A 144,179-nucleotide genomic window follows, 5' to 3' on the forward strand; every position below is an offset into this window, starting at 1 on the left:
TAAGGTAACAGGTGGAATTAATCATCAGTTACTCTGATATTGAAGGCAATCGGGCTATATCAAAACGTTATACGTTCCCCCGAAGGAAATATTATTTCGTGGATGAATCGGCGAGCTTCCTAGGATGTAGGGGAGCGTACAGAGAGAGGTTGGCCATGTGGAACGAATGGATGATGGTAGATTGACGATGAGAGAGAGAATTTGACGGATGAGAAACAGGCCCTGAAGGAAGAAAGATGGGTGAAGATGATGACTGTGTAAGGGAGTAGATGGGGAACAACACATTGGAGGTATTAATTAAGAGATATAGCTGTATGGAAGCCGTTTGTAAGGAAGGTAGTGGATATAGATTTGTATGCAATGCATATGGTCATTCACAGTGATTCAAGACTAGTGATACCTGGTCTTATGCTGCTGCTGCTGCTGCTGCTGCTGCTGCTGCTGCTGCTGCTGCTGCTGGAGTATGGTGGTGGGTGCTTGCCCCCGGACGCTGCGTGCTGTATTGTGAATGAAATAATAACAAGGAGTGTTATTTCTAATGTTGTATTTTAAATCCGTAACATTATATTGTTAACTTTTTATATCCGTGGTTATCCTGAGATGATTTCGGGGCTTTAGTGTCCCCGCGGCCCGGTCCTCGACCAGGCATCCACCCCTAGGAAGCAGCCCGTGACAGCTGACTAACTCCCAGGTACCTATTTACTGCTAGCTAACAGGAGCATCAGGGTGAAAGAAACTATGCCCATCGTTTCTTGCTGGCGCCCGGGATCGAACCCGGGATCTCGGGATCACGCGTACAGTGTTCAGTCCGCTCAGCCACCGGCTGTTGACTGGTGACTTTCACACCCAATTAAAATGGGGTTAATGATAATACATGTATTCATGAATACATGAATACATATGTATTCTGATAGTGACGACCACGAGTTGTCAAGCCTGATAAAAATAATGACTAGCGCTTGATATTATAATGAAACTTATCAGTTATAATGTGATACTATACAGGCGATGAGTCACAATAACGTGGCTAAAGTATGTTGACCAGACCACACACTAGAAGGTGAAGGGACGACGACGACGTTTCGGTCCGCCCTGCACCATTCTCAAGTGGATATACTATACACGCTAGATATTCAAAGTGCCCATTATGTAATGTGTGTTGACGTCGTAATTGGGGATGAAGTCAAATACATAATACAAATTAAATGATGTGACAAAATGATGTGACAAACAGTAATGTGCAAATGTTTAACCAGATTTAGTAGAGTCAGATTAGGTTGGGCTGTATTAACAAGCTGAACATTTGACATTTGTTTAATTAAATTGTTAATTTAATGTGTTGATCGCGCTAGTCGTAACTCAAGGCCCAGGGGTCAGGAGTCACGCTGTTACGAAACCTCTAGATCATCTAGGCAGCTTTTGTTCACATTAATAACTGTAAACAAAAGCTGTCAAGATTGATGAAATTGGTAAAAGATGTAGATGTTTCGTCACTGGTTGTGTGATGGGTGCTGACCCAGGCGTTGTTACTTCTTAATCATAATTTGGCAAGATGCTGGGGCTGTTAAGACGCCGTGAAATTGGCTAGATGGGGTCGTTGTTGAGACGACTTGTACAAGTGAAGTAGTCAGTAAACTTGTACAAGTGAAGTAGTCAGTAAACTTGTACTTCAGTAAAGTGTCAAAGTCCTGGCAAGGTGAACTAAACTGCCTCTTCGGTAATCTCATATGACTGAACTGGGGCGGAGAGGAGTGGTTGAGGCGTAGGGGCGCTGGAGTCCTTGTCTGTGTTAGCTCAAATATACAGGACCCCCACAAGCCCACGCTCTCACCCCCCCCCCTCCACAAGCCCACGCTCTCACCCCCCCCTCCACAAGCCCACGCTCTCACCCCCCCCCCCCCAACACCTCCACCCCACTCCCCCCCCCCACACCTCCACCCCACTCCCCCCCCCACACCTCCACCCCACTCCCCCCCCCCACACACACATTCATTTTCATCAATGATTTTATTTGACACGGGTCAAAGATCGGGCGCTTGTTCTATGTAATGCCTCGTTGTGCTATTGCGTGGGTATAACAGCGGTGATATATTTATGTATATATGTTTGCCAGGGTGAACATAGGCCGCAAATATCCAATATCCGGAGGTATCCGGCAGCCAGTTGACGCGCGTGCTTAGGGAACGAGGGTCTCCATTGCGATCTTGAAATTTAACCATTCCTCTGCCTTCCCCCCTTCTTATTTTTCAAGTTTATATGACCTGTGAATGCAAAGATATTCGACCCAATTCAACGCGGAAGTTGTCCATGCGAGAATATCTCAACCGGGGACCGAACGGCGCCTGGCAGGGGGAAGAATTTAAGCCATACATATCAAGAAAAACATGCTAGTGCTGGCGAGAGAGCACGTGGCTCGCCTGTCTTGCTCGCTCTACCTTCACTTTTCTCTCTTGATTATATTTTGTTTTTTTGAGCGCCCCTCCTCGCTGGTGGTGTGTTATTCCTGCTTTAGCCATCACTTCCGCAATTTGACTAAGTCTCCCCCCGGTGATCGCGGCGGAATAAGTCTGGGAAATGGGGAGAAATACAGAGAACATGAAAGAAAAATGGGCTTCGTGGCCTTCGTCTTGCTGGCATCCTGTGCGTGACCAGTGCCGAATGCGGCGCTGACAGACTGCATCCACATGCCCCCCCCTTCCCCCCTTCCCTGGGCACTGTGCTGCCCCTCTCCCTCACTCCCCTACCCCTCACCGCTCCGTCCCTCACCACTCTGTATGCCCTACACCCCCTACCGCCCTACTGACGAAGACATAACACTGTATCGAAGTCCTCCTAATATTTCCAAGTTACGTCTGCTCCAAATGGAAATTTAATAGGGACTGAGGTATATTATTATGTTAGTATTTCTTGATAAATCATTTGAAATACTGTTTTGAGCGTGTGTTATGCTTTTTTTTCGGTCGGCGTAGTTCCTAGTTTACATTTTGGAACATATGGGAACGCCGCGTTATGAAGTTTCCACCAACATAACGCACGGCTGTGATTGGCTGATAAGATGGGGCTCTTGGGGTCGCTGGGGAGCCCACGCCGCCGACCTCACGAGTTGGCTCAAGAAAGCGGGAAGATAAATCTTAGGACATTGGAGAGGTGACTCAAGTAAATTTTAAACATTTCAGTTGTCGGAGCCTTAATTAATCGCTATATGCTTTCACTGCCAAATATATATATATATATATATATATATATATATATATATATATATATATATATATATATATATATATATATATATATATATATTGTGTATTGCATACACGCATACATATATATTGCGTACACGCTATGTCGTACCTAGTAGCCAGAATGCACTACTCGACCTACTATGCAAGGCCCGATTTGCCTAATAGGCCGAGTGATTTTCTTTATTTTCCAAAAATTGTTTCCAATGGGTTTATTTGAATTATTATTATTATATTATATTAAGAACATAAATTATTGACTTAGTTATGTTAGTTTAGGTTAGGTTAGGTTAGGTTAGGTTAGGTTAGGTTATGTTAGGTTAGGTTAGGTTAGGTTAGGTTAGGTTAGGGTCGAACATATTTCTACGTTAGTTTTAACTCAAGTTAAAAACAAAATTAATTCATACATAATGAAATGGATAGATTTATCATTTCATAAGAAAAAAAATATAAAAATATATAAATTTAGGTAAACATGGCTTATTAGGCAAATTGGGCCTTGCATAATAGGGAGAGTACTGCGTTTTAGCTACTAGGTACAACATATATATATATATATATATATATATATATATATATATATATATATATATATATATATATATATATATATATATTCCACAATTATTCTTACGACTTAGCAGCAGACATGGGGGGAGCTGTTATAATCTGAAGGATATTACACATTTGGATTAAATTTTAAGTAGTTTTACTAATAGTTAATGAACAATTGAATGCTTAGTTTCAGATGTGGGGACCGACTCCCATTAAAGTATGTTTGATGTGAATGAATACACTATTACTTGCTGACATTCTAATATGACCTTTGAAGTTTTGAAGAACATGTAATACTGAGTTTACCTTATAGACGAATTCTTCTGTGAGTGAAATATTTATATATGCTCTGATACGATTCAGCATTATTACATCTTAAGAATTTTTGTTGTAAATCTAAGACTATTTAAAGACACAAATCGACGCCTGGAAAATGATTTAAATATGGCAAAGGTACAATTGATTACATTACGTATCCCGAGTATAATGTCCCGAGTATAATATCCCGAGTATAATGTCATGCCCGAAACGCTTTGCGTAATAGTGGCTTTAGGCATTGAATGTACTAGCTCTACCTATAAGTCAACCAATCTTTGTAAAAATTTATTGTATGTATGTACCTTACCTAAATAAAAATTATTATTAATTATTATTATTATTATAATACTAATTACACTTTGTTTCCTGATTAATTCCAACTAAAGCCTACTGAAAGGATGCAAAAAAATAAAACAGATTTCGAAGTTGCACCAAGTGAAATAAAATGTTTATAATATAAATGCTAATGCAGCCTGATTTCGATGTTAATTATTTTAGTTCCGGGAAGTGCCGCTGTGCGGTGGCGGCGGCGCTGGTGTCTTGGTGGTGGTTGTGGCCGCCCGCTCAGTGCTGCCATCTGTTGACGCCAGCCGCAACTTCCCCATTACCAGCCAAAATTAAACCGCGCCAATTAAGCGCGGTCCTCCTTTTGGCGACGCTTTATGTTCGATTTGGCGGTTTTTGTCGCAGGAAATTATTTGGCTGAGGAAAAGGCGGGTGATGCTACCACGTTGGTTTGGGTACGTTGGTCGTGTATACATGATGGTTTGGGTACGTTAGTGTGTGTATACATGATGGTTTGGGTACGTTAGTGTGTGTATACATGATGGTTTGGGTACGTTGGTCGTGTATACATGATGGTTTGGGTACGTTAGTGTGTGTATACATGATGGTTTGGGTACGTTAGTGTGTATACATGATGGTTACCCTGAGATGATTTCGGAGCTTTCAGCAGGAAGTGCAGAATACCCCCGTTGGAAAGCAGAGGTGCAACAGGTACTCTGAGAGAGAACTATCAACATCAGAGGCCCGAGACTGTTCCACACGCTTCCACTACACATAAGGGGCATAACTGGCCGACCCCTCACAGTGTTCAAGAGAGAACTATCAACATCAGAGGCCCGAGACTGTTCAACACGCTTCCACTACACATAAGGGACATAACTGGCCGACCCCTCACAGTGTTCAAGAGAGAACTATCAACATCAGAGGCCCGAGACTGTTCCACACGCTTCCACTACACATAAGGGGCATAACTGGCCGACCCCTCACAGTGTTCAAGAGAGAACTATCAACATCAGAGGCCCGAGACTGTTCAACACGCTTCCACTACACATAAGGGACATAACTGGCCGACCCCTCACAGTGTTCAAGAGAGAACTATCAACATCAGAGGCCCGAGACTGTTCAACACGCTTCCACTACACATAAGGGGCATAACTGGCCGACCCCTCACAGTGTTCAAGAGAGAACTTGACAAACACCTCCAAAGGATACCTGATCAACCAGGCTGTGACTCATACGTCAGGCTGCAAGCAGCCGCGTCCAACATCCTGGTTGATCAGTCTAGCAACCAGGAGGCCTGGTCGACGACCGGGCCGCGGGGACGCTAAGCCCCGGAAGCACCTCAAGGTAACTCGGAACAAGTTCCAAGTAGCACGGGGTATGGTGAGCCCGTAGTGGACTTACCTGGCACAGGAGCGTGGCAAGTAGCACGGACTATGGTGAGCCCGTAGTGGACTTACCTGGCACAGGAGCAGGGCAAGTAGCACGGACTATGGTGAGCCCGTAGTGGACTTACCTGGCACAGGAGCAGGGCAAGTAGCACGGACTATGGTGAGCCCGTAGTGGACTTACCTGGCACAGGAGCGGGGCAAGTAGCACGGGCTATGGTGAGCCCGTAGTGGACTTACCTGGCACAGGAGCGGGGCAAGTAGCACGGGCTATGGTGAGCCCGTAGTGGACTTACCTGGCACAGGAGCAAGGCAAGTAGCACGGACTATGGTGAGCCCGTAGTGGACTTACCTGGCACAGGAGCAAGGCAAGTAGCACGGACTATGGTGAGCCCGTAGTGGACTTACCTGACACAAGCAGCCCCAAGTATCGGAGGGAGTTTATAATGTTACTTCCAGAAGTTCCTGAATGCTGGAACAGGAACGGCTGGTCGGCCTTAATCTCTCAACTAATAAGTCGCATTTGTTTACCTAGATATTCACGTTTTCTATGCCTCAGGTTCAAGGGGTTAGGTGGGTTGCTTAGGGTTCATATTTTTCTGGTTAGGCTAAAAAGGTTGGATTTGTTACGGAGTGGCAGATCAAGAGAACTGGTTGGAACGTTGTAAGTCTTTTACAAACATTAAGTTTCAGGTAATAGTTATTGTTTCGGCTATTATATCACATTTACACTATTACAAACATAGCTAATCCTGATTACAGAAGATAGCTAATCCTGATTACAGTACATAGCTAATCCTGATTACAGAAGATATATAATCCTGACTACCGTACATAGCTAATCCTGATTACCGTACATAGCTAATCCTGGTTACAGAACATAGCTAATCCTGATTACAGAAGATAGCTAATCCTGATTACAGAAGATAGCTAATCCTGATTACAGAACATGTTAACATTAGTCGCTAACAACTATTAAACTCAGCCTATCATCCTAAGTTTTCCCAACGTCAAGAAACAGTCGTACTAAAGTGCCCTTATCCTAACCCACCAGAGGACCCAAAACAGAAAACGGGGCAGTACGTCACTTTCGCCAGCCGCTTCCATTTTCTAGTACGACAATTTTTGGTCTTAGGTGGAGTATACGTCAAAATGCGACGTTCTATTAGGGGGGAACAGATTGATTAAACCATATTGTCCAACCACTTAGGCTGGACAGTAGAGGGATGGTATCGCGTCATGCAGGTCGGCGTTCAATCCCCGACCGTTCACCAAGTAGTTGGGTACTATTCCTGCCGTTCCATCCCAAATCCTTATCCTGATCCCTTCCAAGTGCTATATAGTCGTAATGGCTTGGCGCTTTCCCCTGATAATTCCAACCCGTTCTCGCACTTGCTTACTGTCAATATTGGCTTATTTAATAAGTGCATATGTGACATACTAATTTATTGTAAATATATTAGTTTACCTTGAAAAGCTTCATAGAAAACACCGACCTCACCTAACCTTCTTAGTGTGTTAAGATAAGCATCTTATTGCTTCTTATTTACAATTATTACTTAACCTATACCGTTGATAGGTTAAGTAATAATTGTAATTACGAAGCAATAAGATGCTTATCTTAACATACTAAGAAGGTTAGGTAAGGTCGGTGTTTTCTATGAAGCTTTTCAAGGTAAACTAGTATGTTTAGTATGTCACATATGCACGTATTTAATAAGTCAATATTGACTATACGAAAGTGCGAGAACGGGTTGATTTTTTACCTTTATCCTTTCACCTCATAAGGGAGGTGGAGCGTTATCACTGGGTTGTTCCGTGTTTAAAATTTTTTTTTCTATCATACTAAACTGAAAACCCGTGTTAATAATACACCGAGTGATTGTGTTAATGGTATTTTGCATTTCTTTGTAAACGGTGAATTTCAGACTCGGAGCCGAGTGCATGGGAATATTGGCTATTTTGTTTTCAAATTCAGTCTGACATGTGACCTTCACTGTGGGCTGACCTTATGAAAAAGTTAGAAAAACTTCATGTGCTAATCATGATTAGCGCTGACATTAATGTTGTTTCATTTGTTCTTTTTAAGGAAAGAACATTAGTTAATGTTGTTTCATTTGTTCTTTTTAAGGAAAGAACATTAGTTAATGTTGTTTCATTTGTTCTTTTTAATGAAAGAACATTAGTTAATGTTGTTTCATTTGTTCTTTTTAAGGAAAGAACATTAGTTAATGTTGTTTCATTTGTTCTTTTTAAGGAAAGAACATAAGTTAATGTTGTTTCATTTGTTCATTTTAATAAAGAACATTAGTTAATGTTGTTTCATTTGTTCTTTTTAATGAAAGAACATTAGTTAATGTTGTTTCATTTGTTCTTTTTAAGGAAAGAACATTAGTTAATGTTGTTTCATTTGTTCTTTTTAAGGAAAGAACATTAGTTAATGTTGTTTCATTTGTTCTTTTTAATGAAAGAACATTAGTTAATGTTCTTTCATTTGTTCTTTTTAAGGAAAGAACATTAGTTAATGTTGTTTCATTTGTTCTTTTTAAGGAAAGAACATTAGTTAATGTTGTTTCATTTGTTCTTTTTAAGGAAAGAACATTAGTTAATGTTGTTTCATTTGTTCTTTTTAAGGAAAGAACATTAGTTAATGTTTCATTTGTTCTTTTTAAGGAAAGAACATTAGTTAATGTTGTTTCATTTGTTCTTTTTAATGAAAGAACATTAGTTAATGTTCTTTCATTTGTTCTTTTTAAGGAAAGAACATTAGTTAATGTTGTTTCATTTGTTCTTTTTAAGGAAAGAACATTAGTTAATGTTCTTTCATTTGTTCTTTTTAAGGAAAGAACATTAGTGAATGTTCTTTCATTTGTTCTTTTAAGGAAAGAATATTAGTTAATGTTCTTTCATTTGTTCTTTTTAATGAAAGAACATTAATGTTCTTTCGGCATTTCGCACTTCGTTGTAGTTGAACACTGAACATCAGATGTTCACAGCTGTTCAATACTCTCCCAGCAATCATTATAAATATAGTAGGAACAGGAAGCGCAGACGAGGTTGTTTATAACAAATGGTTATAAACAATGGGTTGTTTATAACCTTGGGTTGTGAATGTTCAACATTGGTAAACTGTTTCGTTAAATACAAACCTGTAGATCGAGGAAAGATCTACAGGTTTCGTCGATGGACGCTCTAAATGCTTGATAAGTCCTCGTCCAGGCTAGGTGAAACGGGACAAAATTAAACGTGCCTAACCGTTTCTGTCCTACTCGGGAATCGAATCCAGGATCCCCTCGATTGTGAGTCGAGAATGAGGCCAGGACCGTATTTAAGGGCAAACTACTAACAATCATTATTCCTTTATTTTAATAACTTTAATAATTTTTAATATAATAATTAACGGTCGTTAATTATTAACCTTTCGACGGTATCTCTCCCTCGCGGATTATATTAGTAAAGTAAATTTTATTTAGGAAAGTACATACATAATTGATTTACAAATATAATGTTGGATTTAGGGCAAAATATTCAGTCCCTTAATTTAGGGAGCCGGTCGGCCGAGCGGACAGCACGCTGGGCTTCTGATCCTGGGTTCGATCCCGGGCGCCGGCGAGAAACAATGGGCAAAAGTTTCTTTCACCCTATGCCCCTGTTACCTAGCAGTAAAATAGGTACCTGGGTGTTAGTCAGCTGTCACGGGCTGCTTCCTGGGGGGTGGAGGCCTGGTCGAGGACCGGGCCGCGGGGACACTAAAAGCCCCGAAATCATCTCAAGATAACCTCAAGATAACCCTTGTATTAGTCGCCATTAACCTGTATCATACACTTGTCATTAGACATCATGCTTACTGTGGAGCCTTATACGTTGTTATTTTGCAACTTGGCAATAATTTATCCTCCGTTACTTCCTAACCGTTAATCACCCGTTGTTAATTGCTTGGAATTGAGACCCCTTACCAAGCATGTTAAATTATTCGCTCCAGTTCTTAAAACAAAACAATAAACTTATGTAGTATAGATCGTTTAGATAACATTAGCGTACGTACATTTTTTTTATTAAAAATTGGCGTATATAACAGATTTCTTTTAGAAAACGCAAGCGTATGTACCCAAGTTGTCTCAGAAAACGTGAGTGAATGTATTAAGGACTGTCTTAAGAAAAAAAGATACTCCAATGGTGTTCGTTTCATTAATAACTTTAATTGCTGTTATGTTAGATTTTTTTACCGAATGTAACAACAAAATCTTGAAAAAGTTCTTGATATATCATTAGAAGCGTCCAAGAATGTGATTAGAAAGATCTTGGGAAGATTAGCATTGATATCAGGATTAGAAATGTCCTGGGATAGCATTGATATCAGGATTAGAAATGTCCTGGGATAGCATTGATATCAGGATTAGAAATGTCCTGGGATAGCATTGATATCAGGATTAGAAATGTCCTGGGATAGCATTGATATCAGGATTAGAAATGTCCTGGGATAGCATTGATATCAGGATTAGAAATGTCCTGGGATAGCATTGATATCAGGATTAGAAATGTCCTGGGATAGCATTGATATCAGGATTAGAAATGTCCTGGGATAGCATTGATATCAGGATTAGAAATGTCCTGGGATAGCATTGATATCAGGATTAGAAATGTCCTGGGATAGCATTGATATCAGGATTAGAAATGTCCTGGGATAGCATTGATATCAGGATTAGAAATGTCCTGGGATAGCATTGATATCAGGATTAGAAATGTCCTGGGATAGCATTGATATCAGGATTAGAAATGTCCTGGGATAGCATTGATATCAGGATTAGAAATGTCCTGGGATAGCATTGATATCAGGATTAGAAATGTCCTGGGATAGCATTGATATCAGGATTAGAAAGCTTTGCGGATGGTGTTAAAATAGGTTTAGAAATGTTTAGAACATAGGCATCTACTGAGGTAATTAATTTATTATTGGAAATGTCTGTAAATGGAATATGATTCAGAAAATAAATAAATGCATTTATAGATGTCATTATTAGGTTTTTAAAATGTTAATCAGGATAATTGTGCTTGTAAATATGTGAGAAAAAGCTATCGTACTGGAGGCTGTGTACACACACACACACACACACACACACACACACACACACACACACACACACACACACACACACACACACACACACTCAGGAATCTGTACACCTGTTGATTGACGGTTGAGAGGCGGGACCAGAGAGCCAGAGCTCAACCCCCGCAAACACAACTAGGTGAGTACACACACACACACACACACACACACACACACACACACACACACACACACACACACACACACACACACACACACAACACACACACACACACACAAAACACACACTCTACAGGAGGTTGTGTATATACACACACACAACATACAGGAGGTTGTGTATACACACACACACACACACACAAAACACACACTCTACAGGAGGTTGTGTATATACACACACACACACACACACACACACACACACAAAACACACACCCTACAGGAGGTTGTGTATACACACACACACAACATACAGGAGGTTGTGTATATACACACACACAACATACAGGAGGTTGTGTATACACACACACAACATACAGGAGGTTGTGTATACACACACACAACATACAGGAGGTTGTGTATACACACACACAACATACAGGAGGTTGTGTATACACACACACAACATACAGGAGGTTGTGTATACACACACACAACATACAGGAGGTTGTGTATACACACACACAACATACAGGAGGTTGTGTATACACACACACAACATACAGGAGGTTGTGTATACACACACACAACATAAAGGAGGTTGTGTATACACACACACAACATACAGGAGGTTGTGTATACACACACACAACATACAGGAGGTTGTGTATACACACACACAACATACAGGAGGTTGTGTATACACACACACAACATACAGGAGGTTGTGTATACACACACACAACATACAGGAGGTTGTGTATACACACACACAACATACAGGAGGTTGTGTATACACACTTGACCCACGGGAGCCACCATATACAAACGAGAAATACAGGGTAAGCTAGCGTATACAGACACGACATACAGGCGCGTTACCGAATACAGACGCAATACAACTGTACACAGACATGAGAGCTATTGTATACCGTTACGATACACAGTGAAACTGCTGTATACAGACGTAACATGTAACGGAGCTATCGTACACAAATGTGACCCCCCAGGGGAGCTATCGTACACAAATGTGACCCCCCAGGGGAGCTATCGTACACAAATGTGACGCCCAGGGGAGCTATCGTACACAAATGTGACCCCCCAGGGGAGCTATCGTACACAAATGTGACCCCCCAGGAGAGCTATCGTACACAAATGTGACCCCCCAGGGGAGCTATCGTACACAAATGTGACCCCCCAGGGGAGCTATCGTACACAAATGTGACCCCCCAGGGGAGCTATCGTACGCAAATGTGACCCCCCAGGGGAGCTATCGTACACAAATGTGACGCCCAGGGGAGCTATCGTACACAAATGTGACCCCCCAGGGGAGCTATCGTACACAAATGTGACCCCCCAGGGGAGCTATCGTACACAAATGTGACCCCCCAGGGGAGCTATCGTACACAAATGTGACCCCCAGGGGAGCTATCGTACACAAATGTGACCCATTGTGCGTCAAGAAATGGAGACCTAACATACTCTTTCATTGCCTATAATTGATTAATTTTGTCATGAGTATGGTAAAGGCATTATAGAGGCTAGTAAGGAGGTGGAAAAATGTGAATAATATTTATTATCAATAGTGTTATTTGCATAATTTATATTATCACTCTAGTGTTAGCAGTAGTAATGTTGTAGGTCGTAGTGGAAGTGTAAGTTTTCGCAGTTATCAACTTGGACGAGTAACGTTCAGTTGGCAACAGCGCGCGTTCTCTCTCTCTGTTTTGGATAAGACGAGGCTTCAGGGAGCCTGGTCGACCTGCTCCTCCTCCCTACCATATCCCCCCCCCCCCCCTATTCTCTGTCCCCCCCACCTCCCAACACCTCCAAGTTCACCCGGTACTTGTGCCTCCAACGTGTCTAGGACAAACCCGTAGACTGCTAATAAGTACTCTTCCCTCGGTAGTCTCTTCCCTGGTGGTAATCATGGGAACTTTGTACTGGGTGTACATTTCTATGGCTGGTCGACGTAGCGTTTGTGATGGGGTGGTGTTTCTATCGCTGGTGTTGTGTCGACGTAGCGTTTGTGATGGGGTGGTGTTTCTATCGCTGGTGTTGTATGGACGTAGCGTTTGAGCTAAGCACTACGCTGGGTGCACGTCTGGCACGTCAGTGACAGACGTGCTACACTTGTACGTCTGTCACTGGGGTATTGACGTAGTGTTGATGGTGGGGGTGGCCTCCAGTATATTGAGAGGTGTCCTTCACGCTGGCTGCTTCTCCCCCGGGTCGCTCTGGCCTTCCTTCCAGGTTATTCTTTGTCGCTGTGCTGCCTTCAGCGTCCTCCTTGTTCTTGGAGATCACCTGTTCCTGTTGCGGTCACTGTACTCGTCGAGGCTACTGTTGATTGGCGATCAGGTTTCCCGTTGAGCCTACCACTGTGTAGGCTTCCGTTGATGTCCCGATTAGTGTTCAAGTTGAAACCTATTGCTGTTCCATTCCTGGGGGTCTCCTGTTGCATTTGTTACTCTTAGCAGCTGGGTTTGTTAATATATTTTACCGTTATTTTATTTTTATTACCTCTTTGATGTTTCTGTTAATCATACTTCTGTTGCATCAACTGCTGCTGTTGTTGCAACTCCCACGTTAAACATTATCGCCATTGCTGGCGGCGATCGTGGTGCTTGGGGGGGGGGGGGTGGCGGTGTGGTGGTGGTGGTGGTGGTGGTGGTTGGTAGTAGCAGCGGAAGTGATGATGGTGATGGTAGCGGTGAAGGGGGGGGAAAGTGATCGTGGAAGTAGTGGTGGTGGGTGCTCAGATTGTGGTGGTGGGTGGTCAGATTGTGGTGGTGGGTGGTCAGATTGTGGTGGTGGGTGGTCAGATTGTGGTGGTGGGTGGTCAGATTGTGGTGGTGGGTGGTCAGATTGTGGTGGTGGGTGGTCAGATTGTGGTGGTGGGTGGTCAGATTGTGGTGGTGGGTGGTCAGATTGTGGTGGTGGGTGGTCAGATGGTGGTGGTGGGTGGTGATGAACTGGTAGTGGTGGTTGTCAGTTGATGGTGGGTGCGGCGGCACGGCGAGTAGGTGGCTACTCTTAACCACGATAAAAAAAATAATAATTAGTAGCCTAATAAGAGTACGACAACCAGAATGTCTAGTAACCTCGTTGCCGTTCCTACCACAATTACCACAACTATCAACCTTCCCTGCCTGGTGTGTGAGAATAATATGTACTCCCTGTATATATATTGATAGCCACATCATCTCTCCCAAGGTCCCAAAGTGATAACAAAAATGGATGTGTCATTAGAAGTGACCTATTTCGATACATAATTAGTTATAGATATATTAGCTTGTAGGTAGCTGTAGAGGTGAGTAGGCGTGTAGAAAACAATAACAATGAGGGTGTCTAGGGTCAGCTGAGCTTGTACCGGAGGGTGCTATGTCGCTTTCTATGTGCAGTCGGCGGCGTCGGCCCATCTACCTGGGGCTCTGCAATCTTGGAGCAGAGATGTTAAGATTTCCGTTTTTATTTGTTTACATTGCATTTTAGGTACTATTTTGAGTAGTATTTTGGTGTAAATAATTAAGTTAAATTGTAATTTGCAACACAATATATCGGGTAAAACATATGATAGGTATAAAATGCTGGTATGGGTGAGAATAGGTGCTGCCTCGGTACTAAAGTATCAGCTGAGCGGCGGAGTCTGATTGGCCGACAGCATGACGTCACCTCACGTCACCCAAAAGTGAACGAAGCGTCTCACAATTTTTCACATTTACGCTTTTCACGCAAAAATTCAATATAACTCCCCCTCTCCCACACACTCCCTCCCCTCTAGAGTCTCATCACCAGCTACTTGCGTAGCTAACAGGCTAAAATGTAATGACATCTCGCCAGAAATGTGCCTTGAGTACTGTACGAACCAGAACCCTGGATAAACGTTCTGTGCGCGAACGCTAGATATAGCTTCGTATAGCCGTGGTCTGCGGCGGGGCGCGCGCGGGCGGCTCGCGAGCCCCCCTCATACGTGAGGTCTCGGCGCTGCCAGCGAATCGATTCGGACGATTCACTTGGCGTAGACCAAATTCCGCGGAGTAGTTATGCCGTAGCTTGACCAAATTTCACCGTCTGACCTCTCACTGCCATACTGTTGTGTTCATGAATCCATACGGGTACAAGTGTGAATATTTAGTCCGCCGAGAAGCCGGGGAAAAGCGTGGAAAAGTGTGAAGGGGACTCGGGGAAGGGCAGCCGAGTGCGAGCGTAGTAGAGTGATTTCGCGTGAACGTTTGTTGGAGATCGTCCTGTGTCTGGATCTGTACAACTCAGGTGAGTTCTGCTACTGGACTACGACACCTGCACCTTCTGCCTTCCCCCCGTCCTTCTGCGGCGCCTTCTCCTTCACTTAACCAGCGCTCTTAGTCGCGGCTACCTTGCACCCATATTCTTCATATAAACACAGCTCCCAAAACCCTCTCCCAAGTGTTGCTGGTGTGAACGAGAATTCCTAATAGAGTATTTATAGATCGTGTCCCCCACACTGGCACAGCCCTGGAGACCACGTCCCTCTCTCTCCCTCCCTCTCTCTCTCATATAGGCCACCTATACGACGAAAATATCACTTATATATGAGGTTTCAGTCATGTTTATTCCTCGAGTGTGTGTGTATGTATGTGTGTGTGTTGTTGTGGTCAAGCTGTGACTGGCGTTGCTAGGGCACGGTGTACATAAACAATCGTAACTTAGACGTATTGATCACCAGGTATATTCACACATACGCGCATACACGTATGATGGGTATATCAGGTCATATGTGGCTCCTTACCTGCCTGGACAGGTGTAATTGTTGAACTTGGGTCTTAACATGCTAGCTAACGTCCTCTGCTAGATTTTGATATAGAATCCATATATATATATATATATATATATATATATATATATATATATATATATATATATATATATATATATATATATATATATATATATATATATACCTAATAACCAGAACCGCATTACTTGGCCTAGTATGCAATGCCCAATTTGGCTAACAGGCAGAATTTTTCTATATTTGCAAATATTTCTGATCAGATTGGATTATTCCAATTAATATTATATTAAGAATATGAATTACTTAGGTGGGTTAAGTTAGGTTTGATTAAATTTCTATGTTTAAACTAAAATAAAAAAATAATAATATATAATGTATGATTTGATTTCATACATGAGAATGTATGAAATTTTAAAATTTCATTCCATAAGATCAAAATTTTGTCATTTTTATACGGTAATTTAAAAAAATTCGGCTTGATAGTTTTACTTATTAGGTACTAATGTATATATAATATATATATATTAGTACTATTAGTATAGTATATTATATATATATATATATATATATATATATATATATATATATATATATATATGTATATATATATATATATATTAGTATACCAGGCCAAGTTTAATAATATATATGTATATATATAAATATATATGTATATATATAAATATGTATATATATATATATATGTATATATATATATATATATATATATATATATATATATATATATATATATATATATATATATATATATATGTGTGTGTGTGTGTGTGTGTATACAGTATATATAAATACACAAAATTAAAATTAAAATTTAGAACAATATTATAATGTAATGGAAAACGTTATCATTGCACAAGAAAAAAATAAAAAATATTTCAGGAAAATTCGGCTTGTTAGCCAACTTGGCCTATTAACAGACATATAATTAAACTTGGCTTGGTATTAAAGTATAGTGTTTCTAAGCAAATTATTAATATAGCGTCATTTTAAGGCTGCTGTATATTATTTAATAAAGATAAAAAATACCTTCATGAATGAGTATGTGAGCTTCATTTCCATGCGATGTTGCTCTTACACACAATGGCACTGATATTGCTCCAGTAGACATTAGTCTAATGATATTGCTTATATTTACCTGTCTTGATATCACCCTATGTTCTTTGATATTGCCTCATGTCACCAGTTCCTTTGGTGTCAATCTGTGTCCACATGTGCTTTGGTGTCAATCTGTGTCCACATGTGCTTTGGTGTCAATCAATGTCCACATGTGCTTTGGTGTCAATCTGTGTCCACATGTGCATTGATGTCAATCTGTATCCACATGTACTTTGGTGTCAATCAATGTCCACATGTACTTTGGTGTCAATCTGTGTCCACATGTGCTTTGGTGTCAAACTGTGTCCACATGTGCTTTGGTGTCAATCTGTGTCCACATGTGCTTTGGTGTCAATCTATGACCACATGTACTTTGGTGTCAGTCTATGACCACATGTGCTTTGGTGTCAATCTGTGTCCACATGTGCTTTGGTGTCAATCTGTGTCCACATGTGCTTTGGTGTCAATCTGTGTCCACATGTGCTTTGGTGTCAATCTGTGTCCACATGTGCTTTGGTGTCAATCTGTGTCCACATGTGCTTTGGTGTCAATCTGTGTCCACATGTGCTTTGGTGTCAATCTGTGTCCACATGTGCTTTGGTGTCAATCTGTGTCCACATGTGCTTTGGTGTCAATCTGTGTCCACATGTGCTTTGGTGTCAATCTGTGTCCACATGTACTTTGGTGTCAATCTATGTCCACATGTACTTTGGTGTCAATCTGTGTCCACATGTGCATTGATGTCAATCTGTATCCACATGTCCTTTGGTGTCAATCAATGTCCACATGTACTTTGGTGTCAATCAATGTTTACATGTCATTTCATGCCATGTTCACCTTCCTTTCGTAGCCTACCATTGTGCAAGTGGCCTTCGTTGTCACCCCCCATGCACGCTTGGCATTCGATGTCCACACAATATTCATATGAAGTTCGCTGTCACCGTCAAATCTGTATAATTTAGGTGTCACCTCTTGGCTGTACCCAGTAACTACGTTTTCATTGGTAAAACCCGTTATTAGTGAATAAATGTATTTCGATGCTCAAGTATCGAATCGAAAACCCAGATTCGAGAATGACTCGGGTGTTAAATGGTTATTATGCCCTCGTGCTATGATGCTGGTAATGGAATACAAATATGAAATAAGTGGTAACTTTGCTATTAAAAGCATGCTTGGAAAACAAACAAACAAACTCTTGGGGTGTCACTTGTCGCCTTACACCCTTTAGGCTATAATATTTCTGTGGTCAGTTCTGTGGCCATTGTTGTGGTCAGTTCTGTGGCCATTGTTGTGGTCATTTCTGTGGCCATTGTTGTGGTCATTTCTGTGGCCATTGTTGTGGTCAGTTCTGTGGTCATTTCTGTGGCCATTGTTGTGGTCAGTTCTGTGGTCATTTCTGTGGCCATTGTTGTGGTCAGTTCTGTGGCCATTGTTGTGGTCAGTTCTGTGGCCATTGTTGTGGTCAGTTCTGTGGCCATTGTTGTGGTCAGTTCTGTGGTCATTTCTGTGGCCATTGTTGTGGTCAGTTCTGTGGCCATTGTTGTGGTCAGTTCTGTGGCCATTTCTGTGGCCATTGTTGTGGTCAGTTCTGTGGCCATTTCCGTGGTCATTTCTGAAATATTTCCGTGATTTCTATAATTCCCCTTAATTAGTTTGTAAGATGATGAAAAACACGTTTAACTTAAGTACTGTAGTCATGCATTCTATTTTTTTTATCTTTAATGCATAAACGTCGAATTGTTACAATTATTATTAAACGTCAATCACGACGAATTATTTTTCGTTATTCACTGCCAGCGAAATTCGTACTCAAATTTATACCAGCATAAATAATCAATAATCAAAGATTTACGCAGGAAACAACTTTGCTATGGAGGTAGGCTAACTAGGAGGAGGGAGGGAGGGGGCAGTGACCCCCCCTAGGGAGGGAGGGAGGGAGGGGGGCAGTGACCCCCTTGCAACATGTGTGACAGTCAGAGCGCATGCGTTGGATGTTGCAGACAGGCGCCACGCTGTCGAGTCACGACCTTGCAACCACGTGCTCTCATCCACCTGCAACTCCAAAACAAACACACAAACATAAACACACACACACACACACACACACACACACACACACACACACACACACACACACACACACACACACACACACACACACACACACACACGGTTAAGACTGTTTGCACACCTAGAAACAATTAGGTTTGTAAGTAAACAACAACATGGGTTTAGAGCAGGGAAATCATGCCTGACAAAACTCCTGGACTTTTATGATAAGGTAACGAAAATAAGGCACGACAGAGAAGGATGGGCAGATTGTATATTTATGGACTACCAAAAAGCCTTTGATACATTACCACACAGAAAGCTATTATACAAACTTGTGAGGCAGGCGGAAGTAGTAGACGGAAACGCACTATCATAGGTAAGGAATTACCTGACAGACAGGTGTCAGAGATTGACAGTGAGGGGCGAGGAGTCGGACAAGCGGGGTGCCTCAAGGAGCAATCCTGAGTCCCATACTATTCTTCATTTATGTAAATGACTCGAGTCTTTTACGTCAATGTCTGCAAATGATGCGAAACTAATGAGGAGGGCTGGGGGCCTCGTAGCCTGGTGGATAGCGCGCAGGACTCGTAATTCTGTGGCGCGGGTTCGATTCCCGCACGAGGCAGAAACAAATGGGCAAAGTTTCTTTCACCCTGAATGCCCCTGTTACCTAGCAGTAAATAGGTACCTGGGTGTTAGTCAGCTGTCACGGGCTGCTTCCTGGGGGTGGAGGCCTGGTCGAGGACCGGGCCGCGGGGACACTAAAGCCCCGAAATCATCTCAAGATAACCTCAAGAAGACAGACGAGGATGGTAAGATTCTCCAGGATGACTTGAGCAGGTTGCAGAGCTGGTCCGAGAAATGGCTACTAGAGTTCAACACTAACAAGTGCAAGGTGATGGAAATGGGGACAGGAGCCAGGAGATCGAAAGGCCAATACACTATTAAGGGAAATTATAACTCCATATAATGTCTAGAGGAAAAGACCTGGTAGTGGACATGACACTCATGGGGAGCTGGTCGGCCGAGCGGACAGCACACTGGACTTGTGATCCTGTGGTCCCGGGTTCGATCCCGGGCGCCAGCGAGAAACGATGGGCAGAGTTTCTTTCACCCTATGCCCCTGTTACCTAGCAGTAAATAGGTACTTAGGAGTTAGTCAGCTGTCACGGGCTGCTTCCTGGGGGTGGAGGCCTGGTCGAGGACCGGGCCGCGGGGACACTAAAGCCCCGAAATCAAATCAAGATAACCTCAAGATAACACCAAACCTAGCTCCAGAGGCTCATAAAAATTGAATAATGTCAGCCGCATACTCTACTCTGGCAAAAGTCAGAACATCCTCCAGAAACCTGAATAAGGAGGTTGTATATCACTGTACCGGCTATGTGTATACCTGGTATACATGTATATATATGTATATACCGGCTATGAGGCCAGTCTATGAGTATGCCGCCCCATCGTGGAGCCCCCATCTTAAAGAACACACGAGGAAGCTCGAAAAAGTGCAGAAGTTTGCAACGAGACTCATATATGAGTCGCATATATAATGATGCGTCCCAGAGCTACGAAGGCAGACTGAAGGAACTAAACCTGGCGATGTTAGAAAAGAGGAGGAAGAAGGGGGAGGGGGAAATGATACAGACGTATAAAATACTTAGAGGGATTGACAAGGTGGGAACAGAGGAAATGTTTACAATGAGTAACGATAGAACAAGATGGAAGCTTGAGACTTAGATGTGTCATAGAGATGTTAAAAACTTTTCCATTACCGTAAGGATAGTGAGTAAATGGAATGCTTAAAGGAGCAGATTGTAGAGGCTAACTCCATTCATAACTTTAACAGCAAGTATGATAGGGAAATAGGCCAAGAGTCATTGCATTAGACAACCAACGACTAGGAAAGCGGGTTCCGAGAGCTAGAGCTCGATCCTGCAGGCACAAATAGGTGAGTACACAAAGCGCCGTGGGGCCTCGCGGCTGAGTGGACAGTGCTCAGGGGTCGTAGTCCTAATGACCCGGGTTCGATTCCCGGCAGAGGCAAAAAAAAAAAAATTAGGCAGTTTTTTTTCACCCTGGTGCCCCCTGTTCACCTAGCAGAAATAGGCACCTGGGAGTTAGACAGCTGCTACGGGCTACTTCCTGGGTGTGTGTGTGCGTGCACGCGAGTGTGTTAGAGATAAATATATGTAGTAGATATGATAGAGGGAAAAATAGATTGGTTAGAAAGGCGATTTTCTAGAGCTAATAACTCGATTCTGCAGACACAAATAGTAAATACACACACACACACACACACGGGAAATGCTGTACATATATTTTAACGTACGGCCAGGTAAACATAGGTGGATCAGGCAACATAGGAGGCATATCCAGTTGGCATAGAACCTCACAGGTGACGCGAAGTAGTGGAGCAAGATAGGACTGTAGATAGTGAAGACCAAATCTGCCCGTCACGAGTTCAAAAGCAGGTATGTATGATACAGCGTCAGTACGCCCATCGATCGAAGGTCAAGACGCATATGTATACGAGGCTACTGGAGCCATTTCTCGCGCCAGTATCCTAGTGCGCTTTGAAGCCTACTTCCATATTAATTTGGTGCTACATAGCCTTCCCGGCTTGCTGCCTTCTTTGATAATTACTTCCATATTTATTTATTCGGTTTCGCCTGCTACGTTTGTTTACAAACGGAGAATGTGCTGATAAACTTCAGTTATCAACCTACAAGAACTCAAGACTGAACCTCAATGGCAATCATGTTAAATATATTGACAATCATGTACATGTATTAGACGGAGTTGTATATGGAGTGTCTACTTCAGTGATCAATTTATAGGCCAAAAATACTCAAAATAGCAAACATAGTTCATAATTTTGTGTTATAAGGGGTGTAACCACCTTACACAGTGCATATAGCCTACTAAAATCCTATACAACTTTCCTTTTGCGTGTATGTTGCTCCTATATAACCTATATATAGTCTTACGCTGCAACACAAACATTGAGCACCTTTTAATTCATACATCATTTCATAACTCAAGTTGCAACCATGACCATCACGATTCAATGCACCACTCCGATCACCTGTTAACATCCTTATGACCTCTGTAATATTGCAATACAGTTGTATTCAACAACTGCACAGCACCTGGGACTACACCTTGGAGCAAGGGTATGCGCATCTCCCAAGACGGTAATGTAATACTAACAACGGCGTCATTCATCGTTATGTATACATGAAGATTCGAGGAAAAAATACTGTAATTTCTTCTATTGCATTCCCAGCAGCAAAGGAATTTCGCGCCACAAATATACTCTCATTCTCCCTACTTCTATCACTCGCGTCCCTCATTGTAATGTTTACAATTGAGCGTACTATGAAGCCAGTATGATGAGAGGGATTGTGAAAGCCATTAACGTCTTGGGGAAGACGTTTAAACATTGAAACGCCTAGGTTAATGAACTGCAAAATAAAATAATATTTTTTCCGCCTTTGGACGTAAGGCTGACCAAGTGATGAGATTTTGGGTCAACATGTTTGTTGCTCTTCCAGTAATCTGTATATTGCTCTAAATTACACTATACCTGCCTACTCTGTGGTGGTAGGCCTCCTGGCCAGTTAGGTTGAGGCTATTCACAGTGTCACTAAAATCCTTTAGTCATTTCCGAAAACTCTTTTTAACTTTATAGATTTAACTTTAAATCTATATTAAATACATCTTTCATTCTGTATTTTCATTCGGAAGTTCATTCTGATCGGCAGCAGCATTGTGACAATTTACATTTTAGTGGACATATCATCACGTGTTTCGATTCCAAAATTAATTTGAAATGGTGTTGTTGCCTTGGTGTGGGTGGAATGTGTCGTGTAATAGTGGAGGGAAACTTAGGGTGGTGGTGTTAGAAGAAAGTTGCAGTTTAGGAAGCTATGGCATCAGTGTGCAAGAAGCCAGGCCAATATGGTCCACTAAACTCATATAATACCAGACGGAAGTAGAGGCTAGGCTTGCTGGCCCCCCAATCCCTCCCCCTTGTCTAGATTTCTCCTGGCGGGGGTTCCCATATAAGCATATTTAATATATCAATATTTCTCCTGCTATGTACTCTTCGTTCTTAAGGGAAAGCTTGACTTACGCTTGTATGCCATTACACTATGGTAAATAAGTGAATAGGTTAGTATGGTGATGATGAAATGTTTGTCAAAAATGGCGGTAGGTTAACATGGATAGCGATCTCCCATGACCTACTCGGCGACTGTGGGGAGCGGGCGGCGAGGACGCCACTCTCCCTCCCCTACTCTACCTTCATTCCATCCTTTCCCCCCTCCTCCTGCTCCCTCCCTGATATCCTTCCCCCCAACCCGCTCTCCCTCCCATAGCTACCAGACATCCCGGTGTGGACTCCCTCACCTTTCTCTACCCCCTGTCTCTCTCTCTCTCTCTCTCTCTCTCTCTCTCTCTCTCTCTCTCTCTCTCTCTCTCTCTCTCTCTCTCTCTCTCTCTCTCTCTCTCTCTCTCTCTCTCTCTCTCTCTCTCTCTCTCTCTCTCTCTGTCTCTGTCTCTGTCTCCCCACACTTAACAAACACTGGCTGGCTGCTGCAGCTTGTGTATGTAGCCAACTATGCGTCTTCTACCTCTTTCATAGGTTTGAGGTTAAGTGTAGGTTTGAGGTTAAGTGTAACTCATTTGCGTACACACACACACACATCTGCTGCAGTGCAGAAGAGACTTAACAATATAGTATATACCTATACTCTTACTCGATTTCCTTCGGCTAATTTGTTTTTTGGGTTAATTTCCCGCTTAATTCCTTAGTGTATATATTATGAATCAGTTATATTAAATAAAAATTGTTATTTTTATTAGTAACTTTAAGAGGAAAGTAGCCAGGCGGGCCCATGTTGTCGTACCGTGGCTGTTTAGGGGTTATGAAGGTACCGTTCTGTTGACACTGGTGGTCTCCTCCCATGTACCTCCTCCCTGCTCCCACGTACCTCCTCCCTGCTCCCACGTACCTCCTCCCTGCTCCCACGTACCTCCTCCTTGCTCCCACGTACCTCCTCCCTGCTCCCACGTACCTCCTCCCTGCTCCCACGTACCTCCTCCCTGCTCCCACGTACCTCCTCCCTGCTCCCACGTACCTCCTCCCTGCTCCCACGTACCTCTTGTGACAAGGTTGGATCTTACCTGTCATATTGGTGGTTTAGAATGGTCTCAGGTACCAGCCTCCGCTCTCCTTGTTCCCTCACCTGGGATACATTGTTACCACAACCACCGCTGCTGCTTATCCCCCCCCCCCCTGTCTATCCTCCACCCCCCCCCGTCTATCCCCTCCCCTCCGTCTATCTCCCTCTCACCTATTCCCCCCCCACCCCACCCGGGTCTTTCCTACACAGGAAGAGTGCTCTACCAGAATTAGATAAACTTGCTAATTTGAGTACATTGGAACGTTCGTGTACACCGTCAATTTGGCACATTTGGTACATTGGCAAGTTGAATTCGAGCACATCTTCTGATTCGATGGCGGTTACCAGGCAATAAAATTACACTTACGGTCGCTAAGGTTAAAATGAAAAGCTTCCATGACCTGTAAATGAGGAAAGTGTTGCCACAGTTTCTGTCAGTTCTCCGGGAGTTTATAATGAACCGTTGTTTGTCACTATAGAATTCAGTATCACTGGTTCGTCTTGTTACAGCGTGCCTCTGGTGTTTTGTACTTTCTGTAAAATTAAAGATAATTTTTGTTTTAATAATTTTGTTGGCCAATTCGAATGGTATCTTGTTTCGTAGAGATGGTACCTTACCTTGAGGTGCTTCCTGGGCTTAGCGTCCCCGCGGCCCGGTCGTCGACCAGGCCTCCTGGTTGCTGGACTGATCTACCAGGTTGTTGGACGCGGCTGCTCGCAGCCTAACGTATGGGAAGATTTGATAACGCTTCTGTTGTGTCCAGAGATGGTACTAGGACCACATTATTACTAGTCGAGTCTGGCTTCGGGCCGAGCTTGGAGAGCAGAAGAGCTCCCAGAACCCACTCCAGGCGCGCTTGGGTAGAGGTGGTACCGTGCTGTGGAGGTACCGTTGTTTGTTAGAGGGTGATGGAGGTACCGTTGGTTGTTAGACGGGTTATGGAGGTACCGTTGTTTGTTAGAGGGTGATGGAGGTACCGTTGGTTGTTAGAGAGGTTATGGAGGTACCGTTGTTTGTTAGAGGGTGATGGAGGTACCGTTGGTTGTTAGACGGGTGATGGAGGTACCGTTGTTTGTTAGAGAGGTGATGGAGGTACCGTTGGTTGTTAGAGAGGTTATGGAGGTACTGTTGTTTGTTAGAGGGTGATGGAGGTACCGTTGGTTGTTAGATGGGTGATGGAGGTACCGTTGACTGTTAGAGAGGTATGGAGGTACCGTTCATTCTGAAATTTCCATAGTTACATGCTGACCATTCATTATTATTCATTTATTACGCATCCCATACCCATCCCGTGGGCAATGATGGCTGAAGGTATCGTGGTATGCTGTGTGGTGAAGGTCCCGTTTCGTGAAAGTGGTACCATGTCCCTCCCTCTCTTTTCCTCCTTCCCTTCTAGGGTGGTAGTAGTATGGCGTTCTCTTAACCTGTCGTAGCTTTGTCCTCGTAATTGAGTCTCTAATCTTGTTGGTTTCTTGTGTTGGTGGGTGTTGCTGTGCTTAGGGGTGAGGGAGGCTGCGCCGTGCTGTGGACCTGCCTACCTACCCACCCACCTACCTATGTACCTACCTACCTACCTACCTACCTACCTACGAGCAGATGCTGCGGCAAGGTGATTTGCCAACCTGTCCTCTTACAAAGAACGTCGCATTTCGCTCGTATAAGGCCATAAGGCTCGTACATAAGGCCAAAAATTGGCGTACTTGAAAATGGAAGCGGCTGGCGAAAGTGACGTACTGTCCCGTTTTGGGTTCTCTGGTAGGTTAGGAGAACGGGCTGGACTTGGAGTCTTAGGATGAGAGAGAGAGAGAGAGGAATATGGGGCAGGTAAGAATTGGGGGGAGGTCGAACAGTATCTTTTGTGGGACCAAATGTTACCCTAATAGTCTTTCATAGTGATCTTCTACCCGGTGAACGGTTAACAAAAAAAACTTGCATCCATTTTTTTTTTCAATTTTTTGGGAGGGTTGGTTTACGGTTTTGTATGGGTACGCGTACGTGTGTGTGTGTGTGTGTGTGTGTTCACGTATTTGTGCCTGCAGAATCGAGCATGAGCTCTTGGATCCCGCTTTTCCATTCGCCGGTTGTCTATAATGCATTGCCTCCTGAGCTATTTATATCCTTGTCATATCTGCTTTTAACTTTAAGAATGTGGTTTGCTTCTGCATCCTGCCTCCTTTAGTTCATTCTATTTTCCCACTACAGTAATCTTAGACACACACACACAACAACGCTGGGGGTCTGGTAGCTGTGTGTGGTGGTGGTGGTAGCTACTGGCCAATGTTATCTTATCAATGCCAGCTGACATAAGTTTCATCTTGGAGTGTCGCAAGAGGAGGAGCAGGCACTATGTGTGAGAAGAAAAACAACTTACGTTAATTTCTCCGTGATACACACACACACACACACACACACACACACACACACACACACACACACACACACACACACATACATACCTATATTTTTAAATGGTTTATTAACATATAATTAGAGTTTCCAGGTTCACTATATAGCCCCCAATGTGCGTAGAGTTATTGGAATACTGACTGTTCTTTGAGAGTTGGAGGGGATCTAAACATTCCCTCTAATGCGTTATGCGTGGTTTCCTCCGAGGCTATGGATTCCCCTTCTTCCAGCTAGAGGTGTTTATATATATATATATATATTATATATATATATATTATATATATATTATATATATATTATATATATATTATATATATATTATATATATATATATTATATATATATTATATATATATATTATATATATATTATATATATATTATATATATATTATATATATATTATATATATATATATTATATATATATTATATATATATATATATAACACCTCTAGCTGGAAGAAGGGGAATCCATAGCCTCGGAGGAAACCACGCATAACGCATTAGAGGGAATGTTTAGATCCCCTCCAACTCTCAAAGAACAGTCAGTATTCCAATAACTCTACGCACCTTGGGGGCTATATAGTGAACCTGGAAACTCTAATTTTATAAAATCATATTATAAAATCTCCCAAATTACATTCTCCAAGGCTCTTCTCGACTGTAGAAAAGCCACACTGCAGGGTGCCTTACCACATGCACGCCTCGGACTAGGTAGCCTATTGCTCGAATGCAGTTAAAATATGGAGCGTTTACGAACAAAAAATAATAATAATAATAATAATTTTTGACAGCGCTCCTTTTGCTAGAGTTACTCCTCCGCCAGACACACACTGCTCCCCATTCTTCAATTTCCCTACACGACGGCTACTTCCTGCCCGCTCCCAACACACTAATTTCCCCTCAACCAATACCCATCATACCCATTCGTGACTCCATAATGAGAGGTTGATAAACTGTGAGGGGGGTGGGGGGGGGGGGAGGAGCTGTGAGGTTTTGCCCCTAATAAAGGCGGCGAGAATATTGGGCACCGCACATTATATGGGGGCAGCAGTGTTATAAACATCTGCCGATGGGATGACCCCCCCCCTCACAGAAAATGGAGATACGACAACATTTTGGTCCGGCCTGAACTATCATCAAGTGATGGGCATCATGACAAACCCGCCAAACACACACCGAAACTACGACGTTGGTACAACGTTCGAGCAAGTTTTAACACCTAACCAGTTATAACAACCAATATAGCAAGTTGTAACAACGTTCTAATACGTCATAAACACGTTAAGCCAAGATGTAACAACTTTTATTACAAGTTGTAACAAGCGGAAAATAGAAATAGTTTCGGTTTGTGTTTCCAGGGAATGGTCCAGGACGGACTGAAACGTCGTTGTCTTTTCATTTTCTGATGTGTAGTTTGATGATCATATCTTCAGCCACGGTTTTGGGACTCATCGTCTGCGTCTACAGATGTCCGAAGGAAGGCTGTGAGGGTATGAGTTGGAACAGGGCGGAGGAAAGTCGAGGAGAGTAGTTTGGTAGTTACTGGTAGTTAACACAGGCCAAACATACTTACCATCTTGTCGAGATGGTCACGCCCAATGTTACTGGACAGACCCGGCAGTGCTCAACCTGGGATGACAGAGCAACATGCTACCAATGGATCTATAGATGGCGTTGAAGATGTCAAAACACTGAAATATACGAGAACATCATTACACAACCAAGGGCCAGATTCACGAAAGCACTTACGTAAGCACTTACGAACGTGTACATATTTCCTTATTCTTTGACGGCTTTGGTTACATTTATTAAACAGTTTACAAGCATGAAAACTTCCCATTCAACTTGTTATTGTTATAAACAGCCTCCTGGTGCTTTGGAGCGCATTAACTATTTAATAATTGTAAACAAAGCCGCCAAAGATTGAGAAAAGACGTACAGGTTCGTAAGTGCTTGCGCAACTGCTTTCGTGAATCTGGTCCCAAGGCTCCATATCACAGGCTTCACAGAAACAGAATGATTCAGCCCTCTACATACACCACCAAGTAACACTGAGGACCTCGTAACTGAAATGTACACTTAACCTGCCGCTAATCCTCCAGTAATTACGCGGTTAACCACACCTACTTGCCACCCAGGGTTCGATTCTCCCTTATATTCTTCAGACAACCTTGGCCCGGACGACCATCACCCAGGGATTATCAGCTTGTCGCCTTATCATACAACACACGCGGCCACCCACAGTTAATAATCTAAGAGGTTATTGGCTAAAGCTGAGCGTAAATACTATGTAAATAAATGATATGCAGCTTGAATCTCCACAGTTTCATGGGTAGCGACGGTGGTAAATGGGTTGTTAGACTTTCGTGCTTTGCCCTGAATGGTATTACCTTAAAGTCGTCGAGTAGTGTTGGTATGTGTAGGCGCTATGTTTATCCTTTGATTAGTCTTGAGTTGTGCTCTAGCTATCAATCCTCTAGAAAACACACACACACACACACACACACACACACACACACACACACACACACACACACACACACACACACACACACACACAGGAATCTGTACACCAGTTGATTGACAGTTGAGAGGTGGGACCAAAGAGCCAAAGCTCAACCCCCGCAAGCACAAATAGGTGAGTACACACACACACACACACACACAATAGGCCCAGGAATCTGTACACCAGTTGATTGATAGTTGAGAGGCGGGGCCAAAGAGCCAGAGCTCAACCCCTCCAAGCACAACTAGGTAAACACCCCCACCCACCCACCTGTTGAGGAAAGCCTGCTCCTCCCCCTGAGCAGAGGTGAGGAAACGGGTGGTGGGAATAGTGCTATTACTGCTCTGAGCCATCCCTCGACCCCTGGCCCGTCCCTCGACCCCTCGTCGCCCTGTGTGGCCTTCCCCTTCCCCCAACCTCCGGCCTTGAGCGTCCTTGAAAGGGGAAAGAGAGGAAGGATGTGGAGGCATTTGCCGAAGGGTGGGGGAGGGCACTGACCTAATAGGGGAGAAGTAGGGATAAGAAGAGAAGAGAGAGGGAGAGAGAGAGAGGGCGGAAGCAAAGGGGGGGGGGGAGGGTAGCCATATTGTCGCCATAGACACGTCAAGGTCAAGAGTGTTATCATTCGTATGCGCCAAGGGGGGATTAGGATTTCTGGTGCATACCTTATGGTGAGAGTGTTCAAGGGTGCAAGTGGTGTGAAAGAGGCTCCCCTCCCCGCCTCCCCTTCCATCACCTGTTGAATTAGGGGAGGAAGGAAGAATTGACATTTAAGGGCAGCCCTCTTGCCAAGAGTTCCGAAAGATGGTATTAGCCCGTATCCTCCCCCACACCTTCCCCTAGGGTGTAAGGGGGAGATCCCCCTTTCCCTTTCTCTTTGAGGGGAGGGAAGTAGGGGGAACGACTGTACGCTCAACTCGCTTTTAAGATACACGGTCTTAGAGGCGTTTATTCGTTGCCAATATTAAAAGCACCCCCACGTGTTCTTGTTTGTAAACAAAAGAGCACATGGCACGGGGACATAACCATAAGCCGACCTCAATGTGGCTAATTATCAAGAGCTACTCGAGGCCCCCTTCACGATGTTGTTTACAAACAGTGGCTGGCGATGAAGATGCCGACGCTGTAGAGGATGAAGGGCGTCTTTGTTCCAGGTACCCGGCGGAGCACTTAACCTAACGAGCCTGGCTTGACCCTTCATCTGTCAAGTCAGCTGACCCACAGCCACCCCTAACCCACACGGTAACACCCACACACGCTTTGTGTCAGGCCGCACGCGCCGTGGGGCCCTTCCCCTCCCCCTTCCCCCCTTTCACATGCACGTGCGCCCCCGTGCTCACATGCGCGCGTGCGCCCCCTTACATGCACATAGCACGCGGGTAATTCATTTACGACACCAAACGTGTCATGATGTTGACCAATCCACTCACTAGATGTCATGACCACCGCCCACCGGATGGGTATGGGGTGCATAATAAAGAAATGAATGTAATGTTCTTATTGAATATGGTATAATTGAACGCTTTGATACTTGTTTTGACACTTTTCTTTTCTCTGTTGTTGCAGACTCCTCGCGGCGAGAAGATGGAGCGTCGACAGTCAGGGATGGGCGCCATGATGCCCTTCTTCCCAGGGCCAGGGATGGGGGAACAGCCGGCCCTTCCTCCCCCAGAGATACCCCCATTCCCCCACATGCGGGAGCGCTTCCCCAACGCCGTATGGGGAGGCGAGGCGCCGCAGGGCCAATGGCCGCCACCCTTCCATCCTCCTGCCCTTGGGCACCCGCCTATGGGTCACCCACCGCCCCCGCCCCCACCACACCAGTTTAATCAGTTCGAGCCCCGGCAACCCATGTTCAACTTCCCCGGTGGGCCTAGTGGTGCGCCTGCGCCACCCACCCCGAGCGTGTCCCAGTACAACAACCAGTTCAACGGGCAGTTCAACGCGGGAGGCGACAACGGTAACGGCGGCTATGTTCCGCAGGGGCACTTCTCCCCGCAGACACCGCAGAGTTCCGTCCCCGCCTTCAGTAATGGCCCGCCCAATGGTTTCCTCAGCCAAAATCAGGGAAACGGGGTAGTGGGGGGTTCATCTCCCCATCACCACCGCTTCCCAGGATCTAACGACTTCCACCAACAGCAGCAGCAACAGCAGCAGCAACAACAACAGCAACAGCAGCAACAGCAGCAGCAACAACAGCAGCAGCAACAGCAGCAACAGCAACAGCAACAGCAGCAGCAGCAACAAGGTGGCATGTTCAAATCTCCGATGCCTTCTCCTGCCGTGTCAGCCCCCGAGGCGTCGCCGGTGACGGGGGGCTTCACTATGACGACGCTACCGTCACCCCACGCCCCCCACACCCCCCACGCTTCCGAGCACCCAAACGAGAAGCCTGGGTACCCGCCGCCTCCCCCCACGCAGAGTTTACTCGGCTCTAGAGTGACTGCGGGCGGGTACTCGGGTCAAGCCTTGGAGGGGGGCGCGGGAGTGCCTCAGGGCAGCCCGCACGGCTCCGTCAGCGTGCAGAGTCGACTTAAAAACATGATAATGTCCCGGCAAGGGGGCAGCTACCCCGGCGGGAGTGTGGACTCTCCGCCCCTTGGGGAGGTGCACTTCTCCGGCCACGTGGCCGCTGTCACCAGCGTGGCCAACGTCGAGCCCTCACACATGCACGAATCCCTCAAAATGGCCCAGAATTTTTTAGCCTATAGGACTACAGAGTCTGGCCCGGGCTCTGTAGTCCACGCTAACAGTACTGATGTGAAGGGCGGCGTGGAGGCGGCGACGACCCACGCCACTACCACCACCACTACCACCACTACTACCACTACCAGCAGCAGCAGTCACTCACCCCAGCTCTCTGGGGCGCCGCTGCAGGGGACCACGTTCCCCAGTACTCACACTACTGAAATTAAAAATGAAAATATAGTTAAAATTAAGGAGGAAGTTAAGGAAGAGTTTGAAATGGAAAGTGAATGCGAGCTTAAAACTGATATTGAAATCAAGAAGGAACTGGCTGATCCGTCAAGCAGTATAGCGCCCAAACCGCCGGATCGCCCGGATCCTAATCCACCGGTAGACGAGCTAGACCAAAAGCCATCACTTGAGCAGCTAAACCAAAAGCCGCCATTGGACCAGCTGGACCAAAAGCCATCACTGGCCCAGCTGGACCAACAGCAGCAACTGGACCAGATGCATCAACTGCCACTGAGAGATGGACTGGTCCCTCATCTAACATTAGACCAACAGAACCAGAAGCCAACAGCGGAGCAGCTGGACCACAAGCCTAGTCTAGTGGGCCGGCAGGACCCCGGCTGGAAGTTGTCTGTTTACGACTTCCCCGACAGTCCGGACTCCAGTCAAAACCACCAGGATTTTCGGTTTGGCAGGGTCAGGGGGGCAGGACCGTGCATGTCACGGCCTGCGTGTGCTAGTGTGACTGGAGCCAGCACCCAGTCACTCCGGCCGCCCACCCCCGCGGGGCCGCACCCACCGCGGCTGCCCTCAGCACCAAATGAGGGGCAGATCCGGCCCCCGGGGCCCCCTGTCTCTGCCTACCAGCCTCAGCAATCAGTTCCTGATTATACATCTAACACTACCACCACCATATCCAATTCTAACACGACGTCGTCGCCCGTGGTGGTGTCGACGTCGACAAGTCATGCCTCACAACAGAGTCTGTTTCAGCAGCATGAAATTCCAACTCAGCATGCAGTCAGTTGCCATCAGTCGAGTATTCACCATGAGATTATGCAGCAGGGTCCAGCACAGTTGATGAACGCACAGCACGTCAGGAAGCACAGCAGCTGCACAGACCACCACCCTGGTGCTCAGCAGGGCGACACGACTGCACAGATGAGGCACAGCAGCAGCCACCAACTGCACCAACATCATGTCCAGCATTGCCAACAACATCTCCATCAAAAACCGTACCATCAAGAGCCCATGCAGAAACCTCAGTTACAGGAACATCAGCACAAACAGCAAATGCAGCATCACCATCAGTTCCACCAGCTACAACGGCAGCAGCAGCAGCAGTCAATGCAGCAGCAGCAGCAGTCAATGCAACAACAGCAGCAGCTGCAACATCAGTTGCAGCAGCAGCAACAGTTGATACATCACCAGCAACAACAACGGCACATGATGCACCACCAACAGCAGCTACAACACCAACAACAGATGCAACAGCAGCAGCTACAACAGCAGCAGCTGCAACTTCATCAGCAGCAACAGCGACAACAGCTGCATCAACATCCACACCAGCAGCAGCAGCAGCAGCAACCACCACCCCCACCACCTCAGCAACAGCCATCCCCCAAACAACCACCATCACCCCAGCAACCGCCACCACCACCACCCCAGCCACAACCATCCCCTAAGCAGCAACCATCCCCCAAACAACCATCCCCCAAGCGAGCACCACCACCCAAGCCACCACCACCACCACAACAGCATCTACCCCAGGAAGAAAAGCCGCCCCAAGAAGAAAAACCAGAGGACACGCAGCAGGACTGTCCCGCCAGCCCCACAGCGGGGCTGGCGGAGGAGCAGGAGGCCCGCAAGCTGCGTCTTCGGCAGAATGAACTGGAGGTTCCTCGATGTTCCTGCGTCGTCCCGCCTGGTGAGTACCCGGACACCATCGTATCGTTGCTGCTTCTCCCTTTCCTCTGCCTCTCCCTGTGCCTCTCACTCTCCTCTGCCTCTCACTCTCCTCTGTATCTATCGCCATCGCCTGATAGGGGTTTCCCGCCAGTAAAAGAGCAGGTGATATCTGGCTAAGGAGCGCGCGAGTGGCAGCGCCTCGTGAGGCTCTATTGAGCAACCCTGAGCCTCTATTGAGCAACTCTTAGCGCACCTGTGCTAGACGTCGTCTAATGCTATTAAATTGCTATGGTATTTTTTCTTTCTTCGGTTCATAATATAAGTTTCTATATTATATATATTATGCAATTACTCCTAAAGTTCTTGCTAGGCATTGACCCCCCTCAGACCTTTATATATATATAAGTCACACGTCAATCTCTTAACTTATGATGGCATTTGAACTACAAGAAACTGGTCCAGGTTCGATGCCTCGCAAGAACTGGGGAATATATGCTTGATATATTTTCTCGAGTGTATTATAGCTTGTAGATTATATTAAGTAATAGAGCTTGCCTGCCATCTTAAACCTTCCCCTCTCCCACGCATCTCGTTTGCATGATTTTGCAGTGTCCTCTTCACTACCCCCTCTTGCATTGCTTGTTGCTTCTAAGCTAGTTCCTCGACTGAGTTCTTTCTTCAAGGAGGTATAATGCAAGGAGTGCCGGACCAACAAACCGGAACATTTTCAAGAGGAAACTAGATTTATTCCTCCAAGGAGTGCCGGACCAACCAGGCTGTGGTGGATATGTAGGCCTGCGGGCCGCTCCAAGCAACACCAGCCTGTTGGATCAAGTTATCACAAGTTGAGCCTGGGGCCCCAGGTCGGGCTTGGGGGAGAATATAACAACTCTAGAAATCCTCTCTAGGTATGATCCAGGTAATGGGGATGGAGAAGGGGAAGGAGCAGACTCGCCATATTTCGTGAACTATCTTGAATTAGTAGTCAATATTCTTAACACCTTTTGTCAAAAGCCACCGGACCTGGGGTCAGATTCACGAAGCTGTTACGCAAGAACTTACGAACCTGTACATCTTTTCTCAATCTTTGGCGGCTTTGTTTATAATTATTAAACAATTAATGAGCTCTGAAGCACCAGGAGGCTGTTTATAACAATAACAACAGTTAATTTGGCAAGTTTTCATGCTTGTAAACTGTTTAATAAATGTAACCAAAGCCGTTAAAGATTGAGGAAAGATGTACAGGTTCGTAAGTACTTGCGTAACTGCTTCGTGAATCTGGCGCCAGGTATCTTCACTGAATTACCACTGGTATTAATACTCTGAATTAGAATCGACTAATTACCATTGGTATTGATATCATGAACTAATAAACATTAGCTTTAACAACTTGAAATCGTGGCTAAGGTTAGTAACGCATTGAATTACTGAGCATGGAATTAACTGATTGGGAGCAGAAGAAGTTGTTAAACACATATGGCAAAATCTTACTGAAGCGACCATACGAGTGATAAATACTCATACTCCGCCCAAGTAAAACAGAAACAAGCAACACTTAGTGGGCCAGCCAGAGGCTTAGGGCCCGCGCAGGAATATCCCTGAAAAAAAAACTGATTGGGTCCATAACCGCTGTCTTACTGAATAGAGCCTAAGTTGTATTATACATGATAGATACAGTAGGCTATACATTATAGTGATGTATATTTCATACAATCGACAGAATACCAGATACGGTATAGAAATGACAGACAGACATTTCACACAGTGGGCGTACGTAAAAGTAGTAGGCATCCATCAGTCTCAGGAGACTATGGAGTTGCGCTCTGGTTGTCGGTCTGAAGTGGCCTCTCCAGGGCGCAAAGCCAGAGTAGGTTGATATGGAGGAGAAGCTGTTACCCATGCAGCAAGTCCCCCTCCCCCCTACCTCTCCACGGCGCTGAAAGTCTCCAATGGAAAGCTTTCTACGAAGTAGAGGGCTATACATTTCATACAGGGGACAGTACAGTACAGTGCGGTGCAGTACACTACAGTACAGTATAATGCGGTACAGTACAGTACAGTACAGTACAGTACAGTAGAGTGCGGCGCATATGGCATAAACTCGTAAGAGAACAGCAGCTTTATTCTGCATACTACACAACACGTGTCATTGAACTTTGGCGCTAGCATAAAAATGGCGACGATCCACGCTAAAATTTATTTGTATATCTGCGATTATTTGCGGGAATTTTTTGCGTGTTTCTGTTTCCACGGTTTTATGTTATTGTCACAGCACTAAAAACCCACTTTCATTTGTGTTTGAGTGCCTACCAATGTTATATTTCACACACACACACACACACACACACACACACACACACACACACACACACACACACACACACACACACACACACACACACACACACACAGTAGTTAACAGATGGAATGCATTAGGAAGTGATGTGGTGGAGGCTGACTCCATACACAGTTTCAAATGTAGATATGATAGAGCCCAGTAGGCTCAGGAACCTGTACACCAGTTGATAGACAGTTGAGAGGCGAGACCAAAGAGCCAAAGCTCAACCCCCGCAAGCACAAATAGGTGAGTACACACACACACACACACACACACACACATACACACACATACACACACATACACACACACACACACACACACACACACACACACACACACACACACACACACACACACACACACACACACACACACACACACACCAAAACACTCATTGTTCAACACGTTAACGAAAGCAGACTTTTGCGACCTCAAGAAAAGAAATTAACGTTGGAAGCAGACCTGAGACAGGGACCCACCCCGAGAGTATACACAGAGCTTACGTGAAGCCAAGACTGCTTTAAATGTTACCAGATTGTCTGTCTCTTCGCCACCTAGGCCAGCTGGGGTCAGTCCCACTGGGATAGTCCCGTGGGTGAGTGGGTAGCCATGATTAGCGGTAGCGAGCTAATGGGGTAAGAAGGTGGGAGTGAATGGGCAGCAGATGAGGGAAGCCCCTAAGGAGGCAGAAGAAGAGATATAAAGAGGTGAAGGGGGGGGGGCAGCAGACATAGGAGGAATGGGGACAAGGTGCACAGACCCACAGACGGAAGGAAGTTTAAGCAAGAATAGTGGTGTTGATTTCATGGCGTGAGCACTTCCTGTGTTAGGTAGTGGGGGAGTGGTACGGACGGACGGACGGGGACGGACACACACACGTACGTACGTACATACGTGGGGCCTCGCAACAGAGTGGGCAGCGCTCTGGGGTCATAGTCGGAATGGCCCGGGTTCGAGTCCCAGTGGAGGCGGAAACAACTGAGCAGAGTTTCTTTCACCCTGATGAAAGCTAGGTGAATTTCCGTTCACCTAGCATTAAATAGGTACCTGGGAGTTAGTAGACAGCTACTACGGGCTGCTTCCTTGGGATGTGTGCTTGTTGAAAGCAATCTTGCCTTTACAATACTATGACAGTAAATGTCAGACATAAACGTGGAGAGACAGGTGGTCCAAGACCATATTTGTGGCAGGCGAAGAGTCACAATAACGTGGCTGAAGTAGTTTGACCAAACCACACACTAGAAGGTGAAAGGACGACGACGTTTCGGTCCGTCCTGGACCATTCTCAAGTCGATTTCATTTTCACAATCGACTTGAAAATGGTCCAGGACGGACCGAAACGTCGTCGTCCCTTCACCTTCTAGTGTGTGGTCTGATCAAACATATTTGTGGCTGATGTTTTCACCCTCGTGTTCCTTTTTACCAGCAGCAGCAGCGGTAACTACACAATCCTTGAAGGGAATCGTTAACAGTAAACAGTCTGCAAACTTAACTTACCAATGGCCGCTGATTTTTTTATATTTTTTTTTATATTTGAACAAGTGGGTTTTGAATTTGCAACAGCTAAACCAAAAATGTATACAAATCGATTTCGAAATATGCCTTCTATAGCTCACTATCTTAGGGGAAGTTAGTGTTGGTTTCTACGCGCTGTGAACTCCACAATAATTTCGAGACTGAAGACAATATGGGTTGCTCATTTACTGGCCGCGGGGGGTCGCTGTTATTGTATTGATCTGAGATGGGGGGTCCCCTGGAGAACACTGTGTTCTCCCCCTGAGGAAGATTGCAGCTGTGGCTCAACCACACCAGGGGTTAGATTCACGAAGTAGTTACGCAAGGACTTACAAACTTGTACATCTTTTCTCGATCTTTGGCGGCTTTGTTTACAATTATTAAACAGTTAATGAGCTCCGAAGCACCAGGAGGCTGTGAATAACAATAACAACAGTTGATTGGCAAGTTTTCATGCTTGTAAACTGTTTAATAAATATAACCAAAGCCGTCAAAGATTGAGAAAAGATGTACAGGTTCGTAAGTGCTTTCGTGAATCTGGCCCCGTGGCCCCCAGGTTGTGCCAGGGTAGTCTTAAAGCTACAAGGAACAGTTAAAAGTATTTTTAAGATCTGTTTTTAGCTATTAAATGTTATGCAGTAGCAAGGGGCCGTATGACTCCATACAACCCCATGCTATGTTGTTGTTATAGATCCAGCTACTCGGAACAAGTCCCAAAGTAGCACGGGCTATGGTGAGCCCGTAGTGGACTTACCTGGCACAGGAGCGGGGCAAGTAGCACGGGCTATGGTGAGCCCGTAGTGGACTTACCTGGCACAGGAGCGGGGCAAGTAGCACGGGCTATGGTGAGCCCGTAGTGGACTTACCTGGCACAGGAGCGGTGACCCCCATGCTATATGTAGGGAATATATATATATGGTGTTGGGGTGGAGCAAACGCTAGTGGGCCCACACCCTTCACCTAACCCCCCCCCCATGTAACACCTCCCAAACCACCTCCCCACGATCGATATTTTACTCCACAGCCCCACGACTCCTGGTGCACATCCACCGTCCTCACCGTCCTCAGCCGTTGACGCCAACTTAGTCTTCGTTGATAATGTTGCTGTGATGCCACACTACAGACCGCCTGAATGCCTATTTGCTATGTAAATGGCATTTAAATCTTTGTATAGTGTGTAGAGTTAGTATCTGTTTATAACGTGGAGTTTGTGTTTAGAGTGGAGCTAGTGTAGCTGTTTAGTATGTGGCGCTAGTGTGAATTTCCGAAGCGGAAGGTGAGGTTTGGTGAATGGATCGGGACGAAGGCGCGTGCTGAGCGGCACGTGTTACGCTGCCTAGGCTGCCACGCGTTGACTGGCCGGGTATCGATCGGTGGGTCTCGGGTCGGCCAGACACACACACACACACACACGTGTGTGTGTGGGGGGGGGGCGGTAGTTGGCCGCTGGAGGAATGGGGGATTCTGTCGTATGAATGGAACTTGACAAGTTCTTGCTACAAGCTTCGTTATTAAAACTATATTTCCTTGCACATATTTTGTGCATGCGCGCATGAAACCATGACGTGGTATTGCCGTGTTCGAAAACGCTTACAGGCTATGGGGGACGTTTTAAGATAAACAGCAAAGTTTTTTTTTTGTTATTATTCGTATATATTTATTCACATGTTAGGCGTCGTGAACAGGTGTTGGTTGCGTGTGTTAGTTCCATTTGCCCCAACACCTGTATCCACACACACACTGCTGTTACACCCATCTGTACAGAGGCCACAACACTTGAATACCTAATAATTATATATATATATATATATATATATATATATATATATATATATATATATATATATATATATATATTATATATATTATATATATATATAATATATACAGTATATATATATAGGCATATTTTACCAATGTTCTAGACGCGATTTTTATCAAATAGGCTTGTGTGTCAATGTATGCTTTACTAGGCTATCAAATTTGTACTCATAAAACTGCATTAACGTACAGCGTATTTAAATTATATGTATATATATATATATATATATATATATATATATATATATATATATATATATATATATATTTACATTAAGCGCGTAGAATATCGTTACACAACCCTGTCAGAAAAGATTGTGATTCTGAATTCTTACCAATGTTTTGATTAGCGCGCATTCCAGGTGCTAGCCTAGTGTGTCAAGGAGATACAACTATCTCGGTAACACACTTTTGTATTGTTTGTTTTTCTTAAAGAGAAAAGTTTTCCATGTTTATTACTCTAGAACAGTTCCATGTACGGCTGATTTTTCAAATGCCAAACTTGACTGAAGTAGGCTACCACACTTAAGGGGGAAATACGTCGTGCCAAAGCCTGTTTTTTGTTGTTAAATTAGCATACACTATTTCAGGTATTTTAGAAGTATAATTATAAACCCCACAGTGACGACACCCGCAGATGAGTGTACCAGGTAGTGGTGTGCAAATGCTGATCACGATCCTAGTGTGTCAACGATGCTAAGTCAACGCTTGACACCTAGTGTCAAATCTAACCGGATACACCCGCTACACCCCCTTCCTCCCCCCACTTTCCCTCCACCCTACCGCCTGTTGCCCCTGTGTGTGATCAACACAGATGTGCGGGTATAAAATAACCCAAGCTGGGACCTTCTTTTTTTCCCCCCTTTTGTGCTATGGGGGGTTGGGGAGGTAGCATGCTTTTTTTATTGCCCCCTTGTCTGCCAGCTGGATGCATTCGTCTCACACTGGTTAATATATTGAAGTTCTCGCAATCGTGTACAGCAATAATATCAACATTGCACGGTTTCATTCCGTTTTACAAAACGCTGTTGCATGTGTAAAGGTATTTATTATAATTCCTTTTTTTAATTGATCTTAGCCTATGCTTTATCCACGGTGGAGCTATATATGCTGGTCCTCTAAATTTACTTATTAACAAAAACGTTAAAAATATATACCTGTCTTAAACTCAAATTATCATTTTATGTAAATATATGTAGAAATGAGAGGCTAAGACAAGGTGCTAAAACAGCTGTGCAATAATGTAGTTTTACTAGACACATACACAAGTTTTACTAGACACATACACACTGGATTATATATTATTTCCAGGATGCTAAGACACACACACACACACACACACACACACACACACACACACACACACACACACACACACACACACACACACACACACGATATAGATATCTATCTAGAGATGATTTCGGGGCTTTTTCGTGTCCCCACGGCCCGGTCCTCGACCAGGCCTCCACCCCCAGGAAGCAGCCCGTGACAGCTGACTAACACCCAGGTACCTATTTTACTGCTAGGTAACAGGGGGCATAGGGTGAAAGAAACTCTGCCCATTGTTTCTCGCCGGAGCCTGGGATCGAACCCAAGACCACAGGATCACAAGTCCAGCGTGCTGTCCGCTCCCCCGACCGGCTCCAGATGAATACCACATAGCCTTCCCCTCCCAAACTCATCATTCACAAGAAGCTTTGATGTTCTTATTAGATGATGCCAAATGCGTCGTCAACAATTGTGTAACTAGCTTCACAAGATTGTCACTTGCTTAGCTAAATGAACTCTGCGGTTCAGTTCCTGAACCCATTATGTGCCTCTAACCCCTTTCTACCACCTCCCACGGGATGGGTATGGGGTGCATAATAAAGAAAAAAATTGATTGATAAGGATTTATCTGCCTTATCATAGGTAATAAACTGTCGTAAGTTATCTAAGACAGTTTTGTGGTCCCGTACACGTAAAGTAAGGGACCGAGAAAAATTTCCAACAGCCTAGCCTCATAATAACGAAAGCAATGGCTGGTAGAATGATCTATTTTCAATTTTCCACGGTGCATTCTGAGTAACATTTTCCTTCAAATGTTAAGAATGAGAACGTGATGCATGTTGCGGCGTAAAGGCATATCGAATTTGGCATACTTCGTTTACCACTGGGTGATAGGGGTGAAGTTTTAGCACCGGGCGATCGGCGGAAGTTTGGCAATTTACACGGTACGTGTTGCCTTATAGTGAGTCAATTTGAAGACATTCATCAACTATGTCATCAAGCTTGTTTAAAGTAGCACGGGGGGGATGGGGGTGTAGAGAGAGAGAGGGGAGGTCAACGAAGGACATGGTTATTTTTTGATTGAGTTTGTTTCCTGGTGATTGTGGGAGAGAGAGAGAGAGAGGTTGAGTCGTGTGAGGTTAGGCAACTGTTGGGTCATTGTTTTATCCCTTCCGTCGTCACACGCCCGCGTTCTCCACACGACACCAACACCACCCGCGGCTCAGTTGTTTCCTTCAGCTAGTAATATGTGTGTGTGTGACTCTCTGTCTCTGTCTCTCTCTGTCTCTCAGTCTCTCAGTCTGTGTCTGTCTCTCTCTCTGTCTCTCTCTCTCTCTCTCTCTCTCTCTCTCTCTCTCTCTCTCTCTCTCTCTCTCTCTCTCTCTCTCTCTCTCTCTCTCTCTCTCTCTCTCTCTCTCTCATATATATATATATATATATATATATATATATATATATATATATATATATATATATATATATATATATATATATATATATATATATTAATACGGAATATTGTAATACACTGAACATAAACCCAACAATTAGCCAGCATCATCTCAGTATTGTGCCATTGGCCACGGCATCCTCTCCCTCCACTCTGAAACCTTGCCAACTGTGTTATCAGACGAATTTCCCGGAAAGCGTCATGGGGTCAGCTGTCAGACTAATTAGGCATACATAAAATACCGTCAAATACGCAGAGAATGAGTCACAATAACGTGGCTGAAGATATGATGAGCCAAACCGCACATCAGAACATGGAGAAACGGCGAACAAATCCACAAGGGCCGTGACGATGATTCGAACCTGCGTCCGGGAGCATCCCAGACGCAGGTTCGAATCCTCGTCACGGCCCTTGTGGATTTGTTTATTTGATGCATCACGTTAGTGTGATAAACGGCATTTCGGTCCGTTATCAAGTGATAGATGACTTGATAATGGTCCCAGGACGGACCGAAACCTTAATGTATAATGACTTACTGTAAATGTTTAGCTCTTGAAGTAGCACTTTCTCCGTAACTAGCTGACATTGTAACTATAAGGTGTGAAGGATAGATGAAATTGTTTATGTAATAATCTAAGATGAGGTCTGATAAAGACCTTTTGTGCCCTCTGTAATGCTTTTTTGCGCTACCGCTCACAGGATGGGTATGGGATGCACAATAAACTAGCTGCCTCCGGCGGCAACAATCAAACAAAATCTCGTCGTTACATACAGAGATCACACTAACGTGATGTATCAAATGAACAAATCCACAAGGGCCTTGACGAGGATTCGAACCTGCGTCCGGGAGCATCCCCGACACTGCTTTAATCGACTGAGCTACGACAGGGTTTTCTCCATTTGCTGATGTGTGGTTTTAGTCAAAATATGCTTTCTACATTAGACGCAATTGTTGAGCAATTGAGTATTCAGTGGTATATCTTCAATGGGTGTTAGATAATAGATTTCCCATTTTCTATGTATTCGCTGACTTCTCATCGTGATAACCGACTTATTGTGAATTGAGGAAGAATCATTTGTTTTGTGTTTTTCAAAAGAATTGCGTTTTTTTTTCTCAGATGTAAATAAATGCGCTAATTGTTAAAGGTAGCAAGCAGGCGCTACAGCTTTGCAGTGTGGCATGGTAACTTTAGCAACACTTGGTAAACTGCAATGATGCAACATGGCTTGCATTGGTACCACTGTCAATCAATATGCTAATACTGTTGATGTTAAATGTCCAAATTAGAGGATTCTAGGCGTGCTGAAATTAAGGTAATAAACATGTGACTGGGCCGTAAATCTGGAATATGAGCAGCCGATCCGCTGTCATGTTCGCTCGGTTATAGAAAAATTAATCCCCCCCCCCCTATGATGAATGCATTACCAGACCACTAAAACGAAACAAAATGGAAAACAAAATTCCATCCATGGGAAAGTCACTTTGAATTCGCTGCCTGAAAATCAATATTGGACGGACAGTTGCGACGGGTGGGGGGGGGGAGGGGATGGAAGGGGTAGAAGTAGTATGTTTCAGAGTTGCTACGGTCGAAACTCTGATGGAAACAATACAGTTAATTATCGCGAACCGACTACTATGATGTAAAGCGTTATCTCTTGCGAGGACTACTTATATGGGTTTATTGGTAACCAGTGCATCAAGTGGTTCCCTGGGTATGGTGCTCTAGGTATGGTGTCCTAGGTATGGTGTCCTAGGTATGGTGTCCTAGGTATGGTGCCCTAGGTATGGTTCCCTAGGTATGGTGCCCAAGGTATGGTGCCCAAGGTATGGTGCCCTAGATATGGTGCCCTGGGTATGGTACACTAGTTCGTTGCTGTTAAATATAGTCAATATTGTGTCAAGTTTTACTTACATATTTTCGTATTATAAGAATAGAGGGAAAATAGCTGCGATAAAGGAGACGTCGATAAAATGTTATTTTCAACCCTGTTAAGTGTTTTTTTTCCGGCAAGCTCGTGTCGCAATTTGCGTATCATTCATAGTGTTTTGTGTATAAATTGTTGATATTTTATACAATTTTGTTTTTGTTACAAGCTAATTGTTGAACAGTCTAACTTTGCTTACACTTCAGATATAAAACTTATCAAAATGGTCACAGATTTAGTCACAGGTTCCCCAGTTATACATTCCTAACACAATTATATATACATTATATAGGGAAACAAAGTATTTATTAAAAACATCTGTAGCAACACGTGCGTTTGTTTATGTTCTGGAGTGACGGACGGCTTCAAGAATGGGAGCGCAGCTGTGACTTCTTAAGTCTGTGACTGATCTTAAGACTTCCTGGCCAAGGTCTTTTAGCAGAAATGAATGTTTTTATAACATTTTCAGCCTAGTTTACCGGCGTTATTTAAGAACATATATGAAAGTAATGATATAAAGGTGAGATTAAACCAAGCAGGGTGGATAGCTTCAATATGGCCAGTGTGGATAGATTAACCTGGGCATGGTGTATTTTGTAAGCTAGAGATTACAAAAATTACTGATTTTTAACTCTCTCGGCCCTCCCCATATAACTTAAAAATCTGACCAAACATTGACTTCGGTAATCTGATTATTTTTTCTTATTTTTGGGTGGTGGTCACGTGAACGGTACAGGTATGATCCATAATTATTCCACACGGGGGCCGGTGGCTGAGCGGACAGGACGCGTGATCCTGTGGTCCCGGGTTCGATTCCTAGCGCTGGCGAGAAACAATGGGCAGAGTTTCTTTCACCCTGATGTCCCTGTTACCTAGCAGTAAATAGGTACCTGGGAGTTAGTCAGCTGTCCCGGGCTGCTTCCTGGGGTGTGTGTGGTGTGGGGAAAAAAATAGTAGTTAGTAACAGTTGATTGACAGTTGAGAGGTCGGCTGAAAGAGCAGAGCGCAACCCCTCCAGCCAACCACATAGCACAACTTCACCTAGCACAACTTCACCTGATATTCACCTAGCACAACTAGGTGAATACAGTTCTCTCTATTTGTGTCTCTGCAAACATGCAGCTGTTTTGCCTAACAAGAAATGTACAAATGAAAGTAACTCAACCAACCTATTGAGGTCGATCCATAAAAAATGGTAATGCTACTGTGCTTTAATTTTACTAAAAATATCACAATTTTAACGGATTTGTCAAGTCCATAAAAAAAAAGCTCTGTGAATACACTAACTGTTTCCATGCAAAAACTACAATGTTTATGGAAAAGATTACATAGGATAATGTTATATATGGTTGATTTTGGGTTTGATTTGTAAATACATGTATTACCTGATTTGTATTGTATTTTACCTGCAGGAAGAAGCAATGAAAATGCTGAAATTGTGTGTGTGTGTGTGTGTGTGTGTGTGTGTGTGTGTGTGTGTGTGTGTGTGTGTGTGTGTGTGTGTGTGTGTGTGTGTGTGTGTGTGTTGGCTGGAGGGGGGGGCATAAATGGAATAACCCCCATCTAATTGTATTGCCACTTAATACCTTGTTATCAGGGGACGATATGACCTCAATGATACCTATTAAGATCTATTAGACAATTGGGGAACAGTAACTTTGCATACGATTTGGTTTGAGATCAACAACAGCTTCAGGCTAATTCGTGCAATAGCTTCAGATACTGTACAAAACCCACTGCTATATGGTCATCATAGTTTACACTTTCTTTGGATAATTACTAGCTTGTGTACATAACAATGAAACGTTTGATATTATGAGCAACCAGAAATTTGTTAAACCTTACATCTGTCCTTCACACGAGGAAATGTTAAATTGGTAATCAAGGATGACATCTTATTTCAGTCATCTTATGCTTGTTGAAAAACTTTGGGAACATTACATTTCATATTATAATTACAGGGACTAAGCAATTCCCGTGGTGTAGTGGCATGACGTTTCACGAGCGCTTTGTCCTTGGTTTGTATCCTGGCCGTGGAGGACTTATACTGGGTGTCAATCCTTAACTGTAGCCTCTGTTCATCCAACAGTAAAATGGGTACTTAGTTGTTAAACGACTTTTGCGGGGGTCATATTCCAGGGAACATAGGATTAAGGACTTGCCCAAAATGCTATGCGTGCTAGTGGCTGTATAAGAATGTAAGAACTCTTGTATATATAAAAAATCATTAAATAAATAAATATCGAATAAAAATTAATGCAGTAGAAGTGAAGCATATCTAAATAGTGACACAAAGATGGTAACTGACCTGCCAAATCTAACTAAATTTAATTTTGCTTGTAGCATACCACATTAACTAATGTGTCAGCAACTAATCACTAATGACTTGCAGTCATGTTCACTAACAATTAATGGCATTTGTAATTACACTATTGGGTTCTAATTACAACTAATTCCAACATTCCATGATTCACTTAGGAAAATCAATGGTGATCATCGAGTTTCCCATCATGCAGATTGATGATAAACTTGCCAAGTAAGTTGAATCATGGAATATAAGCTATCAAGAACATTGTGAGCTCCAGAGTTACAGCCCCACTCCTGTGCCAGGTAAGTCCACTTTGGGCTCGCCATAGCCCGTGCTACTTGGAACTTTTTTGTTGCGAGTAGCTGAATGTGAAACAACTACAACGTTGCGTCGTCAGTCTAACTCCAATAGTTCAGTGACAATCCCTCTGGGTATAGTACTGTGGATCTTTTCCAACACCATCGACATTCAGCAGCAACGATGAAACATTCAAAAAGTCTGGTTCTATCTCTCTCACATGATGCTACAGGCTCGCTACAGAGCAGACAACTTATCCCGCTCTACGCTCTGGCCCGCTTTTGAGCTCTGCGCTCTCGCCTGCTTTTGAGCTCTGCGCTCGGGAGCTCTCTACCCACTGGCTTCACACAAGCATCCTTGTCTCAGCTATCACAACACAGTCATTACATTTCCAACATCCGACTGCTGTAACCAAAGACTATATTAAATAAACACAAAAAACAACTATACGCTTTGAATGTGGTCACCCAAAATTGTATACGTTACATGCTTAACATAACTGCCCAACCTATAATTAACCTAACAGCCAAGCATAACCTTAACCTTACATAGTTAAACATAACCTGATTATTTGGGTGTAGATTTCTTTAGATGCATGTTTTTCAGTATAAATTTCAATAATGATATGATTTAGGTAAAGTGATTTTGAGAGAGTTTAAGTACAGTGTACTGTATTATTGGTAATGACAAGGATTTTTACGGGAAAAGTTGTTTTATGACCTCTATATATTGAATATTAAACATTCTGCACTATTAAAGGAAAAGGGACAGTTTATTACCTCCATATTACTGTATATATCACAACAGCAGTCATGCATAACTATGCAAATCAGTCGAATAGTTAAACATCATACTATATTAGGTATTTTAATCTTTTAATTTTAATTACAAACAAAATTTGAAAAGGTGTAGGTGTGTTGAGTGGAATATCAGCTAAAGTTAATAAATGTCTTATCACTGATATTTTTTGACTGATCTCAAATAAAAATAACAGATGGTTATTTATTTTGATTACAGATGGGTATTTACTTAGAAATTTCACGGCACATAAATTATCAAACATTAAGTGTGAATTAATTCAGGAGTTGATCCACACTAACAAGGCGTCACGATCTGACTGAAAATATAAATGTTGTCCTGGTTGTATGTGATGTCTCTTTGCGGCATCCTATGGCACAACAAGTGTCAGGTATATTATTATTTTTTAGGCCATGCGTGGGAGAAATACTGGATCATCATCACCTGCTGGTCGGAAGTATGGAGGTGGCAAGAAAGCGTGGCGTCATATGCACTCTCTCTCTCTTAGTGTTGATTGCTTGAGTTGGGTTAGTGAATATTTTGAAACAATGGATGTCCCTTCACCTTTACTGCAATGTTGTCAAAATAAGTCATGCTTAAATTTAACTTTACAGATATATATAAACCTCTATGTTTATATAATGTTCCATATTATATATTACATTACATAAATATATATAATATTCCATATAACCAACTTAAATTAGAAACTTGTGAGTTTTGTTGCATTTTCAAATTTGTAAATACTGTATTGGTATTTTTCACAAGTTAATAGGTGTAGTAGTGTTGATTTTGTTCGCCGAGAAATTGACGTACCAAACTTAAAATTTTGAGTTTTATGGTTCACAGTAATGAAAAAAATAAAATCGGGTTACATAGAACATCATCTGTTTACTTATAACATCAATACAAGAAAATAAGTACGCTACTATATATTGTTTGATCATTTCTAATTGTCAGGGAATTTTACCTTGGCCATATGAATGTGATACAGTATAACAAAGAATGTTAAATGGACTATACTGTGTATATATATATATATATATATATATATATATATATATATATATATATATATATATATATATATATATATATATATATATATATATATATATATATATATATGTATATAATATAATATATATATATATATATAAAATTAAAGATATGCTACCTTTTGTCTGATTAATAATGTCCTTTTTTTCAATAATACTGTACATTAAATATATGATTTTGTCAGATAAATGGTGATGGAATTTTAACCTAACATTTGTTACGCTTCTACACACAACTTTCATGTATAGTGCTTGATGCTGTGCTGCTTGCTTGGTTATGCTTTTAACCATTTATTTTGTTTGCATCTCTGCTTATAGATTGTTAGTTTGCTTGTGCCAAATCTCAGCTGTTTTTGCATGGATATTTATCAACTGCAGTGAAAAGGTGAGTTGCATTGTTTGTTTTGCACTGTCCAAAATAAATGTTTTTCCTGTCAGCATGTACCATATTAGCTAAGATAATGTTTCAGTTATGTTTTGCAACTATTAATTACAGTATTGTTTCATAGATAGGTTTTTCACATTTTTATACTACAGTAGTTTCAAAATGCATATATTTGTACTCTGTAAGTCATCACAATCTTTTGTATAAGAAAGTAACTTAGTAATTCTATTTTCCGCAGTTTTTTGTTTGAGGTGAATCAAGGCATTCTACTCTATTGCTATCAAGTAGCCTAAGGTATAGGATTTTTCAAAAGGTGTATTTCTATTGATATACTGTACTGTACAGCCGTAGTATTTTTCTCAGTCTCTATAGAATTTGTAGTTTCATTGTCAGATTGTAATAGTGTATCATGATAATTTTTAATGATGGTAATTGCAGGTACCCCAGACCCTGGTCCTATCTACAGCCACTTGGGAGCAGGAGCAACTCTATCAGAGTTAAGAAGCAAGATAGAGCAGCAGACAGGGCATACAGGGTCAGCTGTTAGAATTGAGAAGGTTATTTACACTGGGAAAGAAGGAAAAACAGATGCTGGGTGTCCACTTGCAAAATGGGTAAGCTAACAAAATACTTTATTATAGTTTAATTACTGTAAGGTGGCAACATGTTGGATTATTAAGGAAACAAGGAGTTCTGTGAAATAGAATAAAAATATCAGATGTAATAAGTAGAAACCCAGTTGATTAAGTAGCAGACAAACTGATTTTACCCGAATTTATCCGAGGGCCACTGGCCTCAGGGAGGACAGGAAGCCGGCGGGTTGTTGAATGTCCCCACCCCCCATTTTGATTTACATTGTTCTCATAAAGGGAAATTAGATGAACTCAAAAATAATTTTAAGATATAACAAAAAGAGGATAAAAAACAAATATGATAAATATGTTACTGCTAAGTTAATGTTCTTAAATCAAACACATTGAGAGTAAATATATCATTAACCAGCACAATAGTAATTACCTAAGTGTAGTTACAGGATGAGAGCTACGCTCGTGGTGTCCCGTCTTCCCAATACTCTTTGTCATATAACGCTTTGAAACTACTGACTGTTTTGTGTCAGAATATTGGCAGCCAGCTCATGGAAAAAGTTATGTCTAAAGGGGAGTCTAGCTAATTATTTTAATAATGTTTAAGCATAGGTGCTGCAATATTTGACTAAGGGCTGAAAAAGTCTTAGAACTATTTATTTACATTTTAATAGCTAATTTATAGGAAGAGGGTTCATATCGAGGTAAGGTAATTATCAGGAGAAAGCACTAAGCCATTAAGGCTATGACTGAGGAACATTAAAGAAATAAGAATTAAGTCAAGAGTGTAGCACATTACATAATGTGCTCACTCAACCGGTTTAACCCCATTGGGTATAACCAGCACTGTAACTGATTGGGCGACCATCCTGACAACCTCACCCTTGGCTAACATGCTTCTTGTCCCCAACAATGGTGTACCATGGCATTTACATTTGCAGTCTGAACACTTGTCAAGTGATGTGTCTATTATGTTATTGATATTTATAATATTAATTTTGTCCAGTTTTAGATGAAATTGCCTATACTATACAATATATGGAAAATTATTTAAGTCGCTTATTAGAAATGAATATGGAAAAGTTTTAATGAAGAATTTATAATTTCAGATTATACGTCGCAGTGGACTAGAGGAAAAGATGCTTGCCATAGTGAAGCACCGAGTAAAACACACGTGCTCTACAGCTTGGATTGTGATTGCTATTGTAGCCTGGGAGGGCATACCCTTACCAATTGCTGATGATTTGTACTCCATGCTCGTTTATAAGCTCAACAAGTTTGGAACTCCCACAGAAAGAAGGTAAGATCTTGAATAATAGATACAAATTGGATGGTGAGATGGAACCAGCCTCCTGGATAACCCGAGACACACACACCGTACCCTGGACCACGGTGTGTTAAAGGTTACACAACCTAGCGTCCACCTCGATCCACTAAGAATCTGGAGCATTTAGCGGAGAACTCCATTACCTACAGCAGAGTGTATGGGGGTTACATGTAAAACTTGGATTGATTACCAGCTCAATGCCTGCAGATTCCTAGTGGGTTCGGGTGGACTTTAGGACGTGTAACTCTTAGCATGTCATGGTCCGTGAGTGCATCTGTAGAGGGTTTCCAAGGATGTTGGTTTGATCCCACTGTGTTGCTGCCAAAAGCTTCTCATAGATGTATCACATTATTGTGATTTAAATGTGCATTATCTAATCATGTTATCTGTATATGGCTTCTTTTCGAACACCTTCATTTTCCTTAGGTACTTTTTCCACTTGGACTGGACAGTGGAACGATGGTCTTGCAGGTCAGCAGTTAATCCCAACCTTCCAAGTGGTCGGGTAGTGTTCCTTTCCTTGTTCCTATCCTAAATCTTTCTTCTCATTATCCCTTTCAAGTGCTATAGTCATAATGGCTAAGTGCCTTCTCTTCATAATTACCTTGCCTTACTCTGGGTACTTGTTATTAAAGGATTGGCCATAACAGCCCCCCTCCCCCCCCCCCAGAAAGCCTTCTTTCTTGAGGTTATCTTGAGATGATTTGGGGCTTAGCATCCCTGCGGCCCGGTCCTCGACCAGGCCTTCGTTTTGTTACACACCCCCAGGAAGCAGCCTGTAGCAACTATCTAACTCCCAGGTACCTATTTACTGCTAGGTAATAGGGGGATCAGGGTGAAAGAAACATTTTGCCCATTTGTCTCCACCTCCACCTCCACCAGGGATCGAACCCGGAATCTCAGGACTACGAATCCAAAGCGCTGTCCACTCAGCTGTTAGGCGCCTTTGTGCCTTATCAACATTACATTTTAGTCTGTTTTATTCCTTACATGTTCTCATGGGACTCTTCTATTTTCTAATCCAATTTGTTGGTTGTGTGCAGATCACCTTAAATCATTGCAGTTCACCTATTACTTAATTTGTGTCATCCATCATAATCTCCATACCATATTTAAATATTACTCTTAGTCAAATCAGCATTATATTTACATTGCAATTAGAACTCTTGACATACCACACCGGTACATACCCATGTGATTTACATTTCACCATTTACTATTATAACATCGATGTATAAAATGTGCTTAAATGTAATGTTACCTATCTAATTGTTATTTTTTTCAACAGATGCGGTGTTAATGACGAGCGCACCTGTATCTGTCAAGGATTAGACTCGGAAACGTGTGGAGCCTCCTTTAGTTTTGGTTGCTCGTGGTCCATGTACTATAACATGTGTAAATATGCACGCAGTAAAATTGCTAGAAAGTTCAAGCTTACAGATGAGCAGGAGGTATGTATCCAGGAAATGACTCAAACTTCATAGTAATGCCTGAAGTTGCAATGTATTTTTTATTTATGTACAAATACATAGAGTGAGAGTACATACATTGGTGATTTGAGTGATAATCTTCCACAGCTACTAACACAACCGTTTAGGTGGCAGGTCCTTATAGGTATATTCAACAATATGGATTCAGCATAAATTTCAGCATAATTTACCAGTCTCTGTGGTGCAGTGGTAAGACACTCGCCTGGTGTTCCGCGAGTGCTTTGTCATGGGTTCGTATCCTGGCCAGGAAGGATTTACTGGGTGCAAATCCTTAACTGTAGCCTCTGTTTAACTCAACAGTAAAATGTGTACTTGCTTGTAAAAATAAATCTTCGCGGCGGGGGTCGTATTCCAGGGACCTGCCCGAAATGCTACGCTTACTAGTGGCTGTACAAGAATGTAACAACTCTTGTATATATAAAAACAAAAACAAAAAACAATTGACTACTGGGGATGGGGGGGGGCGGGTATGTGAGTAGTGAAGTCAAGTCTCGTCTACATACAGGCCAAGACACTTTCCCTCATTTGTTTATTAATTCATCTTTCATTACACATTGTGTATTGAAAGGTGAATTAGGTTTGATGATTTGCTCGCAAATATAGTGTAGTAGATCTTTTCTGTGTTTAATGTGACTTTAAATAATATTGTAAAATAACAAATTAAGAGCATAGGGGGTTAGGATTTGAACAATTGAAGGTAGAATTGTCAGCAAATAGTATGTGTAATAATATATACTGTACATCAATGACTTGTGAATTGTCTAAGAAATAAGATAGTTCCTAAGATGCCACCCCTTGTGGCACTCCTATGGTAAAGTGGGAGAGGTTATGTCATTGATGGCATCTGTTATAGATAACTGCAGTTGTATCCTAATATGTGGATAGATTTAAAATAAACGTGTCATGATCTATATGTGGGAGAAACAAATAAATTTACTGTAAATTAAACAGTAAAATAGTGTTTGCTGCTTTGGTAAAGCAGGGCAGCTTGAGATCTTACCTTCCAGTTTATTGAACCTAAATAGAAATTGTAACGAGAAAAATAATGTCTGTCTGAACAAACCATGAAGATGCAGACAAATAATTCACTTGTACTAAGCATAATAGCCTTGATATTAAGAATGATTTATTCTTATAGTAAAGAAACTAGTGTTCTTGCTTTATACCTTACTCATTAAACTATTGAATTAAAATGAAGTTGTGCATTTTTTATGAATTATAATTTTGTATGTTATTATTAAGCATAGGTATGCAGTGTGCTGCTATTCTATATGAAGGGTAAATGATAAATTTGCTATAAGTTCGTCAAATATCCCCATCTCACAGGATGGTTAGTCATACATGAAATCAGGAGAGAACATGAAATGCGAGGCTGATCAATTAGTTTCCACTAACATCTGGGTAGAGTGCTTGAATATCTTGCTATAATATTCATGAGTGTGAAGTATACAAAGTTCAAAATTATCTCATCCCATTTGGCCAGAATTCACTGATAACAGGGCAATCACAGATATGACATACTCTCCAACACTAGTTTACCATTGGGGGATTCATACTTGCCATATCAATATCTCTGCCTAATTCTGGGAATTACACTGTCAGTCAATGTTTTATGCTGCACATACATATCATAGGTTTTTGTTTTTTTAAAATACTTCTGCTATCTGGCAGAGTGACAGTGATTGGAGTATTAGAACTATATAGAGCATAAAGAACTTCTTTTCTGACAGCAGAGATGGGAATGCCCATATCTAACTCATGTTCAGGATTATCACATGCAGTTTCAGCTACCATGGCTGTGTCTTCATGCCGGACAACACCTATGTGAGATGGTATCCATCTCACTGAAACAAATGAGACACTTGTTTAAGAGCAATGATAGAATAGCCTGTCAATAATGTCATTTGTACTACAGAACATGTAGATAATTTCATAATAAATACAACAATTGACATAGCAAACATGTTGGTAAAAAAAAATCCTTACTTTGTTTAATTTACATTCATGAGGTTTCAAATATGTCTCATTGATCAGCAGATCTAAAATACAAAAGTTAATTAAAAATAGCCAGCAAAACAAAGAACCCATACTTGACAGCATTATATATGTTAAAGACATAGTCTGTAACACTTTGTTACCAATCATCAGTGTAACCTTGTATAATAAAGTGTACAATTTAAACACAACAAAAAATCAAAGAAAGGGGAAATGTCACCTCTATTTAAAAGTTAGAGTAAATTTAAACCTGCATGGCATTTTACCTGAATTTACCCAAGGCGTATTACCTGTCAAAGGTCCCACCCATTGTTAAATATAAAAATAATCTTTCATAAACCAGGAATCATAAATACAATATCAATGATTTACTTTACATCATTGTCAAGCTTTATTAAACTATAATACAAACTGTAATATAAGATACACTGTTTTGAAGTCGTGTACTTGTTATAATATATTTAAATTAGATCTCTTTCAATTTAAGCTGTTTATTGTTTACATCATGTACTAATTTTACTATTTCTTTTTTTCCAGGAAAGTGAGATAGAGCACAAGTTACAGAGCTTAGCCACAATTTTAGCACCGGTTTACAAGCAGTATGCTCCACAAGCTTATAGAAATCAGACGGCTTTTGAGTCTGAGAGTTTGGAGTGTCGCCTTGGGTACAGCAGTGGCCGTCCATGGGCCGGGGTAACAGCATGTACAGATTTCTGTGCCCATGCTCATAAAGATAATCACAACATGAACAATGGCTGTACAGTTGTAGCTACCCTAACAAAGCACAGAGGATTTGTCAAACCAGATGATGAGCAGCTCCATGTGTTACCTTTGTACATAATTGACCCCACTGATGAGTCTGGATCTTATGATAGTTATCATCATAAAGTCCAGTCAGGTGCTCTCGAGGTGCTCACCAAGTAAGTTGTGGATATTATTTACAGTTTTAAGAAACCTGCAGTGGTCTTAAGGATAGAATAAGTAAAACATACTGTAATTTGAATTACTGTACTTGTATAACATCTTCACAGTGCCATTTAAAACTAATCTTAATGTTCTCTTCCAGATATCCCTGTGAAATTCGTCTAAGAACCGAGCCACTTCTCTCTTGTCGTGCAAGAACTCTTCTTGCGAGAGGTTTGCCTCTGCCTAAACGATTAAGGGGTAGAGGAAGAGGAAAAGCAAGAGGTTTGGCCATTGGCCGAGGAAGAGTAATAGATGGGATGAACAGCCCCACAATTCAAAGTGTAGACTTCGGTGATTCTGTTGGGCTTGATTTAGACTTTATGCTAAATGGTATTGATTTTAGTGATCCAAATGACGTACTGAGCAATTATGGACTCGATGGTTCTGATTATAGTTGGTTATTAGACGTTGGACCAGATAATGATCTTGGACTTTCTTGTAATTTAGACCAGATAATTTCATGTAAAGATGATAGTACAAGCAGTGATGATGTAGCATCTTCCAATCAACAATTAGCTGACAGTAATCACCATGATAGTGTGAAAGGACCTGAGTGTCTGGCAGCCCCAGAAGGCCAATTAAGCCAAAGACAGAAAGCCCCTTGCCAAGCTTCAACATTATCTGAATCTCATATAGGCTCAGGTGACCCTCCTACTAGTCACATAGGAAGTTCACCCAAAGCAGTAGTTGGCCCTGGTGCCTCCCCTACAGTACAAGGTAGTCCTCACTACTCTCACTCAATGCCTCCTCCCCAGTCCCCTGCTCCTAAGAGACCATACTCACCACAATGTTTTAATTCTCCTCTATCATCGTCATCTACTACACCTTTGCCTCCACAATCAATGAGCCCAAGTGCATCTCCTCTCCCTTCTCCAGCCATTCTTTCAGTTCCTCATTCATCTAGTCCATGCCCTTCTCCTCTAGGTTCACCTACTGCAAGATCCATTACTCCATCAAATCATCCATCTGCAAGTCCATGTTCATCTCCACTCCCATCACCACATCTCAAATCATTGACACCGCCATGTGCTCCACGTTCAGCAAGTCCCTGCTCATCACCCGTTCCTTCCTCAACTACAGAATCAGCAACTCAATCCCAATGCACACAATCACCACATAGTTGTCAGTCATTAATAGCTTCTCCTCTAGGAGGGCCTGCTGGAGTTACAACTCCACATCCATCTCCTTTTGGGCAAGCTTGTTCCATCAGCACACCACTCACTCCACTATCATCTCCAAACCCCCATGGCCAGGGGGCTGCCAACCCCCAGTTCTCTCACTCTATCAATAGTCAACAACAATGTACAAATGCAATAGAAAATCAATGCCACAATTATAATAAAATTCAAAATGAACAATATTCCCATTCCTCTCAACTTCCACAAAATACTCCCTCCGCTGCATGCAGTTTGTCACATGCGATGCAAAATGGTGTTGATCCAGCTCTGCAAATGCACTACAGAAGTACAAATCAATTTAGTAGGGGACCAAATATGCAAGAAGTCATGCCTTTCCATCAAGACAGGTTATACAATAACCCTTTTCCCAATTTATCCAGTGATGAAAACCCCAGTAGAAGTGATCAACAGTGTAATAAACCCAGAGAACCAGAAACAGTAATCAAACAGAGTGACAATGTTGAGAATTTCCACGATCCAGATATTGGAGGTGTATCTATTGCTCTGGTCCATGGTTCGGTGCTATTCGAATGTGCCAAACACGAACTGCATGCCACAACTGCACTAAAGAACCCAAACAGACGTGATCCAAAGAGAATTAGTCTTGTGTTTTATCAGCACAAGAACCTAATTTATAGAAATCATGGATGGGCGAGGTTTGAGGAAAAGATGGAAAAGAAAAGAAGTGAAGAGGAAAGATTAATTAAAGAAGGGAAACTGAAGCCTTCTCCACGGAAAAAAAAGAAAATGATGAAAGAGGGTTTCGTTTTTCCAGACGAGTGTAATGCAGTGTTGGAGTCTGATATGCAAAGAATGAACAATGTGTCCCAAATTAAAGAGGAGCCAAAGTTAAGTGCTATTTCAAACGAAGGACATAGTGGGAGGAGTAGAGTTGGGCATCTAGAAGGTCATCAGCTCGACTCAAAATCGGCAACTGTCTGTCCACCTTCAGATATGAGGCTTCCTAATCACCCAGATCTGAAATCTCCTCCAGTAAGCTATGCTAACTATCATAAGTCTCTTCCATCTGCCATGGAAAACTGTAGAGCTTTCAGTCCTCCTCAAAAATTTGGTCTCTCTCATACGCCAACATATTCTATGGCCTCACATCCCCCTCATGTACTTACTTCCTCATCTCCAACCTTAAATTCCCAGCTTCAGAAACCTCAACCATCCCCAGACCACAACTACACTGGGGCTTTAAACATGCACGGAAACCATAACGGAGAACATCGCCGCCCTCCCTTCAATGTCGCTTTACAAGAATTCAATCCTTATAATTGTGTGCCTAATCCAGGTCCTGATTCCTACCAGTCTTTTTGTCACCAACAACATCGCAGTTTTCCCAATCAGTATTCTCATCAAAGTAGCCCCATTAATAATGTAATTCCAATTTCAAGCTCTCAAAATAGCTCAAATCATCCTCTCAATCCCATGAGTAGCCCAATTCATAATCCAATGCAGAGTCCTCATGGAAATGCAGTGCATAGTCCATATGGCACACCAATGAATAGTCCACATGTAAATTCTTTGCAAAGCCCCCATGTTAATCCAATGCTTAGTCCCCTTGGTAATCCAATGCACAGTCCTCACGGAAACTCTGTTCATAGTCCTCACAATAATTCTTTGCTAAGTCCACATGGAAATCATCTTAATTCGCCCATGTCGAGTCCCCATGCAAATTCCCATAGCACTCCCATGCCAAGCCCTCATTCGAATCCTCACAGTACACCCATGCAAAGTCCCCATGCAAATCCCCACAATACTCCTATGCAAAGTCCCTATTCAAATTCGCACAGTACTCCAATGCCAAGCCCCCATAATACACCTTTGCCAAGTCCTCATGCAAATCATCACAGTTCATCGATGCCAAGCCCTCATGGAAATCCTCACAATACATCCATGTTAGGTCAGAATCAAGTATACACTAACCAAAGTTCCCAAGCCTCCTATGGTTTAACACCTCCATATAGCCCCGGTCCCCATGGCTCTATACCACAAGGAACCCCTCTTCCCAACTTCAACAATGTTAATGGTAGTTATAATCCTCTGACACCAAGAGCACCTTCTGCCCACCCAACCTCCACCTGGTCAGAGATGAGATATGCTCCCACTTTTAGAGTGACAGGACCCTACAGTGAATGGCCAGGAAGTTAAGAGTGTGGTACTGAAATTCCTGAATCTTGTTATTCTCAATTCTTGCTGTTACTATGTTACTTCTCAAATGCTGTGTAACTTTAGTGTTTGGCTGTGAGCTGGCTATATTAGCTCAAAATGTGGTAGCTGCGGTGTAACTGGTCACAAAAAAAGTGAAAACTTACTTTCTGTTCAGATATAGCACTAGTCGATATTTATTTATTGTGACTGAAGTAAATGCCAGTTGTCCTTTGGAGAGAGATACTATGACTGTACAGTATGTAACCTTTTGCCATATCACAAGCCATTACTTGTGTAATGATCTCATGTGAGTGAAAGATGTCTTTGTAGAACTTTTGGTGACAATTCTAATTTTTATTGATGAATCAGTTGTATAGTTGTAAGGTAGTGTTACCACAGGTGTTGCTTCTTAGATGGCTTATTTATCATTTTCCTTGTAAATAGTATGCAGACTGTTTAGTTTAATTTTTTTTTTAATCTAAGAGTTTCCATAGTTCTGATAATTGAATTTTGAGGAAATACAAAGATGTTTAAAAATTGAAAATGTTATACCCGACATTAACAGACATAAGGATGTCTGCATATTTCTGGTGATGTTTAATACTCAGAAGTGTTCTCTGAATGGTGTGGGGAATAATCAGAATATTGCTCAAATATTCTCCATTTATATTTTTTATTATTATTATTATTATTATTATTATTAATTTTTTTTAATGCATCACTTTAAGCCAAGATGATTACTAGTCTATGCAAGGCATTTTTAAGAAATTTAGCCATGTACTTTATTTTTCTTAGGATAATTACTAACATATTTTTGGCCAAAAGGAAGGTCTTGATGTTATTGTTTTAAGGACATGATCACCAAGTACAGTACATACAAAGTACACCCATTCAGATTCTCACATCTAATCTCAAAAAGCCATAAAGCAGTTGTGAGCACATCTCCCCAGCCCAAAGCTATAGTATCAGAAGGGCGATTTAGGCCCTTTTACATCATGCTTTGTTGCACAATACTGATACAATGCACTCTTATATGCATATTTTCAGAAATGTGCTTATAAATTGGTTATTGCACTAAAGAGCAGTGGCAATGAGAGCATGATATATTTGGGCCTTTACCAAGTAACATTCTAGACTAAGTTGCCAGTGGGCATAATTTGAATGAAACCCTCCACATGAGTGTAGCCAAGACATGGAGTCTTCCAGCAGTAGAGTTCATTTGAGGCTTTTCTGTAGTTATTTCAGATCTGCCATCTTAGTTTTGTTACATTATCTGTGGCTGAATTCAAAACTTATTTCTCTCTCTTTCTCTCTCTCTATACATATATATATTTGTTTTCTTTCAAATTCAGTGGGGAGGTGTTTTACCCGAGTGACTCGTGGATGCTTGTGCAACACGTGGTCATGTTTCTGTTGTTACCTTCTCACAGGACTAATGCTGGAGTCTTGACTTGGCTACATTTGCCTCTGTCGCCTTACTATCGCCATCTCTTGTACAAATAACTTTTGTGCAGTCTCCTCCTTCCTTTACTTTTCCTATTGATTATTCTTGACAATTGAGGTGCACTAGTTCATAATCACCCTTTAGAAATAACAAAAAAATGCTGTAATTTTTGGATATTATCCCTGTGCTACATGCAAAAGGAGAATGAAAAACTATGCTCGAGAATCTTTTTGTATTTTTACATGCATTTTGATACTTTTATTGAAGGCAAAAGTGAAGTATTGTTTTGTAGCAGTACCTATGAGGCGGGATGTAGAGAGGGGTTGGGGTGGACCCACTGGAATGAGCTCTGTTGAGGACGTCATGTATTTTTCATCCTACTACGTTTTTAAAGTGGCATTGTGATCTCTAGGTTGACTAGAATGTTCTTGTGTGGGCATTTCACTGTGGTGTTTTGATGTCCAAAGTTGTATAAAAGATGTCCAAAACTGTGAAAAAAATGCCGAAAAATCACTGTCGATATTTGACAGGGGTAGCAGCTGTGAGATGTCTTTCTTTCTCATGTCTATAGAACTCATCGAGATATTACATTTCGCCCGAAGTTGCACATCTGGTCATACATACATTGCCACTGTTGCCTTCCTTCCTGGTGCCCTAATGTAGTAAGTAATTAAACGCTTGAGTGTTGGATAAGTCGTGACGCTGGATTATAAAGTACAAATTAAATACCACCCTCAGTCTTAAGTTATAGTGGCACTCCTCTTTACACCCCGCAGGCTTAGTTGAGATATCTTTAAATCTTTCTGTCTGTCTCTTTCCTACTTGAATATCTTGTATTCGTTTTTCTATCTTGAAACCTAGTCATGTGTCTGTTGCAGAGACCCCATTATGTGACTCACGACTCATCCCATTGCCTTAGGCCAGATGTATTTTTGTGACATTAGAACGAGTATTTTCTATGCATATATCTGTGGTATACTGTACTGTATTTCATTTGAGAAATTTGTTTCACGTGCATTATGTAGCTGAAGGTTGTAATTAAGATGAAGCCAATGTCTTCATTTTGTTTTATATGCTTGTATTAATATAAGGGGTGTAAACCTAAAAGTATGTAGGGGATAAAAATAAAATGTCAATATAATTAGAACTATGTTCTAAGTGTCACTTAATATTAAAGATAGGTTTTGTTATGCTCCCTACTCTACTGTCACAGAAACACACTATTTACTAATTAAGAAATGGTACTACAGTATTTAAGTTTACGGTGTGTTTAACATTAAGGGGTTTCTGTGATAAGGCTGACTGTCTTATTTGACCTTACCTAATTCCTCGACTCCGCTCCAATACACCCTTATCTGACCATAGACGACAAAGTTGGAACTTGATTCAAGGCAAAGAGATATGATGATGGCAGTGTTATTGAATAGTTGATAAAGTCTCATGCTTGTACATACTTTATCTTTAAGGTAGCCAACAGTTATTATCGTGAGGGAGTGAACAATGATGAGTCTTAAGAAGGGTTACCACGACGTCTAGTTTCCTATTTAGTAACACGGGGGGAAATGACTCGCGGTAACCCTCTGCTAGGTTCATGATGTTGATTGCATCACCATTATGAATAATGATTATAATCAATGTGCCGATAGATATGCTCTTTTTCCCTTTGCTGATAATTATGTTCTGTTTAGATGCAATAATATATAAAATTGTTTGTGCAGTTTGTCAGACACTCCGCTGTTCGTTTCTACCATATTGCGGTAGTCCACAATAGCAAAGAACTTTGTGAGAATGTCAGATTCAGTGCTCTCCTAAGGACGCCTTAACACTGATAATGTTATTCATACAGAATTCTTGTAGCACATGTGACAATTATGAAAAACTTGAACCTTAAATAAGTTTCAATGAAACTTATCTTCTTTCTATTATGAATAGAAAAATAAGTTTGATTGCAATTAAAACTAGGTTCAATATAGTAGGACTTGTCACGCGTTTGTGGACCGGCCCTGTACAATAGTCCCGCACGGCCCCCACACTGTGGTCTGCGGAGCCCCAACCAGGTACCCTCCCCCCCCAAAAAAGGACTGTGGCTAAGAGGCTGGTCATGGACAGGTACTGGCAAGGTAATGGTATGGAGGATATGGTACCAGCAGCCAGGAGTGCCTCACAGCCTTGGATCTGAGTGTCCCTTATAGGTGAGTTTGACAGTTTCAGAGACTTACAATTTAGCAGATTTTCTGTAGATATCTTGGAGTTCTAGCAATATTGGAAATCCCTGGAACTGTGTAAACTACCTTGTACCACATACAGAATGTTTTCTTGTTAACTGTTGCATGTTATTGTGCCAACATTTTGGGTCTCTCCACTGAGTTACCAGATAATCAAAGTTGCCAGATGCCTATAGATTTTTACTCTATTTAAACACAACCAGATTGTTATTCATAGCTTAAAAATCTATAATTTAAAGTGAATCTCACCGAGGACCCAAGTCTCACTCAGGCAGGCTGTGGTGCACTGGTGGCTGCGATAGAGTTAGTATACTAGAGTAGACCAAATGTAGATGGAACATGTATCAATAATTATGCTGTCTATGTTCTCATCCTCAATAAATGATCAAAACAAGTACTTATGTGGCTTTGTTTTTACAATGTGCTGTTAAAGGAATAGCTTAGTTTGAAATATATTTATCAGGTATTCTTTACAAGAGAGAACTACTCTATCACAGAAATTATCCCAAGTACCGGTAGTTTTGCATACAGGAGAATACAAATAAATGATATAAGCTTCAATTCCCACTTTACATTCAAGCATTATACGCCATTATGCAAGAGGTTCTGTATATGTACAGTATATGAGTTGCAACTGTGTGTTTACTTCACTTCAGTCATTCATCTCATTTAGTCTGGAGGCAGGCAAGATACAAGCTTCAAACTAAATTATGAGGAGCAGAATAAAACATGAAAGATCAGGTTTCTTGTTATCTTTGACAGTCAAATTTGTTTATCTATGCATATGTTATTGGTCTTTGCTAACCTAACTCAACAAACAAGTGAATACCGGCAAGATTGCAACTGGATCACATAGCCCTGATGGATTCATACTAGAAGGTAAACTGGCTGTAGTATGTGGAACATGTCTGGTCCTGTAAGATTGAACATGTCTTGACATGCAAAAATACATACTGGCAAGAAGAAAGTAATATAATGCAAAACAAAATGTTAGAGAATTATGTGATATTTTGTTAAAAACAAAAGTAAGAGAATAAATTACCTGAAAAATATGAACATGCATACATATTGGTAAACAAATACATGTTCCAGTTCTGGGCCTATAGCCTCAATCTCTGAATAACAAGAATTCAATAGGCCGACATTGACGAGTAGAAGAAATCTGGAAACTTTTAAATTTAAATTTTGTTTAATTTTGCCCTGAGGGGCGAGTTTATTGGGCAGCGCCACTCATCTTGTGAGTGGACACACCGCCATAGCAGCATGTACAACACTCCCCAATAGGAAGAAAACTCGCTGGGTTGTTCATCCTGTTACTTGTACCCAGACACAGCTGGGACTTGCTTAACTGTCTCAAGTGAACAGCTCCTCAAACAAGAAGATTAACATCTATCAACTTATTACAGGTAAACTAACATGATTTTAAGTTATATACCTTTAATACCTCAATCTGTCCCCCTTGACATGTATGTAACTTCATTTTCTAGAACTGAATCTCATCCATTTTTGTGCAGTGTACACATCTGAATGTTCACCACTGAACTTGGCTTAAAGAAATAATAAAGTTGTCGATAACTCTTAATATTAATTAGGGGGAAGGAGAAATCTTGTGTGTTGGGCTAGATTTTTGTTTTCATAACATTAGTGAAAATAGTGCATCTTTAACATTAACACCACATTTGCAGTGCCCGTGGTGCAACCCGTCCTCGACTCAAGTCCATTATATCCAGAGATCGACCCCACTGAGACATTCATAAATATTTACATGCTGTTCAGTCAAAACAGGAATGTTATCCAATATAAATTAATATTATAATAGTAAATTGTGCATATATAGGCATAGGATAGGTTAGGTTAGGTGTTTAGGTTCAGTTGGCGAATATTTTTATTTAAGTATATGTGTGAAGCATTGATAACGTGGTTTGAACAAAATTCGTCAGTGAAGTACTTGTTCTGGAAGTGTTTGAATGTCAGCAGTTGTAAGTCGTCTGTAAACCGTTTTTCACTCATAAACAGGGGGTTTGGCAAGTGCACGGAATCACTTTTGGGTCTTTATTTGGAGGAGGGGCTGCATGGTGTAGTAGTAAGAGACTCGCCTGGCGTTTTGAGAGTGCTTTATCCTGAGGTTGGAATCCTGGCCGGGGAGGATTTACTGGGCGTCACTCCTTAACTGTAGCCAGTGTTTACCCAACAGTAAAATGGGTACCTCGTTGTTAAACGATTTGGTGGGTTGTATTCTGGGAAATATAGGATTAACCACTGTACTGCGCCAAACAACAAATGTTGTTTTGAGAGTTGTGGAATTGTTTGTTTTTTGAATTAGGCTATAGTTTAATGTTTTGTAATGTTTTCATCAGCCTTTGTGTTTTGAAACTGAAAATAGTTGAGTATGGAAACATTTTGATATTAGCTTTACTTGAACATTTATAAAAACAATACAAATATTTCCTTAACAATTGCACTATTAAATTTTTGCCACAAATAGGTGTGCAGTGCAGGAGTTAAAGACTTGGCTGAAATGCAATGCGTGCCAGTGGCTGTATAGGGATGTAAGAACACTTGTATAGAGTATGTGAATAAAATAAACATGGACGGTTGATAAATTTTGGAACAATGTATGTACAAGATTGACAGCCACTTCTAGTATAGCTTTCCAGAGTTGGGAAATGACCTAGAAAATATGATCCACTAGTTAAGTTGCTCAGGAAGTAGGGGCTGCAGTAGAAGAAAGTCTACCAAAGTACAGTATAGGAATAATAATGAAATGAACATTTGGTTTAAAGGAAAATAAAGAGTATTGAGGCATCTGTGGTATGCCTCCATTTGAACTCCTGTACCTAAGCATGAAGATGTCACCTTCGAAAGGAGATAATGTCTTTGGAAAAACAAAAAACTCAATAAAAAGCAACAAAAATCATCACAGAAGTTGAATGTCATACAAGGAAAAAGTGAGGTTCTCAGGATTAACAATACTAAAAGAACCAACACAACAGGGCCAATGTCACTGAGATCTTTAAAAAATAAATAAAAGCTAAAGAAATAAAAAAAAAAATTTAATCCACAGCATTGAAGGTACATTATATAACTCCCAGGGAGCAACAGCTTCATCAAGGCACAATAGGATATGCTTTTTTCACCCAAAAAGTAATGCATTCATGGAATCTCCTGCCTGCCAAAGCATCAAATGCCATAGAAAATGCTTCTATTAAAAATCAGAAGAAACACCTCAGGAATATTAAACATTTTTGACAAAGTGCTGGCTTACTGTCCCTGTTGAGGCCGCTAGTGGTGTTGACCCTCTAGTACAGGGGTCTCCAAACTATGGCGGGCCACATCTGGCCCGCCACAATTTCATCCGGCCCTCCAAACAAATCCCTGTGTGGTGGCCTTGAAAACATAATTATCGTATGAATGGCATCGCAGAATTATTCAAAGCTGGGGCTGCTGACTGGTGGCGCTCAACCCGAGTCAGTTTTCCTCTCTCTAGATAGTGTGACGCACAGATACTAATACTGGTAGGTATGTGTTGTGCATTACAACCAATCAGTTGTGTATAACTCTATATTGTGGGGATGGAGGGCGAGTGGGGCTTCGCTGCTTCCGTTTCAGGGAGCACAAACACTGTACAATATTCTTTTCTCTGTACTTTGACAATGCCTTTATCTTAGTTATACAAAATAGCAATTTCATTTTTTATTCCTCCGGCCCGCATAAATATGGGAAATATATAATGTGGCCCTTACATTGAAAAGTTTGGAGACCCCTGCTCTAGTAACTTGAGGTAATTCTGGCCTCAAGTGTGTGGCCTCCAACTTTGGATGGAGACAGACATGCTATGTTGTGTGTCTATATACTGTATGTATACACAGTATATTCAACTTTGTTGGGGAATGGTCTGTGGTATGGGACAAATGTAGGCTGATCGGTGTAGACCTAAATTAAATGCTTTAAAGAAATCATTGCATTTATATAGACCCATTCACATGCAATTGTCATGGAATCAATTGTGAAACATTTGGCACATCAATTTGAAACACAACTAGTTTTGCTATCCAGAGGGTGAAGAAGCACTAACTCATTTAGTTGTCCATTTTATTTTTACAATTTACAAAACATAACATCTTCAGGAATATACACGTAACACAAAGGACTTGTGGCCCTTTCTGCCTTGTGTAAATTCCTGAAGATATGTCAAAGTAAAGCATAGTGATGAAATGTCAAAGTAAAATGTTAAGACTAGTGATTTGTGTGTTTCTTCACCCTGTAGATGGCAGAAGGTATTCACTTATGTAAGGTACACAGTGGTACCTTTGTTCATTTCATCTCATCTTGTATCATCACTACAGTATACTATCTTCATCACATCTTTGCCAACACTCAGCCCCAGATGTCACCAAACATCACCAGATAATGACATTGCTACTGAAATTATTAGAATTTATCTAAGGATTGATTGGCCATACCAGCAATGCCATAGCCATAGGCACAATCAAAGAACATTGTACAAACATAAGGTGTATGGCTGTTAAACATTCTCCCATTGATCATAAGAAATAGTTGAAATGAACGTGGAAGTCTTCTAGAGAAAAGTGGATAGTTTTCTTTTTGAAAGTGCCGGACAAACTGGGCTGTGGTGAATACGTAGGCCTGTGGGCCACTCCAAGCTTGATGTAGAACTGAAACAAACAAATCAAGTTCACGAAATCACTCTACCCCATCCAGGTTCAATGCAAATCACTATACAAGTCTTCCTGTCCTCTTCCTTGGAATGTGACAACCTAAGGAAGAAAATTCTACTTTATTACAGACGTCAACTTGCCAGGGCACACAATCGCAAATTTATTCAGTGTAGCACCGAGTGGACTCTCGTACAGGCTCAGTACCCCAATCACGGTAAGTAATCCAACTTGGTTGGCCTCATGTAGACCTAGATAATGCAACAACACAACATTGCTTACCTCACAGCATTAGCAGGCCCACATGCAGACGACTTCCTGTTAGCAACCCCAAGGTGCTGCCACTTGGAGAATCAGGCAGGTTTTGTAAGTGCAGAGTAGTTTATGACCACTACTGTTTTGTCCCCTATTGCCTCCAAGACATTTGGCACCTGGGAAAAAGATTGCCAGAGGGAATGCACAGTACATTCAGGGTTCCTGCCTCCCATGTGTGGAGCTTGATATTCTGCAACAAATAACTTTGCATCTTTTATGTAACCAAGTTTGTAATTATTTTGTAATAAAGTTTAAATGAAATATACAACATATATAAATGGGATGGTAGGAAAAGAATATGTGCAAGGCTCCCCCAGGTGCTGCATATCCTCCTCTTTGAGGGTGAGTGTCCTTACAAATATTGGAGGTGGTACCCCACATAATATAATCATGAGTAATATATATTACACACGTGATGTTCACAAGTTATATAAACTTGCATTATTGAGCTTAGTGGTGATAAAATCTAAAGCCAGAAAGAGGATGTGTGAAAAACACTGATGTAGAGTTGAGTGTTAAATAAGTTGAGGTTGCTAGGTGAAGTGGGGAGGGGAGGGGTTGATTTTTTCCTGTCATTATATTGAGACATTGAGATTATGTTTAATATTCAAGGAAGAAAAGGAACAAATATATATTGGACAAAAATAAAAAAAAAAAAAAAAAAAGTTAAATTACAACAAAAAATACACAACTCATTTTGGAGCATTTATTTATATTCAACAAATATAAATACAGTACTAGTCCACTGCAACAGTTTGGAAGAGCCTCGGAAAACAAAGTTCTTAAAATAAGAAATTTACCAAAGTACCGTACATATATAATTATCCATTTCAGTGGTACGAGCTTTGTAAAAATAATCTAATCATATATGACTAGTGCAGTAGCAAAGAATCAAGGAACCTATGAACATTCGCCTCAACTTCCTCCAGTGTCATTACTTCCAACATTTTAAGGCAGTTCATTATAGCAACCATCTCCCTCTGCCTTCGAGCCTTCAGCCACACTCTGCCATTAAAGCCAACCAATATTGTATATTTGAGCCTCCGAGCAATAATCAACAACAGTGAATTTTGTGGATTTGCAATCAAACGAGCGACATGTAAAGGAAGAGTAAATACAATACCACCATCTGGAAGTGATCCTATTCCTACTGAACTATTAAATACATCAATACACACTAGTTCAGGTTCCATGTCCTTGTTTGCTACAAGTAACTGTCCAAAGATGAGGTCTCCAGGTTTCATTTTTTTTCCAGTCTTTTTAGAGAAATTTTCAAAAACTAAGTCCGATATAGTCGCCTGTTCACTTCCACCTATGTCAATAATATAATTGTTGCCCATTTTCTTCTGGACTGTACCAACAACAAATTCCTTTTTGTGAGGAATGTAGCGTTTTTGACGAGTGTCTACATAGTACAAATTCTTACTAGTTTTCTTCAAGACACCTGAACGCGTTGCACAAATAACATTTTCTTGCCAGCGAAGCCCTGGTCCTATAAAGATGCATTGTTCATCAGGGTTAAACTGCAAAACTTCATCTCCTGGTAGAACAATTCTCAATACCTCTACTCCATCCAGTCTGTAGAAAAGAAATATTGAAAATTAAACTTCAGGGTATTTACTAAAGGTCCCTTACCTAGACAAATTTACAGAATAGGGCCAAGGAAATTATTTTTTTTTGACAATAGTGGTAGTGTATAGGAAATATACTATAGGAAGAAGATAACCCTTCCTATCAATCATACACTAACATACAAAAAAATGTGTACACAGATATGAATAGTACTAAATACCTGGCCATTGAAAATTATTGCAGAAAATAAAAATATTAATGTTTATTTATACAAGTGTTTTTACATTCTTGTACAGCCATTAACACAGCGTTTCGGGCAAAGTCCTTAATCCTAATAATCCCCGGAATACGACCCACATAATTTTATAACAAGCAGGTACCCATTTTACTGATGGGGTAAACATAGGCTACAGTTAAGTATTGGCGGCCAGTAAATCGTCCCCGGCCAGGATACGAACCCAGTGTACCTACTTGGGTGCCATTATCTCCTTTATGATACGCGTAGTTAGGGTGACGGGTGTCTCCTAGCTACGACTACACCAGTCGCCGTGTGTGGGCGGTGGTGTTGGCTGTAGTGAAATGAAGTGTGTGGCGATGCATGTTATTGTTATGACGTCGGACGGTCGGTTGCGGCGCTGTCCGTCTGTACATTTTCTTTGGTTACTCATATGTTTTGGAGTATACAAATATTTATTCAGGTAAAGTACATACATAGAAGGTGAAATACAAAAGGGAAGGGGAACTATCAGGGGGGGAAAAGCGGCCAGCCAATAGTGTGTATAGCACTTGGAAGAGGTCAGGATAAGGATTAGGGATGGATTAGGTAGGGAGGGAGGTAGGTTGGGATAATGCCCAATGCTGTTCTCCCCATCAATACAAAAGTTGATGGATTTATAGATAGAACTAGTAGATAGAATGCATAGTAGATAAAATTAAGGCACTATTACGCAAAGCGTTTCGGGCAGGAAATTGTTGGTGTCACTTTCGTAGTTTTGTGTTTGGACTTGATGTGTTCCGTTGGTGTCCATGTTATAATTGATTTGTTGTGTTTAAAACGAAACGAAAAACGTTTCGGTCTGTTGTGGACTAATATCATGTCGATTGTGATGGAGGGGAGGGTTTCATGGGTATTGATTTTATGTTATTATTTGGTGCATAACAAGGCCTAAATTAGCTCACAATAAGTGTTCAAGTTGTATTTGCCATTATCCCTATCATCGTCCTCCTCCCGCATCCATAATACAGTAACGAGTATTAAAATGAGTTATGTTCTTATTATAAAATAATATGAATATTATATAGGCATAGTTAGCCGTAGGTTAGGTTCTCTTGGTAATAATATGTATTTGAAGTACGTAGGTGAAACGTTTACAGCATTGGGGTTCGAAGAGAGGTGGTGAGCGAAACAGTGTTCGAACGTCATTAGTAGTGAGTCGAATGTCAAATATTTGTCTTTGTAAAAATGTGTGTTTAGCGGGTAGGTTAATGAGCATTTAGCATTTATTTATAAGGACGGGTAGCGTAATACAGTGAAGAAATTGTCAGAAGCTCCAAAAAGGGTGTTAGGCTTAATTTATCACCCTGTCGATGGCTACAATAGTTTACGAAGCAGCAGGGATACTTTTATCCGTAAACACAGTCCATGAGTAAACTCAATGTGTATACAGCGAGAAGCGGGATATAATTGCTTAGTGTGTATATATTTTAAAGTTATATGAAACACTTGTCATATGAATTACTAGGGTATGGAACTATGGGGAGCCGACCAATGAGAACGGAGAATACAGGTAGCGAGAATGTGACGTCAATTGAAAAGGGAAGACGTGATTGGGTGCTGAGTTAACCTGCTGGTGGAGGAGCAGCGAAGCCGCCATTTTGCCCCTAGACGTCCGGTAAGACGGTCGTGTATATATGATGGTGGTCTGTTGCTCTACACCCAGTTTTGGAAATTGATGGGTCACTGGGGCCAACAGACCCCCTACGGCACACTATGTATACACCGGCAAAGGTGGATTAGCTAGGGGGCAAAATATCTAGTTATCGAAGTTATATACCTCGTTGTTTGGAGTATATACGCAGAGACTTTTAGTCCAGAAAAATATTAAGGACTAAAATCTTTATGTATAAATTTTATTAAGTACTGAATGTGGTGATGTTAATAAGCTTTTCTTTAATTATAGTGTGGTGAGGCTGCTGGAACCAGCGTGAGGTCGTTCGGGGTATAAGATGTGGGGGCCCGTGAAGTGATTGCACACACATGAATTTTAATGCTGAGGTTACATACTTGAGAGAGCGAACTGCGGCCCGGACGGCAATCCTCAGGTCGCTAACCTCCCTTTCTGGAGGAGCCAATCTGCAAGTCCTTCGCACATACTATGTACAGGCAGTCAGATCAGTGATCGATTATGCCGCACCTGCACTCACACATCTATCACACCAACAGTGGAAAAAGCTTGAAGTTGCCCAAAACAATGCTAGGAGAGCCGCACTGGGAGCCCCCATGTGGACCAGGCTTGAAACTCTTAGACTGGAGACGGGTTTGCCCTCTCTACAAGAAAGAATATCACAAAGGACAGCTACAATTATCAGTAAGATAATTATTTCTTCTGATCCAATCCCAGTACGACAGGCCTTGGTGGTTGGACTAGGCCAAAACAATGGAAACTCTTGGGTTGCAAGAGCAGGAAAAGTCCTAAACAGACTACATTTAAAAAACATGATTCTTGATAGAGAGGGTGATCATCCACACCCAAATTACACTCCTTCCGCGCCGTGGGAAGAGCCTACTTTCAAAATAGTAATAGAAAGTCTCCCAATGAAAAAGGCTGCCTATGATCCGACAATCCTAAGGCGCATAATAGAAGAGCAAATGTATAGCATAGCAGTAGCAGGAGCCACCCACATCTTCACAGACGGATCGGTGGACACAGAAAATGAGTGCTGGCGCTGCTCTTTGCACGACCAGCGTTCAGGCATATTGGAGACTGGGAGGACTAGTATCATCAACCCAAACTGAGCTGTTCGCCATACAACAGGCATTCGCATATGTGATTGCACAAAACACTCAAAATGCAATAATACACACTCAAAAGCTGCACTTCAAATACTAGGACAAAAACAGTGGAAAGATAATGTGGAAATAATTACCACCATTTTGTATCTTGGAGCAGTCGCTAAAGGCAAAGGGCTCAACATAACCTTAAACTGGATCCCATCCCATATTGGAATCCCATTAAATGAAAAAGCTGATGAAATTGCTAAATTGGCAACTCGTCATCCAGTGATACATAAAACAATTCAACCCAGCCTAGAGAACATAAAAAACATCACCACCAAAAAACTCTCACATCTCAACAAAGCCTACCTACACCAGAGAATAGCTGAAGGTTCGCCATCTGCAACATGGTATCTTCAGGCAACCAAATTAGAAAGGTTAAATATCCCAAAAGGAATCCACAGGGAAATAGCAGTTAGGCTATATAGACTACGTCTAGGTTACAGATGCAACTGGGAGATTGGTGAACCCCGACAGAGAGAGTGCATCTTCTGCCAAACTGTCACAGAAAAACCATTACTTCACTATCTTCTGGAATGTGAAGCAACCAATGACCTTAGAAGAGCTTTAAGAGTTCCTGAATCATGCAGTGGCCACCCTGAAGCCATCAACACAGCCACTCTCCTGGTCAACAAAGGTGTCCAGCAGCTGGACACCCTCATAAAGACTGTGAAGCAGTATCTTCCCCCACGATAACAGCTTGACGGTTAAAAGCAACCTCAGAATACTGGAAAAAAAAAAAAATGTACCACTTACGGGCTATTCATGCCCGTGCCACCTCTTGGGTGGCTTAATCTTTATCAATCAATCAATCAATCGAAGTGATTGATTGGTGATATCGTTAGTGACCCCGGAGTGCGCTATGAAGGCAACACAGAGACTCATCAGTGAAAGTATTAGCTGCTTCAGAAACACACCTTCAGACTGCCATGTCCAGGTGAGTATTTATAATATCATTGTGGGTATGATTTAGTGTAGGGTAATAAGTTTAGCTATCGGAGTAACCCTATGAGGATGATGGGGTTATTCGCAGCCATGCATAAGGGCAGTAAATGGTTTAGTAAGAATTTAAAGTTAAGGAGTAAATTGTAATCGTTGAATAAATGTGGGGTATAAGTCATGTTTTGGTACGGAACGGGTTCAATGTGCAGATTTAGGTGTAGTGTTCCTCTAGTTTGAAAGCTGTTTAGTATGTACTCGTTCAGTTGAAATGTATAACTAGTGAGGCAAGTCGCTAAATCAGTGATAGGGCCGCCCCGGGGCGTTTTTATTTTTCAAGGTTGTCGCAAGGCAGAGGTTGTAAATAGCTGAAATGTTCACTGGTAGTAAACATGTTTTGAGACTGGTATATTAGTTTAGACATTATATTTACTGCAATACTGATGGAGCCAGTTGAAGAATGTAAAATGTAAGAATAATGAATGTTAAGCATTAATTAAAAATATTTAGGGTATTGGTGTAGGCATGATTGCAGAGGTAGCGACATTTATTTGTGACGGTAACATTTATGTTGCAGGTTATACTGTGATTGGCTGCAGGTGAACGAGGACACGAACAGTGGCGACACTTGCCTTCGTGAAGGGAGTAATTGGAGGATGTCTTATCTCTACTAGTATGTACGAAGCATGGGATTGGTTGTACCTTCGTCTTTAGTATAAAGTAAAGGTTGGTTTTTGTGTACCTAGGTTTTGGCGGCTCCACGTAAGAACGTAGTCTAGTAACATAACTGCATGTTAGTGTGCAAGCGTTAATTGGGGCAAATTTGCATAGTTAGCTTTAAAGAAATCTAAGTGTTTGAAAAAACGTGTACGTAAAAAAAGTGCTTAGCATTTCATGGTAGAATGTTTGGGCCAGATTATTGTCGAAGCGTCGTAAAGAGTTTTCATAAAGCGGTCGATCCCACAAAGTGTAATAAATTGTAACGTGTTCATATAAAACATGAAATGTTTCTAATGGTATTTTGCATAGAATAGGTGTGTAGATTGTGTTTGGGAATATTTGTATTAGTTGTACATGGGTGCATAAGTTACAGCGTTGTGCTTGGAAGAAAGTAGTGGTTGTAACACTTCCAAAGTGTTAGAAGAAAATGAGTTAAGTAGTGTTTAAACCATTTGTCATTTAGAAAGGTGTATAATAGTTAGGCTTGGCTTGATGTCACGGTATTAAACTAGTTAGCAAGGCTTAACGTTAGCCACTGTGAATGTGTATTAGTTTAAGTCGGAAAAAGCATGCAGGATTTGTATCTTCATTATGGAATAATTTTTAGATATTTTAATAACTATGTAGGGGGCCGAGCGTTTCCTTGAAGTGTCTTGACGAAATAATACTATATATATTCACGTTTGTATTAGAAGTAACATGGGGCTGAAACATGGCAATTGACTGCAATAACAAATAATGGGGTTCGTTTGCGAATAGCACGAGAATAATGCGTACTCATTGGGTCTAATAGTTAGGATTCAGGGGCGTATGTACATAGCGCGAGGATGTTCAATGTTACCTTTTGGTAAAACTTGTCTTCAAAGGTGGTTACCGCTATTAGTGTACAGTACCGAACGGAGTCCTTTATAATGAGCTGGGCGACATGTAATAGTTTAGGAAGTGTCCCGGGTTCGATAATAATAGTTGGAGGTGTGTTAGGTCGCTGCAAGTATGAGTGATTTGAGTAGAAGTGCGTGAATGTTAGACCCATTCCTCCACGAGATAACGAACCCGAGCGCTTTTGTGCATTGAAAAATATGCCATTAAGTACCTTAGTGGGGAAGCATAAATGTTAATGTACAGGTGTATTGAGAAAATTGTGTAAATAGGAATCGTAAAAAAAGTGAGGAGGCCCCCTCCCCCCCCCTATGAGAGAATACCTGTTGTGTTCACCCTTATTGTAGTAGATCGTTTTGGAACAGGCATACTTTGAGTAGGACATTAAAAATGCTCCCTTAGTTACGTCATGTGACACAAGGCTAGGCTTTGTCACGGTCATAGAATGAAGGCTCCGAGACTTAAAGTATTAGATGATCTTGAACGTGTGTAGCACTTGTAAGAAATGTTTGGTAAGAGTTGAAGCTAACAATAGCACATAGCTTTTGGTATAAAAGTAATGAGGGGCGAGTCAATGATGGGGAAATGTATGGTTAGTGAAGAGGCAAAATGATTGAAATGGTAGTTATAATAAATGTGTATTTACAAGTAGTGTAGTCTGAGAAATGTTGCCTTGTCTTTATTGGTTTGAAATTTTTGTACCAAAGGTTGTCAGTTAAGTATAGAGCGTTTATAACAGTAACAATATACATACCAAATTATTAGAGTACTTAGTTTTTATGTTAAGAATATATTCGTGTTATGTTAGGAAAGTCATAAAAGATACGTGTGCTTTAATGTTGGCAGTGATACGTGGAAGGGATGTTAAGGTAGACTTGCGACTGAAGGACAAATTTCAGCTAGAGGGGAATGTATTTCGAATGTTATTGTTGTGGTGATGAGGAAGGATAGCGATGTTTAGAAGTGAATATTTGCTTAATGGGTTTGGTGTGTAGTGAGGTTGATATCGCGCGCACTGTTTTGCAATACATTAACCTATTTAGGTACATCGTTGACTTTTGCAGGTAGCCCTAGACTGTGTGTTGGAAAGTTCAATGTTCCTCCCCCCCCCCTTCCCCTTCTTGCCTACCTTTTTAGGTGTTGTAAGTGCTAAAGGTGAGGACTGTAGATTTATCGTGAGTGGGCGGAGCTGCCGGTCGTGAGGGATGGAGACTAGCCTTAATGTAGGAGAGGTTTGGAAATGGAGAGTCTTTGCATGACTTAGATAATGGAGGAGGCCAGTTAAAAAAGGGGAAAGACTGCTTGGGGACTACGCACGCACCTACCTTGGTGCAATTTGTTGAGCTTGTTTGTAGGTGATATCCCTTAGTTCCAGGCCGGAGTTTTAGAAGTGATGGTGTATGGAAAGTGAAGTTGTTATCCAGGCTTGTGTGATCGTTTGTTTTCTTGAGGCGAGACGTAAAGTCCACGGTGTCGCTAACATTTGTCATGGTCGTGTGGCGAGTTCCACGTATCGTTTGATTTTGTGCGTGAAAAGTTTATATGCCTTAGATCTTGACACGGGCACACTGTTCCCGTGTTTGTCACTTTTTGAATGGGTCCTGCGCCTGGTTGTCGTTGTTGTGGTTTCGTCGTGCGTTCCCAGCCTGGCATGGATGTTTGTCGTTGACGCTGTGTACCTGTCGTCCATGCTTGCAGAAATGAAATTGTTAATTTCCGTTCTTGTGTTGAGACAATGGAGTTTGGCTAGGATGTAATTGCTGGCACAAGTGTGTGTTTAAATAAGAAACGCAAGGCTGGTAGTTTCCTTCTTACCTGCCGTATAGGTAGATGTTTCTTGGCGACCGTATGGGTGTATCGTAAAATCCCTGGTGTCAGGTATGGATGTTCGTTTAGCCGTCGAATGTTAGTTTTGCAGAGTTTGTTCCCTCGAGTGCGCCTCTTGTTAGTCCTACTGTAAAGTCCATAGTAAAATCACCCATACCGTCGTATGGGTACATTTGACTCGCGTGGTATGGGTGAGGAAGGGAAAGGTTTCACGAGGGCCAGGTGCAAGACCAACCTCTTTGCCGTGACGAATGAAGTGAGCACGAGATCATTACAAGTGGGCGTAGTTTTTCAGTAGGCTATATGTTTGCATCGAATTATATAGGGTATTTCCGGGGGTGGGATGAATAGAAATGTCCGAGTGTGTTGGACTCGTGAGCAGAGCGTTTTGTGACAAAGAGCCGAGGGCGGAGCCTGTAACCATGTCTGTTTTGTTCTATATCGAAATTGTGACCGTTTTTGTATGTATTTTGAGTGACTTAGATATAACGTTGTAGATGATCATAAATGAACATTTCATCCTAGTTGTTACCTTCCGTAGGTTGCGTGGAATGTGCCTCCTAGATGAGAGCATAATCGGCGCTGCAGCAGGAGCATTTTGGTGTATTCCTCCCGGATCACGAGGAAGTGCTGTGGGTGTGTAGCGTGGCAGAAAGACCGTGTACGGGAGGTTGTTTACTTTACGGATGGAGCTACGGCTACACACTGCAGAGTTAAAGGTGAGTTTGAAATATTGTAAACATGATTGAAGGAAGTGAATTTAGGTAAGACACAAAGGGTGTGAGGTAGGTGAATGCAATTAGACCCCGTTCAGTAGACATCACAAGAAATGAACGTATTATCGAACATAGAGATAAACACATTTCGTCCTTTACACAAGTAGTTAACAGGATGTGGTGCGAGTAATGCTTACGGTCCGTGGTACTATCGTTGCGGATGCGACATATGTTATCTCCTAAAGAACATATGACAACACTTAGTTATGTTTGTGTGGGACTACAAAAGGTTGGTGAATTGACCCAATATGTATATGGAAGGGGTAGTTATTGGCTGAGGCGATGGTGTTGTTAAAGGAAGGTCTGGGTGTGATAAGAGGTCGATTGTGGTCGCAAAATCGTCTGAAATATTGAGTGTGATGTTAGAATAGTATGAGAAGGTGTCGTTTATGAGGGTGAAATGCATACGAGAGGACATGGTGTATGAAGTGCGTTGTCGGTAATGTCTGTAGAAAGTTTATCTTAGAAGTGAGAATTGACTAAAAGTTATGTCAAAGCGTGTCGTAAATGAAGGTTAGTGTAATTTACCGAGAAATGTTGATAAACGTGCCTTATGGTGTATGAAAGTATAGAATACAATGCAGTTCCCCAGGTAAGAGGCTTGAGTACGTGAGCCGTAGTTGTTAAGGGTGAATTGTACATAAGGTAACAAAAAACTGATAAATGTGTACATAAGGTAACTTATTGTGGGAAAGTTACTCGAATCTATAATAGCAAATAAAATTCGTCTTCATCTTGAAAAACATAAATTAATAATTGAGTCGCAACATGGTTTTATAAATGGCCGTTCATGTTTAACAAATTTGTTATCTTTTTATTCTAGCATTGTTGAGGCAGTTGATAGTGGTAAGGATTGCGATGTTGTATACCTTGACTTTAGCAAAGCTTTTGATACAGTGCCACATGAAAGACTGATTAAAAAGATAGTCTCATGGTATTGGGGGTGCTATATTAAGCTGGATTAGGGCATGGCTATACCAAAGGAAACAGAGAGTTAGAACATAAGAACATAAGAACAAAGGTAACTGCAGAAGGCCTATTGGCCCATACGAGGCAGCTCCTATTCAATAACCACCCAATCCCACTCATATACTTGTCCAACCCGTGCTTGAAACAATCGAGGGACCCCACCTCCACAATGTTACGCGGCAATTGGTTCCACAAATCAACAACCCTGTTACTGAACCAGTATTTACCCAAGTCTTTCCTAAATCTAAACTTATCCAATTTATATCCATTGTTTCGTGTTCTGTCCTGTGTTGATACTTTTAATACCCTATTAATATCCCCCCGGTTATGTCCATTCATCCACTTGTAAACCTCTATCATGTCACCCCTAACTCTTCGCCTTTCCAGTGAATGCAACTTAAGCTTTGTTAATCTTTCTTCATATGAAAGATTTCTAATTTGGGGAATTAACTTAGTCATCCTACGCTGGACACGTTCAAGTGAATTTATATCCATTCTATAATATGGCGACCAAAACTGAACTGCATAATCTAAATGGGGCCTAAAATGTATAAATGGAAGTATAAAATGGAATCAAGTATAAATGTATAGTATAAATATATAGAATCAAGTATAAATTCCATTTATACTAAATGGAATTTAGTATAAATGGAATCAAGTCAGAGTGGGAAAATGTTGTAAGTGGAGTGCCTCAAGGCTCTGTCCTGGGACCTCTGTTGTTTATAATATATATAAATGATTTAGATTCAGGTTTGAGTAGCAACATTTGCAAATTTGCCGATGATACGAAAATCGGTAGGGAAATTAATTCGGAGGAGGACTCACTATCACTTCAAGTTGATCTAGATAGGGTTTTGAAATGGTCAAAGGATTGGCAGATGCAGTTTAATGCTGATAAATGTAAAGTTCTGAGGTTAGGTAATGATGATAGAGTTACAAGATACGAGCTAGATGGTGTTGTGATTGCGAAGTCGGATTGCGAAAGGGATCTGGGAGTTATGATTAGTAAGAATTTAAAACAAAAGGATCAATGCATAAATGTTCGTAATAAGGCAAATCGGACACTTGGATTTATTAATCGCAGCGTTAGTAACAAGACACCTGGTGTGGTTCTCAAGCTATATCTTGCTCTAGTTAGGCCCCATTTAGATTATGCAGTTCAGTTTTGGTCGCCATATTATAGAATGGATATAAATTCACTTGAACGTGTCCAGCGTAGGATGACTAAGTTAATTCCCCAAATTAGAAATCTTTCATATGAAGAAAGATTAACAAAGCTTAAGTTGCATTCACTGGAAAGGCGAAGAGTTAGGGGTGACATGATAGAGGTTTACAAGTGGATGAATGGACATAACCGGGGGGATATTAACATAAGAACATAAGAACAAAGGTAACTGCAGAAGGCCTATTGGCCCATACGAGGCAGCTCCTATTCTATAACCACCCAATCCCACTCATATACTTGTCCAACCCGTGCTTGAAACAATCGAGGGACCCCACCTCCACAATGTTACGCGGCAATTGGTTCCACAAATCAACAACCCTGTTACTGAACCAGTATTTACCCAAGTCTTTCCTAAATCTAAACTTATCCAATTTATATCCATTGTTTCGTGTTCTGTCCTGTGTTGATACTTTTAATACCCTATTAATATCCCCCCGGTTATGTCCATTCATCCACTTGTAAACCTCTATCATGTCACCCCTAACTCTTCGCCTTTCCAGTGAATGCAACTTAAGCTTTGTTAATCTTTCTTCATATGAAAGATTTCTAATTTGGGGAATTAGCCTAGTCATCCTACGCTGGACACGTTCAAGTGAATTTATATCCATTCTATAATATGGCGACCAAAACTGAACTGCATAATCTAAATGGGGCCTAACTAGAGCAAGATATAGCTTGAGAACCACACCAGGTGTCTTGTTACTAACGCTGCGATTAATAAATCCAAGTAGGATTTTATATAGGGTATTAAAAGTATCAACACAGGACAGAACACGAAACAATGGATATAAATTGGATAAGTTTAGATTTAGGAAAGACTTGGGTAAATACTGGTTCAGTAACAGGGTTGTTGATTTGTGGAACCAATTGCCGCGTAACATTGTGGAGGTGGGGTCCCTCGATTGTTTCAAGCACGGGTTGGACAAGTATATGAGTGGGATTGGGTGGTTATAGAATAGGAGCTGCCTCGTATGGGCCAATAGGCCTTCTGCAGTTACCTTTGTTCTTATGTTCTTATGTTCTTAACAAAGCGTTACAACGCAAAGTAGAATCATAAAGTAAAGGCAAGGAGTATATTGAAAAGTGTAGCATATGAAAGTGGTAGAGAATGTGGAATATAAAGAGGACAATGGAGTGCGAAAAAGAAGGGAAATGAAAATGAATGTTAAGTAATATCATTTGAAAAAATAAATATATATATTGTTTCAGATAAGATGGCACTGCTGAATCGTCGTTGGAGGCACGTGATGGAAAAGGAAGGGCGGTGTTTTATTGATAATATTTGGCATTAGTTTTGTGCGTAATGATCATGTAGTAGTTACTTGAAATTACAGAAAAAAAAGTAGTTACTTGCGGGCAAAAACCATGCGATTTTCGCAGCTGTCGGGCAAAAATCACGATTTTCGCCGATACCGGCCAAAAATAGCGCGATTTTCGCCGATAGCGGCCAAAAAACATGCGATTTTCGCAGCTGGCGGGCAAAAATTGCAATTTTTTGCCGCTACCGGCCAAAAATAGCGCGATTTTCGCCACTAGCGGCCAAAAACCGTGCGATTTTCGCCGCTAGCGGCCAAAAATCGGCGATTTTTGCCGCTAACGGCCGAAAACCGCGCTATTTTCGACGCTAGCGGCCAGAAACCATTTGATTTTTGCAGCTGGCGGGCAAAAATCGCGCGAATTTCGCCGCTACCTGCCAAAAATCGACCTATTTTCGCCGCTAGCGGCCAAAAATGGGGCGATTTTCGCCGCTACCGGCCAAAAACCGCGCGATTTTCGCCGCTAGCGGCCAAAAACCGTGCGATTTTCGCCGCTAGCGGCCAAAAACCATGCGATTTTCGCCGCTAGCGGCCAAAAACCATGCGATTTTTGCAGCTGGCGGGCAAAAATCGCAATTTTCGCCGCTAGCGGCCAAAAATCGGGCGATTTTTGCCGCTAACGGCCGAAAACAGCGCTATTTTTGACGCTAGCGGCCAGAAACCATGCGATTTTTACACCTGGCGGGCAAAAATAGCGCTAATTTCGCTGCTACCTGCCAAAAATCGACCGATTTTCGCCGCTAGCGGCCAAAAAAGGGGCTATTTTCGCCGCTAGCGGCTAAAAATGGGGCGATTTTCGCCGCAAGCGGCCAAAAATCGTGCGAATTTCGCTCCTACCGGCCAAAAATAGCGCGATTTTCGACGCTAACGGCCAAAAACCATGCGATTTTCTCAGCTGGCGGGCAAAAATCGCGCGAATTTCGCCGTTACCTGCCAAAAACCGCGCGATTTTCGCCGGTAGAGGCCAAAAACCGCGCGATTTTCGCCGCTAGCAGCCAAAAACCATGCGATTTTCTCAGCTGGCGGGCAAAAATCGCGTGATTTTCGCCGCTACCGGCCAAAAACCGCGTGATTTTCGCCGCTAGCGGCCAAAAACTGTGCGATTTTAACAGCTGGCGGGCAAAAATCGCGCGATTTTCGAAGCTAGCGGCCAGAAACTATGCGATTTTTGCAGCTGGCGGGCAAAAACCGCGTGATTTTCGCCGCTAGCGGCCAAAAACCGTGCGATTTTCACAGCTGGCGGGCAAAAATCGCGCGATTTTCGAAGCTAGCGGCCAGAAACTATGCGATTTTTGCAGCTGGCGGGCAAAAATAGCGCGATTTTCGCCGCTACCGGCCAAAAACCGCGCGATTTTCGCAGCTAGCGGCCAAAAACCATGCGGTTTTCGCCGCTAGCGGCCAAAAATCAGGCGCTAACGGCCGAAAACCGCACTATTTTCGACGCTAGCGGCCAGAAACCAAGCGATTTTTGCAGCTGGCGGGCAAAAATCGCGCGAATTTCGCCAATACCTGCCAAAAATCGACCGAATTTCGCCGCTAGCGGCCAAAAAAGGGGCTATTTTCGCCGCTAGCGGCTAAAAATGGGGCGATTTTCGCCGCTAGCGGCCAAAAAAGGGGCTATTTTCGCCGCTAGCGGCTAAAAATGGGGCGATTTTCGCCGCTAGCGGCCAAAAATCGCGCGATTTTCGCCGCTAGCGGCCAGAAACTATGCGATTTTTGCAGCTGGCGGGCAAAAATAGCGATTTTCGCCGATACCGGCCAAAAATAGCGCGATTTTCGCAACTAGCGGTCAAAAACCAAGCGATTTTTGCAGCTGGCGGGCAGAAATCGCGCGAATTTCGCCGCTACCTGCCAAAAATCGACCGATTTTCGCCGCTAGCGGCCAAAAAAAGGGGCTATTTTCGCCACTAGCGGCCAAAAATCGTGCGATTTTCGCAGCTGGCGGGCAAAAATCGCAATTTTTTGCCGCTACCGGTCAAAAATAGCGCGAATTTCGCCGCTAGCGGCCAAAAACCGCGTGATTTTCACAGCTGGCGGGCAAAAATCGCGCGATTTTCGTCGCTAGCGGCCAGAAACTATGCGATTTTCGCAGCTGGCGGGCAAAAATAGCGATTTTCGCCGATACCGGCCAAAAATAGCGCGATTTTCGCAACTAGCGGTCAAAAACCAAGCGATTTTTGCAGCTGGCGGGCAAAAATCGCGCGAATTTCGCCGCTACCTGCCAAAAATCGACCGATTTTCGCCGCTAGCGGCCAAAAAAAGGGGCTATTTTCGCCGCTAGCGGCCAAAAAAAGGGGCTATTTTCGCCGCTAGCGGCCAAAAATCGTGCAAATTTCGCCGCTGGCGGCCAAAAATCGTGCGATTTTTGCAGCTGGCGGGCAAAAATAGCGCGATTTTTGCCGCTAGCGGCCAAAAACCATGCGATTTTCGCAGCTGGCGGGCAAAAATCGCAATTTTTTGCCGCTACCGGTCAAAAATAGCGCGAATTTCGCCGCTAGCGGCCAAAAACCGCGTGATTTTCACAGCTGGCGGGCAAAAATCGCGCGATTTTCGTCGCTAGCGGCCAGAAACTATGCGATTTTTGCAGCTATCGGGCAAAAACCGCGTGATTTTCGCCGCTAGCGGCCAAAAACCGTGCGATTTTCACAGCTGGCGGGCAAAAATTGCGCGATTTAAGCCCCTAGCGGCCAAAAATCGTGCAAATTTCGCCGCTAGCGGCCAAAAATCGTGCGAATTTCGCTGCTAGCAGCCAGAAACTATGCGATTTTTGCAACTGGCGGGCAAAAATAGCGCGATTTTCGCCGCTACTGGCCAAAAACTGCGCGATTTTCGCCGCTAGCGGCCAAAAACCGCGCGATTTTCGCCACTAGCGGCCAAAAACCATTCGATTTTCGCAGCTGGCGGGCGAAAATCGCGATTTTCGCCGCTACCTGCCAAAAATAGCGAGATTTTCGCCGCTTGCGGCCAAAAACCGTGCGATTTTCGCCGCTACCGGCCAAATAAGGGGCTATTTTCGCCGCTAGCGGCCAAAAATGGGGCGATTGTCGCCGCAAGCGGCCAAAAATCGTTCATATTTCGCCGCTAGCGGCCAAAAATCGTGCGAATTTCGCCGCTAGCGGCCAAAAATCGCGCGATTTTCGCCTCTAGCGGCCAGAAACTATGCGATTTTTGCAGCTTGCAGGCAAAAATAGAGCGATTTTCGCCGCTACCGGCCAAAAACCGCGCGATTTTCTTCGCTAGCGGCTAAAAACCATGCGATTTTCGCAGTTGGCGGGCAAAAATCGCGATTTTCGCCGCTACCGACCAAAAATAGCGCGATTTTCGCCGCTAGCGGCTAAAAACAGTGCGAATTTCGCTGCTAGCGGCCAAAAATCGCGCGATTTTCGCCGCTAGCGGCCAGAAACTATGCGATTTTTGCAGCTGGCGGGCAAAAATCGCGTGAATTTCGCCGCTACCTGCCAAAAATCAACCGATTTTCGCCTTTAGCGGCCAAAAAAGGGGCTATTTTCGCCGCTAGCGGCCAAAAATCGTGCAAAATTCGCCGCTAGCGGCCAAAAATCGCGCGATTTTCGTCTCTAGCGGCCAGAAACTATGCGATTTTTGCAGCTGGCGGGCAAAAATCGCGTGAATTTCGCCGCTACCTGCCAAAAACCGCGTGATTTTCGCCGCTAGCGGCCGAAAGTACCGAAATTTTGGGCTAAAAAGTAATGAAAGTAGCGAAATTTTGGGCTAAAAGTAGCGAAAGTAGCCCAATTTTGGGCTAAAAAGTAGCGAAAATAGCGAAATTTTATGCTAAAAGTAGCGAAAGTACCCCAATTTTGGGCTAAAAAGTAGCAAAAGTAGCCCAATTTTGGGCTAAAAAGTAGCCCAATTTTGGGCTAAAAGTAGCGAAAGTAGCCCAATTTTGGGCTAAAAAGTAGCGAAAGTAGCAAAATTTTGTCTAAAAAGTAGCGAAAGTAGCCCAATTTTGGGCTAAAAAGTAGCGAAATTTTGGGCTAGAAAGTAGCCCAATTTTGGGCTACAAAGTAGCGAAAGTAGCCCAATTTTGGGCTACAAAGTAGCGAAATTTTGGGCAAAAAAGTAGCAAAAGTAGCCCAATTTTGGGCTAAAAAGTAGCGAAAGTAGCCCAATTTTGGCTAAAAAGTAGCGAAAGTAGCCCAATTTTGGGGTAAAAAGTAGCGAAAGTAGCCCAATTTTGGGCTAAAAAGTAGCGAAATTTTGGGCTAAAAAGTAGCGAAATTTTGGCCAAAAAGTAGCCCAATTTTGGGCAAAAAGTAGCGAAAATAGCCCAATTTTGGGCTAAAAAGTAGCGAAATTTTGGGCTAAAAAGTAGCGATAGTAGCGAAATTTTGGGCTAAAAAGTAGCAAAAGGAGCGAAATTTTGGGCAAAAAGTAGCGAAAGTAGCCCAATTTTGGGCAAAAGGTAGCGAAAGTAGCCCAATTTTGGCCTAAAAAGTAGCGAAAGTAGCCCAATTTTGGCCTAAAAAGTAGCGAAAGTAGCCCAATTTTGGCCTAAAAAGTAGCGAAAGTAACCCAATTTTGGCCTAAAAAGTAGCGAAAGTAGCGGAATTTTGGGCTAAAAAGTAGCGAAATTTTGGGCTAAAAAGTAGCAAAAGTAGCGAAATTTTGGGCTAAAAAGTAGCAAAAGTAGCGAAATTTTGGGCTAAAAAGTAGCAAAAGTAGCGAAATTTTGGCCAAAAAGTAGCGAAAGTAGCGAAATTTTGGGCTAAAAAGTAGCGAAATTTTGGGCAAAAAGTAGCGAAAGTAGCCCAATTTTGGCCTAAAAAGTAGCCCAATTTTGGCCTAAAAAGTAGCGAAATTTTGGGCTAAAAAGTAGCGAAATTTTGGGCTAAAAGTAGCCCAATTTTGGGCTAAAAGTAGGCCAATTTTGGGCTAAAAAGTAGCGAAAGTAGCCCAATTTTGGGCACAAAAGTAGCGAAAGGAGCGAAATTTTGGGCTAAAAGTAGCGAAATTCTGGGCAAAAAGTAGCGAAATTTTGGGCAAAAAGTAGCGAAAGTAGCCCAATTTTGGGCTAAAAAGTAGCGAAAGTAGCCCAATTTTGAGCAAAAAGTAGCGAAAGTAACCCAATTTTGGGCTAAAAAGTAGCGAAATTTTGGGCTAAAAAGTAGCCCAATTTTGGGAAAAAAGTAGCAAAATTTTTGGCAAAAAGTAGCAAAATTTTGGGCTAAAAGTAGCGAAATTTTGGGCTAAAAAGTAGCGAAAGTAGCCCAATTTTGGGCTAAAAAGTAGCGAAAGTAACCCAATTTTGGGCTAAAAAGTAGCGAAATTTTGGGCAAAAAGTAGCGAAAGTAGCCCAATTTTGGCCTAAAAAGTAGCCCAATTTTGGGAAAAAAGTAGCAAAAGTAGCGAAATTTTGGGCTAAAAGTAGCGAAATTTTGGGCTAAAAGTAGCAAAATTTTTGGCAAAAAGTTGCGAAAGTAGCCCAATTTTGGCCTAAAAAGTTGCGAAATTTTGGGCTAAAAAGTAGCAAAATTTGGGGCAAAAAGTAGCAAAATTTGGGGCAAAAAGTAGCGAAAGTAGCCCAATTTTGGCCTAAAAAGTAGCGAAAGTAGCGGAATTTTGGGCTAAAAAGTAGCGAAATTTTGGCCAAAAAGTAGCAAAAGTAGCCCAATTTTGGCCAAAAAGTAGCCCAATTTTGGGCTAAAAAGTAGCGAAAGTAGTCCAATTTTGGCCAAAAAGTAGCGAAATTTTGGGCTAAAAAGTAGCGAAATTTTGGGCTAAAAAGTAGCGAAATTTTGGCCAAAAAGTAGCAAAATTTGGGGCAAAAAGTAGCGAAATTTTGGGCTAAAAAGTAGCAAAAGTAGCCCAATTTTGGGCTAAAAAGTAGCGAAAGTAGACCAATTTTGGCCAAAAAGTAGCGAAAGTAGCGAAATTTTGGCCAAAAAGTAGCGAAAGTAGGCCAATTTTGGCCTAAAAAGTAGCGAAAGTAGCGGAATTTTGGGCTAAAAAGTAGCGAAAGTAGTCCAATTTTGGCCAAAAAGTAGCGAAATTTTGGGCTAAAAAGTAGCGAAATTTTGGGCTAAAAAGTAGCGAAAGTAGCCCAATTTTGGGCAAAAAGTAGCGAAATTTTGTCCCAAAAAGTAGCAAAAGTAGCCCAATTTTGGGCAAAAAGTAGCGAAATTTTGGCCAAAAAGTAGCAAAAGTAGCCCAATTTTGGGCAAAAAGTAGCGAAAGTAGCCCAATTTTGGCCTAAAAAGTAGCCCAATTTTGGGCAAAAAGTAGCGAAATTTTGGGCTAAAAAGTAGCGAAAGAAGCCTAATTTTGGGCAAAAAGTAGCGAAATTTTGGGCTAAAAAGTAGCGAAAGTAGCCCAATTTTGGCCTAAAAAGTAGCGAAAGTAGCCCAATTTTGGATAAAAAGTAGCGAAAGTAGCCCAATTTTGGGCAAAAAGTAGCGAAATTTTGGGCAAAAAGTAGCGAAATTTTGGGCTAAAAAGTAGCGAAATTTTGGCCAAAAAGTAGCTAAATTTGGGGCAAAAAGTAGTGAAATTTTGGGCTAAAAAGTAGCAAAAGTAGCCCAATTTTGGGCTAAAAAGTAGCGAAATTTTGGGCAAAAAAGTAGCGAAATTAGCCCAATTTTGGGCAAAAAGTAGCGAAATTTTGGGCTAAAAAGTAGCGAAAGTAGCCCAATTTTGGCCAAAAAGTAGCGAAATTTTGGCCTTAAAAAGTAGCAAAATTTTGGCCAAAAAGTAGCCCAATTTTGGCCTAAAAAGTAGCAAAATTTTGGCCAAAAAGTAGCAAAAGTAGCGAAATTTTGGCCAAAAAGTAGCGAAAGTAGCCCAATTTTGGGCAAAAAGTAGCAAAATTAGATAAATTTTGGGCTAAAAAGTAGCGAAATTTTGGCCAAAAAGTAGCAAAAGTAGCCCAATTTTGGTCAAAAAGTAGCGAAATTTTGGGCTAAAAAAGTAGCGAAAGTAGCCCAATTTTGGGCTAAAAAGCAGCGAAATTTTGGCCAAAAAGTAGCGAAATTTTGGGCTAAAAAGTAGCGAAATTTTGGGCTAAAAAGTAGCGAAAGTAGCCCAATTTTGGGCAAAAAGTAGCGAAATTTTGGCCCAAAAAGTAGCGAAAGTAGCCCAATTTTGGGCAAAAAGTAGCGAAAGTAGCCCAATTTCGGGCAAAAAGTAGCAAAAGTAGCGAAATTTTGGCTAAAAAGTAGCGAAAGTAGCCCAATTTTGGGCTAAAAAGTAGCGAAAGTAGCCCAATTTTGGCCTAAAAAGTAGCGAAAGTAGCCCATTTTTGGCCAAAAAGTAGCGAAAGTAGCGAAATTTTGGCCAAAAAGTAGCGAAAGTAGCCCAATTTTGGCCAAAAAGTAGCGAAATTTTGGGCTAAAAAGTAGCGAAAGTAGCCCAATTTTGGGCAAAAAGTAGCGAAATTGTGGCCAAAAAGTAGCGAAAGTAGCCCAATTTTGGCCTAAAAAGTAGCGGAATTTTGGCCAAAAAGTAGCAAAAGTAGCCCAATTTTGGCCAAAAAGTAGCGAAAGTAGCCCAATTTTGGGCTAAAAAGTAGCGAAAGTAGTCCAATTTTGGCCAAAAAGTAGCGAAATTTTGGGCTAAAAAGTAGCGGAATTTTGGGCTAAAAAGTAGCGAAATTTTGGCCAAAAAGTAGCGAAAGTAGTCCAATTTTGGCCAAAAAGTAGCGAAATTTTGGGCTAAAAAGTAGCGAAATTTTATGCTAAAAAGTAGCGAAAGTAGCCCAATTTTGGGCAAAAAGTAGCGAAATTTTGGCCCAAAAAGTAGCCCAATTTTGGGCAAAAAGTAGCGAAAGTAGCCCAATTTTGGGCAAAAAGTAGCGAAATTTTGGCCAAAAAGTAGCGAAATTTTGGGCTAAAAAGTAGCGAAATTAGCCCAATTTTGGGCAAAAAGTAGCGAAATTTTGGGCCAAAAAGTAGCAAAAGTAGCGAAATTTTGGGCTAAAAAGTAGCGAAAGTAGCCCAATTTTGGCCAAAAAGTAGCGAAATTTTTGGCCAAAAAGTAGCGAAAGTAGCCCAATTTTGGCCAAAAAGTAGCGAAAGTAGCGAAATTTTGGGCTAAAAAGTAGCGAAAGTAGCCCAATTTTGGGCAAAAAGTAGCAAAATTAGATAAATTTTGGGCTAAAAAGTAGCGAAATTTTGGCCAAAAAGTAGCGAAATTTTGGGCTAAAAAGTAGCGAAATTAGCCCAATTTTGGGCAAAAAGTAGCGAAATTTTGGGCCAAAAAGTAGCGAAAGGAGCCCAATTTTGGCCAAAAAGTAGCGAAATTTTGGCCAAAAAGTAGCCCAATTTTGGCCTAAAAAGTAGCAAAATTTTGGCCAAAAAGTAGCAAAAGTAGCCCAATTTTGGCCTAAAAAGTTGCGAAAGTAGCCCAATTTTGGCCTAAAAAGTAGCGAAAGTAGCCCAATTTTGGGCAAAAAGTAGCAAAATTAGATAAATTTTGGGCTAAAAAGTAGCGAAATTTTGGCCAAAAAGTAGCAAAAGTAGCCCAATTTTTGGTCAAAAAGTAGCGAAATTTTGGGCTAAAAAGTAGCGAAAGTAGCCCAATTTTGGGCTAAAAAGTAGCGAAATTTTGGCCAAAAAGTAGCCCAATTTTGGCCTAAAAAGTAGCGAAAGTAGTCCAATTTTGGCCAAAAAGTAGCGAAATTTTGGGCTAAAAAGTAGCGAAATTAGCCCAATTTTGGGCAAAAAGTAGCGAAATTTTAAGCTAAAAAGTAGCGAAAGTAGCCCAATTTTGGCCAAAAAGTAGCGAAATTTTGGCCTTAAAAAGTAGCAAAATTTTGGCCAAAAAGTAGCCCAATTTTGGCCTAAAAAGTAGCAAAATTTTGGCCAAAAAGTAGCAAAAGTAGCCCAATTTTGGCCAAAAAGTAGTGAAAGTAGCCCAATTTTGGCCTAAAAAGTTGCGAAAGTAGCGAAATTTTGGCCAAAAAGTAGCGAAAGTAGCCCAATTTTGGGCAAAAAGTAGCAAAATTAGATAAATTTTGGGCTAAAAAGTAGCGAAATTTTGGCCAAAAAGTAGCAAAAGTAGCCCAATTTTGGTCAAAAAGTAGCGAAATTTTGGGCTAAAAAGTAGCGAAAGTAGCCCAATTTTGGGCTAAAAAGTAGCGAAATTTTGGCCAAAAAGTAGCCCAATTTTGGGCTAAAAAGTAGCGAAAGTAGTCCAATTTTGGCCAAAAAGTAGCGAAATTTTGGGCTAAAAAGTAGCGAAATTAGCCCAATTTTGGGCAAAAAGTAGCGAAATTTTGGGCTAAAAAGTAGCGAAAGTAGCCCAATTTTGGCCAAAAAGTAGCGAAATTTTGGCCTTAAAAAGTAGCAAAATTTTGGCCAAAAAGTAGCCCAATTTTGGCCTAAAAAGTAGCAAAATTTTGGCCAAAAAGTAGCAAAAGTAGCCCAATTTTGGCCAAAAAGTAGCGAAAGTAGCCCAATTTTGGCCTAAAAAGTTGCGAAAGTAGCGAAATTTTGGCCAAAAAGTAGCGAAAGTAGCCCAATTTTGGGCAAAAAGTAGCAAAATTAGATAAATTTTGGGCTAAAAAGTAGCGAAATTTTGGCCAAAAAGTAGCAAAAGTAGCCCAATTTTGGTCAAAAAGTAGCGAAATTTTGGGCTAAAAAGTAGCCCAATTTTGGGCTAAAAAGTAGCGAAATTTTGGCCAAAAAGTAGCGAAATTTTGGGCTAAAAAGTAGCGAAAGTAGCCCAATTTTGGGCAAAAAGTAGCGAAATTTTGGCCCAAAAAGTAGCAAAAGTAGCCCAATTTTGGGCAAAAAGTAGCGAAAGTAGCCCAATTTTGGGCAAAAAGTAGCGAAATTTTGGCCAAAAAGTAGCGAAATTTTGGCCAAAAAGTAGCGAAATTAGCCCAATTTTGGCCTAAAAAGTTGCGAAAGTAGCCCAATTTTGGCCTAAAAAGTAGCGAAAGTAGCCCAATTTTGGGCAAAAAGTAGCAAAATTAGATAAATTTTGGGCTAAAAAGTAGCGAAATTTTGGCCAAAAAGTAGCCCAATTTTGGGCAAAAAGAAGCGAAATTTTGGGCTAAAAAGTAGCGAAAGTAGCCCAATTTTGGGCAAAAAGTAGCGAAATTTTGGCCCAAAAAGTAGCCCAATTTTGGGCAAAAAGTAGCGAAAGTAGCCCAATTTTGGGCAAAAAGTAGCAAAAGTAGCGAAATTTTGGGCTAAAAAGTAGCGAAAGTAGCCCAATTTTGGGCTAAAAAGTAGCGAAAGTAGCCCAATTTTGGCCTAAAAAGTAGCGAAAGTAGCCCAATTTTGGCCAAAAAGTAGCGAAATTTTGGGCTAAAAAGTAGCGAAAGTAGCCCAATTTTGGGCAAAAAGTAGCGGAATTTTGGGCTAAAAAGTAGCAAAAGTAGCCCAATTTTGGCCAAAAAGTAGCAAAAGTAGCCCAATTTTGGTCAAAAAGTAGCGAAATTTTGGGCTAAAAAGTAGCCCAATTTTGGGCTTAAAAGTAGCGAAATTTTGGCCAAAAAGTAGCGAAAGTAGCCCAATTTTGGCCTAAAAAGTAGTGAAAGTAGCCCAATTTTGGGCTAAAAAGTAGCAAAAGTAGCCCAATTTTGGGCTAAAAAGTAGCGAAAGTAGCCCAATTTTGGGCCAAAAAGTAGCGAAAGTAGCCCAATTTTGGGCTAAAAAGTAGCGAAATTTTGGCCAAAAAGTAACAAAAGTAGCCCAATTTTGGGCTAAAAAGTAGCGAAAGTAGTCCAATTTTGGCCAAAAAGTAGCGAAAGTAGCCCAATTTTGGTCAAAAAGTAGCGAAAGTAGCCCAATTTTGGGCCAAAAAGTAGCGAAATTTTGGCCAAAAAGTAGCAAAAGTAGCCGAATTTTGGGCTAAAAAGTAGCGAAAGTAGTCCAATTTTGGCCAAAAAGTAGCGAAAGTAGCGAAATTTTGGGCTAAAAAGTAGCGAAATTTTGGGCTAAAAAGTAGCGAAAATAGCCCAATTTTGGCCTAAAAAGTAGCGAAATTTTGGCCAAAAAGTAGCAAAAGTAGCATAATTTTGGGCTAAAAAGTAGCGAAATTTTGGCCAAAAAGTAGCGAAAGTAGCCCAATTTTGGGCAAAAAGTAGCCCAATTTTGGCCTAAAAAGTAGCGAAAATAGCCCAATTTTGGCCTAAAAAGTAGCGAAAGTAGCCCAATTTTGGGCAAAAAGTAGCAAAAGTAGCCCAATTTTGGGCAAAAAGTAGCGAAAGTAGCCCAATTTGGCCTAAAAAGTAGCGAAAGTAGCCCAATTTTGGCCAAAAAGTAGCGAAATTTTGGGCTAAAAAGTAGCCTAATTTTGGGCAAAAAGTAGCCCAATTTTGGGCTAAAAAGTAGCGAAAGTAGCCCAATTTTGGCCAAAAAGTAGCGAAAGTAGCCCAATTTTGGCCAAAAAGTAGCGAAATTTTGGGCTAAAAAGTAGCAAAAGTAGCCCAATTTTGGGCAAAAAGTAGCGAAAGTAGCCCAATTTTGGGCAAAAAGTAGCGAAAGTAGCCCAATTTTGGGCAAAAAGTTGCGAAATTTTGGCCAAAAAGTAGCAAAATTTGGGGCAAAAAGTAGCCCAATTTTGGGCTAAAAAGTAGCGAAAGTAGTCCAATTTTGGCCAAAAAAGTAGCGAAAGTAGCGAAATTTTGGGCTAAAAAGTAGCGAAAGTAGCCCAATTTTGGGCAAAAAGTAGCGGAATTTTGGGCTAAAAAGTAGCAAAAGTAGCCCAATTTTGGCCAAAAAGTAGCAAAAGTAGCCCAATTTTGGCCTAAAAAGTTGCGAAAGTAGCCCAATTTTGGCCTAAAAAGTAGCAAAAGTAGCCCAATTTTGGCCAAAAAGTAGCGAAAGTAGCCCAATTTTAGCCTAAAAAGTTGCGAAAGTAGCCCAATTTTGGGCAAAAAGTAGCGAAATTTTGGGCTAAAAAGTAGCGAAATTTTGGCCAAAAAGTAGCGAAATTTTGGGCTAAAAAGTAGCGAAATATTGGGCTAAAAAGTAGCGAAATTTTGGGCTTAAAAGTAGCGAAATTTTGGCCAAAAAGTAGCGAAAGTAGCCCAATTTTGGCCTAAAAAGTAGCGAAAGTAGCCCAATTTTGGGCTAAAAAGTAGCAAAAGTAGCCCAATTTTGGGCTAAAAAGTAGCGAAAGTAGCCCAATTTTGGGCCAAAAAGTAGCGAAAGTAGCCCAATTTTGGGTTAAAAAGTAGCGAAATTTTGGCCAAAAAGTAGCAAAAGTAGCCCAATTTTGGGCTAAAAAGTAGCGAAAGTAGCCCAATTTTGGCCAAAAAGTAGCGAAAGTAGCCCAATTTTGGGCCAAAAAGTAGCGAAAGTAGCCCAATTTTGGCCTAAAAAGTAGCGAAATTTTGGCCAAAAAGTAGCGAAAGTAGCCCAATTTTGGGCCAAAAAGTAGCGAAAGTAGCCCAATTTTGGGCTAAAAAGTAGCGAAATTTTGGCCAAAAAGTAGCGAAATTTTGGGCTAAAAAGTAGCGAAATTTTGGCCAAAAAGTAGCGAAAGTAGCCCAATTTTGGGCAAAAAGTTGCGAAATTTTGGCCAAAAAGTAGCAAAATTTGGGGCAAAAAGTAGCCCAATATTGGGCTAAAAAGTAGCGAAAGTAGTCCAATTTTGGCCAAAAAAGTAGCGAAAGTAGCGAAATTTTGGCCAAAAAGTAGCCCAATTTTGGCCTAAAAAGTAGCGAAAATAGCACAATTTTGGCCTAAATAATAGCGAAATTTTGGGCTAAAAAGTAGCAAAAATAGCGAAATTTTGGCCAAAAAGTAGCGAAATTTTGGACTAAAAAGTAGCAAAAGTAGCCCAATTTTGGCCTAAAAAGTAGCCCAATTTTGGGCAAAAAGTAGCGAAAGTAGCCCAATTTTGGCCTAAAAAGTAGCCCAATTTTGGCCAAAAAGTAGCGAAATTTTGGGCTAAAAAGTAGCCTAATTTTGGGCAAAAAGTAGCCCAATTTTGGGCTAAAAAGTAGCGAAAGTAGTCCAATTTTGGCCAAAAAGTAGCGAAAGTAGCCCAATTTTGGCCAAAAAGTAGCGAAATTTTGGGCCAAAAAGTAGCAAAAGTAGCCCAATTTTGGCCAAAAAGTAGCGAAAGTAGCCCAATTTTGGGCAAAAAGTAGCGAAAGTAGCCCAATTTTGGGCAAAAAGTAGCGAAATTTGGGCCAAAAAGTAGCGAAAGTAGCCCAATTTGTGGCGAAATTTTGGGCTAAAAAGTAGCGAAATTTGGGGCAAAAAGTAGCCCAATTTTGGGCTAAAAAGTAGCGAAAGTAGTCCAATTTTGGCCAAAAAGTAGCAAAAGTAGTCCAATTTTGGCCAAAAAGTAGCGAAATTTTGGGCTAAAAAGTAGCCTAATTTTGGGCAAAAAGTAGCCCAATTTTGGCCTAAAAAGTAGCGAAATTTTGGGCCAAAAAGTAGCAAAAGTAGCCCAATTTTGGGCAAAAAGTAGCAAAAGTAGATAAATTTTGGGCTAAAAATTAGCGAAATTTTGGGCTAAAAAGTAGCGAAATTTTGGTCAAAAAGTAGCAAAATTTGGGGCAAAAAGTAGCGAAAGTAGTCCAATTTTGGCCTAAAAAGTAGCGAAATTTTGGGCCAAAAAGTAGCAAAAGTAGCCCAATTTTGGGCAAAAAGTAGCAAAAGTAGCCCAATTTTGGGCAAAAAGTAGCAAAAGTAGCCCAATTTTGGGCTAAAAAGTAGCGAAATTTTGGCCAAAAAGTAGCGAAATTTTGGGCTAAAAAGTAGATAAATTTTGGGCTAAAAAGTAGCGAAATTTTGGGCTAAAAAGTAGCGAAATTTTGGGCTAAAAAGTAGCGAAATTTTGGCCAAAAAGTAGCGAAAGTAGCCCAATTTTGGGCTAAAAAGTAGCAAAAGTAGCCCAATTTTGGGCTAAAAAGTAGCTAAAGTAGCCCAATTTTGGGCCAAAAAGTAGCGAAAGTAGCCCAATTTTGGGCTAAAAAGTAGCGAAATTTTGGCCAAAAAGTAGCAAAAGTAGCCCAATTTTGGGCTAAAAAGTAGCGAAAGTAGTCCAATTTTGGCCAAAAAGTAGCGAAAGTAGCGAAATTTTGGGCTAAAAAGTAGCGAAAATAGCCCAATTTTGGCCTAAAAAGTAGCGAAATTTTGGCCAAAAAGTAGCAAAAGTAGCCCAATTTTGGGCTAAAAAGTAGCGAAATTTTGGCCTAAAAAGTAGCAAAAGTAGCCCAATTTTGGCCTAAAAAGTAGCAAAAGTAGCCCAATTTTGGGCAAAAAGTAGCGAAAGTAGCCCAATTTTGGCCAAAAAGTAGCGAAATTTTGGGCTAAAAAGTAGCCTAATTTTGGGCAAAAAGTAGCCCAATTTTGGGCTAAAAAGTAGCGAAAGTAGCCCAATTTTGGCCAAAAAGTAGCCCAATTTTGGCCAAAAAGTAGCGAAATTTTGGGCTAAAAAGTAGCAAAAGTAGCCCAATTTTGGGCTAAAAAGTAGCCCAATTTTGGGCAAAAAGTAGCGAAATTTTGGCCAAAAAGTAGCGAAAGTAGCCCAATTTTGGCCAAAAAGTAGCGAAAGTAGCCCAATTTTGGGCAAAAAGTTGCGAAATTTTGGCCAAAAAGTAGCAAAATTTGGGGCAAAAAGTAGCCCAATTTTGGCCTAAAAAGTAGAGAAAATAGCCCAATTTTAACCTAAAAAATAGCGAAATTTTGGGCTAAAAGTAGCGAAATTTTGGGCTAAAAGTAGCGAAATTTTGGGCTAAAAAGTAGCCCAATTTTGGCCTAAAAAGTAGCGAAAATAGCCCAATTTTGGCCTAAAAAGTAGCCCAATTTTGGGCAAAAAGTAGCGAATTTTTGGACTAAAAAGTAGCCCAATTTTGGCCTAAAAAGTAGCCCAATTTTGGGCAAAAAGTAGCGAAAGTAGCCCAATTTTGGCCAAAAAGTAGCGAAATTTTGGGCTAAAAAGTAGCCTAATTTTGGGCAAAAAGTAGCCCAATTTTGGGCTAAAAAGTAGCGAAAGTAGTCCAATTTTGGCCAAAAAGTAGCGAAAGTAGCCCAATTTTGGCCAAAAAGTAGCGAAATTTTGGGCTAAAAGTAGCGACATTTTGGGCTAAAAAGTAGCCCAATTTTGGCCTAAAAAGTAGCGAAAATAGCCCAATTTTGGCCTAAAAAGTAGCGAAATTTTGGGCCAAAAAGTAGCAAAAGTAGCCCAATTTTGGGCAAAAAGTAGCCCAATTTTGGGCAAAAAGTAGCGAAAGTAGCCCAATTTTGGGCAAAAAGTAGCGAAAGTAGCCCAATTTTGGGCAAAAAGTAGCGAAAGTAGCCCAATTTTGGGCAAAAAGTAGCGAAATTTGGGCCAAAAAGTAGCGAAAGTAGCCCAATTTGTGGCGAAATTTTGGGCTAAAAAGTAGCGAAATTTGGGGCAAAAAGTAGCCCAATTTTGGGCTAAAAAGTAGCGAAAGTAGCCCAATTTTGGCCAAAAAGTAGCAAAAGTAGCCCAATTTTGGCCAAAAAGTAGCGAAATTTTGGGCTAAAAAGTAGCGAAATTTTGGGCTAAAAAGTAGCCCAATTTTTGGCTAAAAAGTAGCGAAAGTAACCCAATTTTGGGCTAAAAGTAGCCCAATTTTATCTTACAACAATAAATATTCATGTAAATTTTTTTCAATCATACCATAACCCTTATTACATACAATCAGTACAAAGGCCCATCTAAATTTCGTACCTATAGCCAACTCTTATTTCACTCTCAACGTATTTAGGACGTTAAATACTATATGGTTTTAACTATTCCATTATTTTCACTTCTTTACTTATATTTACATTTCATATTCCCTATCAACCGTATGTATCTATAACTTACCTAAATACAACTTCATTTTACTACACAGTCACATCGGATTTCTTTGCCATATTATAACAACTACAACTTATTAAACAACATTTATTACCTTTTTCATCGTAAACATTTTGCCAAACACGACAGACGAACATTCCCTCAAGTCAACACTTCCATCACCTGATTACGTACAACCATATCTTCGGAATATTGGTTTTCAGGTCGAAATGAAATTACCTATACAATACACGTTTTTTATGTCATACTATTGTCATTGTATCACACATTATACAAGTCATCTCTGATGCGTCGAAAATGGCCCGTGTCCTGCTGCTGCGATCAAAACAATTATTTTTTCTCTACGACATTATTGGGTACACGTCTTGCCTCTTCATCTTCCATAGTCTTGATTCCTCTTCATTTCCTCCACGGTTATTCTTATATCCTCATGACACTCCAAATCTAAAAAATACGTTTTATATCAGTTTGCAATTTACACTACCACTAAGCATGATATAAACTGCCTCTTATGGCCATATAATTTCTACCAGTAACGGCAATTTAGTTACGTCAATCAATTGGACACGAACAAAATATTTATACATTTTCTCTCAACAATTTCCCGTTTTACATTACTCTATTTCAACCTTATGTATGTCTTCATTTGCCCTCCCAATGAACTTTCACTTTTATTGCCAATTTTGTCTATATAATGAAAAAAAATTATTAAAACATTTTACTAAACTTCTTGTTACGCCAATTAACTATGCATTCTTACACATAACCCCGTTCAATATTTCACTGAAACTACTTCAACACTAAACGGATATATTTACTATAGATACCATCACCTATATTCTGCATTTTTACACTACAATCAATTTCAACCCTATTATAAACTAAACTTTTAAGTCTTCATACGTGTCATTGAACACTTACTCAACATAAATTGTCCTACACTACCCACCCACATTTACTCATTGACAATAGGCTCTTAATGCACACACTTTCCAACTGCAAACTACTTATAACACCCCTATCTATGACCATTCCGTGTCGTTACAACTTTTACCATCACCTACCTATTTCTTTTACACTATTTCGATTCTAATACTAGTCTAGGCTACATGCATGTCAATACACTTACTATTGTAACAAACGTCCGCGCCCTATTCAACTAACTACACATTCCACCCCACTATCACAACAAACAATTTCCAACACAACTACACCTCAGTATCGTCTGCCACCACAATAACATTGTTTGCTCAAGCAACTTCACATCTACACCATAATGTCAACCATTCGTCGCAACTATAATGGAACCCTTACATGCCTTCAACATTTATTCTTAAAACACCCCTTGGTTCTGACTAAGCTGTACATTTACTTATTTTTATTATTACAATATTAACCATCCACACTTATATCTACCAAAGTAACATTTCTCAACTTACCTGTACGACCTTAGGTACCAGACGGTTGGTCAAACTGATACAACTCCTATATTCAACAATAACTCATAACCGCCCATATTTTCTACTTTCTATTGTCATTTACAATATCATCAACTATCATTCACCTCAATATTCACTGAGGTCAACTACCAACATTTTCAGTTAATAATCGCGGTACACGCATGTTAATTTAAACATTAGTCTAAATATATTTATGTCTACTATTTCATTAACTTAGTAAACAAAGCCAACACCTACTACTTGTATCAGCACCTCAGTCCGTCACCCTTGCCTTTGGCCTGTCTATACAACTAACCTCCTCAGTTAACTCTAAACTCTCCTTAACCCAAAAACATCTCAAGAATCCTTGACGCGTTTACGCTCATTAAATACTTATGTCAACTATTATTCTTATCCTGACAAAGCAGACCTATTAAATATCAAGCACGTCATCTGACACCAACACTGATAGATGTTTCTGTACCCTACTCATAATTTAAACATGTTCCACTAACCTCTACTAATAGGGGTGGACAGAACATGGCTCGTTAACATAAAAAACAACGTTCTCCATTTCTATTTTACCACGGCTGCATCAACTTTTTATTGCTTCAAGCCTAAGTTTATATACCAATGATTTAAATATGGAACATTAATACAATCCCGTGGGGGTCCTCATGTGGAATGGCTGGGAAGGTGGAGCCCTAACATTCACACCCTTCTACTCATTACAGTGTCGAGGTAATGCGTCCTATCATTACGCCTACCGTCCACATGACATCCCTGCAACTCCATTAACTATGACATGTCGCCGACATTTTACCTCCATCCTCGTGTGACCGCAACTTTAATACACACCAATACGTTCCCTAATGTACACTAATAACGCTAACTACGTTTTCTTAACAGTTTTACCTAAACCTAACATTAAACATGGCAGTAACAGCCTCGCGCCCACTATTACGCCCCTCAATGCTATATAATAAACCGCATCAGTACCCATTCCAGTGATATTCGCAAAGGAACGCTATTACTCCCATTGAAGCCAATTTGACTCCATGCCACTATCAATGATGACGTTTCTACTGAACTTACATCGCCAATATTCTTTCCTAAAACGACTGAACCCCATGCAAATTTTACATATCTTACTACATGCAACCTATTCCATATGTAATTCATGCCTAATTTTTCCTACTTAAATATTACAATCACGGTGCCACAACCTCTAACATTCGTAACTAATTACTGACATCAAGCAAACCTCTATGCCCTGTTTATCAGCCAAACGGTTCACACAACCGATTACGTTCTAACATTTCCATAACACGGGCTTCAATCACTTTGTTCCAAGCACAACGTTCTGTCAGTCCCGTACTAATATTCAGATGCTAAACACCTATCCTATGCACAATATACATTTTATTAAATATTCAATTTTTATTGAAGATCATGTTCAATGTATGAATCAGGGGTACACCGATCGATGAAATAAACTAGTCAAGGACGGCTTGACCTAAACATCTCAACGTCTTAACACTATTACACTACCAAAAACTTTGCCGTAATCCTCCTTTGTAATTTAAACACTACGTTCTAATTTACCTACAAATTTCACCTGACGTTCAACATTTATCACACGCTCACCTTCACTGCCTTGTAAACCACGAAGATAACATGTATTCCAGACTTCGTAAGTAGTACAGGTAACCACTTATAATTCCCAACGCGATGATGTCTCGCGATGGTTGAAGGTCCTCTCACCGACTACGAGCTCAAGAACCACCTTCCGGTATAACCTGCAACAAAAGTTACCGTCACTTCATTACAGTACAAACTCCCTCTAAATTTAATCCCGCAGATACCAATACCTCACACTGACAACCCCCTAAAATTTTTATTACACCAATTTATGATTAATTACATTAACTAAATATAACTTGCACCTCAAGATGAGGCACGGTGTCCTGCCCTAATAAGGGAATATACCGAGTTTGGCACTGGACAGGATAACCTTACTAAAATTTATATCCACACAAGCTGAACTGCACATCATTCTGGTGTTGTGCAGCAACTACGTTATGACGACAATTATGTATATTTGTCGATAGCCGAGGTGCACTAGTTCTTAAACACTAAATCCACTCATCTTTGTTACTATCCTAAAGTATGGACATGAAAACTAAAACACCCCAAAGGTTACTAAATTCATGTGCATTCCATCTCGTGTTGGATTAGTGCTTAACGAGGATGCGGATGACTTGGCCAAACATCCCACAACAAAAATACAAATTTTACTTTTATTTAAAATTGTGAAATCGCATTCTAATATTCGGCCACAGGCAGAAAGTGAAAAGTATAATATGAGGAAACTCAAACCATCCAACACTCACATGTACTCAAAACACCAATTTAATTTATAGTAAAACGAGAAATGATTGTTGTGACTACACATGCGGTAGAAGTCTCACTGGGATTATGAGGTGTTCATAATGACATTACATGATGTGCGCTATGTTAAGGTCTCACACCCTTGCCCATTGTGTGCTCCACTGTCCGTTGATTAATGTATATAGAAACACTGAGATGACTGCTCCTGACCAAATAGCCTGGGTGTCAACAGAAAACCTTATAGTTCGTGCAACATTCTTATCTCCAGAATAAGACGTGCAGATAATTTAACTTTTCAATTTACAGTATACCTAAATCACTGTACGTCTGATACAAAGCCTCCTTTACACTAGTATGGTATGTTTAAACATATTGCCCAACATTGAGATACTTTGTGCTGTATGAACACACTGAACGGCGTAAAAATAGCTTACGCTACGCAAAGGGATGAGGTTCCTGACCTCATTCTTATTATAAGATGAAATTTCAATGACTACCTGAGATTTACAACCCCTGCCTTGCCACCATATTGAACAGAGGGAAAGTGGAGATGGGTAATGTATTAATAAATAATTAATACACACTTTTTAAACGGGGGAAGTACATACTAAAACCACTTTACCTATTTTCCTGAGTACACTACAAATTACCTAACGGGGGGGGGGGGGGGGGGGGGTGTTGGTATGCCTTACCTCACAGCCAGCAACATCTTCCCTATTTAAGACAACAGACAGCACAAATTTAACTATTGAAACAGTCTTACTACATTTACTTGTGCATGCCGATTACCAGCCTCGTCCTATGGTAACTAGCCAAACCGAAATTTAGGTTTACAATAAATAACACCAACAATACATTTACTCACCTGCGCCACCGTAACTTGCCTGCCGCTGCTTCTCGTCAACATGTTGACTGCCAGTACTTTCACAGAAGATTCCAGAGTTCATCATAACGTTCCTGTCATGTCACAGCGAGTGCGCTCACTAATCAACAAACTCACAGCCCCAAATATCCATATCTTAGACCATACGACCTCACGGTGGTTCCAGCAGCCTCACGACACTATAAACAGAAGATTATATTCAGCACATTAAGATATTACAAAATCAACATTTGGGTCCTGATTATTCTTCAGGACTATAAACCTGCGTATATACTCGCAACAACAATTGGGTATTTAGTTTATAAAACTATATTTTGCCCCCATAGATATTCAGGCTTTAACGGTGTATACAATGAGTGCCCTAGGGGTCTGTTGACCCCAGTGACCCACAATTTCCACACCTGGGTGTAGAGTAACACACCACTAAAACAATCATATGTATACGACCGTCTTACCGGACGTCTAGGGGCAAAATACGCTTCACTGCTCCTCCGCCAGCACGTCAACTCAGCAGCCAATCACGTTTCCCATTTTTAATTGACGTCACATTATCCCTACCTGTATTCTGTTCTCATTGGTCGGTTCGCATAGTTCCATACCCTAGTAATTCATATGACAATTACTTCGTATAACTTTGAAATCTATACACACACAGGAATTATATCACGCTTCTCGATATATAAACATTGATTTTACTTTACTCATGGACTATGTTTAGGGACAAAAGTATCCCTGATGCTTGGTAAACTATTGTAGTGATGTTAATAGCCATCGACAGGGTGGTACAATAACCCTAACACCCTTTTGGATTTTCTGACATTTTATTCATTCTATTACGCTCAACGTCCCTATAAATAAATGTTAAATTATCATTAAGCGCTCCGCCAAACCCACATTTTTACAAACATATATTTTACATTCGACTCACAACTGATGACGTTCGAACATCTCTTCTCTGCTTCGCTCACGACCTCTGTTCGAATCGCAATGCTGTAAACCTTTCACCCACGTACTTCAAATACATATTATTGCCAACACAACCTAGACGGCTAACCTAACATACGAATAACTATGCCTTCAACTTTAATATATAATCATATTAATTTATACTAACAACATTAGTCATTTGAATACTCATTACTGTATTATAGATGGGGGGAGGGGGGGGGATTTTTGCGGAATTGCCAATACAACTTGAACACTTATTTTCATCTATTTTAGCCCTTGTTATGCAACAAATATTATTTTAAAATATATGCCTCCCTGGCTTACATCACAATCAACATGATATTAGTCCACAACAGACCAAACTTTTTTATTATTATTATAAAACACATTAAATACATTACAAATTAGACACCAACGCACCACATCCGACCTGATCAGTACAAACACAAAACAACCAAAGTGACACGAAAACAAAGTGGAAAACATATAAGTACATAAACAACCAACACAACATACACCATAGCAACACAACACGAAACATTAAAAACAATATGTACAAAGCAATGAGCACAACAAGTAAAACAACAACCAAAACATACAATCCAAACACCACGGCAACCAAACTAAACAGAACAAACCACAAATAGAAATATTAATTACAAACAATGACCACGATAACCGCTTACAACTCCGCTACATACCACAAAACCCCGAAGCACCACACGACAAACTACACACCTCGGATCATAGTAAATAACAAAGTACAACAATATGTAACCCTACAACCGTGTCAAATGACAAGCACATACAGCATGGCCGTCAACCCTACACAGGCGGGAAAAGTACCAACACACACCATCACAACGAACAAGCACCACACCCGGCGACGAGCCCCTATTCAACATATTTCTCACGAATCTCTCCACAAGAATATTTGTCACAATACACACTCTAAAGCGGCCACTCCGCATCGGAAGCGCCCCCAGCAAGCGTGTGACTGGGTCGATGCATAAATACCGGAACATCCGGAAACGCACAGAGATCAGCAACTTACAGCCCCGCTCCTGTCCCAGCTAACTTCACTACGGGCTCACCATAGCCCGTGCTACTTGCAACTTTTATTCCCAGTAGCTGAATCTTAAACAACAGGCAACACAGACGGATACTGTACACAGGGAAGCACTGCACAAGACTTCATCAGCGCATAACTCCCCTATGGATTCTATTTGTGCACGGGTGCTGGGGTGCTATGGGTGCAGGGGTGCTATGTGTGCAGAGGTCCTATGGATGCAATCGGTGCAGGGATGCTATGGGTGCAGGTGTGCTATAGGTGCAGGCGGATGTATATTATATATATTTTTCATTGTTCGTTTTGACTTTTTAATGTGTAGGGTCTCGCTGATGTCGAGTTTCCTGTTGTTGTATCTGTGGATAATTTCTGTCCTGCTGGTTAAAATTTCTCTGGTGATGGTCGGGTTGTGTGAGGAGATTATATGATCCTTGATGGAGCCCTGTTCCTTGTGCATTGTTGATCGCCTAGAAACAAACGTTCTTTTCTTGCCTATATAGTAACATCTTTGGGGCTGACATCCCCAAAGTGCGCATGTGAAGGCATACACGACGTTGGTTTCTTTCAAGGCATTCTGCTTGGTGTTTGCAGAGTTCTTCATGAGTACGTTGCCCGTTTTTAAGGTTTTATAGTAAATCATCATTTGTATTTTCTGTTTTTTGTCTGTAGGGATAGCGTTCCTATCAACAATATCTTTCAGGACCCTTTCCTCACTTTTATGATACGTCGAAAATAAGTTCCTGTAAAATAGTCTAATAGGGGGTACAAGTGTGGTGTTAATTGACTCTTCAGAGGTTGCAAGGCGTTTTATATTTCTTTTTATGATGTTTTCAACAAAACCATTAGATAACCCGTTGTTGACTAGGACCTGCCTTACCTTACAGAGTTCTTCATCAACTTCCTTCCATCCTCAGCTGTGCCCGAGAACCTGGTCGACATAAGCAGTGACGACACTCCTCTTGTACCTGTCTAGGCAGTCACTAGAGGCACTGAGGCACATTCCTATGTTTATTTCCTTAGTGTAGACTGCAGTGTGGAAGCCACCATTCCTTTCCGCGACTGTTACATCTAGAAAGGCCACCTTCCCATCACTCTGCATCTCGTCAGTGAAACTTAACACCCATTTTTTTTAATATTATTTTCAAATTAAAAGCAATTTGGAAAAGGTGGTTAGTGAAACTTAACAACTCAAAACGTTCCTCCACTTTGCTCCCACAAGATAAACGTGAGGGTTTGTCAAATATTATTTCCTTATTTAATAGTCTATTGATTTGAGACATTTGAAGTCCCAGGTGTCTGGCCACAAGTTTATTTATTTATTTATGTATATACAAGAAGGTAGAATGCGTTTGTGAGGATACTTAGCATGGTGTTAACATGCTTGTAAAGCTACTAGTACGCACAGCGTTTCGGCTAAGTAAAAGAATGAACAATCCACTGGGTTTTCTTCCTGTTTGGGGGTGCTATACATGCTGCTATGTCAGTACATTTACTCAGGACAAGCTAATAAACTATCCCTTCAAGCCACAATTACAGACAAAAAATAACATACACCCCCCCCCCCCCCCAGCTGGATATTGGGTATTATTAAGGCATTACCGTCACACATGACACGCCTCTTACATTCTAATGAAATTTGATCTGTGTTACAAACGTTGTCAGTATGATTTCGATCCAGACTTTTCCCTAAATTGGTTGGTGTAAAATACAGAAGGATGTTTACCATCGTGTAGTTTTTAGTAGTTATCCAACAAATGTTCTTATTGTATGTGTGTCTTGTCAGTATTAGTCTCACTTTTTATGACTACACATGTTTACTCTAGCTACAATTGTAATGACTGATGTCTCAGACACTAAATCTAAATTATACAGTACATAATTATGACGACTTCCTTCAATTATAAATTTACAACCATTTATGAATAATTTCTGATTTTCAACTTTAATTTACAAACATAATAATGGGTTAAAGGAGAAGCCATTGAATATGAAGGACATCAGTAGTCCAACTTAAACAATACTAAGGCCAAAGGAAGCGTCTGTGCCTACCCCAACACACCAAAACTTTGTAAGACACAGATGAGTATATTATATTATTACACGTACCTTGGATTATTTAGTTCCTTTCAAGTAAATAATTATCAAAGAAGGCACCAAGACCAGAAGACTATGTAGCACTTGGTTCATTGGTAATGCACATGTAACGGCCAAGACGTGAATGTAAACAATCAACCACGAAAGTTTCACATGAACGCTTGCTTAACCCTTTACTTCCATTGACTCCCTTCACAATACACAGAACTCTAAGCCACGCTTGTAACTTCGACCCATTACGCTGCTTGTAACTTCGACCCATTAGGCTGCTTGGAACTTCAACCCATTAGGCTGCTTGTAACTTCGACCCATTAGGCTCATTGAATCAATCAAATTTAACAACGAATAAACAATACCCGAACTGAGAGCAAAACAAAAGGACAAGTGTTTTGTTCTAACATTGACAATCAACAATTTAAACTAGCATGTACAAAATTGAAGAAATGTATCAAATTATAAGTACTGCACTGTATTTGTACTTAGTATAGTTACGTCTAAGGCTACAAAATCTAATGAAGATTCTCCTTTTCATAAACTATAATTGCCTATTTTGTCTTTACTCATATATGGCCACCGCTTCAAAGCGGTGGTTTCTGGGGGGACGGGGGGGATGGGGAAAACATATGTGCGCTATATGAATATTGCTAAATATGAATAATGCTTTGAATATGAATAATAAATGTGAATAATATATGTAACTATGAATAATAAATGTAAATATGAATAATAAATGTAAATATGAATAATGCTTCGTGGCGTGCGCCGCGTGCCCACCAGCAGAAGGGGGGGGGGGGGGGTTGGAGGGTACTTAAGCGCGCGCGGCCGAAGCCATGATTCAAGAGGTCACGACCTCTTCGTAGAGTCCAGTCGCACCTCCACACATCACCAGTATCTGCTAATGATACTGGTAATTGCTCCAAAGGGACACCACTTAAGGCTATTCATTCCCGTGCCACCTTTTGGGTGGCTGAGTCTTCATCAATCAGGTCACGACCTCTGTTCAGCTCCAGCCGCCGCCCGCTTCACAAGCCAAACAAACTTACCCGCCTCCCTCGACCTCTGCCACACGTTATTCTGGTTCTGGTCCGCGACAGTCAAGGGGGTGCACCGACAGAACACCAAAGTGATATGCTGACGTAGCGCGGTACCTCGGCTGCTTGATTGTTCAAGAGCAGGCTTAATGGTACTAATCTTAAAACAAAGGTACGAATTGGGAACATATAATTCAAAGTTATCAACGCAGTCATTATTCTTGTAATGCATATTAGTGTCGTTATTCATAGTTGCAGGCTCTATTAATGCAACTGAACAATGCTCTCTTGTCATGAGGGATCCCAATAATCCTGTTAGTCTTCCTCCAAAAAAATCTTTCCTGCCTCTACGCTATATAGACGCAGTCTTGTTGAATCTGCTCTAATATATAATGTACCCAACATGAACTAGTCCTGGCTTTGTTGCTGTGGACTCTTCCCTTTCACAGTATATACCTAAGTGCTCGAATCTTTCTAACAAACGTGACCTAACATAAGCTTACCCTTCCATTTATCTTTTTGTTTTTTTTCCTCTACGTTCCCTTGCTATCTTTCTTATTCCTATTACCATTTCCTTCTCATTCGGTGGTTATAATAAGCTGTCTCGTATGAGCCAATAGGCCCTCTGCAGTTCTTATTCCTACCATAACTCCTCTACTACGCTTTACTCCCCACCTCTCTAGCCTATTTATTGCCTGCATCTACTTCCTGATCACAAAACTTGAATGGTACATGACGTACATACGTCTTCGTCCCTTCACCTTCTAATGTGGTCTGGTCAAATAGTTCATAAATGTACTCGAAAGCTCTTTAAAATTTGGACATTAGACAAATGTAATCTTTAACTATGGACTGCTATATGCTATACTTGCAAATAATTATGTACTTAACTTTACTTGTAATGGCTATACCTGCAGCTATAGCTGTATGTACCTACTTATTCACTTACTATTAATAAATGTAATATTTACTTTATATATTTCATATCCTAAATTATGATTTTTATATAAATCTTGCATAATAAATAAATGGTCCCACACTAGGCAAGTTTTTCTCCCCTAACAGAAAATATAGGCTTATTCAGTCTGGTATTACTGCCAAAAAATAAAACGGAAATCCACTATAGTTAGGCCCTAAGTTATTGGATTTATGAAATATAAATCTTATTTTACCTAGAAAGTAACCCCCACGCTTATTTCAATTTATAAATCAGTATTTAACTTGTATCCCACTTGGCTGTTCAAATCTGACTTGAAATGATCATTCAATTTCAAGTTTTAAACATCTCTAAGTCAACATAACAAACTTGTCTAATCACACATCGACCTCTGCAAAAATCCATGATACATAACAAATGCTTAACTGTGAAAGAGTATTATACCACGAGACAAGCAAGAAAAAAAAAAAAGGGGGCCTTGGAACCCTATTAAGGACAACTTTTATCTTGCAAATATATGTGAAAGACATATGACTAAAACAACAGCAAAGTGCCAAAATAATGCAATCGCTGAAAATTTACATATAAGACGGCAACAACTTAATTACCAGCAGGGACGAGTTTCACAAATGTAACTCGTTATACGATATAGCTTGTGCCGTGACACTTGCACAATCTGGAGGGGAATATGTACATTATATTCCAAAAACCACAGTATGCAGATTAATCACTTACAAAATGCATGCACACTGGTCAGTGCATTAGGGTACAATCAAAACTCTTAACAAATTGCTCAACATTCCAGGCTCGTTATTGAAGAGAATCACCTTGGTCCAGCCATCTCTAGAGAATACCATCCAAGCCTGTTGTCCAATGAAGTTCAGAAGAAGGAAAAACATTGGAGTATGAAACTGCATACAATTGTCTCAGACAAAATTTGTCTTTGAGGTGAGAATAAGTGCTAATAGTCCTGTAAATCAAGCTTATTCACAATTGACACTAGCTCGCCAAAAACCGAATCCCCCATTGTTGATGTTCATTGTTCTATCAGTAATGAATATGCCCATGAGCATACTTCTCAAGGAAGGCAGCAGTCAGATTATAGTTCTTGAAAATGAACTGAGGGGACACCATGTGCACAATAGAGGAACAACTAGTAAAGAATTTCTGGTTTTGTCAAATGCCATAGTAAAAAAAGGGTAGATTGCGGAGGGAGGGGCCGATTTGAGACAATGGGGAAAAGGTTAGTTATTGACGTTGGCAAAGACCCACCAATCCAGGTCAATGTCAGAATCGACATGAAAGATAGTGGGTACCAGAATTAATGAGTTGGCTTGCCAGAATTCAACATAAGACTGAAGATTGGACAAAGGGATTTAAAGGACAGTCGGATGAATTTCCCCAGAGGCCACACTTTTGGTTAAAATCACCTAAATGGAGTAAGGAATCTGGTAAAACACCTAATAGCTTAAAAATCCAAAAAAAGGAAAAACTGATCAAACACAAGAACCATTTATTCCCAAATGAGTACTGTAACAGTGCACTGGATGTTTAAAGTAAAGACAGGACATATCTAAGGATTCAAAAAGAGCAGTGATGCTAGGATAACCATCAAAAGGTACAAGCACACCAATTCCCACAAGAGCCAAACATAGGCTCTGAGAGAATGCACAAAACTTGGATATTAAAACTTCAAAGAAATTCGCATAAAATCTGTGTATATTAAATTGAATAACGGACATGTGGGAAGACCAGAAATAGACAATGACGTGAATTTCCCAAAGTCACAAGATTTAAGTCCTAAAGCATAACAAGCTTAATACTGCATATCAAAGCTGTATTACGTCAAGATAACGACTCGCAACTTACAAAGGGTTCTTGACTTATCAGCAGGAACCATAAGAACTTATTTCACAAACTTTAACCAGGTGTCTGCTGGTGAGTATGTGTTATGTGCAATAATTGTTAATATACTTTAATAAATGATAGTGAGAAAAACATAGTACAGCAACTCCAATGGGCAAAAAGAATGCACCCCTAAACAGAGGGGAGACACCAAACTCTAAGATATAAAATACATATCTTGCCAGTTATTTTTTTTAATTACAATAATCAACTATGCATAATTGTTATTTAAGCTACACTTATGGTATTAAGATGATGATGTACATATTGTTGGCAGTCTTGCCAGTAGAAAAACTTTCGTAACTACCAGTATATATTTTACTGTACTAAGCATTTCATAAGTTACTTTGTAGCCAATGCTAGAAAAAACAAAAACAAAAGTTTCACAACTCTTGCACTTTTTATTCTAGTTACCTTATTTTACCACCAATTAAGGCATACCAATACAGTATATTTATATATGTAATATAAATTTACAGTGGTCATCACAACTTAGTAAAGACCCTTTGCTTTTCAGAAAATAAGACTCGGGACGGCCTTGCGAGACACTCGTATGCACAGGTATAGCATTTTCTCCTACCTTATCCTTTATTACACAACTGTTTACATAAATTGCACAGCAAATTGTCAAATGATGCTATTCTCTTAGGATGCCAGATATGAACCAACAATTCATTCATAATATTCATACATTTGTAAACAAAAGTATGTTACAGTTTAGGCCAAGATTATGCACTGGAACCAGTTAGGTCATTCACCATCCATATCAAGTATTTAAATAAGAAAATGTGGCCATGACATACCTGCCACTTTCCTGGTAGTATTTCTTTCTTGTACAGTATTCCTGTAAGTGCCAGACTCTTGAGTGCATTAAAAGTTGGGGATTTAATACTGAAACTGTACAATGGAATATGTATTTACATTTTATTAGAAGTAGTTACCTTAAAAGTTGAAAACCAAACTTACATATTTCTTGGTGAATATCATGCATGTTGTAAAGTGATATCCCAAGTTATCGATGGGGGGGGAGAACGCTCCATGGCTCCAGAGGTAACTAAGGGGTGAGGTAATGGACTCTTCCGGAATGTGTGCAGTAGACTTGCCATGCAGCGACCTCCCAGTTAGCTCGACAGTCACATTAGTCGCTTAAACTTGAGCTACAAAATCTTTCAAACTTTCAACTAATCATTTCTATTAGGAATCAATCAATTTTCATCTTGGCACAGCTCTGTTTGCACCATTTGTTGAGAATACACAAAACACAAATATAATCACTTGGTTAACTAATGCACATTTGCCCAAATGAACTTAAACAGCATACTTTGAAAAGTCTACTTAATGTAAAAATAAAAAATAAAAAAAATCACCACAAAATAAGTTAAGGAGTGTAACCAAGTTTAGTTCTAATATTGGATACAATAAGAATATTTATAAATTTCTAGCGTTTTCCATTATTATAATTGATAGCTCTCATAGGGGCTTTAAAATTGGCTGCCGCTTGTTGTTGAATCTGATACGCCATAGGGTGGATCTTGAAACCGTATAGCCGTGGTACAAACTGGTTAGCAGGCCTCTTTGGCCTGTACTCTGGATGGACCATAAAAAGCATGTGTGGAAATCCTGTACCAAAGTATGCTCCGTCGATGTGATGATGACGTGAAGATTTTGGAGTGTATACATCACAGCACTTTGGACAATACAGCTTCACCATGGCCTCACCAGGAACATCACTCAATCCAATAGGCAGCATGGGCTAAGCAGAAACTTGTGTTAGTTCAAAAATATACAAACTAAATTAAAGTACAGTACAGGCTATGCTGAAAATAACCTTCATACCAAGTTCAATTTATAAAATTTGCCTATAACATAAAATACTAATAAAAAAAATACACTACTGTAAGAGCTCTCCAGTAGAAACTTGATAATCATGAAGCAGTTACGCAAGCACTTTTACGCCAGATTTACTAAGCAGTTACGCAAGCACTTTCAAACCCGTACATCTTTTCTCATTTCTAAACAAAGCCGCCAAAGATTATTAAACAGTTAATGAGCTCCAAAGCACCAGGAGGATGTTTATAAAAATAACAACAGTTGATTGAAAAGTTTTCAGGCTTCTTAACTTAAATGTAACCAAAGCCATCAAAGATTGAGGAAAGATGTACATGGTCGTAAGTACTTGCATAACTGCTTCGTGAATCTGGCCCCCAGGACCTTTGCACATTCAATAAACATTAGGGTAAAGATTTACTTCACAGACAGGAGTCAGTAACAGTGAAAGGTGAGAATTCAGAATGCCATAGGGAAACAAGTGCTGGGATCCATACTATTTCTCATTTATGTAAATGACCTATCTACAGGAGTGCAGACTTGTATATCAATGTTTGCAGACAATGCAAAGCTAATGACAAGAGTTGCAGCAGACAAGGATTGCAAGATTCTCAACGTTTGAGGAGGCATAGCTTCACTGAAAAAGTATAACACATTTAGGTCTGTTTTGCCACGTTATCATTCATTCTCTTTAATATCTTCATTTTTATTTCGCTTGTTCCAGGGATAGGGTAAACCACTATAGAGGAAGAAATATATAACCAATAACACATTGTATGGCTCATAGCATAAACACACAATACTTCAAGAAATCTAGTTTACAAATGTAGTACTGTAGTCAAAACAACACAATGTAATACTGTTTATCATTTCTAAAAAGACTAAACTGCATCTGTTACCTATTAAAAAGTAATGTTCACAGCACAAGCAATATAATTAAAACCTATTTACCATAACATCTTCAATGAAACTCACCTGATTTTCACAGTAAACTCTTGGGCAATGGCCAAAGTCACCAGCCTGATACTTCTCAATCATTTGTGCAATGCCTCTATTTGTAAGGATATAACGAGCATGGATAAGACCATACAACATCTCTGCTGCTTGCTCTATAAGGTCACTCTGGTGGGGAATCTCTTCCTCTTCATCTAGCCGAGGAAAATTAACAAAGTTAACAATGACAGACATAATAGAACAATAACACTCAAAAGATCAAAAGCCTTCTTACCCCAATATCAACATTTTACAACAAAACATTGTTACGTGTAGTACCATTTTTAGTCTTAGAAGTCTACTCTCCACATTTATTTCTCCATGTTTAACAACTGTACCTGCTATGGATTTTATTATGATATAATTAATATTAACCTTTTAAGTTTTGTGCTTGTATAATGTTCACGTGTATTCAAAGGATTAATAGTACTGTGCTGTATACATTTTGTTTCATCCATTGCACAATATTTTATCCATGGGAATTATGCTAACAGCTTCTATTTATCGTATGTCAGGCTGTGAACAGCTGTTTAACAGCCGGGTTGACCAGACCAACGACCAATTAACCTAGTCAGAGATTGGTCCCATGGGAGCATTGATCCCCAGAACCAACAACAGGTAGTCAATAGGTTGAAACCCCAAAGTTGAACATTTATTATATTCATAAACGTTTCACATGTAAGAACTTCCTAAAATATCAACAGATGCAGTGATGGGTCAAGTCAGTGTCCTATTTAAACAAATCTCTTATGACATGTCTGCATTACCAACTTCAAGTCAATGTAAAGAACAGAGACTCTCAGACTTCAACTATCACAAAATTGACTTAACAGCCCAATAACTTGCAAATATGCTTTTCCACCTCCAGTCAATTATTGAACTTTAACTTTCTTGAGCAGGTAAGTTGGTAGGGCTTTCTTTCAAGGTGGGGTTCAAGCGCCTGTGCATTCTAACACGCTCTTCCTTTATTTCAATTTACATTTGTTCCATTACACGATTTGTCCACCCAGAAAACAAAACCAGCTCAAAATTTTATACATATTATAATTCATGCTATTTCTTGTGTCTTTAAAACTAATGTGGATCACTGTAAAATACAGGTGCTGTACCATATTCAACAATAACTAATACAAAGCTTGATCATCACTTTACCTTCACAGATCATAATCCTTTAAAGTTAGAACTGAAACATGAAATCTTTAATAGTTCATAAACACACACAATAAAGCAATAATACCTGGCTCGAGGTCAAGAATCATATCGAGTGCCTGCCGATAATGAGGCACCTGCTCATTCAGACCGGTTAGGTTAAACTTATCTTGAATGTAGTCCTCATCCACCTAAAATGAAACAAAAACCAATTAAATGCCAATTCTTTATCTTTACAAATTCATATTAGTTAATAAATAACTTGGTATCAATGCATTTCACAATCTAAAGGATTTACAATTATAAACGACAACAGTACCTTTTGTAAGGTACAATCAAATGTATTTTAACAATCTAGGAATGACATCCCCTCTAAATACACAATGTCCCTCCATTGCAAAGTCGCATACTCTCTACATGCTCCACTCTTCATATAAATGCCTGCAGGTGATGCAAATTACATAAAACTTGAAATACATGATAAAAGTTTATCGTTATTTGCACTGAAAAGTGAATGGCAAAATTCAGCATGTCAAAATGAATCACAGACACTGTTGACATCGGATAATATATTGTATACTGTATTATCAGATGCAAACAAAAAGACGATTTTGCACATAAACTATAGCCATTCAATTTTGTTATTAGTGAGGTGTTAATGAACGACAACTTACCTCGCAGAAGAATTCATTGCCTCTCAGGCCACAAAACCAAGCAATCCAAGATACTTCTTCCGAACTGCTCATCTTGCTGCAAGGAAAAATAATTCATCATCACTTACAGTTTTCAACAAATACAGTTTAAGAAAATGCACAATATAATTATTTTATTAAATACAGGTATTATGGTTTACACCATTCACATCAAATGCCTTGCACATATACAGTACTGCACATGACTTAACACACAAGGTTATAATCAACAAAACTACTGTAATAGTGTTGAACACAGTTTAGCGAGACTTCAATAAAACTCATCACGCAAAAATGAAATCTTAGGAAGATTAATGAACTTGCTAAATGACAAACCTTAATGAAAATTATTAAAGGGGTTATATTTTGATTTTAGTATTATTCCCCAGTTTTTATACAAATTATGTGAAGATTATAATACAAATATATAGATGTAATAGTGTTAACCAAGACCAATGAAAAAAGTCTAGTCTTGTAATTGCTTCCTGTGTAATTTGTTATTTATTTATATATACACAAGAATTCTTACATTCTTGTAAAGCCACTAGCACGCATAGCATTTCGGAGAAGTCCTTTATCCCAATTTTCCCTGGAATACAACCTGCCAAATTCTTTAAAAACCAGGTACCCATTCACTGATGGGTGAACAGAGGCACACAGTTAAGGACTGGTGCCTAATCAATCCTCCCAGGCCAGGATATGAACCCAGGCTAAATTTCTCACGAAGCGCCAGGCGAGTGTTTTACCACTGCACCACGGGGACTGCATAATATTGTATACTGTACTGGTCCTGCTATTACTGAAAAATCATCATTTGGCCTGTACTGCCAGTTTGAATCCTTTACTGGACAACATTACCAGACAGAATTGCAGCAAAGAAGTGGATTGCAAGCCACCAAATTTAAGCTGTGCCAGGAACAAGTTTAAATGCAATAAGTTTACATAATACAATGTACACCTATACACACCACTATCACTGTAAATTATGTGTACTCTACACATAATTATTCAACACAAAAACACGTTGCAAAAGTAAGTTGAGCAATGAAAATAATAAGCATTTAAGTTAAACATTTGATTTCTCCCCCTCCCCCACCCCCTTTCACACTACTGTGTTGGTAAGCTATGCGCCTGTTATTGATCGATACACTGACACCATCATCTCAAGATAACCACCACCTGGCGACCACGTATACCTGACAATCACGATATATGCAGTATCAATTTATTCCCCCCTTTTCCTTTGCTATAGCATTAAAATATATGTTTTTGGGTATGCGAGATTACATTTTTTATATCTGTGTTAAGGGTCAAACCATGGAAAGGCAAAAGTATACCAACATTTTCATATTCTTTTCTTCAAAGATTTTACTCTAATTACACCTTATTAGAAAATATTAATTAAATCTTGAATTTGTTATGGCAGTATGACGGCTGAGTGGACAGTGCTCGGGATTCGTAGTCCTAACGCTCTGGGTTTGATCCCAGGTGGAGGCGGAAACAAATGGGCAGTTTCTTTCACCCTGGTGCTCTGTTCACCTAGCAGTAAATAGGTACCTGGGAGATAGACAGCTGCTATGGGCTGCTTCCTGGGGATGTGTAACAAAAAGCAAGCCTAATCAAGGACTGGGCCACAGGGACGCTAAGCCCAACAGCCATCTCAAGATAAGATCAAGATAGTGTTCACGCTGACGTTTCAGTCTCTTCTGGATCACTATCAAGTCATGTGATGATAATGGTCCAAGAAGGACAGACACGTCATTTCTACATTCTTTGATGGGTGGTTTGGCCATCCAACCAAGGACTACGAGGTCTTTTGAGGGGTAGCTGTAGACGTTTAAAGCAAGCATGACAGAGCATGATCACACTTTCCTGCCTCTTGGTTATCTAAGTCAGTGACAAAAATGCCAAGTAAAAATATCAACCTTTCTTATTATCCAAATATGCACATGATGCATTTGTATAATTTGCAGAAAGAAAAAAGATGTTAATAGCCAAAAACTGGTAATTACAGATTTCAGAAAGGCTGATCTCGTGCTAACACAGATTGTACACTAATCCAGTTTTGGAGGAACTACTCTTCTATACAGTATTTCAGATTTTGAATTTGTCTTCCATAACTACACTAGAATTCATGCTTCTTATAATTTTTAGGGTGAGGTTTTGAAATTTTTAATGTATAAATTGTGCACTATCTAAAGTTAGCCATATCAAGGTAGTGTAACTAACCCTATTGTTGCAGCACCTATTTCTGTCCAATACATTTTATATGTCTATATGGGCTTAAAACAAAATTTATGCATTTTTTGTTTTGTTTACATCTGTAGTGGCATCATTCAAGAAAATACTTCACGATAGGAAACCTCAATTTTTTTTTTTAATGTATTTGTGTTTTCCCAATAGAAAAACACAAACCGTAAGTAATGCAAGACAATATCAAGCATAAAATTGATTCATACAACACGCAGTCTTAAAAATTATGTTTTGTACCAAAAATAAATATACAGTATATAAATTCTACAGTATCTTTCTAATGTCAAACATCTATATAACTGAAACATGTTGAATTTATATCGTCACATTTGCCAAAACTCCTTTATGGCAATAACAACTTTTGAGTAAAGGAAGCGTTTCCTCTGATTGAAGTTTCGAGTCTCCTAAAACCAGAGCAAAATATAATTTCACCATAAATACAACATAATATGATAGGATACATGATCATATGTACTATGCAAAGATACTTATAAACATTTCTGCCTTTGCAGGATATATATTTGCACCTTTTTTTTTATTGTTTAACATGATAAAGGTTTAAAAACAAAGAATTTATACTGAACTATTAAGAGAATCTTATACCCATTTGATGACAGTTCTCTCCATATTACGAGAGGACGAGTCGTGACTCCTGTGGCTCGAGTCCGTCACTATACCGCTCGAGTCACGTCACTATACCGCTCGAGCCAGTCACTATACCGCTCGAGCCCATCACTATACCGCTCGAGCCAGTCACTATACCGCTCGAGCCAGTCACTATACCGCTCGAGCCCGTCACTATACCGCTCGAGCCCGTCACTACACCGCTCGAGCCCCTCACTACACCGCTCGAGCCCCTCACTACACCACTCGAGCCCCTCACTACACCACTCGAGCCCCTCACTACACCACTCGAGCCCCTCACTACACCACTCGAGCCCCTCACTACACCACTCGAGCCCCTCACTACACCACTCGAGCCCCTCACTACACCACTCGAGCCCCTCACTACACCACTCGAGCCCCTCACTACACCACTCAAACCCCTCATTATACCACTCCAGCCAGTCACTATACTACTCGAGCAGCCCCTCACCATACCAGTCATTATTCCAACACACCACCAAATTTTCCTCCGAGGTCAACACAGGTCCATCAGGCACCAGAACTACCTCATCCCCTTGTGGGTGTATTTATCCCCCAAAACAACTTATTTCAATAAGAAAACACTACTGGGGCGGCCCTCAGGAGCCAAGGCCGTGAAGCTCACCATCACCACCTGACACAAGCAATATTTAACACCCCGCCGCCATCACCATCAACACCGTATTCTCACGCTTGTAATCCCGCCTCCAGAGCCCCTCACGCCACTCTGTCACCGTTACACATGTCACAGTTACAGTGCCTCGACTCGAGGTGATGAAATGAGGCTGGGAAAGGGAGAAAATACTGACCGCTTCCTGCGAATGTTTGCCACGCTAGAGTCGAGGATGGCAGCCGCCGCGCTACTGCCATCTGTTGGCCGCCGCCGCCACCACACATTGGGCTCTAGGGGGCTCGTCCAGCTATCCTATATATATATATTTGGGGTTTATTTATGTGTATATATATGAGTTTGAGCCACTAGTAGGCTTAACGTTTCGGGCAGGGACTTATTTTTAATTATTTTCACCTCTCCCTCCACGGGAATATGACCCAAGCCTAGCAGGTACTCATTCACTCTTTCACTGGTGGGTGAACAGAGGCTATTGTCAAGGGATTCGCGCCCAGTCAATCCTCCCCGACCTATAATTAAAAATAATACTTCATTTAGGTAAAAGTACATACATTTAAAATTAAGTTACAAGCAGAATGTTGGATTTCTAGACAGAGCTAGTATATATTATGCCTAAAACCACTAATACGCACAGCGTTTCAGGCAAGATGTAAGGAAACAAAAAATATATCTTCACACCGTCCATAATACTCGTATAAAATGACAATCATTTTATCTCTGTTGATAATAATTACAAATGCAATGATTCGTTGTAAATCCGTTATTTTTGGCCAGGTGATGAATTGGTGAGAGCTTCGCTGTTTGGAAATACCACTTATAATTTCATTAAATATTATATTTTCTTCAGGTGCTAGAAGAAAAATGTGGATAGTCTTATTAACAATAGTTAAAGTTGCTTTTGGGAAACGGAGTCAATCCACTATCTTTAAACTACTTAACTTCTACGCAGTTTAGGGTGTATATTGATTAACTATGATTGGGTTTTCGTCTAATTTATTGTGCACCCCATACTCATGTTGAGAGCGGCAGTTTACCGTAGTTCATATACCTGAGGCCTATTGACACTAGTGGCCTCGACGAGGACAGAGCGCCGGCGGTTTGTCAAAGGTCCCCCGCATTTGTCCTGATGATTTTCTCCAGCTAGATTTTTAAAGTTCAGCTGAATTTGGGTATTTACGGCTTCGCCGGGTAGGCGGTTCCATGGGTTTATAACCCTGTGGGTGAAAAAGCATCTGCTGTTTTCAGTCCTGTATTGTGGCTTGTTGACCTTGACATCGTTGCTCCTTGTTAGTGTTACATTTGACCTTTTCAAGAAATTGTCTGGATCAACATCCTACAAATTGTTCAGTATTTTAAGTTTTGAGGAGATCCGTCCCGTCACTTATCCTATGAGCGGTAGTTTACTGGCACCCTATACTCATCCTACGAGAGATAGTTTACTGGCACCTTATACTCATCCTATGAGAGGTAGTTTACTGGCACCTTATACTCATCCTATGAGTGGTAGTTTACTGGCACTCTATACTCATCTTGCGAGAGGTATAGGCATCCAATACTCAACAAAGAATTCTCACGAGGGAGATGAAACACGGAGAACAAGATTTGCGGAAAATACAGACAAACACTTCCTGTGGCATTATACCAAAGAGCTGACAAGAGCAAGAGGCATTAATCTACCAGCTACCCAAGACCTGGTGCTTACCCAAAATGAAGACGATGTAAGACAGCTTAACATCTGAGACACCGCTAAGAGCTAGTGAGCACTCTGTTATGTTTGATTACATTGTAGAACCAAAGGAGAGAATTCAAAATGGGGAAAAAAGCAAGAGAGTATACAGAAGGGTTAGGGATTATTTGCAGGTTCAATGGGAGACTGAAATGGGAAGAAAGTCAACAAATGAAAGGGTGGAACTTATAACACAGACATGCAAACAAGCAAGGGGATAGTTCATACCTCTCAAGAGAGCAGTGCATGAAAGGAGAACGGCAAACCCATGATTCAATGGTGTAAAGAGGAAAAAAAAAAAGAGGACGCAGAGAAGACGTAGGAAAAGTATAAGGGCATGGGTACAGAGGCAAATAGTGAGACATGAAAGTTGGCCAGGAAACAATACACAAGAATCAGGAGAGTTACAGAGCAACAGTTTTTGATTAATATTGTGGCAAAAGCAAAGGGCCAGCCTAAGCTGTTGTACACCCATATAAGGAAGAAAACAATGATATGAGACCATGTTATTACACAGTAGGAACAGGAAGGAATACTCTTGGAAAATGACAAATTAGTGTATGAACAACTCAACAAGAAATTCCAGGAAATCTTCAAACCAGAACCAGATTGGTGTCCAAATACCTTTCGACAACAGAGGACCAGAAGCAACACTAGTCAGAATTGAAGTTAATATAGAAGAGATAAAAAGATACCTGGAGAAATTGGATGTAACAAAAGCAGTAGGACCTGACCAAATATCACCTTGGGTACTGAAGGAAGTGCAGTGCAGGGAGCTTGTGTTATCCATTACAGAGTTCAACATTACACTTGAGATGGGAGAGCTACAGGAATTTTGGTAAAGGCAAATGTAGTTCCAATATTCAAGAACGAGGACAGATATGAAGTGCTAAATTATAAACCAGTGTCACTAACATGCATTCCATGGAAGATTCTAGAAAAAGTCATAGGGATAAAGGATTGTAGAACATTTGGAGAGACTAAATTTAATAACAGAGGTACAACATGGCTTCAGATAGGGAAAATACAGGGAAGCTGTATTAAACTATACCATAAGGTACAAGAAACAATAAGATGTCAGAGGTGTATGCAATGAACTGGAGATAAAAGTTCAATACCCAGAGGAAGCTGTGCAACTTCTTTGGCATAGCAAGAAGTAGACACCCTCTGATGATGACCAGACCACACACTAGAAATTGAAGAGACGACGACGTTTCGGTCTGTCCTGGACCATTCTCAAGTCGATTGTCAGCCACGTTATTGTGACTCATCGCCTGCACCCTCTGATGACTTGAACATCCATCTCCAAAGGTTGAATACCCATGGCTGGTAATTTGTGATCCATAAATCTGAACTTCACCTATTTAATCTTTATTTTGCACTTGGATTATATGGTAGTTTTGGCCATCATACTACAGAATTAAATACTGTAAAGACCATATAGAGAAGGATGACCAAGTTCATTCTGGGCATTAGGAACCGTCTTTATGAGAAGAGACGCCCAAGACAGTGAACTGGTCAGAAACAGCCTCTAGACAAGCCTTTTTTTTTTTTTAGACAATTTACACAGAGGAAGCTTCTTAGTTTATTCTTAATGAAGCTGAGAGCAAACTATTTAGAAATAGAGGGTTCCTGTTCAACGTTGATTTTCTCAACAGATTTCAGGATTTCTCCATTCACTCTGATATAGCAATACAGCTCTGTACAATTAATTTAATTTAAATTTTACAGTGCCATATTTCCTTTCAGCCATCTCTTGCATCCAAGAGCTTTCAACCATTTATTGCACAAGTTAATACCTGTACATTGTAATTTATAAGTTTAGGTCAGGCTGCAGAGAGCCATGAAATTAAAGACGAAAGAAGATTTCTGACAATTTTATTTACATATTGTAACAGCTGTTTTTCCATGTTTAAATAGTTGTAAAATTAGCTGCACCACTTGATTAAGTAGTAGTTCTTTTTACCTGTAAAAAACCAAGAGAAACCTGAATGAAAATCAAAGTAATTAACATTAAATAAAATATTGTATTCTAAATATATTGTAAGCTTTGAATATAAAGCTTCAAAAACTGAACGTCAATGCATTTCCAACTAACAGATTTCTTATTTTGTTAATTTATTATGCACCCCATACAAATCCTGCAGGCAGAAGTGGAAAAGGTTACAGCGGTACATAACGGCTCAGGAACTGAACCCTCAAAATTCATTTAGCTAAACAAGTAACAATCTTGTTAAGCTAGTCAGTTTTATTTTATATACAGTATATGAGTAATCTTTTATACCACAATTTGTTCATGAGTTGGTCCACAACACTAAGGAACAATTTACATTTGTGACAGCCAGTTATACAATTTCTATTCGTGCGCTTTCAACTAACCTTTAAATATTGTTTTATTCTCAGTAACATTTCAAACTTTTTGCATTATTATATCTCTTGTAATTTGCTTTATTTATTTTTATTACACAGTACTGTACTCTGCATGGCAATCACTGACTATGATGCAAGGAACTATGATACGCACAACTTACCAACTCTTGCTAAAGTCAGACCATTAGGAAGTATGTGCACTCCAGGAATAAGTACAAGATCTGGCATGGTAACACGAGCAAGATTAATATAAAATCCTCCAGCCTCAATGATGCGACGTGCATCTCCTGTTAGAAATGAAAAGCATACCTAGAAACAATTGCAAGCCTGTGATTATGATATACACAATTGCTGAATTATCTCAAAACTAAAACTATCACAGCAATAATAGGGTTAGTAAAATAAAGTAAAATGTATACGTACTCTCATCAGCAAAACATCCAGCTTTCAGCGCCATGCCAATGACAGATGTTCCCGGTTCTAAGAAAATGTTGGACGAGGCAGCAAACTTGAATGCACCCTCGATATCCTCTTTGGACATTTGAGCAAGTGCTTCGGGTTTATTGCCATAAAGAGCCTCAGTTGTACGTAGAGCAGACTCTAGACCACTCTCTAAAAATACATTTAAATATTTTATTGTACACTATAAGATATGAAACCTGCAAAAACACAAACAATAATTTCATTAACAAAGAATACAAGGAGAGAGATACAGGTGCACTTAGTGCATTCACACCAATTAAAACACTAAGGCAAATAGGGCACAAAATACAACAGCATGTAATGGAGAAAAGTCCATTACATTTAATTGTAAATACAGGTATGTTTCCATAAATTACAAAAAAAAAAAAAAAATCTTGAATCTTTGGCCTTTTTTATATTTATTATTTTTTTATACTTGAATGAAGTTTATGTGAAAATACTGAAATTTTAAAATAATATTTTTTATATTTTGCAGCAAATTTAATCAACTTCAGCAATGTTAAGTAAACTATTTTAATATAAATATTTTACAACTATTTAATACTATGTAACGTATACGTACAGTAAATTACAGTACTGTACACTACTTCACTTACGGCCGTGTACAAGAAGTGTAACTTTTTCTGCTAACTTCACTTGTGCATGTCTGCTTTCAGGGCTGCTCTGAAAGAAAAATAATGCAAGTGATGCTTGTGAATCAAAATTATATGTTAAAGGTTACCTTGAGGTGGTTACCTTGAGGTGGTTACCTTGAGGTGCTTCCGGGGCTTAGCGTCCCCGCGGCCCGGTCGTCGACCAGGCCTCCTGGTTGCTGGACTGATCAACCAGGCTGTTGGACGCGGCTGCTCGCAGCCTGACGTATGAGTCACAGCCTGGTTGATCAGGTATCGCAAGCAAGCAAGGTTAACACAGTCAAGTCTTGATTATCTGACACGTCTTAATAATTCATCTAGCTTAGTATTTTCTACATACAGTAATTAAATACTGAGTTTCTCTTATGTAGTTTGACAAAGACAGTGTTTAGTGAAAATAGTAATAGGGATGAAGGGAAGGTGACAAGCATTCAGAAGGGGGTTAAGGGTCAGGAAAGTGGTAAAGGGTATGGAAGGTCGTGAATGAGAGAGATGGTGAAGGAGAGCAAAGATAATGAAGGAGAGGGATGGTCGTGAAGGAGGGAGAAGATGGTGAAGGAGAGAGAATGTAATGAAGGAGAAGGAAGGTGATGAAGGAGAGTTTTGTTGAAGGGAAGTTTGTTGATGGGATCCCAGTGGTTCAACTGTGGTGCCTGGGTAGTAATAATGCAGGCACAGAGGTAGTTACAGGGATAGGCAGTACTGTATTTAATGAAAATAGATACAGTGATGAGGGTAGTCATATGTAGTGTAGATGGTTACAGAGTTGCAGGATGTGTGGTATAGATGGTTAAGAGTGATGATTGTATAGAATATGGACATAGTGATGATGGTTGTGTAGTAAAGATGGTTACAGTGATGAAGATGTGTAAAGGTGATGATGGTTGTGTAGTAAAGACGGTTACAGTGATGAAGATGTGTAAAGAAGATGTGGCCTGTGTCACCTGAGCAATGCTAGGTACTCCCTCTAGTAATATATCAAATGAAGTCATATTGCAAACAACTGAAGGCCATAGCCTAGCTTAAAAATACAAAACTGCAGTGAAAATAAATAGAGAGTTTGGTGTAGGTCTAACCTGCTCTCAAATTGGAAGCATGAGGGATTACAAATCTGAAATGTATTTAAAATATGCTATCAACAAGACGAGTACAAAATATCCTTGCTTACAACTTATTCAAACTTCAAGAGAAGGCAATCTTTGCAGTAAAAATCTAGCAACTGACTTAAATATGCTCAAACCTAAGTTTTGTTAATGCTACATTTTCAATACATTTCACAGGGTTTTAGCTGTTTACACTTCCAATCTGAAAGAAACAATTAGACAAGTTCCTGCAAGAAGTGCCAGACCAACCATGTTGTAGTGGATATGTGGGACTGTGGGCCGCTCCAAGCAACATCCTGTTGGACTAAGTTATCATAATTGAAGTCGGGCCCCGATGTTTTCATTTATATATTTAAAAAAACATTAAAATGCCTAAAAATGCTAGTTTTGGTAAAAAATATTTACACCAAGTGATAAATGTACAGTTACAGTACAACATGAAAAGGCTTTGTCGAGTACAGTACTGTACTCGATATTTTGCTACCATGACCAGCAGTAACTTTCATAGCAAATATTTACAAGAACAGTAATTGGCATTTCTTGACATTTTATTATTGCCTGCAGGAGATATTGAGGATGCTGCTCATTTCTGAATTGCAGAGTTGATCCCTAAGTGGTGCTTTGAGTCATCACCTCATTTCCAATTTCCTCATCAAGACAATATACAATGATCATTATTACAGTGAGGAACAAGGTCAATGAGAGCCTAATGGATGAGAGGAATCTTGCATGAACTATAATGGCTCTGCTTGAAGGAGCATCTGTGGAGTCTAAGAAATGCAGTTTTAATGCTATTTACATATTTTTTGTATTTAAATGCATTATGTATTATTTGTGTGTTCTATCATTTACAGTACAAAAATCCCTACGCATTTGTTGGTAATCAGCAAATAATGGAAAAAAAATTCACAGAATGAGAACATTGCAAGTTGTTAAATGATACATTTTCAGTTTGTTTGTCCTATTAAAAGACTTTCCAATATTGAATTCAAAATATTGTCATGACCAAAAGACGTTTATGTTAATGCAAAAGTTTTTATATTTTAAGCTAATCATAACTATTAAACATCATGTGGTTCACCTACCTTGTGCTTTTCCATAACTTTTTTTACGTCCGTAACAGGAAGGAAGGTCAACAGAAGTAGATATTTTTCAATCTGAAAAGGTTAAAAAGAAAATAATTGCATGAATGAAAAAAAGGTTTGTAAAAAACTTTGTATACTGTGCAATAAAATAATGCCTCAAGAGCACCACTAATTAATATCACACAAATTAATAATGGTCCAGGATGGACAGAAACATCATCGCTTCTCCATCTCCTGAGTTGTGGTTTGTTCCTCATTTCTTCAGCCGTGTTATTTGTGACTCATCGTCTTCATCAGAGAGACTAGTTAATGATGGGTACGTGTTACACACACTTGCCCACCAAACACAAGGGTCCTTGCTAATTTTCCCTTGCCCTCTCTTCAGAATGGGCAGCTATTAAAATGCATTGATCAGTGCTCATGACCCTATCCGAGTCTCCCAGAAAATAATCCCTGTTGACCTAACAGTACCACAAAATTTATAACCAAGGAATAGGGAATATAGAAACTCAGTTAACAGTCACCAGTCTAATTCCAACATTATGCATAGAACAATGGATACACATACTGTACATACATACATACCCTGTACAGACATACTATTTTAAATATAAGTGGACTGGTTCAGTATATGGGACCTAGTAGTGATGTGTACTTTAGTACTTAAATGATAAAAACAGATGATGCAAAAATCCACTAATGGTTTTACAAAATGTAATTCAATTTACACTACGTAACAAAGTATTAATGTCTGTCATAGGTACATACACCCTGTACAAAAGGTATTTTACTTAATCTAGTCGAGTTGAAGAGCCACTTTACAGTTGACCAACCCTGACGACTACCAGCACCCAACTGGTGAGACCTAGGGTAGTCCACTCTGGCGAGACCTAGGGTAGTCCACTCTGGCGAGACCTAGGGCAGTCCACCCTGGCGAGACCTAGGGCAGTCCACCCTGGCGAGACCTAGGGCAGTCCACCCTGGCGAGACCTAGGGCAGTCCACCCTGGCGAGACCTAGGCCAGTCCACCCTGGCGAGACCTAGGCCAGTCCACCCTGGCGAGACCTAGGCCAGTCCACCCTGGCGAGACCTAGGCCAGTCCACCCTGGCGAGACCTAGGCCAGTCCACCCTGGCGAGACCTAGGCCAGTCCACCCTGGCGAGACCTAGGCCAGTCCACCCTGGCGAGACCTAGGCCAGTCCACCCTGGCGAGACCTAGGCCAGTCCACCCTGGCGAGACCTAGGCCAGTCCACCCTGGCGAGACCTAGGCCAGTCCACCCTGGCGAGACCTAGGCCAGTCCACCCTGGCGAGACCTAGGCCAGTCCACCCTGGCGAGACCTAGGCCAGTCCACCCTGGCGAGACCTAGGCCAGTCCACCCTGGCGAGACCTAGGCCAGTCCACCCTGGCGAGACCTAGGCCAGTCCACCCTGGCGAGACCTAGGCCAGTCCACCCTGACGAGAACTCAAACCAATGCCAACTTTTCTGGAGGATCAGTATGGACAATCTTTACTGTATATAATTCTGTCTTATAGCACAACAATGTAAAGGCAACTTCATTACATTTCAGAGGAGTTTCCTAAATAATAATACAGGCAACATACTAAGAATACACGGATGTATTTTAACTGAAGAGTGTGTGTGTATCGTGGCTGGGAGGAATCACGGTTTCACTAACCCTAGGCAAACCATAATATTTGTTTTTTCTGCAATGTATTTAACTAATGAACATAATCACTATGTACAAAGCACCAACTAACCTCTGAATCCTTTACTCGCACAAAGAATTGATACAAATCAAATGGAGAAGTTTTGCTGCTGTCGAGCCATATAGGACTTCCTGCAGATTTTCCAAATTTGTCACCACTTTCATTGGTTATGATCGGCACTGTAAGACCTGAAACATAAATAATCTTTTTAATTATGAGGAACTTTCTAATTACAGTATAGCAATTTATTTTGTACAGAAAACTTGCAACTGAGTGGCAAATGTTTTGTTTATGTAGTAACTACACTAGCACAAGTAGAAGGGATTACAATTCATATACTGTACACTGGTATGAAAGTAATTTACGTTACTGATAATTAGCAAAATAGAATTCAATAACTTTTGCAAAAGATCATACATAACCCTATATTTTCCCTTTACCTGCAATTTCAACATGCAATATTTCCTATAATCATGGAAATACTGTATAATTAAAACAGATGTTTGTATTCCTAATTTAAAAAGTGGAAATGGATATGGCCTCAATAGCATTTTCCCGGTGCATTGGCGGTGGTACCACAGACATCAACGAAACTTCCAAGACTCTGGACTTGTGCAGGCCTACCAAACACTAGGATCGGAATTTGATGTTCTCGAAAAAGTAAGGACAGCATGAAGATCCGATATAAGCCTCAAAACAGTAAAACTGCCCAGAAAAAACAGGTGAAGCAAAACAAACCATGCATCTTGATTAAAGAAAGAACAGATGAAAATAAGGAATGTGGTAGTTTGCCCAATGTCAACAAATCCTTTACTAATATCCCAGTGCACCACCAGATGGAAGCTCAGGTCACTCAAGGGTTTCAATCTGCTTGTTTGCCTTACTTGCCTGCTGCCCACAAACTTCCCCCTCCCCTCCCCTGCCAAGATTCCAGCAGGAAATGGTGGCAAAGGTGGGTAGGTATGGGAAGTTACTGAGGCCACCTAGAAAAGGCATTTCATTATATTTAACACTTGATTTAAGTACTGGCCCTCAACAGCTTCCCAGTCGTGCTTCTGAGGGCCAGTACAGTCTTCCTCCTACTAGTGCCTTAGGCACTAGTAGTAGGATAATAAACAGATTATTAGAGGAACATGCAAAGATCAAGAGCTGAACTGTATAGTGAAAAAACCTTAAACCCAGAGCTTGGGGATAGGATGAATGCAAGAGACAGGAAAGACATTCAAGTGCCACACAGGCTCAGTAAGGACAGGGAATATCCAAAAGGTAATGTGCAGTTACCATACCGTTATACCATACCGACCTACCATACCGTTAGAGGTAAAGAGGTTGAGAAATGCTGCTCTAGTGGAACAAAATCATCCCTGGACAACTTGAGGATAGGGTGGGAGGGAGATGAAACATGCACCTTAAGAGCAAATAAGAGAAGCTCTGCTAAGGCTGAATGGCAGGAAGTTACAGTATAGTATTAGCCATGAGATGGCATTCCACATATAGCCAAGACAGAAAAGACATGACTCCTGACACATAAATAGAGAACAATTGGCAAAGAGAAAGGAAAAGCCAGAAAGACTACCAAACACCCACATGAAAAACACTGACAAAAGGAAAATGTAACACTAAGAGAGACATCATCAGGTCCTCAAAGTTGGCATTGCAAATTACTGTACTCAAAAACTCCAGACACAAAGATCAGTGGGAAGACTTGAACCCTCCAGGTAAGTCAGTCTGCCAGTCATCTAGGAGACGCAGTATCCCAGAAATCGCTGAAGTCGGGGATAACGAGTGAAATGGGCTGGGATCCAGAGCTGAACCAGGCACAGAGGAGTCAGCAAAGTGACACAGTTTGCATACGCATCCAATCTGACCAACACGGAGTGGAGCTGGACTGGAGGAAAGATGTGAAGAAAGTTCAACGAATTCCAGTCCATGCAAAATTTTGTTTACTACAAGTGCTCCACAACTGAACAAGCAAGTCGTATAAAGAGGCAGTGGATGAAGGAATCTGGCACCTAATAACAATTAGGAAGCACCTATGGAGCTGACCTCAAAAATATTCAAGTCCATTTGTGAAGTCATGTCCTGGATTCTGGACATTACTTCACAAATAGACTTGGTTGGTCAAAAAAAGTGCCAGACCAACCAGGCTGTTGTGGATATGTGGTGCAGGCTGCTCCAAGCAACAGCCTGTTGGATCAAGCTCTCAAGTTAAGCCTGGCCTTGGGCTGGGCTTGGGGAGTAGTAGAACTCCCAGAAGCTCATTTAGATACAGTCCAAATATAGTTTGCTTTGATTTGGTCTACACAAGTCCAGAGGCTGGCAGTTTTGTGGTTGTCTCTGTGGTACCAGAGCTAATGAAGCAAGTGGGCTACTGAGGGCCAGCCTTAAATTAAACATGACCACTTGCCTGTTACAGAAGCATTATGTATTCGATTTATTAGTTGATAACCTGAATGAAAATTTCCCATCTGGTCATTACCACCAATCTAAAAGAAAAGAAAACTATTCTTAAGTTCATTATGCACATGAAATTATATTCAGATACATCCAATATCTATTCTGTAGTATTTTCTTCACTGCAACAGAGTATCTTGCCATTACCTCCACACACACACACACCAAGCAACTTCATTATAAATACCTAAGCCTATTATCACATGCTTGTATTTGTCGTTCATTCTATAAAACTACTTCCTTACTTTTTCCATGAAGATATACATATAATTTATTAATTGAGAAACAAACAAGAGTACAGTGGAGCCTTCATTCAATGAACCTTGATTCTGCGAATCTCTAGTTGGAACACACACTTTCCATTTTCAGCCAATCCTCCAAACAAAGACCCAAAAGTGATTCCAAGCACCTGCTAAACCCCCTGTTTATGAATGAAATGGTTTACACATGACTCAACTGATAACGTTTGAACACTTCCGGAACAAGGGCTTCACTGACAAATTTTGTTCAAACCACAATGCTATAAATGCTTCACCCACGTTCTACAAATACAAATAATCGCCAACAGAACCTAAACACCTAACCTAACCTATGCCTATATATGCACAATATGCTAATACAGTATATTATAAGGTTAATTTATATGTGAGAAAATTCCTGTTTTGAATGAACAGCATGTAAAAATTTATAAATGCATCAGTGGGGTCGACCGCTGGATATAACGGACTTGAGTCAAGGACAGGTTGCTATTCTAGATTTACTCGCCCGATTCGACAAACAAGAGTTTGCAAAAACAGGAGATGTGTGGATTCATTTAGGATATTGAGACCAAGTTCACAGATGGAGGCATCATTACAAGAAATAGTTGGGGCCTTGGGAAAGCCACGGAGTATATCTAAAACCAAATTATCTGATTCTTTTTTTTATTTCTTGTTGCAGAGATGTTTGTTCAGTAAAAATATGGGCCTTTTTTTCCTTTGGAAATTAGATTTCAAACTTGGCCATGGGATTTTTGCAAGCTATGGTTAAATCTCTCTACAGTTTCCCTTTTCCCTTTTTCTCTTTTAGATTGTTGCCCTTCATATGGCAAGTTGAAATTATAATTTCCCTCTGTGAAATTAGCCCATAGAGTCTGGGAAAATTAGATATATCAGGTAACTACTCTTAATTCATTTTGAGTTGGCAAGGTTTTCATTCACTCATGTATGGCCCTGCTACCTTTTGAAAATGAGTTTTGAGGTTGGGGATGTGAGAAATTAGTTAGATGTGGTTAATTTTGTTTCCAGATGAGTTCATTTGATAGCTGTCTGTTATATTACAGGTTGAAATTACAAATGTGCTAAGTGAAATTAGCCCACAGGTATGGGAAATGCATCTTGGAGGCATCTCTAGTTGCAACAAATCTATCACTACAATGAATTGGATTTTGTCCTATACAGTTCATTGAATTGTGGTTGTACTACATAGGTGCAAAGTCAGTCTCTTCCTTTATTTGGAATACCATGCTGATTGACTTGCCTATTTTTTAAAACAAGTACAGTACTCTCATTCCCTTTACCCTCTGGCTGCAAAATTGTACACTTGATCGTACACTAGTCAATATGATAAAAAAATCCACAGATCCAACAAATACAGAAATGAAACATTAAATATTTCAGTCTCCAAACCAAGATGCTCTTCAACATATTAAAAAGAGAGACAGAGGGGTCTACTTATGTGAGAGAAGAGGAGGAATTAATCATATGCTTATGTATGGCCATGTCTCAGCATAAGCTTCAGGTAACAGCATAAGCAAGGCACAGAGCTTGGGAACAGCCAGGTGGCACAGAGCCCGGGAATAGCTGGGCCCACTCAACAGGAAGAGGAACACTTAACACAGCAATGGCCCCCAGCAACACTAATACTCCTTTCAGAAAAGTGTTAAAAAAATTGAATTTGTAAATATGGGAAGATCATTGTTTTTCTATTATAAATTCATTGCAAAATTAGTTAAGAAAACTTTTTTATTCTGAAAATGCAGCCAAAGGGTTAAGGAGCAAGGGTAAAAATATAAGGAGAGTGGTGTATATTTTAACTCAAATTTATGACTATTTTAGACAGGAACTGATAGTGACATTGCCCAGTTCCAACTCAAATATATCTTTCAATATACTTATGTAATGCAATGTTCATTAAAGTGGAAGGTAATACCTAAGATTACATGTCACTGTACAGCATACCTTTAATCCTCTTTTCCTATAGTGATGATGATTCTAATGATAACAGTTTGCAACAGCAGTTACAATTCTTTAATTTTTTTAAACATATAAATACAGTACTAAAAATAATGTACACCCCACCTGAATTTTGCAGTTATACTTGTCATATAGGTAGAGCCAGTCGTATGCTTGCAGAGCCTGAAAATATAAAGGGAGTCATTTTACATTTAACTTTCAATGGCCCAACCACTTGGGCTGGATGGTAGTGATGGACTCGCTTCAAGCAAGTCGGCGTTCAATCCCCGACTGTCCACCAAGTGGTTGGGCACCATTCCTTTTCACCCGTCCCATCCCAAATCCTTGTCCTGATCCCTTCCAAGTGCTATATAGTTGGAAAGGTTTGGAGCTTTCTCCTGATAGTTTCCTACCTTTAACTTTCAATGATCCAAGTCACACACTATTAGAAATGCCACCAGAACAAAGCTGAAAACCCAAACACAATACAGCTCTTAAATCTAAAGAAAATGACTTAAGAAATTACACTATGTATAAAATACTGATTACCAAAACTAGGTAATCTGCATTCAATGCAGAACTATGTAAATATGATATTTTAATATTCCAACAAATTTCCATTCATGCTGGAACAGAATGCGTAAAAATGATGACTCTCTTATTTTCTGAAACATATGCTATTTGTTTAATCTGGTTATGTATACCAAAACCTAAATTCTTATTAATTTATAACTAAATTATACCAATAAAGTTTAAGCATTTGAACTCAATTTGATCAAATTTGTGATACGGCAGTTTCTAATTACATAATAGTACTGATGCTATTAGTGCAGTCAGCTCTCAACTGAATGAATCAGACTGATATCCAAGGAGGGAAAGTCATTTAGAAATGTTTCCTTGCAATCAAACCTACATTCATCTAGTAGTAAACAGGTACCTATTGTGTGGGGTGCATTCTGAGTAAGGTTAGTTGTTGACCTATAGGAACCTTGATTAGCCTAATAGGCTTTCTGTCTTACAATATTAATTTTAGAAACATAAGCATATAGATACGTATATGTATTGCAACACAAGATGATGCTAAACACTAATGATAAATTCACAGATAGGTAGCTTGAAATTTGAGAATATGAACAATGTAGAGAAGTAAATTAAGAAGGAAAGCTATGATGAGAAAATCAGCAAATAGGGTAGTGATTACTAAAATTCACAAGCATAGGGTGATGTGTTCCGACATGGGCAACCTACCAGTTTCTGTTATTAATGCTCTCTAGCCAGTTGGTCCAGAAGGGAACAGTATCAGATTTGGCCGAGTTTGAATATAGACGAGGGCTAACAAATTTCCCATTTAATTTGAAAATTAATGCAAAATACATGGCAGATTTGATGCTCTTACTGAATACATTAAACTCAAATTCTTCATACTGAATGGTGTAACAAGTGATATTACTACAAAAAAAAATTAAAGATGAAAGACAATTTTGATAAATATTTCAGCCACAGCTGTTTTACCCAGAAATGTAGTGTATAATGATATACACTACACAGTGATTACAGTCTACACATAAACTTGTAAACTAGATTATTTTCAACAAAGTTTGTCCTGATGTTGACTGCATAATTTTTGCTTAGAATACAAAATTAACCGAAATCTTATATGAAGTACCTGATATGAAAATTCTGTGAAGCTCAGTCCTTCAGCTGACTTGAGGCGAGACTGTACACTGGTGCGAGATAGCATATCCCCCATTCGTAAATTACGACCAGTCACACGCAGGAAATCCACCACACTTAATCTTCTGTACCAGTGAAGGTTATTCTCAATTCTGACAACACATTTAAACTGTTTTAACACTGAAGCACACAAGCTCTCAATATATGGTAAATATACATTATATAAAATATGACCTTATAGTAATCAATAAAAACAAATGTGAATGTATGTACAGTTATCTTCATGGGTGATATTTATCCTAAATGATAAAATACATGTTAAGAAAGCTATTAGCTTTCTTAACATGTATTTTAAGACAAATTAAGAAATAAACATCACAAAATGACCTGCGTATAAAAGTGTACATGAGCTGTGCAAGGTCAGTTTTGACTGCCAGCTGTTGAGGCATCACTGGTTGAAGGCCCTTGGCTTCCTGGCAAGCAAAGGTCTCCCGATGTCATTCAGTAACCCGACCGAAATTCTCGGTAATCCGGATTTCTGTCCAAGTTTGACAGTTTGGTAGACAAAAGTCAGATTCGATTTTTTGTCTGCATTACCCAAAGGTCTAGGTTAATAGGGTTGAGACGAGTGAGCTCTTATAGTAAATACTTTGTAAAAAACTGATTAAAGCTTCAGTGAATAACCATTTACATTATTTTACAGTATACTGTACCTTAATTGTGGCAATAACTTGTCATTGCCTCCTTTCCAGAAAAACTGCTTGTGGTTGTCAAATATGCACTGAATATTCTCTGCAATTTTATCTGCATTGTTATTTATTTCATCTATGTGTAGCAAAGGTCGTTCACTACTTCTGCCACTTGGGTCGCCCACTTGTCCTGTTGCCCCTCCAACCTATAATATAAAATTTAGCATTAACATTACATTTTCATACAAAAGAAAGCAGCATTACAAAATTAAACAAATATTGCACTTTAAATCTCAGAAATATTAGTCACACATTCTGTACATAAATAAATAAATTTAATTATCATTACCTCATTACCACTTTCATAAGATGAGAAAGTGGTAATGAGGCTTTCCTTTGAATTATACTTTCCCTTCATGGGATAATTACAATTACGTGTATATCATAATTAGGGCACGAACAGCAGGAGTACTGCTATGGAATCATATCTTATAATTCTTAAATTGTCAAAGCACATCCCTGGCTGGCACCAAATCAAAATAACAACAGTTAACTGTTAGCCAGTTAAGTTACAAAAATAAAGGCATCTAACAACTGTTTCATTATTGTTGGTAATTTATTTTATATTGCAGAAAAAATGACAAGCGGCTTAACTTACCAGAGCAATAACATTGTGTCCAGCCCTCTGGCAATGAAGAAGGGCCATCAAAACCAGCAAATTTCCTACATGCAATGAGTCAGCTGTGGGATCAAACCCACTGTATATTGTCTGAGTTCTTGTGATCAGGTCCTCAATTAGCTTGTTGGTACTGAAAATAGTATAATACAAGCATTCATTAAAAAACACGAAATAATGGCATTGTGAAAGATGGTGAAAATCGGAAACAAAATTAGATTTCTTTTGACTGCAGTTGAATAGAGATGGTATTCCCTGTACTATACCAGGCTATTTCACACTACGGTACATACATTATAACAAAAATATCTCGTGAGATGTAGCTATGAAGCCTCATGTACCTTTTGCACTTATTCCCCTCAAAGTTCTAGGGCTCTATCAACCCTGCTCCTAAATAATTTTATATTGAAAAAATCCACAGGAGCCACAAGGAGGAGTCAAACCAATTGTCTGGGTCCTCCCAAGCACACGCCATGGACCGCACATACTGGAGTGCTTTCTTCCATCTATCCTACTCACTTGTATTTCCTATTTTCACCTGTTCAACCATCATTCTATTTCCCTCTTGTAATACACTAACCTTGTCCACCTTCACTTTCCCTTCAGTATCTTAATTTTGTGACCAACTCACTTCTTGTCTTTCTATTTTAGAGTTGTTAGATTAAACACCCCTAAGCTGTCTTCATAGCTGAGTTTCTTTATTCTGGCATCACTCTTGCATGTAGAGATGTCTAGCTGAGTGTTGGCAATAATGAAGATGATGTTTTGCCTGTACTGGCTTTATTAACACTTTCGCGCTATCTGGACGCGCCGGCGCGTTCAGTTTCGTCTAACGTAAACGCATAGTGGACATAAAGTTATGTCTACTTTTAAAATATTTGTATAAAATTCAATTTTTATCCGATTTACTTTGGGTTTGTTTCAAACTGCGCGCTATGAGGCTCTCTTTCTCACCACTAGGCTGCATGGTACAATAAGTTCATGAAAGGTGTGGATAACTTCGATCAAATGGTATTTTGTCCCAAACGGGTTGCAGGTGGGTGACTTTAGCCGTTTATACTGGTAATTCTTCCCCCATATCATGTATTATATGCATATGTCTGTTTAGGGAATTTTATTCCGATCAATATACAACCAAAAATAACTGTGTGCAACAAGTATAATCTTGACAAACATAACAAAAGTAAAAATATTTCGTGTGTGTTTGACGCTCACTGATATGTTCCAGCGTTGTTTTATATTTGTCGCTATTCTAACTTACGCTTTGTTGATATTTTTTACCTATGGGCACATAGAACATTCTATTGCGAACACATTGACATAAAAATGAATGACGTACATAGAAAATTAATGTCATGAGAGTGAAATAAGTATAAACTTTCAAAGCGCCGTGCGTCGTCCCGTCACCGATACCGGGTAACAATTTCACCACTTCCCACACTCTTGCGGGCGGGCTGCATCATTATTCTACGCTTATATTCATATCACCGTGTTGGGAATTTCATTGCGAGTCCATTGATACCAAAATTAACGCTGTAGAACAAGTGTGGAGGTGATTACAATCCCAAGAGTAAAAACATTTTGTTGCTGATGGGCGCTCACGGCGAGTCATCTACGTAGTTATTTATTTGGTGTTGGTATCCCTATACACTTTATGTTTCGTGACTTATTTTACTAATGTTCTTCTAGAGAATTTTATTGCGAACACGTTGGTACCGAAATGAAATACGTAGCATGAGAACTAAGGTCAGAAGAGTAAAAAGAGTATACATATTTTTGTTTTAATGCTTAAGCGATAAAAACGCAGCGCGCACATTCGGTTGGCTGAGTGACCTTTGCGGAGAGCGCGAAAGTGTTAAATGTAGCACAGGAATAGTGCTTAATAAATGGAAACAAATGTGAGGTTATGGGCACTTAGGTTGGTAGATTAAGCAACAATTCATATTTTGTATTGTCAGTTTAGGAAGAGGGGCAGCAATACTGAATTTTCACTGATTTGTCTTGATTATTGTATGATGAAATATTTGGTGACTGCAGATTGTGCTGGTTCTGGAGATCAATGTCTCCCATGGCCCAGTTTATGATCAGGCTTCCTGGTTAGTAATCTGGTCAACCAAGCTGTTAAGACAGCTGCTCCTAGGCTGACATATGAGCCACAGCCCAGCTGATCAGCTATTCTCTGGAAGTGTTTTCATATTTAGTGACGATTTTGGCATCCTCGAAGCATCTTGCTTGTGCCATGAAGCCAACATTGGGGGTACTGATAGGGTGTAAATGTAATTACCCAAGTTGTTACATGTAATTACCAAAGTGCCAGTACTCCTAGGTATACTTTTTCACACTTATTACAAGCCATTTTGAAAACAGCTGCAATGGTGATCTTGCTGTTAATTTTATTCCTCTATTGATTTTATGGTAGGTTTTAGTTATATTTGGCATTCATAATGTACAGAGAATAAGCTCATGTTTGTTTGGGTTCTGTCTTGTTGGTGTTATTATGATGACTTTCTGCTTCCTCTAAACAAATATACAGTACTGTATAAGATTTTCAAACGTTTAGGAAGCAATTGATTCTAATGACCATGACTCTTTTTGTTCTGTATTTTCATGATGCAAGTAAAATGAATGTACGTTTTCGGTAGCCTTTGAACTTTTAATAAAAAAAGATGTTGAGACTTGTGTGTATAGGAAAGAGTCATTTATTTAAATTTATTATAAACTGTATAGAACAGTGGTTCCTAACTAGTGGGGTTACGACTCCCAGTTGGGACGGGAATGTTTTCTGAAGGGCCGTGGAAGCTAAATTCCGAGTGCTAATGTTGTATGTACAGTATATCTAAATCATCGAAAATTAGCAAATTGTGATTATTCATACTAGCCAATTTTTTCAATTATGGAAGCCTGGCAAAGAGGTTGCAGGTCTTTTAAGTACCTGTATTAGAAAATAGGGCTGCAAGTCCCAAAACATTGAGGGCAATTTGTCACAAGTATGATAGTGTGACAGGGGGTCACTGGCCTTTGGAATACAGTACAGTACAGTACTGTATTAGAAAATAGAGCCAAGAATAAAAAAAAAATGGTGGGAAACACTGGTAAACAAGGTTCTACTACATGAAGTTTGTTCCTGAATCTCTCCGGGTTAAAACAGTATGTACAAGATGTGATGATTAAAACAAGCAACATAGCAAAACACAGGGCTGGGAATCATGCTGGAGAATGGTTCTGGTTAAAGTAATTTCATTATTAAATTGTCAAGCACAGTGGTAATTCAAAACACTTGCCGTGCTGAAATAGTTTATAAAATTGAGAGCCAAATCATAAGTAGTTTAGTGTGTGCATTTGTTGATCGTGTTGAAATAGTTACAATATCAATTATCTATAATATCAATTAACGCATGCACAACAGTTTTTCTCTGATTTGGCTCTCAGTTTTATCAAGTTATGAGGGTGTTTAGCCCATTTGTAGTGATTTATTGGGTTAGCCAGGAGGTGCATGTCTTATAGAAGTTTAGTGTTCTATTTAGAAAATGTTAAATTAATTAATATCTACAATACCACAAATATTTCCAAGAGCAGGCAACTTTGAGGAATGAGAGAGGCACTGCTGCAGGCAACTTTGAGGAATGTGGAGGCACTGCTGCAGGCAACTTTGAGGAATGTGGAGGCACTGCTGCAGGCAACTTTGAGGAATGTGGAGGCACTGCTGCAGGCAACTTTGAGGAATGTGGAGGCACTGCTGCAGGCAACTTTAAGGAATGAGGAGGTACTGCTGCAGGCAACTTTAAGGAATGAGGAGGTACTGCTGCAGGCAACTTTGAGGAATGTGGAGGCACTGCTGCAGGCAACTTTGAGGAATGTGGAGGCACTGCTGCAGGCAACTTTGAGGAATGAGGAGGTACTGCTGCAGGCAACTTTGAGGAATGAGGATGCACTGCTGCAGGCAACTTTGAGGAATGTGGAGGCACTACTGCAGGCAACTTTGAGGAATGAGGAGGTACTGCTACAGGCAACTTTTCACTTTATCAATAACAATCTGTTTTCAGTCAGTTTCAATGCAGAATGCTAGGTCCTCCCCTCCACCATTCTTCCCAATAAACACATTTTTGTACTTACTTCGAGTCAGGAAACCGATCAGCCCAAAGTCCTCTTTCATCAAGCTTTAATATGTTGCGTGAAGTATAGGCTCTGCACAACTGGATACGTAATTTGTGACATGCATGGTGTGAGAAGCATCCAATTAAAATGGACCTTCTTAAAGTTTGCACCACAGGATACATCTGAAATAAGAAGAGAACTGTTGTACAGTACGACAGTTAATTTCACACCGAACCTGTGTCCAGAAGCCCACATCAAAAGAACATTATCAGCGGCATATGCTAGATTGGCCAAGATAAGAACTGCCTTTAGAAACTTGTGTAAGGAATCATTCAAAACCTTGTATACCCCATATGTCAGACCAATCCTAGAGTATGCAGCTCCAGTCTGGGGTTGAGCTGAAGCTTGCAGGGGTTGAGCTTCAGTTCAACCCCCTGCAAGCGCAACTAAGTGAGTACTGTACAACTAGATGAGTACACACTATGGATATTTTGGAATTAATTTTTTTTACTAAATAGTTTGACATTGCCTCTAAATTTTAACCACTTTCATATACTGAATAATGACAATGATGAAGGGCATGCAAATTGGTTTGTTGGTCCCATTTACATTTGGTCCAATCTACATTAGCAACTGTTGTAATTTATCAGAGATACTTATAACTAAGCCTAAGCTGAGCAGTCTTGCAGATTACTCAACATAACATGGCTGAAGTGTTAATTCAAAACCTACACATCTTGAAATGAAGGAACAAGGATCCCAACCCAGGATCCTTTTCAGCACTCCTGAAGAGGCTCCCGGGTTGGGACCAAAATATACAGTTTACATTTCCTCATGTATTCAAAATAGTGGGTTATTAGCTTCATTGATTAGTGTGCTATTGCACTTCATTCTCATGTACAGTATTACAATTTATAGTATACCAAATATCCTTTTAACACTTATGCAACAATCCAATAATTACATACTAATTCTAGTATTGTATGTAATAATATTATATACCAGTAATTCCAATAATTACATTACATATACCCCTGGCTGAGCACCAGGGGTATAGTCAAGTCATACACCAGCAGTTCGACAAAGCTCATTTTTTTATTATCAAAACCACATACATCGTCAGGTTAGATTGTGTTATGTTAGGCTGGATAAGGTTAGGCAAGTTTATAACTTTGGCAGGGGCACATTAGTGCCCCTGCCAAAGTTGGCTTCGTTCTCTATTAAAAATTGTGGATCCTGGGTTCAATTTCTGGGTAGGACAGAAATGGTTGGGCATGTATCCTTTCACCTAATGTGTCTGTTTACCAGGCAATAAATATGTATCTCAGAGTTAGCTAACTTTTCTGCAGTTGCATTCTGGGAAAGGTCAGTAGTTTAACCTACGAGGGACCTTCATACATGCCTAAAATACATATACCTACTGTAAACGCAGGCCTCCGGCACCTGATAACAAGGCTTATATGTTGGGGAAACTGTCTGGGTACGAGGAGGCGACTTGTATCCTTGCACCATAAGCCACCTCGTGCTTTGCAATTTCTTTTATGAGAACCATTAAACATTAAGGTTTAATATATATTTATAAGGTATTAAGGTGTTCTAGGTAAGATTTGTACCCTTTTCAGCCGATTTTGAAATATACTGTATGCATGTTTTAGTGGCCAAACACTGCTGCTTGGAGTTCATGGCACCAGTACTCTACCATATTTTTTTGTTACATATACACGAGTTCTTATATTCTAGTAAAGGCAGAATGTAAGAACGCATAGTTTCGGGCAAGTCTTAATTTCCTTAAGAAAATTCGGGCAAGTTTTAAATCTTAATTTTCCCTGGTACAACCCGCCAAATCATTTACCAACCAGGTACCCAGTCACTGCTGGGTGAACAGAGGCTACAGTTAAGAAATGGCACCTGGTCAATCCTCCCCAACCAAATCCCTCGCGAAACGAAAAGTAAATACGTGCAGTTCCCAAGAAAAATTGTAAATACTTGAGAAGCAGCGTTTGTTGTTGTTGGGTTAGAGGCAGCTACAGCACGGGACTGTATATACCACCCCTTTGGTTTACAGGAGTCGAGGAGAGAAAAAAATAATTTACCTGAGGGTCACTATCTCTCTAGTGGCCTCGACAAGGACAAGAAGTCGCCGGCTTGTCAAAAGACCCCCCCCCCTTCCCCTCTATTTGACCTGATGCTGGATCGAAGAGAGTTTGGGCATTTACGGCTTAGGCGGGTAGGCAGTTCCATAAGTTTATAACGCTGCGAGTCACTTGGTACAGAAGACGGAGTGTACATAGATTTTTATTATTTTGGACACAAAACTAGTACGTTTCGTATATTTCATTGCTTAATATTAATACCTCAATATAATGTCATTAACAAAGTAAAATTTTCTACTTAAACACATAGTTATTAAATGAAGGTGAGTGATGTCATGGACATATGTATATGTATGTATGTATGTATGTATGTATGTATGTATATATATATATATATATATATATATATATATATATATATATATATATATATATATATATATATATATATATATATATATATATATATATATATATATATATATTTTTTTTTTTTTTGGGGGGGGCATAGTATGTACTAGCTTTATCTAGAAGTCAAACATTCCGTGTATAATTTTTTAATGTATTTACTTTTACCTGAATAAACATTATTATTATTATTGTTAATATTATTATATAGATATTATATGTGGGCTGACATGTTTATACTGGTGTATATCTTATTATCTATCAGCAAGGGCATTGTCTCATATTAGAGAACAAATAGACTCAAGATGGTGCAAACAATACAACTGCAATAATCTATTGGATTATTTGCAATGTTTTCAACTAGACCGTAGTTGCACACTTCATTGATTTTTTGCCGCCTGAGGTGGATAGTTCATTAACCATCGCCTATTCAACCAGCGAGTGGTGGTTATTTGTGCACCCTGAAGCACGACCAGTTGTGTAACCGGAGCCCGACCAGATGTGTAACTGAAGCCCGACCAGTTGGGTAACCAAACGCCGACCAGTTGTGTAACTGCAAGCCTAGCATGAACGAACCGAACAAACAACCTCTGGAGCACAACCATGCACGAACCGAAGCCCGACCATGCACAACCTACAGCTCAAGTGACACCCCCGGAGCCCGACCAGTTAAGTAACCGGAGCCCGACCAGTTATTTAACCGGAGCCCGACCAGTTGTGTAACCAAAGCCCTACCAGTTGTGTAACCGGACCCCGACCAGTTGTGTAACCTGACCCCGATGAGTTGTGTAACCGAAGCCCTGCCAGTTGTGTAACCGGACCCCGACCAGTTGTGTAACTGAAGCCCCGCCACTTGTGTAACCAGACCCCGACCAGTTGTATAACCACAAGCCTAGCATGAACAAACTGAACAGACAACCTCTGGAGCACAACCATGCACGAATCGAAGCCCAACTATGCACAACCCGAAACTCAAGTGACACATCCGGAGCCCGACCAGTTATTTAACCGGAGCCCGACCAGTTGTGTAACCGGAGCCCGACCAGTTGTGTAACCGGACCCTGATCAGTTGTGTAACCGCAAGCCTAGCATGAACGAACCGAACAAACAACCTCTGGAGCACAACCATGCACGAATCGAAGCCCGACCATGCACAACCTACAGCCCAAGTGACACCCCCGGAGCCCGACCAGTTAAGTAACCGGAGCCCGACCAGTTTTTTAACCGGAGCCCGACCAGTTAGTTAACCGGAGCCCGACCAGTTGTGTAACCAAAGCCCCACCAGTTGTGTAACCGGACCCTGACCAGTTGTGTAACCGAAGCCCCACCAGTTGTGTAACCTGACCCCGATGAGTTGTGTAACCGAAGCCCTGCCAGTTGTGTAACCGAAGCCCTGCCAGTTGTGTAACCGAACCCCGACCAGTTGTGTAACCGGACCCTGACCAGTTGTGTAACCGAAGCTCCGCCACTTGTGTAACCAGACCCTGACCAGTTGTATAACCTCAAGCCTAGCATGAACAAACTGAACAGACAACCTCTGGAGCACAACTATGCACGAATCAAAGCCCAACTATGCACAACCCGAAGCTCAAGTGACACATCCGGAGCCCGACCAGTTATTTAACCGGAGCCCGACCAGTTGTGTAACCGGAGCCCGACCAGTTGTGTAACCGGACCCTGATCAGTTGTGTAACCACAAGCCTAGCATGAACGAACCGAACAAACAACTTCTGGAGCACAACCATGCACGAACCGAAGCCCGATCATGCACAATCTACAGCCCAAGTGACACCCCCGGAGCCCGACCAGTTAAGTAACCGGAGCCCGACCAGTTATTTAACCGGAGCCCGACCAGTTAGTTAACCGGAGCCCGACCAGTTGTGTAACCAAAGCCCTACCAGTTGTGTAACCGGACCCCGACCAGTTGTGTAACCGAAGCCCCACTAGTTGTGTAACCTGACACCGATGAGTTGTGTAACCGAAGCCCTGCCAGCTGTGTATCCGGACCCCAACCAGTTGTGTAACCGAAGCCCCACCAGTTGTGTAACCTGACCTCGATGAGTTGTGTAACCGAAGCCCTGCCAGCTGTGTATCTGGACCCCGACCAGTTGTGTAACCGAAGCCCCACCAGTTGTGTAACCTGACCCCGATGAGTTGTGTAATCGAACCCCGGCCAGTTGTGTAACCGGACCCCGACCAGTTGTGTAACCGAAGCTCTGCCACTTGTGTAACCAGACCCCGACCAGTTGTATAACCTCAAGCCTAGCATGAACAAACTGAACAGACAACCTCTGGAGCACAACCATGCACGAATCGAAGCCCAACTATGCACAACCCGAAACTCAAGTGACACATCCGGAGCCCGACCAGTTATTTAACCGGAGCCCGACCAGTTGTGTAACCGGAGCCCGACCAGTTGTGTAACCGGACCCTGATCAGTTGTGTAACCGCAAGCCTAGCATGAACGAACCGAACAACCTCTGGAGCACAACCATGCACGAACCGAAGCCCGACCATGCACAACCTACAGCGCAAGTGACACCCCCGGAGCCCGACCAGTTTTGTAACCGCAAACCTAGCATGAACGAATCGAACAACCTCTGGAGCACAACCATGCACGAATCGAAGCCCAACTATGCACAACCCGAAGCTCAAGTGACACATCCGGAGCCCGACCAGTTATTTAACCGGAGCCCGACCAGTTGTGTAACCGTAGCCCGACCAGTTGTGTAACCGGACCCTGATCAGTTGTGTAACCGCAAGCCTAGCATAAACGAACCGAACAAACAACCTCTGGAGCACAACCATGCACGAACTGAAGCCCGACCATGCACAACCTAGAGCCCAAGTGACACCCCCGGAGCCCGACCAGTTGTGTAACCGCAAACCTAGCATGAACGAACCGAACAACCTCTGGAGCACAACCATGCATGAACCGAAGCCCGACCATGCACAACCTACAGCCCAAGTGACACCCCCGGAGCCCGACCAGTTAAGTAACCGGAGCCCGACCAGTTAAGTAACCGGAGCCCGACCAGTTTTTTAACCGGAGCCCGACCAGTTATTTAACCGGAGCCCGACCAGTTAGTTAACCGGAGCCCGACCAGTTGTGTAACCAAAGCCCTACCAGTTGTGTAACCGGACCCCGACCAGTTGTGTAACCTGACCCCGATGAGTTGTGTAACCAAAGCCCTGCCAGCTGTGTAACCGGATCCCGACCAGTTGTGTAACCGAACCCTGACCAGTTGTGTAACCGGACCCCGACTAGTTGTGTAACCGAAGCTCCGCCACTTGTGTAACCAGACCCCGACCAGTTGTATAACCTCAAGCCTAGCATGAACAAACTGAACAGACAACCTTTGAAGCACAACCATGCACGAATCGAAGCCCAACTATGCACAACCCGAAACTCAAGTGACACATCCGGAGCCCGACCAGTTATTTAACCGGAGCCCGACCAGTTGTGTAACCGAAGCCCTGCCAGTTGTGTAACCGGACCCCGACTAGTTGTGTAACCGAAGCTCCGCCACTTGTGTAACCAGACCCCGACCAGTTGTATAACCTCAAGCCTAGCATGAACAAACTGAACAGACAACCTTTGAAGCACAACCATGCACGAATCGAAGCCCAACTATGCACAACCCGAAACTCAAGTGACAC

At 40.8% G+C, this 144,179-nt stretch overlaps 5 protein-coding genes and 1 long non-coding RNA gene across 18 annotated transcripts in view; 1 reads left to right on the forward strand and 5 right to left on the reverse strand.

Moving 5' to 3' along the window:
* The first annotated feature begins 14,950 nt into the window (after positions 1-14,950).
* Positions 14,951-62,598, forward strand: LOC123766499 (methylcytosine dioxygenase TET). Its single transcript, XM_045755694.2, has 7 exons — positions 14,951-15,290; positions 30,627-33,681; positions 49,272-49,447; positions 50,527-50,717; positions 52,033-52,195; positions 54,767-55,149; positions 55,296-62,598. Exons 2-7 carry the CDS (start codon positions 30,645-30,647, stop codon positions 58,528-58,530), a joined length of 7,185 nt encoding a protein of 2,394 aa, XP_045611650.2. The 5' UTR covers positions 14,951-15,290; positions 30,627-30,644; the 3' UTR covers positions 58,531-62,598.
* On the reverse strand, positions 18,138-18,506 carry LOC138354351 (placenta-expressed transcript 1 protein-like). The gene has a single exon (XM_069308513.1). The coding sequence runs from the start codon at positions 18,504-18,506 to the stop codon at positions 18,138-18,140; it is 369 nt and encodes a 122-aa protein (XP_069164614.1).
* Positions 62,599-67,882: 5,284 nt separating the features above from the next.
* LOC123766500 (exosome complex component RRP40) lies at positions 67,883-69,388 on the reverse strand. The gene is made up of 2 exons (XM_045755697.2): positions 69,234-69,388; positions 67,883-68,768 (listed from the first exon to the last, which is right to left on the reverse strand). Exons 1-2 carry the CDS (start codon positions 69,242-69,244, stop codon positions 68,063-68,065), a joined length of 717 nt encoding a protein of 238 aa, XP_045611653.2. The 5' UTR covers positions 69,245-69,388; the 3' UTR covers positions 67,883-68,062.
* A 27,055-nt stretch (positions 69,389-96,443) lies between these two features.
* LOC123766642 (uncharacterized) lies at positions 96,444-106,204 on the reverse strand. 3 transcript variants are annotated; one of them, XR_011223531.1, is made up of 4 exons: positions 106,089-106,204; positions 100,917-101,113; positions 99,308-99,459; positions 96,444-96,665 (listed from the first exon to the last, which is right to left on the reverse strand). It is a non-coding gene; the product is annotated as an uncharacterized lncRNA (long non-coding RNA). The 3 variants fall into 3 exon arrangements; XR_006773841.2 differs by lacking the exon at positions 106,089-106,204 and adding an exon at positions 101,390-101,428; XR_011223530.1 differs by lacking the exon at positions 106,089-106,204 and having other exon boundaries at positions 100,917-101,405.
* Positions 106,205-108,714: 2,510 nt separating this feature from the next.
* Positions 108,715-117,416, reverse strand: CkIIbeta (casein kinase II subunit beta). 5 transcript variants are annotated; one of them, XM_045755699.2, is made up of 5 exons: positions 117,287-117,416; positions 113,562-113,637; positions 112,976-113,078; positions 111,721-111,893; positions 108,715-110,671 (listed from the first exon to the last, which is right to left on the reverse strand). In XM_045755699.2, the coding sequence occupies exons 2-5, from the start codon at positions 113,631-113,633 to the stop codon at positions 110,357-110,359; spliced, it is 663 nt and encodes a 220-aa protein (XP_045611655.1). In that variant the 5' UTR covers positions 113,634-113,637; positions 117,287-117,416; the 3' UTR covers positions 108,715-110,356. The 5 variants fall into 5 exon arrangements, with proteins under 5 accessions (XP_045611655.1, XP_069164425.1, XP_045611658.1 ...); XM_069308324.1 differs by lacking the exon at positions 117,287-117,416 and adding an exon at positions 117,169-117,245; XM_045755702.2 differs by lacking the exon at positions 117,287-117,416 and adding an exon at positions 117,103-117,230.
* Positions 117,417-120,695: 3,279 nt separating this feature from the next.
* The window catches only part of TyrRS-m (Tyrosine--tRNA ligase, mitochondrial), a 26,728-nt gene continuing 3,244 nt past the window's right edge, over positions 120,696-144,179 (reverse strand). Inside the window, exons 1-13 of one of the 7 annotated variants that reach the window (XM_045755708.2) lie at positions 140,112-140,233; positions 138,037-138,200; positions 133,906-134,056; positions 133,272-133,453; positions 132,551-132,710; positions 131,011-131,067; positions 128,625-128,703; positions 126,269-126,405; positions 124,508-124,579; positions 122,284-122,350; positions 121,628-121,816; positions 121,366-121,491; positions 120,696-120,800 (exon numbers count right to left, since the gene is read on the reverse strand). In XM_045755708.2, coding sequence (XP_045611664.2) covers positions 120,763-120,800; positions 121,366-121,491; positions 121,628-121,816; positions 122,284-122,350; positions 124,508-124,579; positions 126,269-126,405; positions 128,625-128,703; positions 131,011-131,067; positions 132,551-132,710; positions 133,272-133,453; positions 133,906-134,056; positions 138,037-138,200 — 1,422 coding nt within the window. In that variant the 5' untranslated portion in view covers positions 140,112-140,233 and the 3' untranslated portion in view covers positions 120,696-120,762. Of the gene's footprint in view, positions 120,801-121,365; positions 121,514-121,627; positions 121,817-122,283; positions 122,351-124,507; positions 124,580-126,268; positions 126,406-128,624; positions 128,704-131,010; positions 131,068-132,550; positions 132,711-133,271; positions 133,454-133,905; positions 134,057-138,036; positions 138,201-139,870; positions 140,072-140,111; positions 140,234-144,179 lie in introns of those variants that run through there. The other 6 variants (XM_045755703.2, XM_045755705.2, XM_045755707.2 and 3 more) reach the window with 6 other exon arrangements.

Source organism: Procambarus clarkii, chromosome 62 (genome assembly GCF_040958095.1).
Source record: "Procambarus clarkii isolate CNS0578487 chromosome 62, FALCON_Pclarkii_2.0, whole genome shotgun sequence".
Lineage (NCBI taxonomy): Eukaryota > Metazoa > Arthropoda > Malacostraca > Decapoda > Cambaridae > Procambarus > Procambarus clarkii.

Bases quoted from the DNA above. Each gene is read 5' to 3' on its own strand.
- LOC138354351 (XM_069308513.1), bottom strand. From the start codon at position 18,506: ATGGCCACAGAACTGACCACAACAATGGCCACAGAAATGGCCACAGAA.
- LOC123766499 (XM_045755694.2), top strand. From the start codon at position 30,645: ATGGAGCGTCGACAGTCAGGGATGGGCGCCATGATGCCCTTCTTCCCA. The intron at 33,682-49,271 runs GTGAGTACCCGG...TGGTAATTGCAG, and splicing joins TTCCTGCGTCGTCCCGCCTG to GTACCCCAGACCCTGGTCCT. The intron at 49,448-50,526 runs GTAAGCTAACAA...TTATAATTTCAG, and splicing joins GGTGTCCACTTGCAAAATGG to ATTATACGTCGCAGTGGACT.
- CkIIbeta (XM_045755698.2), bottom strand. From the start codon at position 114,134: ATGCGTGCTAGTGGCTTTACAAGAAT. The intron at 113,638-114,108 runs GTAAGAATTCTT...TTTTCCTTGCAG, and splicing joins GCTAGTGGCTTTACAAGAAT to CAAGATGAGCAGTTCGGAAG. The intron at 111,894-112,975 runs GTATTATTGCTT...TTCCTCGGCTAG, and splicing joins GATTCTTGACCTCGAGCCAG to ATGAAGAGGAAGAGATTCCC.